Genomic DNA, 134,472 nt, shown 5'->3' on the forward strand with positions numbered 1-134,472 from the left:
CCGTTCCGCGGGCCGCATCCGGTCCGGTTTTTGCGCGGCGGCCCCGATCCGGTCCGATTTTTGCGCGGCGGCCCGTTCCGCGGGCCGGATCCGGTCCGGTTTTTGCACGGCGGCCCCGATCCGCTCCGGTTTTTGCGCGGCGGCCCGTTCCGCGGGCCGGATCCGCTCCGGTTTTTGCGCGGCGGCCCCGATCCGCTCCGGTTTTTGCGCGGCGGCCCGTTCCGCGGGCCGGATCCGCTCCGGTTTTTGCGCGGCGGCCCCGATCCGGTCCGGTTTTTGCGCGGCGGCCCGTTCCGCGGGCCGGAGCCGGTCCGGTTTTTGCGCGGCGGCCCCGAGCCGGTCCGGTTTTTGCGCGGCGGCCCGTTCCGCGGGCCGGATCCGATCCGGTTTTTGCGCGGCGGCCCCGAGCCGGTCCGGTTTTTGTGCGGCGGCCCGTTCCGCGGGCCGGATCCGCTCCGGTTTTTGCGCGGCGGCACTGATACGGTCCGGTTTTTGCGCGGCGGCCCGTTCCGCGGGCCGGATCCGCTCCGGTTTTTGCTCGGCGGACCCAATCCGCTCCGGTTTTTGCGCGGTGGCCCCGAGCCGGTCCGGTTTTTGCGCGGCGGCCCGTTCCGCGGGCCGCATCCGCTCCGGTTTTTGCGCGGCGGCCCCGATCCGGTCCGATTTTTGCGCGGTGGCCCGTTCCGCGGGCCGCATCCGCTCCGGTTTTTGCGCGGCGGCCCCGATCCTGTCCGGTTTTTGCGCGGCGGCCCCGATCCACTCTGGTTTTTGCGCGGCGGCCCGTTCCGCGGGCCGGAGCCGCTCCGGTTTTTGCGCGGCGGCCCCGATCCGCTCCGGTTTTTGTGCCGCGGCCCGTTCCGCGGGCCGGATCCGCTCCGGTTTTTGCGCGGTGGCTCCGATCCTCTCCGGTTTTTGCGCGGTGGCCCGTTCCGCGGGCCGCATCCAGTCCGGTTTTTGCGCGGCGGCCCCGATCCGGTCCGGTTTTTGCGCCGCGGCCCGTTCCGCGGGCCGGATCCGGTCCGGTTTTTGCGCGGCGGCCCCGATCCGGTCTGGTTTTTGCGCGGCGGCCCGTTCCGCGGGCCGGATCCGCTCCGGTTTTTGCGCGGCGGCCCCGATCCGCTCCGGTTTTTGTGCGGCAGCCCGTTCCGTGGGCCGGAGCCGGTCCGGTTTTTGCACGGCGGCCCCGATCCGCTCCGGTTTTTGCGCGGCGGCCCGTTCCGCGGGCCGGATCCGGTCCGGTTTTTGCGCGGCGGCCCAGAGCCGGTCCGGTTTTTGCGCGGCAGCCCGTTCCGCGGGCCGGATCCGCTCCGGTTTTTGCGCGGTGGCCCCGAGCCGCTCCGGTTTTTGCGCGGCGGCCCGTTCCGCGGGCCGGATCCGCTCCGGTTTTTGCGCGGCGGCCCCGAGCTGGTCCGGTTTTTGCGCGGCGGCCCGTTCCGCGGGCCGGATCCGCTCCGGTTTTTGCGCGGCGGCCCCGATCCGCTCTGGTTTTTCCGCGGCGGCCCGTTCCGCGGGCTGGATCCGGTCCGGTTTTTGCGCGGCGGCTCCGATCCGGTCCGGTTTTTGCGCGGCGGCCCGTTCTGCGGGCCGGATCCGCTCCGGTTTTTGCGCGGCGGCCCCGATCCGCTCCGGTTTTTGCGCGGCGGCCCGTTCCGCGGGCCGGATCCGGTCCGGTTTTTGCGCGGCGGCCCCGATCCGCTCCGGTTTTTGTGCCGCGGCCCGTTCCACGGGCCGGATCCGCTCCGGTTTTTGCGCGGCGGCCCCGATCCGCTCCGGTTTTTGCGCGGCGGCCCGTTCCGCGGGCCGGATCCGCTCCGGTTTTTGCGCGGTGGCCCCGATCCGGTCCGGTTTTTGCGCGGCGGCCCGTTCCGCGGGCCGGATCCGCTCCGGTTTTTGCGCGGCGGCCCCGATCCGCTCCGGTTTTTGTGCGGCAGCCCGTTCCGCGGGCCGGAGCCGGTCCGGTTTTTGCACGGCGGCCCCGATCCACTCTGGTTTTTGCGCGGCGGCCCGTTCCGCGGGCCGGATCCGCTCCGGTTTTTGCGCGGCGGCCCCGATCCGCTCCGGTTTTTGCGTGGCGGCCCGTTCCGCGGTCCGGATCCGGTCCGGTTTTTGCGCGGCGGCCCCGATCCGCTCCGGTTTTTGCGCGGCGGCCCGTTCCGCGGGCCGGATCCGCTCCGGTTTTTGCACGGCGGCCCGTTCCGCGGGCCGGATCCGGTCCGGTTTTTGCGCGGCGGCCCCGATCCGCTCCGGTTTTTGCGCGGCGGCCCGTTCTGCGGGCCGGATCCGCTCCGCTTTTTGCGCGGCGGCCCCGATCCGGTCCGGTTTTTGCGCGGCGGCCCGTTCAGCGGGCCGGATCCGCTCCGGTTTTTGCGCGGCGGCCCCGATCCACTCTGGTTTTTGCGCGGCGGCCCGTTCCGCGGGCCGGATCCGCTCCGGTTTTTGCGCGGCGGCCCCGATCCGCTCCGGTTTTTGTGCCGCGGCCCGTTCCGCGGGCCGGATCCGCTCCGGTTTTTGCGCGGCGGCCCCGAGCTGGTCCGGTTTTTGCGCGGCGGCCCGTTCCGCGGGCCGGATCCGCTCCGGTTTTTGCGCGGCGGCCCCGATCCGCTCCGGTTTTTGTGCGGCAGCCCGTTCCGCGGGCCGCATCCGCTCCTGTTTTTGCGCGGCGGGCCCGATCCGCTCCGGTTTTTGCGCAGCGGCCCGTTCAGGGGGCCGGATCTGCTCCGGTTTTTGCGCGGCGGCCCCGATCCGCTCCGGTTTTTGCGCCGCGGCCCGTTCCGCGGGCCGCATCCGCTCCGCTTTTTGGGCGGCGGCCCCGAGCCGGTCCGGTTTTTGCGCGGCGGCCCGTTCCGCGGGCCGGAGCCGGTCCATTTTTTGCGCGGCGGCCCCGAGCCTGTCTGGTTTTTGCGCGGCGGCCCGTTCCGCGGGCCGGATCTGCTCCGGTTTTTGCGCGGCGGCCCCGATCCTGTCCGGTTTTTGTGCCGCGGCCCTTTCCGCGGGCCGGATCCGCTCCGGTTTTTGCGCGGTGGCCCCGATCCGGTCCGGTTTTTGCGCGGCGGCCCGTTCCGCGGGCCGGATCCGCTCCGGTTTTTGCGCGGCGGCCCGATCCGCTCCGGTTTTTGTGCGGCAGCCCGTTCCGCGGGCCGGAGCCGGTCCGGTTTTTGCACGGCGGCCCCGATCCTGTCCAGTTTTTGCGCGGCGGCCCGTTCCGCGGGCCGGATCCGCTCCGGTTTTTGCGCAGCGGCCCCGATCCGCTCCGGTTTTTGCGTGGCGGCCCGTTCCGCGGGCCGGATCCGCTCCGGTTTTTGCGCGGCGGCCCCGATCCACTCCGGTTTTTGCGCGGCGGCCCGTTCCGCGGGCCGGATCCGCTCCGGTTTTTGCACGGCGGCCCGTTCCGCGGGCCGGATCCGGTCCGGTTTTTGCGCGGCGGCCCCGATCCGCTCCGGTTTTTGCGCGGCGGCCCGTTCTGCGGGCCGGATCCGCTCCGGTTTTTGCGCGGTGGCTCCGATCCGGTCCGGTTTTTGCGCGGCGGCCCGTTCCGCGGGCCGGATCCGCTCCGGTTTTTGCGCGGCGGCCCCGATCCGCTCCGGTTTTTGTGCGGCAGCCCGTTCCGCGGGCCGGAGCCGGTCCGGTTTTTGCGCGGCGGCCCCGATCCGGTCCGGTTTTTGCGCAGCGGCCCGTTCAGGGGGCCGGATCTGCTCCGGTTTTTGCGCGGCGGCCCCGATCCGCTCCGGTTTTTGCGTGGCGGCCCGTTCCGCGGGCCGGATCCGCTCCGGTTTTTGCGCGGCGGCCCCGATACGGTCCGGTTTTTGCGCGGCGGCCCGTTCCGCGGGCCGCATCCGCTCCGCTTTTTGGGCGGCGGCCCCGAGCCGGTCCGGTTTTTGCGCGGCGGCCCGTTCCGCGGGCGGCATCCGCTCCGGTTTTTGCGCGGTGGCTCCGATCCGGTCCGGTTTTTGCGCGGCGGCCCGTTCCGCGGGCCGGAGCCGGTCCATTTTTTGCGCGGCGGCCCCGAGCCTGTCTGGTTTTTGCGCGGCGGCCCGTTCCGCGGGCCGGATCTGCTCCGGTTTTTGCGCGGCGGCCCCGAGCCGGTCCGGTTTTTGTGCCGCGGCCCTTTCCGCGGGCCGGATCCGCTCCGGTTTTTGCGCGGCGGCCCCGATCCGCTCCGGTTTTTGCGCGGCGGCCCCGATCCATTCCGGTTTTTGTGCGGCAGCCCGTTCCGCGGGCCGGAGCCGTCCGGTTTTTGCACGGCGGCCCCGAGCCGCTCCGGTTTTTGCGCGGCGACCCGTTCCGCGGGCCGGATCCGCTCCGGTTTTTGCGCGGCGGCCCCGATCTGGTCCGGTTTTTGCGCGGCGGCCCGTTCCGCGGGCCGGATCCAGTCCGGTTTTTGCACGGCGGCCCCGATCCGGTCTGGTTTTTCCGCGGCGGCCCGTTCCGCGGGCTGGATCCGCTCCGGTTTTTGCGCGGCGGCCCCGATCCGGTCCGGTTTTTTGCGCGGCGGCCCATTCCGCGGGCCCCGATCCGCTCCGGTTTTTGCGCGGCGGCCCCGATCCACTCCGGTTTTTGCGCGGCGGCCCCGTTCCGCGGGCCGGATCCGCTCCGGTTTTTGCGCGGTGGCTCCGATCCGGTCCGGTTTTTGCCCGGCGGCCCGTTCCGTGGGCCGCATCCAGTCCGGTTTTTGCGCCGCGGCCCGTTCCGCGGGCCGGATCCGCTCCGGTTTTTGCGCGGCGGCCCCGATCCTGTCTGGTTTTTGCGCGGCGGCCCGTTCCGCGGGCCGGATCCGCTCCGGTTTTTGCGCGGCGGCCCCGATCCGCTCCGGTTTTTGCGCGGCGTCCCGTTCCGCGGGCCGTATCCGGTCCGGTTTTTGCGCGGCGGGCCCGATCCGCTCCGGTTTTTGTGCGGCAGCCCGTTCCGCGGGCCGGAGCCGGTCCGGTTTTTGCACGGCGGCCCCGATCCGCTCCGGTTTTTGCGCGGCGGCCCGTTCCGCGGGCCGGATCCGCTCCGGTTTTTGCGCGGCGGCCCCGAGCCGGTCCGGTTTTTGCGCGGCAGCCCGTTCCGCGGGCCGGATCTGCTCCGGTTTTTGCGCGGTGGCCCCGATCCGCTCCGGTTTTTGCGCGGCGGCCCGTTCCGCGGGCCGGAGCCGCTCCGGTTTTTGCGCGGCGGCCCCGAGCCGCTCCGGTTTTTGCGCGGCGGCCCGTTCCGCGGGCCGCATCCGCTCCGGTTTTTGCGCGGCGGCCCCGAGCTGGTCCGGTTTTTGCGCGGCGGCCCGTTCCGCGGGCCGGATCCGCTCCGGTTTTTGCGCGGCGGCCCCGATCCGCTCCGGTTTTTCCGCGGCGGCCCGTTCCGCGGGCTGAATCCGGTCCGGTTTTTGCGCGGCGGCCCCGATCCGCTCCGGTTTTTGCGCGGCGGCCCGTTCTGCGGGCCGGATCCGCTCCGGTTTTTGCGCGGCGGCCCCGATCCGCTCCGGTTTTTGCGCGGCGGCCCGTTCCGCGGGCCGGATCCGGTCCGGTTTTTGCGCGGCGGCACCGAGCCGGTCCGGTTTTTTGCGCGGCGGCCCGTTCCGCGGGCCGCATCCGCTCCTGTTTTTGCGCGGTGGCCCCGAGCCGCTCCGGTTTTTGCGCGGCGGCCCGTTCCACGGGCCGGATCCGCTCCGGTTTTTGCGCGGTGGCCAGTTCCGCGGGCCGGATCCAGTCCGGTTTTTGCGTGGCAGCCCAGATCCGGTCCGGATTTTGCGCGGCGGCCCGTTCCGCGGGCCGGATCCGCTCCGGTTTTTGCGCGGCGGCCCGTTCCGCGGGCCGCATCCGCTCCGGTTTTTGCGCGGTGGCTCCGATCCGGTCCGGTTTTTGCGCGGCGGCCCGTTCCGCGGGCCGGATCCGGTCCGGTTTTTGCGCGGCGGCCCCGATCCGCTCCGGTTTTTGTGCCGCGGCCCGTTCCGCGGACCGGATCCGGTCCGGTTTTTGCGCGGCGCCCGTTCCGCGGGCCGCATCCGCTCCGGTTTTTGCGCGGTGGCTCCGATCCCGTACGGTTTTTGTCCGGCGGCCCGTTCCGCGGGCCGGATCCGGTCCGGTTTTTGCGCGGCGGCCCCGATCCTGTCCGGTTTTTGCGCGGCGGCCCGTTCCGCGGGCCGGATCCGCTCCGGTTTTTGCGCGGTGGCCCCGATCCTGTCCGGTTTTTGCGCGGCGGCCCGTTCTGCGGGCCGGATCCGCTCCGGTTTTTGCGCGGCGGCCCCGATCCTGTCCGGTTTTTGCGCGGCGGACCGTTCCGCGGGCCGCATCCGGTCCGGTTTTTGCGCGGCGGCCCCGATCCGGTCCGATTTTTGCGCGGCGGCCCGTTCCGCGGGCCGGATCTGGTCCGGTTTTTGCGCGGCGGCCCCGATCCCGTACGGTTTTTGTGCGGCAGCCCGTTCCGCGGGCCGGAGCCGGTCCGGTTTTTGCACGGCGGCCCTGATACGGTCCGGTTTTTGCGCGGCGGCCCGTTCCGCGGGCCGGATCCGCTCCGGTTTTTGCGCGGCGGCCCCGGTCCGCTCCGGTTTTTGTGCGGCGGCCCGTTCCGCGGGCAGGAGACGGTCCGGTGTTTGCACGGCGGCCCCGATCCGGTCCGGTTTTTGCGCGGCGGCCCGTTCTGCGGGCCGGAGCCGGTCCGGTTTTTGCGCGGCGGCCCCGATCCTGTCCGGTTTTTGCGCGGCGGCCCCGATCCACTCTGGTTTTTGCGCGGCGGCCCGTTCCGCGGGCCGGAGCCGCTCCGGTTTTTGCGCGGCGGCCCCGATCCGCTCCGGTTTTTGTGCCGCGGCCCGTTCCGCGGGCCGGATCCGCTCCGGTTTTTGCGCGGTGGCTCCGATCCTCTCCGGTTTTTGCGCGGTGGCCCGTTCCGCGGGCCGCATCCAGTCCGGTTTTTGCGCGGCGGCCCCGATCCGGTCCGGTTTTTGCGCCGCGGCCCGTTCCGCGGGCCGGATCCGGTCCGGTTTTTGCGCGGCGGCCCCGATCCGGTCTGGTTTTTGCGCGGCGGCCCGTTCCGCGGGCCGGATCCGCTCCGGTTTTTGCGCGGCGGCCCCGATCCGCTCCGGTTTTTGTGCGGCAGCCCGTTCCGTGGGCCGGAGCCGGTCCGGTTTTTGCACGGCGGCCCCGATCCGCTCCGGTTTTTGCGCGGCGGCCCGTTCCGCGGGCCGGATCCGGTCCGGTTTTTGCGCGGCGGCCCAGAGCCGGTCCGGTTTTTGCGCGGCAGCCCGTTCCGCGGGCCGGATCCGCTCCGGTTTTTGCGCGGTGGCCCCGAGCCGCTCCGGTTTTTGCGCGGCGGCCCGTTCCGCGGGCCGGATCCGCTCCGGTTTTTGCGCGGCGGCCCCGAGCTGGTCCGGTTTTTGCGCGGCGGCCCGTTCCGCGGGCCGGATCCGCTCCGGTTTTTGCGCGGCGGCCCCGATCCGCTCTGGTTTTTCCGCGGCGGCCCGTTCCGCGGGCTGGATCCGGTCCGGTTTTTGCGCGGCGGCTCCGATCCGGTCCGGTTTTTGCGCGGCGGCCCGTTCTGCGGGCCGGATCCGCTCCGGTTTTTGCGCGGCGGCCCCGATCCGCTCCGGTTTTTGCGCGGCGGCCCGTTCCGCGGGCCGGATCCGGTCCGGTTTTTGCGCGGCGGCCCCGATCCGCTCCGGTTTTTGTGCCGCGGCCCGTTCCGCGGGCCGGATCCGCTCCGGTTTTTGCGCGGCGGCCCCGATCCGCTCCGGTTTTTGCGCGGCGGCCCGTTCCGCGGGCCGGATCCGCTCCGGTTTTTGCGCGGTGGCCCCGATCCGGTCCGGTTTTTGCGCGGCGGCCCGTTCCGCGGGCCGGATCCGCTCCGGTTTTTGCGCGGCGGCCCCGATCCGCTCCGGTTTTTGTGCGGCAGCCCGTTCCGCGGGCCGGAGCCGGTCCGGTTTTTGCACGGCGGCCCCGATCCACTCTGGTTTTTGCGCGGCGGCCCGTTCCGCGGGCCGGATCTGCTCCGGTTTTTGCGCGGCGGCCCCGATCCGCTCCGGTTTTTGCGTGGCGGCCCGTTCCGCGGGCCGGATCCGGTCCGGTTTTTGCGCGGCGGCCCCGATCCGCTCCGGTTTTTGCGCGGCGGCCCGTTCCGCGGGCCGGATCCGCTCCGGTTTTTGCACGGCGGCCCGTTCCGCGGGCCGGATCCGGTCCGGTTTTTGCGCGGCGGCCCCGATCCGCTCCGGTTTTTGCGCGGCGGCCCGTTCTGCGGGCCGGATCCGCTCCGCTTTTTGCGCGGCGGCCCCGATCCGGTCCGGTTTTTGCGCGGCGGCCCGTTCAGCGGGCCGGATCCGCTCCGGTTTTTGCGCGGCGGCCCCGATCCACTCTGGTTTTTGCGCGGCGGCCCGTTCCGCGGGCCGGATCCGCTCCGGTTTTTGCGCGGCGGCCCCGATCCGCTCCGGTTTTTGTGCCGCGGCCCGTTCCGCGGGCCGGATCCGCTCCGGTTTTTGCGCGGCGGCCCCGAGCTGGTCCGGTTTTTGCGCGGCGGCCCGTTCCGCGGGCCGGATCCGCTCCGGTTTTTGCGCGGCGGCCCCGATCCGCTCCGGTTTTTGTGCGGCAGCCCGTTCCGCGGGCCGCATCCGCTCCTGTTTTTGCGCGGCGGGCCCGATCCGCTCCGGTTTTTGCGCAGCGGCCCGTTCAGGGGGCCGGATCTGCTCCGGTTTTTGCGCGGCGGCCCCGATCCGCTCCGGTTTTTGCGCCGCGGCCCGTTCCGCGGGCCGCATCCGCTCCGCTTTTTGGGCGGCGGCCCCGAGCCGGTCCGGTTTTTGTGCCGCGGCCCTTTCCGCGGGCCGGATCCGCTCCGGTTTTTGCGCGGCGGCCCCGATCCGCTCCGGTTTTTGCGCGGCGGCCCCGATCCATTCCGGTTTTTGTGCGGCAGCCCGTTCCGCGGGCCGGAGCCGTCCGGTTTTTGCACGGCGGCCCCGAGCCGCTCCGGTTTTTGCGCGGCGACCCGTTCCGCGGGCCGGATCCGCTCCGGTTTTTGCGCGGCGGCCCCGATCTGGTCCGGTTTTTGCGCGGCGGCCCGTTCCGCGGGCCGGATCCAGTCCGGTTTTTGCACGGCGGCCCCGATCCGGTCTGGTTTTTCCGCGGCGGCCCGTTCCGCGGGCTGGATCCGCTCCGGTTTTTGCGCGGCGGCCCCGATCCGGTCCGGTTTTTGCGCGGCGGCCCATTCCGCGGGCCCCGATCCGCTCCGGTTTTTGCGCGGCGGCCCCGATCCACTCCGGTTTTTGCGCGGCGGCCCCGTTCCGCGGGCCGGATCCGCTCCGGTTTTTGCGCGGTGGCTCCGATCCGGTCCGGTTTTTGCCCGGCGGCCCGTTCCGTGGGCCGCATCCAGTCCGGTTTTTGCGCCGCGGCCCGTTCCGCGGGCCGGATCCGCTCCGGTTTTTGCGCGGCGGCCCCGATCCTGTCTGGTTTTTGCGCGGCGGCCCGTTCCGCGGGCCGGATCCGCTCCGGTTTTTGCGCGGCGGCCCCGATCCGCTCCGGTTTTTGCGCGGCGTCCCGTTCCGCGGGCCGTATCCGGTCCGGTTTTTGCGCGGCGGGCCCGATCCGCTCCGGTTTTTGTGCGGCAGCCCGTTCCGCGGGCCGGAGCCGGTCCGGTTTTTGCACGGCGGCCCCGATCCGCTCCGGTTTTTGCGCGGCGGCCCGTTCCGCGGGCTGGATCCGCTCCGGTTTTTGCGCGGCGGCCCCGAGCCGGTCCGGTTTTTGCGCGGCAGCCCGTTCCGCGGGCCGGATCTGCTCCGGTTTTTGCGCGGTGGCCCCGATCCGCTCCGGTTTTTGCGCGGCGGCCCGTTCCGCGGGCCGGAGCCGCTCCGGTTTTTGCGCGGCGGCCCCGAGCCGCTCCGGTTTTTGCGCGGCGGCCCGTTCCGCGGGCCGCATCCGCTCCGGTTTTTGCGCGGCGGCCCCGAGCTGGTCCGGTTTTTGCGCGGCGGCCCGTTCCGCGGGCCGGATCCGCTCCGGTTTTTGCGCGGCGGCCCCGATCCGCTCCGGTTTTTCCGCGGCGGCCCGTTCCGCGGGCTGAATCCGGTCCGGTTTTTGCGCGGCGGCCCCGATCCGCTCCGGTTTTTGCGCGGCGGCCCGTTCTGCGGGCCGGATCCGCTCCGGTTTTTGCGCGGCGGCCCCGATCCGCTCCGGTTTTTGCGCGGCGGCCCGTTCCGCGGGCCGGATCCGGTCCGGTTTTTGCGCGGCGGCACCGAGCCGGTCCGGTTTTTGCGCGGCGGCCCGTTCCGCGGGCCGCATCCGCTCCTGTTTTTGCGCGGTGGCCCCGAGCCGCTCCGGTTTTTGCGCGGCGGCCCGTTCCACGGGCCGGATCCGCTCCGGTTTTTGCGCGGTGGCCAGTTCCGCGGGCCGGATCCAGTCCGGTTTTTGCGTGGCAGCCCAGATCCGGTCCGGATTTTGCGCGGCGGCCCGTTCCGCGGGCCGGATCCGCTCCGGTTTTTGCGCGGCGGCCCGTTCCGCGGGCCGCATCCGCTCCGGTTTTTGCGCGGTGGCTCCGATCCGGTCCGGTTTTTGCGCGGCGGCCCGTTCCGCGGGCCGGATCCGGTCCGGTTTTTGCGCGGCGGCCCCGATCCGCTCCGGTTTTTGTGCCGCGGCCCGTTCCGCGGACCGGATCCGGTCCGGTTTTTGCGCGGCGCCCGTTCCGCGGGCCGCATCCGCTCCGGTTTTTGCGCGGTGGCTCCGATCCCGTACGGTTTTTGTCCGGCGGCCCGTTCCGCGGGCCGGATCCGGTCCGGTTTTTGCGCGGCGGCCCCGATCCGCTCCGGTTTTTGCGCGGCGGCCCGTTCCGCGGGCCGGATCCGCTCCGGTTTTTGCGCGGTGGCCCCGATCCTGTCCGGTTTTTGCGCGGCGGCCCGTTCTGCGGGCCGGATCCGCTCCGGTTTTTGCGCGGCGGCCCCGATCCTGTCCGGTTTTTGCGCGGCGGACCGTTCCGCGGGCCGCATCCGGTCCGGTTTTTGCGCGGCGGCCCCGATCCGGTCCGATTTTTGCGCGGCGGCCCGTTCCGCGGGCCGGATCTGGTCCGGTTTTTGCGCGGCGGCCCCGATCCCGTACGGTTTTTGTGCGGCAGCCCGTTCCGCGGGCCGGAGCCGGTCCGGTTTTTGCACGGCGGCCCTGATACGGTCCGGTTTTTGCGCGGCGGCCCGTTCCGCGGGCCGGATCCGCTCCGGTTTTTGCGCGGCGGCCCCGGTCCGCTCCGGTTTTTGTGCGGCGGCCCGTTCCGCGGGCAGGAGACGGTCCGGTGTTTGCACGGCGGCCCCGATCCGGTCCGGTTTTTGCGCGGCGGCCCGTTCTGCGGGCCGGAGCCGGTCCGGTTTTTGCGCGGCGGCCCCGATCCTGTCCGGTTTTTGCGCGGCGGCCCCGATCCACTCTGGTTTTTGCGCGGCGGCCCGTTCCGCGGGCCGGAGCCGCTCCGGTTTTTGCGCGGCGGCCCCGATCCGCTCCGGTTTTTGTGCCGCGGCCCGTTCCGCGGGCCGGATCCGCTCCGGTTTTTGCGCGGTGGCTCCGATCCTCTCCGGTTTTTGCGCGGTGGCCCGTTCCGCGGGCCGCATCCAGTCCGGTTTTTGCGCGGCGGCCCCGATCCGGTCCGGTTTTTGCGCCGCGTCCCGTTCCGCGGGCCGGATCCGGTCCGGTTTTTGCGCGGCGGCCCCGATCCGGTCTGGTTTTTGCGCGGCGGCCCGTTCCGCGGGCCGGATCCGCTCCGGTTTTTGCGCGGCGGCCCCGATCCGCTCCGGTTTTTGTGCGGCAGCCCGTTCCGTGGGCCGGAGCCGGTCCGGTTTTTGCACGGCGGCCCCGATCCGCTCCGGTTTTTGCGCGGCGGCCCGTTCCGCGGGCCGGATCCGGTCCGGTTTTTGCGCGGCGGCCCAGAGCCGGTCCGGTTTTTGCGCGGCAGCCCGTTCCGCGGGCCGGATCCGCTCCGGTTTTTGCGCGGTGGCCCCGAGCCGCTCCGGTTTTTGCGCGGCGGCCCGTTCCGCGGGCCGGATCCGCTCCGGTTTTTGCGCGGCGGCCCCGAGCTGGTCCGGTTTTTGCGCGGCGGCCCGTTCCGCGGGCCGGATCCGCTCCGGTTTTTGCGCGGCGGCCCCGATCCGCTCTGGTTTTTCCGCGGCGGCCCGTTCCGCGGGCTGGATCCGGTCCGGTTTTTGCGCGGCGGCTCCGATCCGGTCCGGTTTTTGCGCGGCGGCCCGTTCTGCGGGCCGGATCCGCTCCGGTTTTTGCGCGGCGGCCCCGATCCGCTCCGGTTTTTGCGCGGCGGCCCGTTCCGCGGGCCGGATCCGGTCCGGTTTTTGCGCGGCGGCCCCGATCCGCTCCGGTTTTTGTGCCGCGGCCCGTTCCGCGGGCCGGATCCGCTCCGGTTTTTGCGCGGCGGCCCCGATCCGCTCCGGTTTTTGCGCGGCGGCCCGTTCCGCGGGCCGGATCCGCTCCGGTTTTTGCGCGGTGGCCCCGATCCGGTCCGGTTTTTGCGCGGCGGCCCGTTCCGCGGGCCGGATCCGCTCCGGTTTTTGCGCGGCGGCCCCGATCCGCTCCGGTTTTTGTGCGGCAGCCCGTTCCGCGGGCCGGAGCCGGTCCGGTTTTTGCACGGCGGCCCCGATCCACTCTGGTTTTTGCGCGGCGGCCCGTTCCGCGGGCCGGATCTGCTCCGGTTTTTGCGCGGCGGCCCCGATCCGCTCCGGTTTTTGCGTGGCGGCCCGTTCCGCGGGCCGGATCCGGTCCGGTTTTTGCGCGGCGGCCCCGATCCGCTCCGGTTTTTGCGCGGCGGCCCGTTCCGCGGGCCGGATCCGCTCCGGTTTTTGCACGGCGGCCCGTTCCGCGGGCCGGATCCGGTCCGGTTTTTGCGCGGCGGCCCCGATCCGCTCCGGTTTTTGCGCGGCGGCCCGTTCTGCGGGCCGGATCCGCTCCGCTTTTTGCGCGGCGGCCCCGATCCGGTCCGGTTTTTGCGCGGCGGCCCGTTCAGCGGGCCGGATCCGCTCCGGTTTTTGCGCGGCGGCCCCGATCCACTCTGGTTTTTGCGCGGCGGCCCGTTCCGCGGGCCGGATCCGCTCCGGTTTTTGCGCGGCGGCCCCGATCCGCTCCGGTTTTTGTGCCGCGGCCCGTTCCGCGGGCCGGATCCGCTCCGGTTTTTGCGCGGCGGCCCCGAGCTGGTCCGGTTTTTGCGCGGCGGCCCGTTCCGCGGGCCGGATCCGCTCCGGTTTTTGCGCGGTGGCTCCGATCCGGTCCGGTTTTTGCGCGGCGGCCCGTTCCGCGGGCCGGATCCGCTCCGGTTTTTGCGCGGCGGCCCCGATCCGCTCCGGTTTTTGTGCGGCAGCCCGTTCCGCGGGCCGCATCCGCTCCTGTTTTTGCGCGGCGGGCCCGATCCGCTCCGGTTTTTGCGCAGCGGCCCGTTCAGGGGGCCGGATCTGCTCCGGTTTTTGCGCGGCGGCCCCGATCCGCTCCGGTTTTTGCGCCGCGGCCCGTTCCGCGGGCCGCATCCGCTCCGCTTTTTGGGCGGCGGCCCCGAGCCGGTCCGGTTTTTGCGCGGCGGCCCGTTCCGCGGGCCGGAGCCGGTCCATTTTTTGCGCGGCGGCCCCGAGCCTGTCTGGTTTTTGTGCCGCGGCCCTTTCCGCGGGCCGGATCCGCTCCGGTTTTTGCGCGGTGGCCCCGATCCGGTCCGGTTTTTGCGCGGCGGCCCGTTCCGCGGGCCGGATCCGCTCCGGTTTTTGCGCGGCGGCCCCGATCCGCTCCGGTTTTTGTGCGGCAGCCCGTTCCGCGGGCCGGAGCCGGTCCGGTTTTTGCACGGCGGCCCCGATCCTGTCCAGTTTTTGCGCGGCGGCCCGTTCCGCGGGCCGGATCCGCTCCGGTTTTTGCGCGGCGGCCCCGATCCGCTCCGGTTTTTGCGTGGCGGCCCGTTCCGCGGGCCGGATCCGCTCCGGTTTTTGCGCGGCGGCCCCGATCCGCTCCGGTTTTTGCGCGGCGGCCCGTTCCGCGGGCCGGATCCGCTCCGGTTTTTGCACGGCGGCCCGTTCCGCGGGCCGGATCCGGTCCGGTTTTTGCGCGGCGGCCCCGATCCGCTCCGGTTTTTGCGCGGCGGCCCGTTCTGCGGGCCGGATCCGCTCCGGTTTTTGCGCGGTGGCTCCGATCCGGTCCGGTTTTTGCGCGGCGGCCCGTTCCGCGGGCCGGATCCGCTCCGGTTTTTGCGCGGCGGCCCCGATCCGCTCCGGTTTTTGTGCGGCAGCCCGTTCCGCGGGCCGGAGCCGGTCCGGTTTTTGCGCGGCGGCCCCGATCCGCTCCGGTTTTTGCGCAGCGGCCCGTTCAGGGGGCCGGATCCGCTCCGGTTTTTGCGCGGCGGCCCCGATCCGCTCCGGTTTTTGCGTGGCGGCCCGTTCCGCGGGCCGGATCCGCTCCGGTTTTTGCGCGGCGGCCCCGATACGGTCCGGTTTTTGCGCCGCGGCCCGTTCCGCGGGCCGCATCCGCTCCGCTTTTTGGGCGGCGGCCCCGAGCCGGTCCGGTTTTTGCGCGGCGGCCCGTTCCGCGGGCGGCATCCGCTCCGGTTTTTGCGCGGTGGCTCCGATCCGGTCCGGTTTTTGCGCGGCGGCCCGTTCCGCGGGCCGGAGCCGGTCCATTTTTTGCGCGGCGGCCCCGAGCCTGTCTGGTTTTTGCGCGGCGGCCCGTTCCGCGGGCCGGATCTGCTCCGGTTTTTGCGCGGCGGCCCCGAGCCGGTCCGGTTTTTGTGCCGCGGCCCTTTCCGCGGGCCGGATCCGCTCCGGTTTTTGCGCGGCGGCCCCGATCCGCTCCGGTTTTTGCGCGGCGGCCCCGATCCATTCCGGTTTTTGTGCGGCAGCCCGTTCCGCGGGCCGGAGCCGTCCGGTTTTTGCACGGCGGCCCCGAGCCGCTCCGGTTTTTGCGCGGCGACCCGTTCCGCGGGCCGGATCCGCTCCGGTTTTTGCGCGGCGGCCCCGATCCGGTCCGGTTTTTGCGCGGCGGCCCGTTCCGCGGGCCGGATCCAGTCCGGTTTTTGCACGGCGGCCCCGATCCGGTCTGGTTTTTCCGCGGCGGCCCGTTCCGCGGGCTGGATCCGCTCCGGTTTTTGCGCGGCGGCCCCGATCCGGTCCGGTTTTTGCGCGGCGGCCCGTTCTGCGGGCCGGATCCGCTCCGGTTTTTGCGCGGCGGCCCATTCCGCGGGCCCCGATCCGCTCCGGTTTTTGCGCGGCGGCCCCGATCCACTCCGGTTTTTGCGCGGCGGCCCCGTTCCGCGGGCCGGATCCGCTCCGGTTTTTGCGCGGTGGCTCCGATCCGGTCCGGTTTTTGCGCGGCGGCCCGTTCCGTGGGCCGCATCCAGTCCGGTTTTTGCGCCGCGGCCCGTTCCGCGGGCCGGATCCGCTCCGGTTTTTGCGCGGCGGCCCCGATCCTGTCTGGTTTTTGCGCGGCGGCCCGTTCCGCGGGCCGGATCCGCTCCGGTTTTTGCGCGGCGGCCCCGATCCGCTCCGGTTTTTGCGCGGCGTCCCGTTCCGCGGGCCGTATCCGGTCCGGTTTTTGCGCGGCGGGCCCGATCCGCTCCGGTTTTTGTGCGGCAGCCCGTTCCGCGGGCCGGAGCCGGTCCGGTTTTTGCACGGCGGCCCCGATCCGCTCCGGTTTTTGCGCGGCGGCCCGTTCCGCGGGCCGGATCCGCTCCGGTTTTTGCGCGGCGGCCCCGAGCCGGTCCGGTTTTTGCGCGGCAGCCCGTTCCGCGGGCCGGATCTGCTCCGGTTTTTGCGCGGTGGCCCCGATCCGCTCCGGTTTTTGCGCGGCGGCCCGTTCCGCGGGCCGGAGCCGCTCCGGTTTTTGCGCGGCGGCCCCGAGCCGCTCCGGTTTTTGCGCGGCGGCCCGTTCCGCGGGCCGCATCCGCTCCGGTTTTTGCGCGGCGGCCCCGAGCTGGTCCGGTTTTTGCGCGGCGGCCCGTTCCGCGGGCCGGATCCGCTCCGGTTTTTGCGCGGCGGCCCCGATCCGCTCCGGTTTTTTCCGCGGCGGCCCGTTCCGCGGGCTGAATCCGGTCCGGTTTTTGCACGGCGGCCCCGATCCGCTCCGGTTTTTGCGCGGCGGCCCGTTCTGCGGGCCGGATCCGCTCCGGTTTTTGCGCGGCGGCCCCGATCCGCTCCGGTTTTTGCGCGGCGGCCCGTTCCGCGGGCCGGATCCGGTCCGGTTTTTGCGCGGCGGCACCGAGCCGGTCCGGTTTTTGCGCGGCGGCCCGTTCCGCGGGCCGCATCCGCTCCTGTTTTTGCGCGGTGGCCCCGAGCCGCTCCGGTTTTTGCGCGGCGGCCCGTTCCACGGGCCGGATCCGCTCCGGTTTTTGCGCGGTGGCCAGTTCCGCGGGCCGGATCCAGTCCGGTTTTTGCGTGGCAGCCCAGATCCGGTCCGGATTTTGCGCGGCGGCCCGTTCCGCGGGCCGGATCCGCTCCGGTTTTTGCGCGGCGGCCCGTTCCGCGGGCCGCATCCGCTCCGGTTTTTGCGCGGTGGCTCCGATCCGGTCCGGTTTTTGCGCGGCGGCCCGTTCCGCGGGCCGGATCCGGTCCGGTTTTTGCGCGGCGGCCCCGATCCGCTCCAGTTTTTGTGCCGCGGCCCGTTCCGCGGACCGGATCCGGTCCGGTTTTTGCGCGGCGCCCGTTCCGCGGGCCGCATCCGCTCCGGTTTTTGCGCGGTGGCTCCGATCCCGTACGGTTTTTGTCCGGCGGCCCGTTCCGCGGGCCGGATCCGGTCCGGTTTTTGCGCGGCGGCCCCGATCCGCTCCGGTTTTTGCGCGGCGGCCCGTTCCGCGGGCCGGATCCGGTCCGGTTTTTGCGCGGTGGCCCCGAGCCGGTCCGGTTTTTGCGCGGCGGCCCGTTCTGCGGGCCGGATCCGCTCCGGTTTTTGCGCGGCGGCCCCGATCCTGTCCGGTTTTTGCGCGGCGGACCGTTCCGCGGGCCGCATCCGGTCCGGTTTTTGCGCGGCGGCCCCGATCCGGTCCGATTTTTGCGCGGCGGCCCGTTCCGCGGGCCGGATCTGGTCCGGTTTTTGCGCGGCGGCCCCGATCCCGTACGGTTTTTGTGCGGCAGCCCGTTCCGCGGGCCGGAGCCGGTCCGGTTTTTGCACGGCGGCCCTGATACGGTCCGGTTTTTGCGCGGCGGCCCGTTCCGCGGGCCGGATCCGCTCCGGTTTTTGCGCGGCGGCCCCGGTCCGCTCCGGTTTTTGTGCGGCGGCCCGTTCCGCGGGCAGGAGACGGTCCGGTGTTTGCACGGCGGCCCCGATCCGGTCCGGTTTTTGCGCGGCGGCCCGTTCTGCGGGCCGGATCTGCTCCGGTTTTTGCGCGGCGGCCCGTTCCGCGGGCCGGATCCGATCCGGTTTTTGCGCGGCGGCCCCGAGCCGGTCCGGTTTTTGTGCGGCGGCCCGTTCCGCGGGCCGGATCCGCTCCGGTTTTTGCGCGGCGGCCCTGATACGGTCCGGTTTTTGCGCGGCGGCCCGTTCCGCGGGCCGGATCCGCTCCGGTTTTTGCTCGGCGGACCCAATCCGCTCCGGTTTTTGCGCGGTGGCCCCGAGCCGCTCCGGTTTTTGCGCGGCGGCCCGTTCCGCGGGCAGGAGACGGTCCGGTGTTTGCACGGCGGCCCCGATCCGGTCCGGTTTTTGCGCGGCGGCCCGTTCCGCGGGCCGGAGCCGGTCCGGTTTTTGCGCGGCGGCCCCGAGCCGGTCCGGTTTTTGCGCGGCGGCCCGTTCCGCGGGCCGGATCCGATCCGGTTTTTGCGCGGCGGCCCCGAGCCGGTCCGGTTTTTGTGCGGCGGCCCGTTCCGCGGGCCGGATCCGCTCCGGTTTTTGCGCGGCGGCCCTGATACGGTCCGGTTTTTGCGCGGCGGCCCGTTCCGCGGGCCGGATCCGCTCCGGTTTTTGCTCGGCGGACCCAATCCGCTCCGGTTTTTGCGCGGTGGCCCCGATACGGTCCGGTTTTTGCGCGGCGGCCCGTTCCGCGGGCCGCATCCGCTCCGGTTTTTGCGCGGCGGCCCCGATCCGGTCCGATTTTTGCGCGGTGGCCCGTTCCGCGGGCCGGATCCGCTCCGGTTTTTGCGCGGCGGCCCCGATCCGCTCCGGTTTTTGCGCGGCGGCCCGTTCCGCGGGCCGGATCCGCTCCGGTTTTTGCGCGGCGGCCCCGATCCACTCTGGTTTTTGCGCGGCGGCCCGTTCCGCGGGCCGGATCCGGTCCGGTTTTTGCGCGGCGGCCCCGATCCGCTCCGGTTTTTGCGCGGCGGCCCGTTCCGCGGGCCGGATCCGCTCCGGTTTTTGCGCGGTGGCTCCGATCCGCTCCGGTTTTTGCGCGGTGGCCCGTTCCGCGGGCCGCATCCAGTCCGGTTTTTGCGCGGCGGCCCCGATCCGGTCCGGTTTTTGCGCGGCGGCCCGTTCCGCGGGCCGGATCCGGTCCGGTTTTTGCGCGGCGGCCCCGATACGGTCCGGTTTTTGCGCGGCGGCCCGTTCTGCGGGCCGGATCCGCTCCGGTTTTTGCGCGGCGGCCCATTCCGCGGGCCGGATCCGGTCCGGTTTTTGCGCGGCGGCCCCGATCCACTCCGGTTTTTGCGCGGCGGCCCGTTCCGCGGGCCGGATCCGCTCCGGTTTTTGCGCGGTGGCTCCGATCCGGTCCGGTTTTTGCCCGGCGGCCCGTTCCGTGGGCCGCATCCAGTCCGGTTTTTGCGCCGCGGCCCGTTCCGCGGGCCGGATCCGCTCCGGTTTTTGCACGGCGGCCCCGATCCGCTCCGGTTTTTGCGCGGCGGCCCGTTCCGCGGGCCGGATCCGCTCCGGTTTTTGTGCGGCGGCCCAGAGCCGGTCCGGTTTTTGCGCGGCAGCCCGTTCCGCGGGCCGGATCCTGTCCGCTTTTTGCGCGGCGGCCCCGAGCTGGTCCGGTTTTTGCGCGGCGGCCCGTTCCGCGGGCCGGATCCGCTCCGGTTTTTGCGCGGCGGCCCCGATCCGCTCCGGTTTTTCCGCGGCGGCCCGTTCCGCGGGCTGAATCCGGTCCGGTTTTTGCGCGGCGGCCCCGATCCGCTCCGGTTTTTGCGCGGCGGCCCGTTCTGCGGGCCGGATCCGGTCCGGTTTTTGCGCGGCGGCCCCGATCCGCTCCGGTTTTTGCGCGGCGGCCCGTTCCGCGGGCCGGATCCGGTCCGGTTTTTGCGCGGCGGCACCGAGCCGGTCCGGTTTTTGCGCGGCGGCCCGTTCCGCGGGCCGCATCCGCTCCGGTTTTTGCGCGGTGGCTCCGATCCGGTCCGGTTTTTGCGCGGCGGCCCGTTCCGCGGGCCGGATCCGGTCCGGTTTTTGCGCGGCGGCCCCGATCCGCTCCGGTTTTTGTGCCGCGGCCCGTTCCGCGGACCGGATCCGCTCCGGTTTTTGCGCGGCGCCCGTTCCGCGGGCCGCATCCGCTCCGGTTTTTGCGCGGTGGCTCCGATCCGGTCCGATATTTGCGCAGCGGCCCGTTCCGCGGGCCGCATCCGGTCCGGTTTTTGCGCGGCGGCCCCGATCCGGTCCGATTTTTGCGCGGCGGCCCGTTCCGCGGGCCGCATCCAGTCCGGTTTTTGCGCGGCGGCCCCGATCCCGTACGGTTTTTGTGCGGCAGCCCGTTCCGCGGGCCGGAGCCGGTCCGGTTTTTGCACGGCGGCCCCGATACGGTCCGGTTTTTGCGCGGCGGCCCGTTCCGCGGGCCGGATCCGCTCCGGTTTTTGCGCGGCGGCCCCGGTCCGCTCCGGTTTTTGTGCGGCGGCCCGTTCCGCGGGCAGGAGACGGTCCGGTTTTTGCACGGCGGCCCCGATCCGGTCCGGTTTTTGCGCGGCGGCCCGTTCCGCGGGCCGGAGCCGGTCCGGTTTTTGCGCGGCGGCCCCGAGCCGGTCCGGTTTTTGCGCGGCGGCCCGTTCCGCGGGCCGGATCCGATCCGGTTTTTGCGCGGCGGCCCCGAGCCGGTCCGGTTTTTCTGCGGCGGCCCGTTCCGCGGGCCGGATCCGCTCCGGTTTTTGCGCGGCGGCCCTGATACGGTCCGGTTTTTGCGCGGCGGCCCATTCCGCGGGCCGGATCCGCTCCGGTTTTTGCTCGGCGGACCCAATCCGCTCCGGTTTTTGCGCGGTGGCCCCGAGCCGGTCCGGTTTTTGCGCGGCGGCCCGTTCCGCGGGCAGGAGACGGTCCGGTGTTTGCACGGCGGCCCCGATCCGGTCCGGTTTTTGCGCGGCGGCCCGTTCCGCGGGCCGGAGCCGGTCCGGTTTTTGCGCGGCGGCCCCGAGCCGGTCCGGTTTTTGCGCGGCGGCCCGTTCCGCGGGCCGGATCCGATCCGGTTTTTGCGCGGCGGCCCCGAGCCGGTCCGGTTTTTGTGCGGCGGCCCGTTCCGCGGGCCGGATCCGCTCCGGTTTTTGCGCGGCGGCCCTGATACGGTCCGGTTTTTGCGCGGCGGCCCGTTCCGCGGGCCGGATCCGCTCCGGTTTTTGCTCGGCGGACCCAATCCGCTCCGGTTTTTGCGCGGTGGCCCCGAGCCGGTCCGGTTTTTGCGCGGCGGCCCGTTCCGCGGGCCGCATCCGCTCCGGTTTTTGCGCGGCGGCCCCGATCCGGTCCGATTTTTGCGCGGTGGCCCGTTCCGCGGGCCGGATCCGCTCCGGTTTTTGCGCGGCGGCCCCGATCCGCTCCGGTTTTTGCGCGGCGGCCCGTTCCGCGGGCCGGATCCGCTCCGGTTTTTGCGCGGCGGCCCCGATCCACTCTGGTTTTTGCGCGGCGGCCCGTTCCGCGGGCCGGATCCGGTCCGGTTTTTGCGCGGCGGCCCCGATCCGCTCCGGTTTTTGCGCGGCGGCCCCTTCCGCGGGCCGGATCCGCTCCGGTTTTTGCGCGGTGGCTCCGATCCGCTCCGGTTTTTGCGCGGTGGCCCGTTCCGCGGGCCGGATCCGCTCCGGTTTTTGCGCGGCGGCCCCGATCCGGTCCGGTTTTTGCGCGGCGGCCCCGATCCGGTCCGGTTTTTGCGCGGCGGCCCGTTCTGCGGGCCGGATCCGCTCCGGTTTTTGCGCGGCGGCCCATTCCGCGGGCCGGATCCGGTCCGGTTTTTGCGCGGCGGCCCCGATCCACTCCGGTTTTTGCGCGGCGGCCCGTTCCGCGGGCCGGATCCGCTCCGGTTTTTGCGCGGTGGCTCCGATCCGGTCCGGTTTTTGCCCGGCGGCCCGTTCCGTGGGCCGCATCCAGTCCGGTTTTTGCTTGGCGGCCCGTTCCGCGGGCCGGATCCGCTCCGGTTTTTGCACGGCGGCCTAGATCCGCTCCGGTTTTTGCGCGGCGGCCCGTTCCGCGGGCCGGATCCGGTCCGGTTTTTGCGCGGCGGCCCCGAGCCGGTCCGGTTTTTGCGCGGCAGCCCGTTCCGCGGGCCGGATCCGCTCCGCTTTTTGCGCGGCGGCCCCGAGCTGGTCCGGTTTTTGCGCGGCGGCCCGTTCCGCGGGCCGGATCCGCTCCGGTTTTTGCGCGGCGGCCCGTTCTGCGGGCCGGATCCGCTCCGGTTTTTGCGCGGCGGCCCCGATCCGCTCCGGTTTTTGCGCGGCGGCCCGTTCCGCGGGCCGGATCCGGTCCGGTTTTTGCGCGGCGGCCCCGATCCGCTCCGGTTTTTGTGCCGCGGCCCGTTCCGCGGGCCGGATCCGCTCCGGTTTTTGCGCGGCGGCCCCGAGCCGGTCCGGTTTTTGCGCGGCGGCCCGTTCCGCGGGCCGGATCCGCTCCGGTTTTTGCGCGGTGGCCCCGAGCCGGTCCGGTTTTTGCGCGGCGGCCCGTTCCGCGGGCCGGATCCGGTCCGGTTTTTGCGCGGCGGCCCCGATCCGCTCCGGTTTTTGTGTGGCAGCCCGTTCCGCGGGCCGGAGCCGGTCCGGTTTTTGCACGGCGGCCCCGATCCTGTCCAGTTTTTGCGCGGCGGCCCGTTCCGCGGGCCGGATCTGCTCCGGTTTTTGCGCGGCGGCCCCGATCCGCTCCGGTTTTTGCGTGGCGGCCCGTTCCGCGGGCCGGATCCGGTCCGGTTTTTGCGCGGCGGCCCCGATCCGCTCCGGTTTTTGTGTGGCAGCCCGTTCCGCGGGCCGGAGCCGGTCCGGTTTTTGCACGGCGGCCCCGATCCTGTCCAGTTTTTGCGCGGCGGCCCGTTCCGCGGGCCGGATCCGATCCGGTTTTTGCGCGGCGGCTCCGAGCCGGTCCGGTTTTTGTGCGGCGGCCCGTTCCGCGGGCCGGATCCGCTCCGGTTTTTGCGCGGCGGCCCCGATACGGTCCGGTTTTTGCGCGGCGGCCCGTTCCGCGGGCCGGATCCGCTCCGGTTTTTGCACGGCGGCCCGTTCCGCGGGCCGGATCCGGTCCGGTTTTTGCGCGGCGGCCCCGATCCGCTCCGGTTTTTGCGCGGCGGCCCGTTCTGCGGGCCGGATCCGCTCCGCTTTTTGCGCGGCGGCCCCGATCCGGTCCGGTTTTTGCGCGGCGGCCCGTTCCGCGGGCCGGATCCGCTCCGGTTTTTGCGCGGCGGCCCCGATCCACTCTGGTTTTTGCGCGGCGGCCCGTTCCGCGGGCCGGATCCGGTCCGGTTTTTGCGCGGCGGCCCCGATCCGCTCCGGTTTTTGTGCCGCGGCCCGTTCCGCGGGCCGGATCCGCTCCGGTTTTTGCGCGGCGGCCCCGATCCGCTCCGGTTTTTGTGCGGCGGCCCGTTCCGCGGGCTGAATCCGGTCCGGTTTTTGCGCGGCGGCCCCGATCCGCTCCGGTTTTTGCGCGGCGGCCCGTTCTGCGGGCCGGATCCGCTCCGGTTTTTGCGCGGCGGCCCCGATCCGGTCCGGTTTTTGCGCGGCGGCCCGTTCCGCGGGCCGGATCCGGTCCGGTTTTTGTGCGGCGGCACCGAGCCGGTCCGGTTTTTGCGCGGCGGCCCGTTCCGCGGTCCGGAGCCGGTCCATTTTTTGCGCGGCGGCCCCGAGCCTGTCTGGTTTTTGCGCGGCGGCCAGTTCCGCGGGCCGGATCCGATCCGGTTTTTGCGCGGCGGCCCCGATCCGGTCCGGTTTTTGCGCGGCGGCCCGTTCCGCGGGCCGCATCCGCTCCTGTTTTTGCGCGGTGGCCCCGAGCCGGTCCGGTTTTTGCGCGGCGGCCCGTTCCATGGGCCGGATCCGCTCCGGTTTTTGCGCGGTGGCCAGTTCCGCGGGCCGGATCCAGTCCGGTTTTTGCGCGGCAGCCCCGATCCGGTCCGGATTTTGCGCGGCGGCCCGTTCCGCGGGCCGGATCCGCTCCGGTTTTTGCGCGGCGGCCCGTTCCGCGGCCCGCATCCGCTCCGGTTTTTGCGCGGTGGCTCCGATCCGGTCCGGTTTTTGCGCGGCGGCCCGTTCCGCGGGCCGGATCCGGTCCGGTTTTTGCGCGGCGGCCCCGATCCGCTCCGGTTTTTGCGCGGCGGCCCGTTCCGCGGGCCGGATCCGCTCCGGTTTTTGCGCGGTGGCTCCGAGCCGGTCCGGTTTTTGCGCGGCGGCCCGTTCCGCGGGCCGGATCCGCTCCGGTTTTTGCGCGGCGGCCCCGATCCTGTCCGGTTTTTGCGCGGCGGCCCGTTCCGCGGGCCGGATCCGCTCCGGTTTTTGCGCGGTGGCTCCGATCCGGTCCGATATTTGCGCATCGGCCCGTTCCGCGGGCCGCATCCGGTCCGGTTTTTGCGCGGCGGCCCCGATCCGGTCCGATTTTTGCGCGGCGGCCCGTTCCGCGGGCCGGATCCGCTCCGGTTTTTGCGCGGCGGCCCCGATCCCGTACGGTTTTTGCGCGGCGGCCCGTTCCGCGGGCCGGAGCCGGTCCGGTTTTTGGGCGGCGGCCCCGAGCCGGTCCGGTTTTTGCGCGGCGGCCCGTTCCGCGGGCGGCATCCGCTCCGGTTTTTGCGCGGTGGCTCCGATCCGGTCCGGTTTTTGCGCGGCGGCCCGTTCCGCGGGCCGGAGCCGGTCCATTTTTTGCGCGGCGGCCCCGAGCCTGTCTGGTTTTTGCGCGGCGGCCCGTTCCGCGGGCCGGATCTGGTCCGGTTTTTGCGCGGCGGCCCCGAGCCGGTCCGGTTTTTGTGCCGCGGCCCTTTCCGCGGGCCGGATCTGCTCCGGTTTTTGCGCGGCGGCCCCGATCCGCTCCGGTTTTTGCGCGGCGGCCCCGTTCCGCGGGCCGGATCCGCTCCGGTTTTTGCGCGGCGGCCCCGATCCATTCCGGTTTTTGTGCGGCAGCCCGTTCCGCGGGCCGGAGCCGTCCGGTTTTTGCACGGCGGCCCCGAGCCGCTCCGGTTTTTGCGCGGCGACCCGTTCCGCGGGCCGGATCCGCTCCGGTTTTTGCGCGGCGGCCGCGATCCGGTCCGGTTTTTGCGCGGCGGCCCGTTCCGCGGGCCGGATCCGCTCCGGTTTTTGCACGGCGGCCCCGATCCGGTCTGGTTTTTGTGCGGCGGCCCGTTCCGCGGGCTGGATCCGCTCCGGTTTTTGCGCGGCGGCCCCGATCCGGTCCGGTTTTTGCGCGGCGGCCCGTTCTGCGGGCCGGATCCGCTCCGGTTTTTGCGCGGCGGCCCATTCCGCGGGCCGGATCCGCTCCGGTTTTTGCGCGGCGGCCCCGATCCACTCCGGTTTTTGCGCGGCGGCCCGTTCCGCGGGCCGGATCCGCTCCGGTTTTTGCGCGGTGGCTCCGATCCGGTCCGGTTTTTGCCCGGCTGCCCGTTCCGTGGGCCGCATCCAGTCCGGTTTTTGCGCCGCGGCCCGTTCCGCGGGCCGGATCCGCTCCGGTTTTTGCGCGGCGGCCCCGATCCTGTCCGGTTTTTGCGCGGCGGCCCGTTCCGCGGGCCGGATCCGCTCCGGTTTTTGCACGGCGGCCCCGAGCCGGTCTGGTTTTTCCGCGGCGGCCCGTTCCGCGGGCTGGATCCGCTCCGGTTTTTGCACGGCGGCCCCGATCCAGTCCGGTTTTTGCGCCGCGGCCCGTTCCGCGGGCCGGATCCGCTCCGGTTTTTGCGCGGCGGCCCCGATCCTGTCCGTTTTTTGCGCGGCGGCCCGTTCCGCGGGCCGGATCCGCTCCGGTTTTTGCGCGGCGGCCCCGATCCGCTCCGGTTTTTGCGCGGCGTCCCGTTCCGCGGGCCGGATCCGCTCCGGTTTTTGCGCGGCGGCCCCGATCCGCTCCGGTTTTTGTGCGGCAGCCCGTTCCGCGGGCCGGAGCCGGTCCGGTTTTTGCACGGCGGCCCCGATCCGCTCCGGTTTTTGCGCGGCGGCCCGTTCCGCGGGCCGGATCCGCTCCGGTTTTTGCGCGGCGGCCCCGAGCCGGTCCGGTTTTTGCGCGGCGGCCTGTTCCGCGGGCCGGATCCGCTCCGGTTTTTGCGCGGCGGCCCCGATCCGCTCCGGTTTTTCCGCGGCGGCCCGTTCCGCGGGCCGGATCCGCTCCGGTTTTTGCGCGGCGGCCCCGATCCGCTCCGGTTTTTCCGCGGCGGCCCGTTCCGCGGGCTGAATCCGGTCCGGTTTTTGCGCGGCGGCCCCGATCCGCTCCGTTTTTTGCGCGGCGGCCCGTTCTGCGGGCCGGATCCGCTCCGGTTTTTGCGCGGCGGCCCCGATCCGGTCCGGTTTTTGCGCGGCGGCCCGTTCCGCGGGCCGGATCCGGTCCGGTTTTTGTGCGGCGGCACCGAGCCGGTCCGGTTTTTGCGCGGCGGCCCGTTCCGCGGTCCGGAGCCGGTCCATTTTTTGCGCGGCGGCCCCGAGCCTGTCTGGTTTTTGCGCGGCGGCCAGTTCCGCGGGCCGGATCCGATCCGGTTTTTGCGCGGCGGCCCCGATCCGGTCCGGTTTTTGCGCGGCGGCCCGTTCCGCGGGCCGCATCCGCTCCTGTTTTTGCGCGGTGGCCCCGAGCCGGTCCGGTTTTTGCGCGGCGGCCCGTTCCACGGGCCGGATCCGCTCCGGTTTTTGCGCGGTGGCCAGTTCCGCGGGCCGGATCCAGTCCGGTTTTTGCGCGGCAGCCCCGATCCGGTCCGGATTTTGCGCGGCGGCCCGTTCCGCGGGCCGGATCCGCTCCGGTTTTTGCGCGGCGGCCCGTTCCGCGGCCCGCATCCGCTCCGGTTTTTGCGCGGTGGCTCCGATCCGGTCCGGTTTTTGCGCGGCGGCCCGTTCCGCGGGCCGGATCCGGTCCGGTTTTTGCGCGGCGGCCCCGATCCGCTCCGGTTTTTGCGCGGCGGCCCGTTCCGCGGGCCGGATCCGCTCCGGTTTTTGCGCGGTGGCCCCGAGCCGGTCCGGTTTTTGCGCGGCGGCCCGTTCCGCGGGCCGGATCCGCTCCGGTTTTTGCGCGGCGGCCCCGATCCTGTCCGGTTTTTGCGCGGCGGCCCGTTCCGCGGGCCGGATCCGCTCCGGTTTTTGCGCGGTGGCTCCGATCCGGTCCGATATTTGCGCATCGGCCCGTTCCGCGGGCCGCATCCGGTCCGGTTTTTGCGCGGCGGCCCCGATCCGGTCCGATTTTTGCGCGGCGGCCCGTTCCGCGGGCCGGATCTGGTCCGGTTTTTGCGCGGCGGCCCCGATCCCGTACGGTTTTTGCGCGGCGGCCCGTTCCGCGGGCCGGAGCCGGTCCGGTTTTTGGGCGGCGGCCCCGAGCCGGTCCGGTTTTTGCGCGGCGGCCCGTTCCGCGGGCGGCATCCGCTCCGGTTTTTGCGCGGTGGCTCCGATCCGGTCCGGTTTTTGCGCGGCGGCCCGTTCCGCGGGCCGGAGCCGGTCCATTTTTTGCGCGGCGGCCCCGAGCCTGTCTGGTTTTTGCGCGGCGGCCCGTTCCGCGGGCCGGATCTGCTCCGGTTTTTGCGCGGCGGCCCCGAGCCGGTCCGGTTTTTGTGCCGCGGCCCTTTCCGCGGGCCGGATCTGCTCCGGTTTTTGCGCGGCGGCCCCGATCCGCTCCGGTTTTTGCGCGGCGGCCCCGTTCCGCGGGCCGGATCCGCTCCGGTTTTTGCGCGGCGGCCCCGATCCATTCCGGTTTTTGTGCGGCAGCCCGTTCCGCGGGCCGGAGCCGTCCGGTTTTTGCACGGCGGCCCCGAGCCGCTCCGGTTTTTGCGCGGCGACCCGTTCCGCGGGCCGGATCCGCTCCGGTTTTTGCGCGGCGGCCGCGATCCGCTCCGGTTTTTGCGCGGCGGCCCGTTCCGCGGGCCGGATCCGCTCCGGTTTTTGCACGGCGGCCCCGATCCGGTCTGGTTTTTCCGCGGCGGCCCGTTCCGCGGGCTGGATCCGCTCCGGTTTTTGCGCGGCGGCCCCGATCCGGTCCGGTTTTTGCGCGGCGGCCCGTTCTGCGGGCCGGATCCGCTCCGGTTTTTGCGCGGCGGCCCATTCCGCGGGCCGGATCCGCTCCGGTTTTTGCGCGGCGGCCCCGATCCACTCCGGTTTTTGCGCGGCGGCCCGTTCCGCGGGCCGGATCCGCTCCGGTTTTTGCGCGGTGGCTCCGATCCGGTCCGGTTTTTGCCCGGCTGCCCGTTCCGTGGGCCGCATCCAGTCCGGTTTTTGCGCCGCGGCCCGTTCCGCGGGCCGGATCCGCTCCGGTTTTTGCGCGGCGGCCCCGATCCTGTCCGGTTTTGCGCGGCGGCCCGTTCCGCGGGCCGGATCCGCTCCGGTTTTTGCGCGGCGGCCCCGATCCGCTCCGGTTTTTGCGCGGCGTCCCGTTCCGCGGGCCGGATCCGCTCCGGTTTTTGCGCGGCGGCCCCGATCCGCTCCGGTTTTTGTGCGGCAGCCCGTTCCGCGGGCCGGAGCCGGTCCGGTTTTTGCACGGCGGCCCCGATCCGCTCCGGTTTTTGCGCGGCGGCCCGTTCCGCGGGCCGGATCCGCTCCGGTTTTTGCGCGGCGGCCCCGAGCCGGTCCGGTTTTTGCGCGGCGGCCCGTTCCGCTGGCCGGATCTGCTCCGGTTTTTGCGCGGTGGCCCCGATCCGCTCCGGTTTTTGCGCGGCGGCCCGTTCCGCGGGCCGGATCCGGTCCGGTTTTTGCGCGGCGGCACCGATCCGCTCCGGTTTTTGCGCGGCGGCCCGTTCCGCGGGCCGGATCCGCTCCGGTTTTTGCGCGGCGGCCCCGAGCTGGTCCGGTTTTTGCGCGGCGGCCCGTTCCGCGGGCCGGATCCGCTCCGGTTTTTGCGCGGCGGCCCCGATCCGCTCCGGTTTTTGCGCGGCGGCCCGTTCCGCGGGCTGAATCCGGTCCGGTTTTTGCGCGGCGGCCCCGATCCGCTCCGGTTTTTGCGCGGCGGCCCGTTCTGCGGTCCGGATCCGCTCCGGTTTTTGCGCGGCGGCCCCGATCCGCTCCGGTTTTTGCGCGGCGGCCCGTTCCGCGGGCCGGATCCGCTCCGGTTTTTGCGCGGTGGCACCGAGCCGGTCCGGTTTTTGCGTGGCGGCCCGTTCCGCGGGCCGCATCCGGTCCGGTTTTTGCGCGGCGGCCCCGATCCGCTCCGATTTTTGCGCGGCGGCCCGTTCCACGGGCCGGATCCGCTCCGGTTTTTGCGCGGTGGCCAGTTCCGCGGGCCGGATCCAGTCCGGTTTTTGCGCGGCAGCCCAGATCCGGTCCGGATTTTGCGCGGCGGCCCGTTCCGCGGGCCGGATCCGCTCCGGTTTTTGCGCGGCGGCCCGTTCCGCGGGCCGCATCCGCTCCGGTTTTTGCGCGGTGGCTCCGATCCGGTCCGGTTTTTGCGCGGCGGCCCGTTCCGCGGGCCGGATCCGGTCCGGTTTTTGCGCGGCGGCCCCGATCCGCTCCGGTTTTTGTGCCGCGGCCCGTTCCGCGGACCGGATCCGCTCCGGTTTTTGCGCGGCGGCCCGTTCCGCGGGCCGCATCCGCTCCGGTTTTTGCGCGGTGGCTCCGATCCCGTACGGTTTTTGCCCGGCGGCCCGTTCCGCGGGCCGGATCCGGTCCGGTTTTTGCGCGGCGGCCCCGATCCGCTCCGGTTTTTGCGCGGCGGCCTGTTCCGCGGGCCGGATCCGCTCCGGTTTTTGCGCGGTGGCCCCGAGCCGGTCCAATTTTTGCGCGGCGGCCCGTTCCGCGGGCCGCATCCGGTCCGGTTTTTGCGCGGCGGCCCCGAGCCGGTCCGATTTTTGCGCGGCGGCCCGTTCCGCGGGCCGGATCTGGTCCGGTTTTTGCGCGGCGGCCCCGATCCCGTACGGTTTTTGTGCGGCAGCCCGTTCCGCGGGCCGGAGCCGGTCCGGTTTTTGCACGGCGGCCCCGATACGGTCCGGTTTTTGCGCGGCGGCCCGTTCCGCGGGACGGATCCGCTCCGGTTTTTGCGCGGCGGCCCCGATCCGCTCCGGTTTTTGCGCGGCGGCCCGTTCCGCGGGCCGGATCCGCTCCGGTTTTTGCGCGGCGGCCCCGATCCGCTCTGGTTTTTGTGCGGCGGCCCGTTCCGCGGGCCGGAGACGGTCCGGTGTTTGCACGGCGGCCCCGATCCGGTCCGGTTTTTGCGCGGCGGCCCGTTCCGCGGGCCGGAGCCGGTCCGGTTTTTGCGCGGCGGCCCCGAGCCGGTCCGGTTTTTGCGCGGCGGCCCGTTCCGCGGGCCGGATCCGATCCGGTTTTTGCGCGGCGGCCCCCAGCCGGTCCGGTTTTTGTGCGGCGGCCCGTTCCGCGGGCCAGATCCGCTCCGGTTTTTGCGCGGCGGCCCTGATACTGTCCGGTTTTTGCGCGGCGGCCCGTTCCGCGGGCCGGATCCGCTCCGGTTTTTGCTCGGCGGACCCAATCCGCTCCGGTTTTTGCGCGGTGGCCCCGATCCACTCCGGTTTTTGCGCCGCGGCCCGTTCCGCGGGCCGCATCCGCTCCGGTTTTTGCGCGGCGGCCCCGATCCGGTCCGATTTTTGCGCGGTGGCCCGTTCCGCGGGCCGGATCCGCTCCGGTTTTTGCGCGGCGGCCCCGATCCGCTCCGGTTTTTGCGCGGCGGCCCGTTCCGCGGGCCGGATCCGCTCCGGTTTTTGCGCGGCGGCCCGTTCCGCGGGCCGGATCCGCTCCGGTTTTTGCGCGGCGGCCCCGATCCACTCTGGTTTTTGCGCGGCGGCCCGTTCCGCGGGCCGGATCCGGTCCGGTTTTTGCGCGGCGGCCCCGATCCGCTCCGGTTTTTGCGCGGCGGCCCGTTCCGCGGGCCGGATCCGCTCCGGTTTTTGCGCGGTGGCTCCGATCCGCTCCGGTTTTTGCGCGGTGGCCCGTTCCGCGGGCCGCATCCAGTCCGGTTTTTGCGCGGCGGCCCCGATCCGGTCTGGTTTTTGCGCCGCGGCCCGTTCCGCGGGCAGGATCCGGTCCGGTTTTTGCGCGGCGGCCCCGATCCGCTCCGGTTTTTGCGCGGCGGCCCGTTCTGCGGGCCGGATCCCGTACGGTTTTTGCGCGGCGGCCCATTCCGCGGGCCGGATCCGGTCCGGTTTTTGCGCGGCGGCCCCGATCCACTCCGGTTTTTGCGCGGCGGCCCGTTCCGCGGGCCGGATCCGCTCCGGTTTTTGCGCGGTGGCTCCGATCCGGTCCGGTTTTTGCCCGGCGGTCCGTTCCGTGGGCCGCATCCAGTCCGGTTTTTGCGCCGCGGCCCGTTCCGCGGGCCGGATCCGCTCCGGTTTTTGCACGGCGGCCCCGATCCGGTCCGGTTTTTGCGCGGCGGCCCGTTCCGCGGGCCGGATCCGGTCCGGTTTTTGCGCGGCGGCCCAGAGCCGGTCCGGTTTTTGCGCGGCAGCCCGTTCCGCGGGCCGGATCCGGTCCGGTTTTTGCGCGGTGGCCCCGAGCCGCTCCGGTTTTTGCGCGGCGGCCCGTTCCGCGGGCCGGATCCGCTCCGCTTTTTGCGCGGCGGCCCCGAGCTGGTCCGGTTTTTGCGCGGCGGCCCGTTCCGCGGGCCGGATCCGCTCCGGTTTTTGCGCGGCGGCCCTGATCCGCTCTGGTTTTTCCGCGGCGGCCCGTTCCGCGGGCTGGATCCGGTCCGGTTTTTGCGCGGCGGCCACGATCCGCTCCGGTTTTTGCGCGGCGGCCCGTTCTGCGGGCCGGATCCGCTCCGGTTTTTGCGCGGCGGCCCCGATCCGCTCCGGTTTTTGCGCGGCGGCCCGTTCCGCGGGCCGGATCCGGTCCGGTTTTTGCGCGGCGGCCCCGATCCACTCTGGTTTTTGCGCGGCGGCCCGTTCCGCGGGCCGGATCCGCTCCGGTTTTTGCGCGGCGGCTCCGATCCGCTCCAATTTTTGCGCGGCGGCCCGTTCCGCGGGCCGGATCCGCTCCGCTTTTTGCGCGGCGGCCCCGATACGGTCCGGTTTTTGCGCGGCGGCCCGTTCCGCGGGCCGGATCCGCTCCGGTTTTTGCACGGCGGCCCGTTCCGCGGGCGGATCCGGTCCGGTTTTTGCGCGGCGGCCCCGATCCGCTCCGGTTTTTGCGCGGCGGCCCGTTCCGCGGGCCGGATCCGCTCCGCTTTTTGCGCGGCGGCCCCGATCCGGTCCGGTTTTTGTGCCGCGGCCCGTTCCGCGGGCCGGATCCGCTCCGGTTTTTGCGCGGCGGCCCCGATCCACTCTGGTTTTTGCGCGGCGGCCCGTTCCGCGGGTCGGATCCAGTCCGGTTTTTGCGCGGCGGCCCCGATCCGCTCCGGTTTTTGTGCCGCGGCCCGTTCCGCGGGCCGGATCCGCTCCGGTTTTTGCGCGGCGGCCCCGATCCTGTCCGGTTTTTGCGCGGCGGCCCGTTTTGCGGGCCGCATCCGCTCCTGTTTTTGCGCGGTGGCCCCGAGCCGGTCCGGTTTTTGCGCGGCGGCCCGTTCCGCGGGCCGGATCCGCTCCGGTTTTTGCGCGGCGGCCCCGATCCGCTCCGGTTTTTGTGCGGCAGCCCGTTCCGCGGGCCGGATCCGCTCCGGTTTTTGCGCGGCGGCCCCGATCCACTCCGGTTTTTGCGCAGCGGCCCGTTCAGGGGGCCGGATCTGCTCCGGTTTTTGCGCGGCGGCCCCGATCCGCTCCGGTTTTTGCGTGGCGGCCCCGTTCCGCGGGCCGGATCCGCTCCGGTTTTTGCGCGGCGGCCCCGATACGGTCCGGTTTTTGCGCCGCGGCCCGTTCCGCGGGCCGCATCCGCTCCGCTTTTTGGGCGGCGGCCCCGAGCCGGTCCGGTTTTTGCGCGGCGGCCCGTTCCGCGGGCCGGATCCGCTCCGGTTTTTGCGCGGTGGCTCCGATCCGGTCCGGTTTTTGCGCGGCGGCCCGTTCCGCGGGCCGGAGCCGGTCCATTTTTTGCGCGGCGGCCCCGAGCCTGTCTGGTTTTTGCGCGGCGGCCCGTTCCGCGGGCCGGATCTGCTCCGGTTTTTGCGCGGCGGCCCCGAGCCGGTCCGGTTTTTGTGCCGCGGCCCTTTCCGCGGGCCGGATCCGCTCCCGTTTTTGCGCGGCGGCCCCGATCCGCTCCGGTTTTTGCGCGGCGGCCCGTTCCGCGGGCCGGATCCGCTCCGGTTTTTGCGCGGCGGCCCCGATCCATTCCGGTTTTTGTGCGGCAGCCCTTTCCGCGGGCCGGATCCGCTCCGGTTTTTGCGCGGCGGCCCCGATCCGCTCCGGTTTTTGCGCGGCGGCCCGTTCCGCGGGCCGGATCCGCTCCGGTTTTTGCACGGCGGCCCCGATCCGGTCTGGTTTTTGCGCGGCGGCCCGTTCCGCGGGCTGGATCCGCTCCGGTTTTTGCGCGGCGGCCCCGATCCGGTCCGGTTTTTGCGCGGCGGCCCGTTTTGCGGGCCGGATCCGCTCCGGTTTTTGCGCGGCGGCCCATTCCGCGGGCCGGATCCGCTCCGGTTTTTGCGCGGCGGCCCCGATCCACTCCGGTTTTTGCGCGGCGGCCCGTTCCGCGGGCCGGATCCGCTCCGGTTTTTGCGCGGCGGCCCCGATCCGCTCCGGTTTTTGTGTGGCAGCCCGTTCCGCGGGCCGGAGCCGGTCCGGTTTTTGCACGGCGGCCCCGATCCTGTCCAGTTTTTGCGCGGCGGCCCGTTCCGCGGGCCGGATCTGCTCCGGTTTTTGCGCGGCGGCCCCGATCCGCTCCGGTTTTTGCGTGGCGGCCCGTTCCGCGGGCCGGATCCGCTCCGGTTTTTGCGCGGCGGCCCCGATACGGTCCGGTTTTTGCGCGGCGGCCCGTTCCGCGGGCCGGATCCGCTCCGGTTTTTGCGCGGCGGCCCGTTCCGCGGGCCGGATCCGCTCCGCTTTTTGCGCGGCGGCCCCGATACGGTCCGGTTTTTGCGCGGCAGCCCGTTCCGCGGGCCGGATCCGCTCCGGTTTTTGCGCGGCGGCCCCGATCCGCTCCGGTTTTTGTGCGGCAGCCCGTTCCGCGGGCCGGAGACGGTCCGGTTTTTGCACGGCGGCCCCGATCCGCTCCGGTTTTTGCGCGGCGGCCCGTTCCGCGGGCCGGATCCGCTCCGGTTTTTGCGCGGCGGCCCCGAGCCGGTCCGGTTTTTGCGCGGCGGCCCGTTCCGCTGGCCGGATCTGCTCCGGTTTTTGCGCGGTGGCCCCGATCCGCTCCGGTTTTTGCGCGGCGGCCCGTTCCGCGGGCCGGATCCGGTCCGGTTTTTGCGCGGCGGCCCGTTCCGCGGGCCGGATCCGCTCCGGTTTTTGCGCGGCGGCCCCGAGCTGGTCCGGTTTTTGCGCGGCGGCCCGTTCCGCGGGCCGGATCTGCTCCGGTTTTTGCGCGGCGGCCCCGATCCGCTCCGGTTTTTGCGCGGCGGCCCGTTCCGCGGGCTGAATCCGGTCCGGTTTTTGCGCGGCGGCCCCGATCCGCTCCGGTTTTTGCGCGGCGGCCCGTTCTGCGGTCCGGATCCGGTCCGGTTTTTGCGCGGCGGCCCCGATCCGCTCCGGTTTTTGCGCGGCGGCCCGTTCCGCGGGCCGGATCCGGTCCGGTTTTTGCGCGGCGGCACCGAGCCGGTCCGGTTTTTGCGCGGCGGCCCGTTCCGCGGGCCGCATCCGCTCCTGTTTTTGCGCGGTGGCCCCGAGCCGGTCCGGTTTTTGCGCGGCGGCCCGTTCCACGGGCCGGATCCGCTCCGGTTTTTGCGCGGTGGCCAGTTCCGCGGGCTGGATCCAGTCCGGTTTTTGCGTGGCAGCCCAGATCCGGTCCGGATTTTGCGCGGCGGCCCGTTCCGCGGGCCGGATCCGCTCCGGTTTTTGCGCGGCGGCCCGTTCCGCGGGCCGCATCCGCTCTGGTTTTTGCGCGGTGGCTCCGATCCGGTCCGGTTTTTGCGCGGCGGCCCGTTCCGCGGGCCGGATCCGGTCCGGTTTTTGCGCGGCGGCCCCGATCCGCTCCGGTTTTTGTGCCGCGGCCCGTTCCGCGGACCGGATCCGGTCCGGTTTTTGCGCGGCGGCCCGTTCCGCGGGCCGCATCCGCTCCGGTTTTTGCGCGGTGGCTCCGATCCCGTACGGTTTTTGCCCGGCGGCCCGTTCCGCGGGCCGGATCCGGTCCGGATTTTGCGCGGCGGCCCCGATCCGCTCCGGTTTTTGCGCGGCGGCCTGTTCCGCGGGCCGGATCCGCTCCGGTTTTTGCGCGGTGGCCCCGAGCCGGTCCGGTTTTTGCGCGGCGGCCCGTTCTGCGGGCCGGATCCGCTCCGGTTTTTGCGCGGCGGCCCCGATCCTGTCCGGTTTTTGCGCGGCGGCCCGTTCCGCGGGCCGGATCCGCTCCGGTTTTTGCGCGGTGGCTCCGATCCGTTCCGATATTTGCGCAGCGCCCCGTTCCGCGGGCCGCATCCGGTCCGGTTTTTGCGCGGCGGCCCCGATCCGGTCCGATTTTTGCGCGGCGGCCCGTTCCGCGGGCCGGATCTGGTCCGGTTTTTGCGCGGCGGCCCCGATCCCGTACGGTTTTTGTGCGGCAGCCCGTTCCGCGGGCCGGAGCCGGTCCGGTTTTTGCACGGCGGCCCCGATACGGTCCGGTTTTTGCGCGGCGGCCCGTTCCGCGGGCCGGATCCGCTCCGGTTTTTGCGCGGCGGCCCCGATCCGCTCCGGTTTTTGCGCGGCGGCCCGTTCCGCGGGCCGGATCCGCTCCGGTTTTTGCGCGGCGGCCCCGATCCGCTCCGGTTTTTGTGCGGCGGCCCGTTCCGCGGGCCGGAGACGGTCCGGTGTTTGCACGGCGGCCCCGATCCGGTCCGGTTTTTGCGCGGCGGCCCGTTCCGCGGGCCGGAGCCGGTCCGGTTTTTGCGCGGCGGCCCCGAGCCGGTCCGGTTTTTGCGCGGCGGCCCGTTCCGCGGGCCGGATCCGATCCGGTTTTTGCGCGGCGGCCCCGAGCCGGTCCGGTTTTTGTGCGGCGGCCCGTTCCGCGGGCCGGATCCGCTCCGGTTTTTGCGCGGCGGCCCTGATACTGTCCGGTTTTTGCGCGGCGGCCCGTTCCGCGGGCCGGATCCGCTCCGGTTTTTGCTCGGCGGACCCAATCCGCTCCGGTTTTTGCGCGGTGGCCCCGAGCCGGTCCGGTTTTTGCGCGGCGGCCCATTCCGCGGGCCGCATCCGCTCCGGTTTTTGCGCGGCGGCCCCGATCCGGTCCGATTTTTGCGCGGTGGCCCGTTCCGCGGGCCGGATCCGCTCCGGTTTTTGCGCGGCGGCCCCGATCCGCTCCGGTTTTTGCGCGGCGGCCCGTTCCGCGGGCCGGATCCGCTCCGGTTTTTGCGCGGCGGCCCCGATCCACTCTGGTTTTTGCGCGGCGGCCCGTTCCGCGGGCCGGATCCGGTCCGGTTTTTGCGCGGCGGCCCCGATCCGCTCCGGTTTTTGCGCGGCGGCCCGTTCCGCGGGCCGGATCCGCTCCGGTTTTTGCGCGGTGGCTAAGATCCGCTCCGGTTTTTGCGCGGTGGCCCGTTCCGCGGGCCGCATCCAGTCCGGTTTTTGCGCGGCGGCCCCGATCCGGTCCGGTTTTTGCGCCGCGGCCCGTTCCACGGGCCGGATCCGCTCCGGTTTTTGCGCGGCGGCCCCGATCCTGTCCGGTTTTTGCGCGGCGGCCCGTTCTGCGGGCCGGATCCGCTCCGGTTTTTGCGCGGCGGCCCATTCCGCGGGCCGGATCCGCTCCGGTTTTTGCGCGGCGGCCCCGATCCACTCCGGTTTTTGCGCGGCGGCCCGTTCCGCGGGCCGGATCCGCTCCGGTTTTTGCGCGGTGGCTCCGATCCGGTCCGGTTTTTGCCCGGCGGTCCGTTCCGTGGGCCGCATCCAGTCCGGTTTTTGCGCCGCGGCCCGTTCCGCGGGCCGGATCCGCTCCGGTTTTTGCACGGCGGCCCCGATCCGCTCCGGTTTTTGCGCGGCGGCCCGTTCCGCGGGCCGGATCCGGTCCGGTTTTTGCGCGGCGGCCCAGAGCCGGTCCGGTTTTTGCGCGGCAGCCCGTTCCGCGGGCCGCATCCGCTCCGGTTTTTGCGCGGTGGCCCCGAGCCGCTCCGGTTTTTGCGCGGCGGCCCGTTCCGCGGGCCGGATCCGCTCCGCTTTTTGCGCGGCGGCCCCGATACGGTCCGGTTTTTGCGCGGCGGCCCGTTCCGCGGGCCGGATCCGCTCCGGTTTTTGCGCGGCGGCCCTGATCCGCTCTGGTTTTTCCGCGGCGGCCCGTTCCGCGGGCTGGATCCGGTCCGGTTTTTGCGCGGCGGCCCCGATCCGCTCCGGTTTTTGCGCGGCGGCCCGTTCTGCGGGCCGGATCCGCTCCGGTTTTTGCGCGGCGGCCCCGATCCGCTCCGGTTTTTGCGCGGCGGCCCGTTCCGCGGGCCGGATCCGGTCCAGTTTTTGCGCGGCGGCCCCGATCCACTCTGGTTTTTGCGCGGCGGCCCGTTCCGCGGGCCGGATCCGGTCCGGTTTTTGCGCGGCGGCCCCGATCCGCTCCGATTTTTGCGCGGCGGCCCGTTCCGCGGGCCGGATCCGCTCCGCTTTTTGCGCGGCGGCCCCGATACGGTCCGGTTTTTGCGCGGCGGCCCGTTCCGCGGGCCGGATCCGCTCCGGTTTTTGCACGGCGGCCCGTTCCGCGGGCGGATCCGGTCCGGTTTTTGCGCGGCGGCCCCGATCCGCTCCGGTTTTTGCGCGGCGGCCCGTTCTGCGGGCCGGATCCGCTCCGCTTTTTGCGCGGCGGCCCCGATCCGGTCCGGTTTTTGCGCGGCGGCCCGTTCCGCGGGCCGGATCCGCTCCGGTTTTTGCGCGGCGGCCCCGATCCACTCTGGTTTTTGCGCGGCGGCCCGTTCCGCGGGTCGGATCCGGTCCGGTTTTTGCGCGGCGGCCCCGATCCGCTCCGGTTTTTGTGCCGCGGCCCGTTCCGCGGGCCGGATCCGCTCCGGTTTTTGCGCGGCGGCCCCGATCCGCTCCGGTTTTTGCGCGGCGGCCCGTTCCGCGGGCCGGATCCGCTCCGGTTTTTGCGCGGTGGCTCCGATCCGGTCCGGTTTTTGCGCGGCGGCCCGTTCCGCGGGCCGGATCCGCTCCGGTTTTTGCGCGGCGGCCCCGATCCGCTCCGGTTTTTGTGCGGCAGCCCGTTCCGCGGGCCGGATCCGCTCCGGTTTTTGCGCGGCGGCCCCGATCCGCTCCGGTTTTTGCGCAGCGGCCCGTTCAGGGGGCCGGATCTGCTCCGGTTTTTGCGCGGCGGCCCCGATCCGCTCCGGTTTTTGCGTGGCGGCCCGTTCCGCGGGCCGGATCCGCTCCGGTTTTTGCGCGGCGGCCCCGATACGGTCCGGTTTTTGCGCCGCGGCCCGTTCCGCGGGCCGCATCCGCTCCGCTTTTTGGGCGGCGGCCCCGAGCCGGTCCGGTTTTTGCGCGGCGGTCCGTTCCGCGGGCCGGATCCGCTCCGGTTTTTGCGCGGTGGCTCCGATCCGGTCCGGTTTTTGCGCGGCGGCCCGTTCCGCGGGCCGGAGCCGGTCCATTTTTTGCGCGGCGGCCCCGAGCCTGTCTGGTTTTTGCGCGGCGGCCCGTTCCGCGGGCCGGATCTGCTCCGGTTTTTGCGCGGCGGCCCCGAGCCGGTCCGGTTTTTGTGCCGCGGCCCTTTCCGCGGGCCGGATCCGCTCCGGTTTTTGCGCGGCGGCCCCGATCCGCTCCGGTTTTTGCGCGGCGGCCCGTTCCGCGGGCCGGATCCGCTCCGGTTTTTGCGCGGCGGCCCCGATCCATTCCGGTTTTTGTGCGGCAGCCCTTTCCGCGGGCCGGATCCGCTCCGGTTTTTGCGCGGCGGCCCCGATCCGCTCCGGTTTTTGCGCGGCGGCCCGTTCCGCGGGCCGGATCCGCTCCGGTTTTTGCACGGCGGCCCCGATCCGGTCTGGTTTTTCCGCGGCGGCCCGTTCCGCGGGCTGGATCCGCTCCGGTTTTTGCGCGGCGGCCCCGATCCGGTCCGGTTTTTGCGCGGCGGCCCGTTTTGCGGGCCGGATCCGCTCCGGTTTTTGCGCGGCGGCCCATTCCGCGGGCCGGATCCGCTCCGGTTTTTGCGCGGCGGCCCCGATCCACTCCGGTTTTTGCGCGGCGGCCCGTTCCGCGGGCCGGATCCGCTCCGGTTTTTGCGCGGCGGCCCCGATCCGCTCCGGTTTTTGTGTGGCAGCCCGTTCCGCGGGCCGGAGCCGGTCCGGTTTTTGCACGGCGGCCCCGATCCTGTCCAGTTTTTGCGCGGCGGCCCGTTCCGCGGGCCGGATCTGCTCCGGTTTTTGCGCGGCGGCCCCGATCCGCTCCGGTTTTTGCGTGGCGGCCCGTTCCGCGGGCCGGATCCGCTCCGGTTTTTGCGCGGCGGCCCCGATACGGTCCGGTTTTTGCGCGGCGGCCCGTTCCGCGGGCCGGATCCGCTCCGGTTTTTGCGCGGCGGCCCGTTCCGCGGGTGGATCCGGTCCGGTTTTTGCGCGGCGGCCCCGATCCGCTCCGGTTTTTGCGCGGCGGCCCGTTCTGCGGGCCGGATCCGCTCCGCTTTTTGCGCGGCGGCCCCGATCCGCTCCGGTTTTTGCGCGGCGGCCCGTTCCGCGGGCCGGATCCGGTCCGGTTTTTGCGCGGCGGCCCCGATCCACTCTGGTTTTTGCGCGGCGGCCCGTTCCGCGGGCCGGATCCGGTCCGGTTTTTGCGCGGCGGCCCCGATCCGCTCCGGTTTTTGTGCCGCGGCCCGTTCCACGGGCCGGATCCGCTCCGGTTTTTGCGCGGCGGCCCCGATCCGCTCCGGTTTTTGCGCGGCGTCCCGTTCCGCGGGCCGGATCCGCTCCGGTTTTTGCGCGGCGGCCCCGATCCGCTCCGGTTTTTGCGCGGCGGCCCGTTCCGCGGGCCGGATCCGCTCCGGTTTTTGCGCGGCGGCCCCGATCCGCTCCGGTTTTTGTGCGGCAGCCCGTTCCGCGGGCCGGATCCGCTCCGGTTTTTGCGCGGCGGCCCCGATCCGCTCCGGTATTTGCGCAGCGGCCCGTTCAGGGGGCCGGATCTGCTCCGGTTTTTGCGCGGCGGCCCCGATCCGCTCCGGTTTTTGCGCGGCGGCCCGTTCCGCGGGCCGGATTCGCTCCGGTTTTTGCGCGGCGGCCCCGATCCATTCCGGTTTTTGTGCGGCAGCCCTTTCCGCGGGCCGGATCCGCTCCGGTTTTTGCGCGGCGGCCCCGATCCGCTCCGGTTTTTGCGCGGCGGCCCGTTCCGCGGGCCGGATCCGCTCCGGTTTTTGCACGGCGGCCCCGATCCGGTCTGGTTTTTCCGCAGCGGCCCGTTCCGCGGGCTGGATCCGCTCCGGTTTTTGCGCGGCGGCCCCGATCCGGTCCGGTTTTTGCGCGGCGGCCCGTTTTGCGGGCCGGATCCGCTCCGGTTTTTGCGCGGCGGCCCATTCCGCGGGCCGGATCCGCTCCGGTTTTTGCGCGGCGGCCCCGATCCACTCCGGTTTTTGCGCGGCGGCCCGTTCCGCGGGCCGGATCCGCTCCGGTTTTTGCGCGGTGGCTCCGATCCGGTCCGGTTTTTGCCCGGCGGCCCGTTCCGTGGGCCGCATCCAGTCCGGTTTTTGCGCCGCGGCCCGTTCCGCGGGCCGGATCCGCTCCGGTTTTTGCGCGGCGGCCCCGATCCTGTCCGGTTTTTGCGCGGCGGCCCGTTCCGCGGGCCGGATCCGCTCCGGTTTTTGCGCGGCGGCCCCGATCCGCTCCGGTTTTTGCGCGGCGGCCCGTTCCGCGGGCCGGATCCGCTCCGGTTTTTGCGCGGCGGCCCCGATCCCGTACGGTTTTTGTGCGGCAGCCCGTTCCGCGGGCCGGATCCGGTCCGGTTTTTGCACGGCGGCCCCGATCCGCTCCGGTTTTTGCGCGGCGGCCCGTTCCGCGGGCCGGATCCGCTCCGGTTTTTGCGCGGCGGCCCCGAGCCGGTCCGGTTTTTGCGCGGGAGCCCGTTCCGCGGGCCGGATCTGCTCCGGTTTTTGCGCGGTGGCCCCGATCCGCTCCGGTTTTTGCGCGGCGGCCCGTTCCGCGGGCCGGAGCCGCTCCGGTTTTTGCGCGGCGGCCCCGAGCCGCTCCGGTTTTTGTGCGGCGGCCCGTTCCGCGGGCCGGATCCGCTCCGGTTTTTGCGCGGCGGCCCCGAGCTGGTCCGGTTTTTGCGCGGCGGCCCGTTCCGCGGGCCGGATCCGCTCCGGTTTTTGCGCGGCGGCACCGATCCGCTCCGGTTTTTCCGCGGCGGCCCGTTCCGCGGGCTGAATCCGGTCCGGTTTTTGCGCGGCGGCCACGATCCGCTCCGGTTTTTGCGCGGCGGCCCGTTCTGCGGGCCGGATCCGATCCGGTTTTTGCGCGGCGGCCACGATCCGCTCCGGTTTTTGCGCGGCGGCCCGTTCCGCGGGCCGGATCCGGTCCGGTTTTTGCGCGGCGGCACCGAGCCGGTCCGGTTTTTGCGCGGCGGCCCGTTCCGCGGTCCGGAGCCGGTCCATTTTTTGCGCGGTGGCCAGTTCCGCGGGCCGCATCCGCTCCTGTTTTTGCGCGGTGGCCCCGAGCCGGTCCGGTTTTTGCGCGGCGGCCCGTTCCACGGGCCGGATCCGCTCCGGTTTTTGCGCGGTGGCCAGTTCCGCGGGCCGGATCCGCTCCGGTTTTTGCGCGGCAGCCCCGATCCGGTCCGGATTTTGCGCGGCGGCCCGTTCCGCGGGCCGGATCCGCTCCGGTTTTTGCGCGGCGGCCCGTTCCGCGGGCCGCATCCGCTCCGGTTTTTGGGCGGTGGCTCCGATCCGGTCCGGTTTTTGCGCGGCGGCCCGTTCCGCGGGCCGGATCCGGTCCGGTTTTTGCGCGGCGGCCCCGAGCCGGTCCGGTTTTTGTGCCGCGGCCCTTTCCGCGGGCCGGATCCGCTCCGGTTTTTGCGCGGCGGCCCCGATCCGCTCCGGTTTTTGCGCGGCGGCCCGTTCCGCGGGCCGGATCCGCTCCGGTTTTTGCGCGGCGGCCCCGATCCATTCCGGTTTTTGTGCGGCAGCCCTTTCCGCGGGCCGGATCCGCTCCGGTTTTTGCGCGGCGGCCCCGATCCGCTCCGGTTTTTGCGCGGCGGCCCGTTCCGCGGGCCGGATCCGCTCCGGTTTTTGCACGGCGGCCCCGATCCGGTCTGGTTTTTCCGCGGCGGCCCGTTCCGCGGGCTGGATCCGCTCCGGTTTTTGCGCGGCGGCCCCGATCCGGTCCGGTTTTTGCGCGGCGGCCCGTTTTGCGGGCCGGATCCGCTCCGGTTTTTGCGCGGCGGCCCATTCCGCGGGCCGGATCCGCTCCGGTTTTTGCGCGGCGGCCCCGATCCACTCCGGTTTTTGCGCGGCGGCCCGTTCCGCGGGCCGGATCCGCTCCGGTTTTTGCGCGGCGGCCCCGATCCGCTCCGGTTTTTGTGTGGCAGCCCGTTCCGCGGGCCGGAGCCGGTCCGGTTTTTGCACGGCGGCCCCGATCCTGTCCAGTTTTTGCGCGGCGGCCCGTTCCGCGGGCCGGATCTGCTCCGGTTTTTGCGCGGCGGCCCCGATCCGCTCCGGTTTTTGCGTGGCGGCCCGTTCCGCGGGCCGGATCCGCTCCGGTTTTTGCGCGGCGGCCCCGATACGGTCCGGTTTTTGCGCGGCGGCCCGTTCCGCGGGCCGGATCCGCTCCGGTTTTTGCGCGGCGGCCCGTTCCGCGGGCGGATCCGCTCCGGTTTTTGCGCGGCGGCCCCGATCCGCTCCGGTTTTTGCGCGGCGGCCCGTTCTGCGGGCCGGATCCGCTCCGCTTTTTGCGCGGCGGCCCCGATCCGCTCCGGTTTTTGCGCGGCGGCCCGTTCCGCGGGCCGGATCCGCTCCGGTTTTTGCGCGGCGGCCCCGATCCGCTCCGGTTTTTGCGCGGCGGCCCGTTCCGCGGGCCGGAGCCGCTCCGGTTTTTGCGCGGCGGCCCCGAGCCGCTCCGGTTTTTGCGCGGCGGCCCGTTCCGCGGGCCGGATCCGCTCCGGTTTTTGCGCGGCGGCCCCGAGCTGGTCCGGTTTTTGCGCGGCGGCCCGTTCCGCGGGCCGGATCCGCTCCGGTTTTTGCGCGGCGGCACCGATCCGCTCCGGTTTTTCCGCGGCGGCCCGTTCCGCGGGCTGAATCCGGTCCGGTTTTTGCGCGGCGGCCCCGATCCGCTCCGGTTTTTGCGCGGCGGCCCGTTCTGCGGGCCGGATCCGATCCGGTTTTTGCGCGGCGGCCACGATCCGCTCCGGTTTTTGCGCGGCGGCCCGTTCCGCGGGCCGGATCCAGTCCGGTTTTTGCGCGGCGGCACCGAGCCGGTCCGGTTTTTGCGCGGCGGCCCGTTCCGCGGTCCGGAGCCGGTCCATTTTTTGCGCGGCGGCCCCGAGCCGGTCCGGTTTTTGCGCGGCGGCCCGTTCCACGGGCCGGATCCGCTCCGGTTTTGGCGCGGTGGCCAGTTCCGCGGGCCGGATCCAGTCCGGTTTTTGCGCGGCAGCCCCGATCCGGTCCGGATTTTGCGCGGCGGCCCGTTCCGCGGGCCGGATCCGCTCCGGTTTTTGCGCGGCGGCCCGTTCCGCGGGCCGGATCCGCTCCGGTTTTTGGGCGGTGGCTCCGATCCGGTCCGGTTTTTGCGCGGCGGCCCGTTCCGCGGGCCGGATCCGGTCCGGTTTTTGCGCGGCGGCCCCGATCCGCTCCGGTTTTTGTGCCGCGGCCCGTTCCGCGGACCGGATCCGGTCCGGTTTTTGCGCGGCGGCCCGTTCCGCGGGCCGCATCCGCTCCGGTTTTTGCGCCGTGGCTCCGATCCCGTACGGTTTTTGCCCGGCGGCCCCTTCCGCGGGCCGGATCCGGTCCGGTTTTTGCACGGCGGCCTCGATCCGCTCCGGTTTTTGCGCGGCGGCCCGTTCCGCGGGCCGGATCCGCTCCGGTTTTTGCGCGGTGGCCCCGAGCCGGTCCGGTTTTTGCGCGGCGGCCCGTTCCGCGGGCCGGATCCGCTCCGCTTTTTGCGCGGCGGCCCCGATCCTGTCCGGTTTTTGCGCGGCGGCCTGTTCCGCGGGCCGGATCCGCTCCGGTTTTTGCGCGGTGGCTCCGATCCGGTCCGATATTTGCGCAGCGGCCCGTTCCGCGGGCCGCATCCGGTCCGGTTTTTGCGCGGCGGCCCCGATCCGGTCCGATTTTTGCGCGGCGGCCCGTTCCGCGGGCCGGATCTGGTCCGGTTTTTGCGCGGCGGCCCCGATCCCGTACGGTTTTTGTGCGGCAGCCCGTTCCGCGGGCCGGAGCCGGTCCGGTTTTTGCACGGCGGCCCCGATACGGTCCGGTTTTTGCGCGGCGTCCCGTTCCGCGGGCCGGATCCGCTCCGGTTTTTGCGCGGCGGCCCCGATCCGCTCCGGTTTTTGCGCGGCGGCCCGTTCCGCGGGCCGGATCCGCTCCGGTTTTTGCGCGGCGGCCCCGATCCGCTCCGGTTTTTGTGCGGCAGCCCGTTCCGCGGGCCGGAGACGGTCCGGTGTTTGCACGGCGGCCCCAATCCGGTCCGGTTTTTGCGCGGCGGCCCGTTCTGCGGGCCGGATCCGGTCCGGTTTTTGCGCGGCGGCCCCGAGCTGGTCCGGTTTTTGCGCGGCGGCCCGTTCCGCGGGCCGGATCCGATCCGGTTTTTGCGCGGCGGCCCCGAGCCGGTCCGGTTTTTGTGCGGCGGCCCGTTCCGCGGGCCGGATCCGCTCCGGTTTTTGCGCGGCGGCCCGTTCCGCGGGCCGGATCCGCTCCGGTTTTTGCTCGGCGGACCGCATCCGCTCCGGTTTTTGCGCGGTGGCCCCGAGCCGGTCCGGTTTTTGCGCGGCGGCCCGTTCCGCGGGCCGCATCCGCTCCGGTTTTTGCGCGGCGGCCCCGATCCCGTACGGTTTTTGCGCGGTGGCCCGTTCCGCGGGCCGGATCCGCTCCGGTTTTTGCGCGGCGGCCCCGAGCCGGTCCGGTTTTTGCGCGGTGGCCCGTTCCGCGGGCCGGATCCGCTCCGGTTTTTGCGCGGCGGCCCCGATCCGCTCCGGTTTTTGCGCGGCGGCCCGTTCCGCGGGCCGGATCCGCTCCGGTTTTTGCGCGGTGGCTCCGATCCGCTCCGGTTTTTGCGCGGTGGCCCGTTCCGCGGGCCGCATCCAGTCCGGTTTTTGCGCGGCGGCCCCGATCCGGTCCGGTTTTTGCGCCGCGGCCCGTTCCGCGGGCCGGATCCGGTCCGGTTTTTGCGCGGCGGCCCCGATCCGCTCCGGTTTTTGCGCGGCGGCCCGTTCTGCGGGCCGGATCCGCTCCGGTTTTTGCGCGGCGGCCCATTCCGCGGGCCGGATCCGGTCCGGTTTTTGCGCGGCAGCCCCGATCCACTCCGGTTTTTGCGCGGCGGCCCTTTCCGCGGGTCGGATCCGCTGCGGTTTTTGCGCGGTGGCTCTGATCCGGTCCGGTTTTTGCCCGGCGGCCCGTTCCGTGGGCCGCATCCAGTCCGGTTTTTGCGCCGCGGCCCGTTCCGCGGGCCGGATCCGGTCCGGTTTTTGCGCGGCGGCCCCGATCCTGTCCGGTTTTTGCGCGGCGGCCCGTTCCGCGGGCCGGATCCGCTCCGCTTTTTGCGCGGCGGCCCCGATCCGCTCCGGTTTTTGCGCGGCGGCCCGTTCCGCGGGCCGGATCCGCTCCGCTTTTTGCGCGGCGGCCCCGATCCGCTCCGGTTTTTGCGCGGCGTCCCGTTCCGCGGGCCGCATCCGCTCCTGTTTTTGCGCGGTGGCCCCGAGCCGGTCCGGTTTTTGCGCGGCGGCCCGTTCCACTGGCCGGATCCGCTCCAGTTTTTGCGCGGTGGCCAGTTCCGCGGGCCGGATCCAGTCCGGTTTTTGCGCGGCAGCCCCGATCCGGTCCGGATTTTGCGCGGCGGCCCGTTCCGCGGGCCGGATCCGCTCCGCTTTTTGCGCGGTGGCTCCGATCCGGTCCGGTTTTTGCGCGGCGGCCCGTTCCGCGGGTCGGATCCACTCCGGTTTTTGCGCGGCGGCCCCGATCCGCTCCGGTTTTTGTGCCGCGGCCCGTTCCGCGGACCGGATCCGGTCCGGTTTTTGCGCGGCGGCCCGTTCCGCGGGCCGCATCCGCTCCGGTTTTTGCGCGGTGGCTCCGATCCCGTACGGTTTTTGCCCGGCGGCCCGTTCCGCGGGCCGGATCCGGTCCGGTTTTTGCGCGGCGGCCCCGATCCGCTCCGGTTTTTGCGCGGCGGCCCGTTCCGCGGGCCGGATCCGCTCCGGTTTTTGCGCGGTGGCCCCGAGCCGGTCCGGTTTTTGCGCGGCGGCCCGTTCCGCGGGCCGGAGCCGGTCCGGTTTTTGCGCGGCGGCCCCGATCCTGTCCGGTTTTTGCGCGGCGGCCTGTTCCGCGGGCCGGATCCGCTCCGGTTTTTGCGCGGTGGCTCCGATCCGGTCCGATATTTGCGCAGCGGCCCGTTCCGCGGGCCGCATCCGGTCCGGTTTTTGCGCGGCGGCCCCGATCCGGTCCGATTTTTGCGCGGCGGCCCGTTCCGCGGGCCGGATCTGGTCCGGTTTTTGCGCGGCGGCCCCGATCCCGTACGGTTTTTGTGCGGCAGCCCGTTCCGCGGGCCGGAGCCGGTCCGGTTTTTGCACGGCGGCCCCGATACGGTCCGGTTTTTGCGCGGCGGCCCGTTCCGCGGGCCGGATCCGCTCCGGTTTTTGCGCGGCGGCCCCGATCCGCTCCGGTTTTTGCGCGGCGGCCCGTTCCGCGGGCCGGATCCGCTCCGGTTTTTGCGCGGCGGCCCCGATCCGCTCCGGTTTTTGTGCGGCAGCCCGTTCCGCGGGCCGGAGACGGTCCGGTGTTTGCACGGCGGCCCCAATCCGGTCCGGTTTTTGCGCGGCGGCCCGTTCTGCGGGCCGGATCCGCTCCGGTTTTTGCGCGGCGGCCCCGAGCTGGTCCGGTTTTTGCGCGGCGGCCCGTTCCGCGGGCCGGATCCGATCCGGTTTTTGCGCGGCGGCCCCGAGCCGGTCCGGTTTTTGTGCGGCGGCCCGTTCCGCGGGCCGGATCCGCTCCGGTTTTTGCGCGGCGGCCCGTTCCGCGGGCCGCATCCGCTCCGGTTTTTGCTCGGCGGACCGCATCCGCTCCGGTTTTTGCGCGGTGGCCCCGAGCCGGTCCGGTTTTTGCGCGGCGGCCCGTTCCGCGGGCCGCATCCGCTCCGGTTTTTGCGCGGCGGCCCCGATCCCGTACGGTTTTTGCGCGGTGGCCCGTTCCGCGGGCCGGATCCGCTCCGGTTTTTGCGCGGCGGCCCCGAGCCGGTCCGGTTTTTGCGCGGTGGCCCGTTCCGCGGGCCGGATCCGCTCCGGTTTTTGCGCGGCGGCCCCGATCCGCTCCGGTTTTTGCGCGGCGGCCCGTTCCGCGGGCCGGATCCGCTCCGGTTTTTGCGCGGCGGCCCCGATCCGCTCCGGTTTTTGCGCGGCGGCCCGTTCCGCGGGCCGGATCCGCTCCGGTTTTTGCGCGGTGGCCCGTTCCGCGGGCCGCATCCAGTCCGGTTTTTGCGCGGCGGCCCCGATCCGGTCCGGTTTTTGCGCCGCGGCCCGTTCCGCGGGCCGGATCCGGTCCGGTTTTTGCGCGGCGGCCCCGATCCGCTCCGGTTTTTGCGTGGCGGCCCGTTCTGCGGGCCGGATCCGCTCCGGTTTTTGCGCGGTGGCCCGTTCCGCGGGCCGCATCCAGTCCGGTTTTTGCACGGCGGCCTAGATCCGGTCCGGTTTTTGCGCCGCGGCCCATTCCGCGGGCCGGATCCGCTCCGGTTTTTGCGCGGCGGCCCCGATCCACTCCGGTTTTTGCGCGGCGGCCCGTTCCGCGGGCCGGATCCGCTCCGGTTTTTGCGCGGCGGCCCCGATCCGCTCCGGTTTTTCCGCGGCGGCCCGTTCCGCGGGCTGAATCCGGTCCGGTTTTTGCGCGGCGGCCCCGATCCGCTCCGGTTTTTGCGCGGCGGCCCCTTCTGCGGGCCGGATCCGCTCCGGTTTTTGCGCGGCGGCCCCGATCCTCTCCGGTTTTTGCGCGGCGGCCCGTTCCGCGGGCCGGATCCGGTCCGGTTTTTGCGCGGCGGCACCGAGCCGGTCCGGTTTTTGCGCGGCGGCCCGTTCCGCGGGCCGGAGCCGGTCCATTTTTTGCGCGGCGGCCCCGAGCCTGTCTGGTTTTTCGCGGCGGCCCGTTCCGCGGGCCGGATCCGATCCGGTTTTTGCGCGGCGGCCCCGATCCGGTCCGGTTTTTGCTTGGCGGCCCGTTCCGCGGGCCGCATCCGCTCCTGTTTTTGCGCGGTGGCCCCGAGCCGGTCCGGTTTTTGCGCGGCGGCCCGTTCCGCGGGCCGGAGCCGGTCCATTTTTTGCGCGGCGGCCCCGAGCCTGTCTGGTTTTTGCGCGGCGGCCCGTTCCGCGGGCCGGATCCGATCCGGTTTTTGCGCGGCGGCCCCGATCCGGTCCGGTTTTTGCTTGGCGGCCCGTTCCGCGGGCCGCATCCGCTCCTGTTTTTGCGCGGTGGCCCCGAGCCGGTCCGGTTTTTGCGCGGCGGCCCGTTCCACGGGCCGGATCCGCTCCGGTTTTTGCGCGGTGGCCAGTTCCGCGGGCCGGATCCAGTCCGGTTTTTGCGCGGCGGCTCCGATCCGCTCCGGTTTTTCCGCGGCGGCCCGTTCCGCGGGCCGGATCCGCTCCGGTTTTTGCGCGGCGGCCCCGAGCCGGTCCGGTTTTTGCGCGGCGGCCCGTTCCGCGGGCCGCATCCGCTCCGGTTTTTGCGCGGTGGCTCCGATCCACTCTGGTTTTTGCGCGGCGGCCCGTTCCGCGGGCCGGATCTGCTCCGGTTTTTGCGCCGCGGCCCCGATCCGCTCCGGTTTTTGTGCCGCGGCCCGTTCCGCGGACCAGATCCGGTCCGGTTTTTGCGCGGCGGCCCGTTCCGCGGGCCGCATCCGCTCCGGTTTTTGCGCGGTGGCTCCGATCCCGTACGGTTTTTGCCCGGCGGCCCGTTCCGCGGGCCGGATCCGGTCCGGTTTTTGCGCGGCGGCCCCGATCCGCTCCGGTTTTTGCGCGGCGGCCCGTTCCGCGGGCCGGATCCGCTCCGGTTTTTGCGCGGTGGCCCCGATCCTGTCCGGTTTTTGCGCGGCGGCCCGTTCCGCGGGCCGGATCCGCTCCGGTTTTTGCGCGGCGGCCCCGATCCTGTCCGGTTTTTGCGCGGCGGCCCGTTCCGTGGGCCGGATCCGCTCCGGTTTTTGCGCGGTGGCTCCGATCCGCTCCGGTTTTTGCGCGGCGGCCCGTTCCGCGGGCCGCATCCGGTCCGGTTTTTGCGCGGCGGCCCCGATCCTGTCCGGTTTTTGCGCGGCGGCCCGTTCCGCGGGCCGGATCCGCTCCGCTTTTTGCGCGGCGGCCCCGATCCGCTCCGGTTTTTGCGCGGCGTCCCGTTCCGCGGGCCGGATCCGCTCCGGTTTTTGCGCGGCGGCCCCGATCCCGTACGGTTTTTGTGCGGCAGCCCGTTCCGCGGGCCGGATCCGCTCCGGTTTTTGCACGGCGGCCCCGATCCGCTCCGGTTTTTGCGCGGCGGCCCGTTCCGTGGGCCGGATCCGCTCCGGTTTTTGCGCGGCGGCCCCGAGCCGGTCCGGTTTTTGCGCGGCAGCCCGTTCCGCAGGCCGGATCCGGTCCGGTTTTTGCGCGGTGGCCCCAATCCGCTCCGGTTTTTGCGCGGCGGCCCGTTCCGCGGGCCGGAGCCGCTCCGGTTTTTGCGCGGCGGCCCCGAGCCGGTCCGGTTTTTGCGCGGCGGCCCGTTCCGCGGGCCGGATCCGCTCCGGTTTTTGCGCGGCGGCCCTGAGCTGGTCCGGTTTTTGCGCGGCGGCCCGTTCCGCGGGCCGGATCCGCTCCGGTTTTTGCGCGGCGGCCCCGATCCGCTCCGGTTTTTGCGCGGCGGCCCGTTCCGCGGGCTGAATCCGGTCCGGTTTTTGCGCGGCGGCCACGATCCGCTCCGGTTTTTGCGCGGCGGCCCGTTCTGCGGGCCGGATCCGGTCCGGTTTTTGCGCGGCGGCCCCGATCCTCTCCGGTTTTTGCGCGGCGGCCGGTTCCGCGGGCCGGATCCGCTCCGGTTTTTGCGCGGCGGCCCCGAGCTGGTCCGGTTTTTGCGCGGCGGCCCGTTCCGCGGGCCGGATCCGCTCCGGTTTTTGCGCGGCGGCCCCGATCCGCTCCTGTTTTTCCGCGGCGGCCCGTTCCGCGGGCTGAATCCGCTCCGGTTTTTGCGCGGCGGCCCCGATCCGCTCCGGTTTTTGCGCGGCGGCCCCTTCTGCGGGCCGGATCCGCTCCGGTTTTTGCGCGGCGGCCCCGATCCGCATCCGGTTTTTGCGCGGCGGCCCGTTCCGCGGGCCGGATCCGGTCCGGTTTTTGCGCGGCGGCACCGAGCCGGTCCGGTTTTTGCGCGGCGGCCCGTTCCGCGGGCCGCATCCGCTCCTGTTTTTGCGCGGTGGCCCCGAGCCGGTCCGGTTTTTGCGCGGCGGCCAGTTCCGCGGGCCGGATCCAGTCCGGTTTTTGCGCGGCAGCCCAGATCCGGTCCGCATTTTGCGCGGCGGCCCGTTCCGCGGGCCGGATCCGCTCCGGTTTTTGCGCGGTGGCCAGTTCCGCGGGCCGGATCCAGTCCGGTTTTTGCGCGGCAGCCCAGATCCGGTCCGGATTTTGCGCGGCGGCCCGTTCCGCGGGCCGGATCCGCTCCGGTTTTTGCGCGGCGGCCCGTTCCGCGGGCCGCATCCGCTCCGGTTTTTGCGCGGTGGCTCCGATCCGGTCCGGTTTTTGCGCGGCGGCCCGTTCCGCGGGCCGGATCCGCTCCGGTTTTTGCGCGGCGGCCCCGATCCGCTCCGGTTTTTGTGCCGCGGCCCATTCCGCGGACCGGATCCGGTCCGGTTTTTGCGCGGCGGCCCGTTCCGCGGGCCGCATCCGCTCCGGTTTTTGCGCGGTGGCTCCGATCCCGTACGGTTTTTGCGCGGCGGCCCGTTCCGCGGGCCGGATCCGGTCCGGTTTTTGCGCGGCGGCCCCGATCCGCTCCGGTTTTTGCGCGGCGGCCCGTTCCGCGGGCCGGATCCGCTCCGGTTTTTGCGCGTTTGCCCCGAGCCGGTCCGGTTTTTGCGCGGCGGCCCGTTCCGCGGGCCGGATCCGCTCCGGTTTTTGCGCGGCGGCCCCGATCCGCTCCGGTTTTTGCGCGGCGGCCCGTTCCGCGGGCCGGATCCGCTCCGGTTTTTGCGCGGTGGCTCCGATCCGGTCCGATATTTGCGCAGCGGCCCGTTCCGCGGGCCGCATCCGGTCCGGTTTTTGCGCGGCGGCCCCGAGCCGGTCCGATTTTTGCGCGGCGGCCCGTTCCGCGGGCCGGATCTGGTCCGGTTTTTGCGCGGCGGCCCCGATCCCGTACGGTTTTTGTGCGGCAGCCCGTTCCGCGGGCCGGAGCCGGTCCGGTTTTTGCACGGCGGCCCCGATACGGTCCGGTTTTTGCGCGGCGGCCCGTTCCGCGGGCCGGATCCGCTCCGGTTTTTGCGCGGCGGCCCCGATCCGCTCCGGTTTTTGCGCGGCGGCCCGTTCCGCGGGCCGGATCCGCTCCGGTTTTTGCGCGGCGGCCCCGATCCGCTCCGGTTTTTGTGCGGCGGCCCGTTCCGCGGGCCGGATCCGCTCCGGTTTTTGCGCGGTGGCCCCAATCCGCTCCGGTTTTTGCGCGGCGGCCCGTTCCGCGGGACGGAGCCGCTCCGGTTTTTGCGCGGTGGCCCCGAGCCGGTCCGGTTTTTGCGCGGCGGCCCGTTCCGCGGGCCGGATCCGCTCCGGTTTTTGCGCGGCGGCCCCGAGCTGGTCCGGTTTTTGCGCGGCGGCCCGTTCCGCGGGCCGGATCCGCTCCGGTTTTTGCGCGGCGGCCCCGATCCGCTCCGGTTTTTCCGCGGCGGCCCGTTCCGCGGGCTGAATCCGGTCCGGTTTTTGCGCGGCGGCCCCGATCCGCTCCGGTTTTTGCGCGGCGGCCCGTTCCGCGGGCCGGATCCGGTCCGGTTTTTGCGCGGCGGCCCCGATCCGCTCCGGTTTTTGTGCCGAGGCCCGTTCCGCGGACCAGATCCGGTCCGGTTTTTGCGCGGCGGCCCGTTCCGCGGGCCGCATCCGCTCCGGTTTTTGCGCGGTGGCTCCGATCCCGTACGGTTTTTGCCCGGCGGCCCGTTCCGCGGGCCGGATCCGCTCCGGTTTTTGCGCGGCGGCCCGTTCCGCGGGCCGGATCCGCTCCGGTTTTTGCGCGGTGGCCCCAAGCCGGTCCGGTTTTTGCGCGGCGGCCCGTTCCGCGGGCCGGATCCGCTCCGGTTTTTGCGCGGCGGCCACGATCCTGTCCGGTTTTTACGCGGCGGCCCGTTCCGTGGGCCGGATCCGCTCCGGTTTTTGCGCGGTGGCTCCGATCCGGTCCGATATTTGCGCGGCGGCCCGTTCCGCGGGCCGCATCCGGTCCGGTTTTTGCGCGGCGGCCCCGATCCTGTCCGGTTTTTGCGCGGCGGCCCGTTCCGCGGGCCGGATCCGCTCCGCTTTTTGCGCGGCGGCCCCGATCCACTCCGGTTTTTGCGCGGCGGCCCGTTCCGCGGGCCGGAGCCGCTCCGCTTTTTGCGCGGCGGCCCCGATCCGCTCCGGTTTTTGCGCGGCGTCCCGTTCCGCGGGCCGGATCCGCTCCGGTTTTTGCGCGGCGGCCCCGATCCGGTCCGATTTTTGCGCGGTGGCCCGTTCCGCGGGCCGGATCCGCTCCGGTTTTTGCACGGCGGCCCCGATCCGCTCCGGTTTTTGCGCGGCGGCCCCGAGCCGCGGACCGGATCCGCTCCGGTTTTTGCGCGGCGGCCCCGAGCCGGTCCGGTTTTTGCGCTGCGGCCCCGATCCGCTCCGGTTTTTCCGCGGCGGCCCGTTCCGCGGGCTGAATCCGGTCCGGTTTTTGCGCGGCGGCCACGATCCGCTCCGGTTTTTGCGCGGCGGCCCGTTCTGCGGGCCGGATCCGCTCCGGTTTTTGCGCGGCGGCCCCGATCCTCTCCGGTTTTTGCGCGGCGGCCCGTTCCGCGGGCCGGATCCGGTCCGGTTTTTGCGCGGCGGCCCCGATCCGCTCCGGTTTTTGCGCGGCGGCCCCTTCTGCGGGCCGGATCCGCTCCGGTTTTTGCGCGGCGGCCCCGAGCCTGTCTGGTTTTTGCGCGGCGGCCCGTTCCGCGGGCCGGATCCGATCCGGTTTTTGCGCGGCGGCCCCGATCCGGTCCGGTTTTTGCTTGGCGGCCCGTTCCGCGGGCCGCATCCGCTCCTGTTTTTGCGCGGTGGCCCCGAGCCGGTCCGGTTTTTGCGCGGCGGCCCGTTCCACGGGCCGGATCCGCTCCGGTTTTTGCGCGGTGGCCAGTTCCGCGGGCCGGATCCAGTCCGGTTTTTGCGCGGCAGCCTTGATCCGGTCCGGATTTTGCGCGGCGGCCCGTTCCGCGGGCCGGATCCGCTCCGGTTTTTGCGCGGCGGCCCCGAGCCGGTCCGGTTTTTGCGCGGCGGCCCGTTCCGCGGGCCGCATCCGCTCCGGTTTTTGCGCGGTGGCTCCGATCCGGTCCGGTTTTTGCGCGGCGGCCCGTTCCGCGGGCCGGATCCGGTCCGGTTTTTGCGCGGCGGCCACGATCCGCTCCGGTTTTTGTGCCGCGGCCCGTTCCGCGGACCAGATCCGGTCCGGTTTTTGTGCGGCGGCCCGTTCCGCGGGCCGCATCCGCTCCGGTTTTTGCGCGGTGGCCCCGATCCCGTACGGTTTTTGCGCGGCGGCCCGTTCCGCGGGCCGGATCCGGTCCGGTTTTTGCGCGGCGGCCCCGATCCGCTCCGGTTTTTGCGCGGCGGCCCGTTCCGCGGGCCGGATCCGCTCCGGTTTTTGCGCGGTGGCCCCGAGCCGGTCCGGTTTTTGCGCGGCGGCCCGTTCCGCGGGCCGGATCCGCTCCGGTTTTTGCGCGGCGGCCACGATCCTGTCCGGTTTTTGCGCGGCGGCCCGTTCCGTGGGCCGGATCCGCTCCGGTTTTTGCGCGGTGGCTCCGATCCGGTCCGATATTTGCGCGGCGGCCCGTTCCGCGGGCCGCATCCGGTCCGGTTTTTGCGCGGCGGCCCCGATACGGTCCGATTTTTGCGCGGCGGCCCGTTCCGCGGGCCGGATCCGGTCCAGTTTTTGCGCGGTGGCCCCGATCCCGTACGGTTTTTGTGCGGCAGCCCGTTCCGCGGGCCGGATCCGCTCCGGTTTTTGCACGGCGGCCCCGATCCGCTCCGGTTTTTGCGCGGCGGCCTGTTCCGCGGGCCGGATCCGCTCCGGTTTTTGCGCGGCGGCCCCGATCCTCTCCGGTTTTTGCGCGGCGGCCCGTTCCGCGGGCCGGATCCGCTCCGGTTTTTGCGCGGCGGCCCCGATCCGGTCCGGTTTTTGCGCGGTGGCCCGTTCCGCGGGCCCCGATCCGCTCCGCTTTTTGCGCGGCGGCCCCGATCCCGTACGGTTTTTGTGCGGCAGCCCGTTCCGCGGGCCGGAGCCGGTCCGGTTTTTGCGCCGCGGCCCCGAGCCGGCCCGGTTTTTGCGCGGCGGCCCGTTCTGCGGGCCCGATCCGCTTCACTTTTTGCGCGGCGGCCCCGATCCGGTCTGGTTTTTCCGCGGCGGCCCGTTCCGCGGGCTGGATCCGCTCCGGTTTTTGCGCGGCGGCCCCGATCCGGTCCGGTTTTTGCGCGGCGGCCCGTTCTGCGGGCCGGATCCGATCCGGTTTTTGCGCGGCGGCCACGATCCGCTCCGGTTTTTGCGCGGCGGCCCGTTCCGCGGGCCGCATCCGCTCCGGTTTTTGCGCGGTGGCTCCGATCCCGTACGGTTTTTGCCCGGCGGCCCGTTCCGCGGGCCGGATCCGGTCCGGTTTTTGCGCGGCGGCCCCGATCCGCTCCAGTTTTTGCGCGGCGGCCCGTTCCGCGGGCCGGATCCGCTCCGGTTTTTGCGCGGTGGCCCCGATCCGGTCCGGTTTTTGCGCGGTGGCCCGTTCCGCGGGCCGGATCCGCTCCGGTTTTTGCGCGGCGGCCACGATCCTGTCCGGTTTTTGCGCGGCGGCCCGTTCCGTGGGCCGGATCCGCTCCGGTTTTTGCGCGGTGGCTCCGATCCGGTCCGATATTTGCGCGGCGGCCCGTTCCGCGGGCCGCATCCGGTCCGGTTTTTGCGCGGCGGCCCCGATCCGGTCCGATTTTTGCGCGGCGGCCCGTTCCGCGGGCCGGATCCGGTCCGGTTTTTGCGCGGTGGCCCCGATCCCGTACGGTTTTTGTGCGGCAGCCCGTTCCGCGGGCCGGATCCGCTCCGGTTTTTGCACGGCGGCCCCGATCCGCTCCGGTTTTTGCGCGGCGGCCTGTTCCGCGGGCCGGATCCGCTCCGGTTTTTGCGCGGCGGCCCCGATCCTCTCCGGTTTTTGCGCGGCGGCCCGTTCCGCGGGCCGGATCCGCTCCGGTTTTTGCGCGGCGGCCCCGATCCGGTCCGGTTTTTGCGCGGTGGCCCGTTCCGCGGGCCCCGATCCGCTCCGCTTTTTGCGCGGCGGCCCCGATCCCGTACGGTTTTTGTGCGGCAGCCCGTTCCGCGGGCCGGAGCCGGTCCGGTTTTTGCGCCGCGGCCCCGAGCCGGCCCGGTTTTTGCGCGGCGGCCCGTTCTGCGGGCCCGATCCGCTTCACTTTTTGCGCGGCGGCCCCGATCCGGTCTGGTTTTTCCGCGGCGGCCCGTTCCGCGGGCTGGATCCGCTCCGGTTTTTGCGCGGCGGCCCCGATCCGGTCCGGTTTTTGCGCGGCGGCCCGTTCTGCGGGCCGGATCCGATCCGGTTTTTGCGCGGCGGCCACGATCCGCTCCGGTTTTTGCGCGGCGGCCCGTTCCGCGGGCCGGATCCGCTCCGGTTTTTGCGCGGCGGCCCCGATCCACTCCGGTTTTTGCGCGGCGGCCCGTTCCGCGGGCCGGATCCGCTCCGGTTTTTGCGCGGTGGCTCCGATCCGGTCCGGTTTTTGCCCGGCGGCCCGTTCCGTGGGCCGCATCCAGTCCGGTTTTTGCGCCGCGGCCCGTTCTGCGGGCCGGATCCGCTCCGGTTTTTGCGCGGCGGCCCCGATCCTGTCCGGTTTTTGCGCGGCGGCCCGTTCCGCGGGCCGGATCCGCTCCGCTTTTTGCGCGGCGGCCCCGATCCGATCCGGTTTTGCGCGGCGGCCCGTTCCGCGGGCCGGATCCGCTCCGGTTTTTGCGCGGCGGCCCCGATCCCGTACGGTTTTTGTGCGGCAGCCCGTTCCGCGGCCCGGAGCCGGTCCGGTTTTTGCACGGCTGCCCCGATCCGCTCCGGTTTTTGCGCGGCGGCCCGTTCCGTGGGCCGCATCCGCTCCGGTTTTTGCGCGGCGGACCCGATCCGCTCCGGTTTTTGCGCGGCGGCCCGTTCCGCGGGCCGGATCTGGTCCGGTTTTTGCGCGGCGGCTCCGAGCCGGTCCGGTTTTTGCGCGGCGGCCCGTTCCGCGGGCCGGATCCGCTCCGCTTTTTGCGCGGCGGCCCCGATCCTGTCTGGTTTTTGCGCGGCGGCCCGTTCCGCGGGCTGGATCCGGTCCGGTTTTTGCGCGGCGGCCACGATCCGCTCCGGTTTTTGCGCGGCGGCCCGTTCTGCGGGCCGGATCCGGTCCGGTTTTTGCGCGGCGGCCCCGATCCGCTCCGGTTTTTGCGCGGCGGCCTGTTCCGCGGGCCGGATCCGCTCCGGTTTTTGCGCGGCGGCCCCGATCCACTCTGGTTTTTGCGCGGCGGCCCGTTCCGCGGGCCGCATCCAGTCCCGTTTTTGCACGGCGGCCCCGATCCGGTCCGGTTTTTGCGCGGCGGCCCGTTCCGCGGGCCGGATCCGCTCCGGTTTTTGCGCGGCGGCCCCGATCCGCTCCGGTTTTTGCGCGGCGGCCCGTTCTGCGGGCCGGATCCGCTCCGGTTTTTGCGCGGCGGCCCATTCCGCGGGCCGGATCCGCTCCGGTTTTTGCGCGGCGGCCCCGATCCACTCCGGTTTTTGCGCGGCGGCCCGTTCCGCGGGCCGGATCCGCTCCGGTTTTTGCGCGGTGGCTCCGATCCGGTCCGGTTTTTGCCCGGCGGCCCGTTCCGCGGGCCGCATCCAGTCCGGTTTTTGCGCCGCGGCCCGTTCCGCGGGCCGGATCCTCTCCGGTTTTTGCGCGGCGGCCCCGATCCTGTCCGGTTTTTGCGCCGCGGCCCGTTCCGCGGGCCGGATCCGCTCCGGTTTTTGCGCGGCGGCCCCGATCCGCTCCGGTTTTTGCGCGGCGTCCCGTTCCGCGGGCCGCATCCGCTCCGGTTTTTGCGCGGCGGCCCCGATCCGCTCCGGTTTTTGTGCGGCAGCCCGTTCCGCGGGCCGGATCCGCTCCGGTTTTTGCACGGCGGCCCCGATCCGCTCCGGTTTTTGCGCGGCGGCCCGTTCCACGGGCCGGATCCGCTCCGGTTTTTGCGCGGCAGCCCCGAGCCGGTCCGGTTTTTGCGCGGCAGCCCGTTCCGCGGGCCGGATCCGGTCCGGTTTTTGCGCGGTGGCCCCAATCCGCTCCGGTTTTTGCGCGGTGGCCCCGATCCGCTCCGGTTTTTGCGCGGCGGATCCGAGCCGGTCCAGTTTTTGTGCCGCGGCCCTTTCCGCGGGCCGGATCCGCTCCGGTTTTTGCGTGGTGGCTCCGATCCGGTCCGGTTTTTGCCCGGCGGCCCCTTCCGTGGGCCGCATCCAGTCCGGTTTTTGCGCCGCGGCCCGTTCTGCGGGCCGGATCCGCTCCGGTTTTTGCGCGGCGGCCCCGATCCGCTCCGGTTTTTGCGCGGCGGCCCGTTCCGCGGGCCGGATCCGCTCCGGTTTTTGCGAGGCGGGCCCGATCCGCTCCGGTTTTTGCGCGGCAGCCTGTTCCGCGGGCCGGATCCGCTCCGGTTTTTGCGCGGCGGCCCCGAGCCTGTCTGGTTTTTGCGCCGCGGCCCGTTCCGCGGGCCGGATCTGCTCCGGTTTTTGCGCGGCGGCCCCGATCCGCTCCGGTTTTTGCGCGGCGGCCTGTTCCGCGGGCCGGATCCGCTCCGGTTTTTGCGCGGCGGCCCCGATACGGTCCGGTTTTTGCGCCGTGGCCCGTTCCGCGGGCCGGATCCGCTCCGGTTTTTGCGCGGCGGCCCCGATCCGGTCCGATTTTTGCGCGGCGGCCCGTTCCGCGGGCCGGATCCGCTCCGGTTTTTGCGCGGCGGCCCCGATCCGCTCCGGTTTTTGCGCGGCGGCCCGTTCCGCGGGCCGCATCCGCTCTGGTTTTTGCGCGGCGGCCCCGATCCGGTCCGGTTTTTGCGCGGTGGCCCGTTCCGCGGGCCGGATCCGCTCCGCTTTTTGCGCGGCGGCCCCGATCCGCTCCGGTTTTTGCGCGGCGTCCCGTTCCGCGGGCCGGATCCGCTCCGGTTTTTGCGCGGCGGCCCCGATCCGCTCCGGTTTTTGTGCGGCAGCCAGTTCCGCGGGCCGGAGCCGGTCCGGTTTTTGCACGGCGGCCCCGATCCGCTCCAGTTTTTGCGCGGCGGCCCGTTCCGCGGGCCGGATCCGCTCCGGTTTTTGCGCGGAGGCCCGTTCCGCGGGCCGCATCCGCTCCGGTTTTTGCGCGGCGGCCCCGATCCGCTCCGGTTTTTGTGCGGCAGTCAGTTCCGCGGGCCGGAGCCGGTCCGGTTTTTGCACGGCGGCCCCGATCCGGTCCGGTTTTTGCGCGGCGGCCCGTTCCGCGGGCCGCATCCGCTCCGGTTTTTGCGCGGCGGCCCCGATACGGTCCGGTTTTTGCGCGGCAGCCCGTTCCGCGGGCCAGATCCGCTCCGCTTTTTGTGCGGCGGCCCCGAGCCGGTCCTGTTTTTGCGCGGCGGCCCGTTCCGCGGGCCGGATCCGCTCCGGTTTTTGCGCGGTGGCTCCGATCTGCTCCAGTTTTTGTGCGGCAGCCTGTTCCGTGGGCCGGATCCGGTCCTGTTTTTGCGTGGCGGCCCCGATCCCGTCCAGTTTTTGCGCGGCGGCCTGTTCCGCGGGCCGGATCTGCTCCGGTTTTTGCGCGGCGGCCCCAATCCTGTCCGGTTTTTCTGTGTCACTGCATTCTGGGGGTGAGGTTTTTCAGCGCTGGCCATTCCAGGTCCGCTTTTACGCCTAATTCATGGCAAATGTGAACACTTAAAGTTATTTCCAGGTGTCTCCATTCATCGCCCTACAGCACTTTGCCTCTTCGAAAGCTTAGTCTTTTACGTGTTTTATCATTATCAGACTTTCCTGACTCGATCTTCCTAAGGATTACAGAGACGACAGGAAGTGCTCGGCTGTAGCCATATTAAGAGTTCCACTGACTCATGTAGGTGTCTGTCCGGGTGACACTGTCTTTCCAAATACCGGAAGTACCTTGTAGGATCCTTTTAAGTGCTGCGTCGACTCCGGAAAAGCCCGGTAGGACACCATTAGCTGTTGCCTACGTGAAATAATGTCGCGAACGCGACTAAATTCTGCGCAGATGACTGCAGATACCCTGCAGGAAGGCATTAATTTCTGCACAACGTAGTAGAAGAGCGTATCCAAATGACAGCAAGTGTTGACTTACAACGGGAAGATCCCGGCGGGATGACATTAGTTTTCGCATTGACTACCGGAAATGCCAGGCCGGGCCCTTTTACTTGTTTTGCCGCCTAACAAAAGTGCCTGGTAGGATCCCGTTAAATGTTTCTGCGGCGAAGAAATGTGCCTGGCCGAACCCCATTAAGTGTTGCACCGACACAGGCGGGTTAACGCATAACCTACCATGTTTGCTCCCACAACTAAGTGGCCATGCCATGACACATTGCCGGGACTCTCCGTCCTCCAGGGACACACGAGCACACACAGGTTGGATCTCTGAACCTGCATAGCCTCCCACTAAGCAAAACCTTCTTATTCCGGGCTACTGCATTTTTCTGTTATATTAGTGCCCCATAGGCCAGATTTTACCCACACCAAAAGGCAATGTCCAAAGTTGTAACTGGGTCTCTGGGATATCTGGTGGAGTAAGCGCATGCAAAAGAATACCTGTGCTTTGCTCCTTGCTCTATGCTAAAGGCGCCTCTTCTAGGGTAAGAGTATTTTTTGCAATAAACACTCAGAACATGGAGCTGCAGAAAAAAAAGGAGGAGAGAAGGGGAAAGAAGCATCTGAACGGCTAAATTGTGCCAGCAGCGCTGAGAGCGAGAGTCACAGTGAGTCCTGGGCCACTGGGGCCCCATTGCCTCTCTTGTGCATCCTGGGCCCTCCCTGTCTCTCCCCTGGCCCCCTCTCTTTCCCCGCACCTGCTTTCTCCATCTACCTCTGAGTGGCTGCATGCCTCCCTGTCTTTTCAGTCCTCTCTCTGTCCTGTAGCCTGTGGCTACTTTTTCTTTCTCTGCCTCTCTCCCTGGCTCTGGCTCTGTTTTTTGTATTCCTCCTGCTCTGTCCTGTAGCCTGTCGGTATTTTGTCTTTCTCTGGCTCTCTTGGTGTGACTCCCTGTGTTACTGAAAAACGTGGTAAAATTGGAAACAACTCTGTAACTCCAATTTAGTATTAAAGAGCAGGCATTCTTTATTCACGGCGCCGGATGCACGGGGATCGCTCCTCCTAACGTGCGTACCTCACGCACCTTTCCCCTACAATTTATAGCTCAAAATTTTACGTAGTCAGACATATTCATTATTGTCCTGTCTACTGATTGGTACAAACTTGCTCTTTCCTTATGTAAATTACTGCGCAGGCTCGGTTGTCCTCTTCTGAGTAGGTGCTGTTACTTGAGTCGGTGGTGGTCCGTGAGTCGGTGGTCGCGATCTTCCCCCTGCCGGAATTGCCTTTTGCCGTCTTGGCTCTTAATCTTGCCAGTCTTGGCTAGTTTTCTCAGTCCGCTACACGAAACCGCGTTTTGTCATCCTTTTCTGACAGAAGCACATTGCCTATTGGTCTGTTCACATTAATGATTACCTAGGGACTAAAATGCAGATCAACAGATACACTGATTCGTACGCTCCATGTTCCCATAGTGTAACAACGTCTCTGGTTGATTGATTTCATCGCTTTGGTTACACTTGTTCCTGTTGTTCTGTTTCTTCTTTTTTGGCTTTGTGTGATCCTGTTTTTCTCTGCCTCTCGCTTTTCCCAGCTCCCCGTCCCTCACTTCTAATGCCCGTTATCCTTCACCAACTCACTCTTCCTTGGTTCCCGTCCCCATTTCTGAATTCCTCCTGCTTTGCCACGTAGCCCGTGACATTTTCTTAATCTCTCTGTCTGCCTCAACGCTCCCCCCGCGCTTTTTATTCGTCTTCTCTGCTCTGTACCCTGCTACTGTTCTTGCCTTTCTGAGTTCTTCTCTGTCCAGCTCCCTTTCCCTATTCTTGAATTCCTGCTCTTCCTGCACCCACCGCTGTTTCCTGTGATCTCCATCTCTCTGTCCAGCTCCCTGTCCCTAGGTTTTAATCCCTGCCTCTGCCCACTGTAGCCTATCTAGATTTCTCTCGGCCCCTCTCTGTCCGGCTCTCTCTGTGTTCTAATTCCACGTAGACCCGTCCCTATTTAGAAATGTTTTTCTTTTCTTTCTGTACGCATTGCAATTCCTTTTGCTCTCCATCTCCCTTTTGGTGTATTTTCTTTTTCCTCTGGCTCCCTGTCCCTAATTGTTAATTCTCTCCCTGCTCATGCTCTGTACCACGTAGCCCCGTGGTTCTTTTTGTGGTGTTCCCTTCCCGGCCCCTTCCCTCCGCCGTTGCCTGTCTCGGCTCCCTGTCCCTGTGGCTTCTTTCTTCCCTCTCTGCCCTGTTCTTGTCGCTTTTCTTGTCTTTCTCCATCTTGCTCTGTCAGCTTTCTGCCCCTAGTCTTCATTCCTCCCTCGCTGTCGTGCTGCCTGCCCCAGGTTCTTTGTGTGTTTCCAGCCTGCTCCACATCGTTCTTTCTTGGTCTCTGTCCTGCTCTTCCCTCTTTCTGCTGCCTCTCTTCCCCTCTCTGCTGCTTTTATCTCCACCTCTGACAGGCTCCCTTTCTGTGTTCTAATTCCACGGTCTCTGTCACGTAGACCCGTGCTGTTTGTTTGTCCTCATCTCTCTCTGTCCAGCTCCTTGCTGCTATGATTTATTGCCCAATTTCCTCCCTCTCTGTCTTGCTAGCCCATTGCTGTTGGTTTTTCTTCGTTTGTCTCTGTCTGCCTCCCAGTGCCTGATCTTTAATTCCTCCTTCCCCATAGGCCGCTGTTCCTTTTTTCCATACTACATTGTGTTCTCTTTGGCATCTTTTCCTTATTCCTCGGTTCCCTCCTCGCTGCCCTGTGGCCCGTCCCCATTTTATTGTTGCCTCTCCCTCCCTCTCTCTGGCTTCTTACCCCTGTTTTTTAAATTCCTCCCTCTCTTCCCTGGTGGCCGTGAGATCTTTAGCCTTTCTCCGTCTCTTTCTGCCCAGCTCTCTGTGTCTATTCGTTAATTCTTCCCTCTCTGCCCTGTAGCCTGTAGCTTTTGTCCTTTCTGGCTTCCCCATGTCCCTATTTTAGAATTGGTTCTCTCTCTTCTTTCTGTACGCATTGCGATTCCTTTTGCTCTCCATCTCCCTTTTGGTGTATTTTCTTTTTCCTCTGGCTCCCTGTCCCTAATTGTTAATTCTCTCCCTGCTCATGCTCTGTACCACGTAGCCCCGTGGTTCGTTTTGTGGTGTTCCCTTCCCTCTGTCGTTGGCTGTCTCGGCTCCCTGTCCCTGTGAATTCTTACTTCCCTCTCTGCCCTGTTCTTGTCGCTTTTCTTGTCTTTCTCCATCTTGCTCTGTCAGCTTTCTGCCCCTATACTTCATTCCTCCCTCGCTGTCGTGCTGCCTGCCCCAGGTTCTTTGTGTGTTTCCAGCCTGCTCCACATCGTTCTTTCTTGGTCTCTGTCCTGCTCTTCCCTCTTTCTGCTGCCTCTCTTCCCCTCTCTGCTGCTTTTATCTCCACCTCTGACAGGCTCCCTTTCTGTGTTCTAATTCCACGGTCTCTGTCACGTAGACCCGTGCTGTTTGTTTGTCCTCATCTCTCTGTCCAGCTCCTTGCTGCTATGATTTATTGCCCAATTTCCTCCCTCTCTGTCTTGCTAGCCCATTGCTGTTGGTTTTTCTTCGTTTGTCTCTGTCTGCCTCCCAGTGCCTGATCTTTAATTCCTCCTTCCCCCTAGGCCGCTGTTCCTTTTTTCCATACTACATTGTGTTCTCTTTGGCATCTTTTCCTTATTCCTCGGTTCCCTCCTCGCTGCCCTGTGGCCCGTCCCCATTTTATTGTTGCCTCTCCCTCCCTCTCTCTGGCTTTTTACCCCTGTTTTTTAAATTCCTCCCTCTCTTCCCTGGTGGCCGTGAGATCTTTAGCCTTTCTCCGTCTCTTTCTGCCCAGCTCTCTGTGTCTATTCGTTAATTCTTCCCTCTCTGCCCTGTAGCCTGTAGCTTTTGTCCTTTCTGGCTTCCCCATGTCCCTATTTTAGAATTGGTTCTCTCTTCTTTCTGTACGCATTGCGATTCCTTTTGCTCTCCATCTCCCTTTTGGTGTATTTTCTTTTTCCTCTGGCTCCCTGTCCCTAATTGTTAATTCTCTCCCTGCTCATGCTCTGTACCACGTAGCCCCGTGGTTCGTTTTGTGGGGTTCCCTTCCCGGCCCCTTCCCTCCGCCGTTGCCTGTCTCGGTTCCCTGTCCCTGTGGCTTCTTTCTTCCCTCTCTGCCCTGTTCTTGTCGCTTTTCTTGTCTTTCTCCATCTTGCTCTGTCAGCTTTCTGCCCCTAGTCTTCATTCCTCCCTCGCTGTCGTGCTGCCTGCCCCAGGTTCTTTGTGTGTTTCCAGCCTGCTCCTCATCGTTCTTTCTTGGTCTCTGTCCTGCTCTTCCCTCTTTCTGCTGCCTCTCTTCCCCTCTCTGCTGCTTTTATCTCCACCTCTGACAGGCTCCCTCTCTGTGTTCTAATTCCACGTTCTCTGTCACGTAGACCCGTGCTGTTTGTTTGTCCTCATCTCTCTGTCCAGCTCCTTGCTGCTATGTTTTATTGCCCAATTTCCTCCCTCTCTGTCTTGCTAGCCCATTGCTGTTGGTTTTTCTTCGTTTGTCTCTGTCTGCCTCCCAGTGCCTGATCTTTAATTCCTCCTTCCCCATAGGCCGCTGTTCCTTTTTTCCATACTACATTGTGTTCTCTTTGGCCTCTTTCTCATTCCTCGGTTCCCTCCTCGCTGCCCTGTGGACCGTCCCCATTTTATTGTTGCCTCTCCCTCCCTCTCTCTGGCTTCTTACCCCTGTTTTTTAAATTCCTCCCTCTCTTCCCTGGTGGCCGTGAGATCTTTAGCCTTTCTCCGTCTCTTTCTGCCCAGCTCTCTGTGTCTATTCGTTAATTCTTCCCTCTCTGCCCTGTAGCCTGTAGCTTTTGTCCTTTCTGGCTTCCCCATGTCCCTATTTTACAATTGGTTCTCTCTTCTTTCTGTACGCATTGCGATTCCTTTTGCTCTCCATCTCCCTTTTGGTGTATTTTCTTTTTCCTCTGGCTCCCTGTCCCTAATTGTTAATTCTCTCCCTGCTCATGCTCTGTACCACGTAGCCCCGTGGTTCGTTTTGTGGGGTTCCCTTCCCTCTGTCGTTGGCTGTCTCGGCTCCCTGTCCCTGTGAATTCTTACTTCCCTCTCTGCCCTGTTCTTGTCGCTTTTCTTGTCTTTCTCCATCTTGCTCTGTCAGCTTTCTGCCCCTATACTTCATTCCTCCCTCGCTGTCGTGCTGCCTGCCCCAGGTTCTTTGTGTGTTTCCAGCCTGCTCCACATCGTTCTTTCTTGTCTCTGTCCTGCTCTTCCCTCTTTCTGCTGCCTCTCTTCCCCTCTCTGCTGCTTTTATCTCCACCTCTGACAGGCTCCCTCTCTGTGTTCTAATTCCACGGTCTCTGTCACGTAGACCCGTGCTGTTTGTTTGTCCTCATCTCTCTCTGTCCAGCTCCTTGCTGCTATGATTTATTGCCCAATTTCCTCCCTCTCTGTCTTGCTAGCCCATTGCTGTTGGTTTTTCTTCGTTTGTCTCTGTCTGCCTCCCAGTGCCTGATCTTTAATTCCTCCTTCCCCATAGGCCGCTGTTCCTTTTTTCCATACTACATTGTGTTCTCTTTGGCATCTTTTCCTTATTCCTCGGTTCCCTCCTCGCTGCCCTGTGGACCGTCCCCATTTTATTGTTGCCTCTCCCTCCCTCTCTCTGGCTTTTTACCCCAGTTTTTTAAATTTTTCCCTCTCTTCCCTGGTGGCCGTGTGATCTTTAGCCTTTCTCCGTCTCTTTCTGCCCAGCTCTCTGTGTCTATTCGTTAATTCTTCCCTCTCTGCCCTGTAGCCTGTAGCTTTTGTCCTTTCTGGCTTCCCCATGTCCCTATTTTACAATTGGTTCTCTCTTCTTTCTGTACGCATTGCGATTCCTTTTGCTCTCCATCTCCCTTTTGGTGTATTTTCTTTTTCCTCTGGCTCCCTGTCCCTAATTGTTAATTCTCTCCCTGCTCATGCTCTGTACCACGTTGCCCCGTGGTTCGTTTTGTGGTGTTCCCTTCCCGGCCCCTTCCCTCCGCCGTTGCCTGTCTCGGTTCCCTGTCCCTGTGGCTTCTTTCTTCCCTCTCTGCCCTGTTCTTGTCGCTTTTCTTGTCTTTCTCCATCTTGCTCTGTCAGCTTTCTGCCCCTAGTCTTCATTCCTCCCTCGCTGTCGTGCTGCCTGCCCCAGGTTCTTTGTGTGTTTCCAGCCTGCTCCTCATCGTTCTTTCTTGGTCTCTGTCCTGCTCTTCCCTCTTTCTGCTGCCTCTCTTCCCCTCTCTGCTGCTTTTATCTCCACCTCTGACAGGCTCCCTCTCTGTGTTCTAATTCCACGGTCTCTGTCACGTAGACCCGTGCTGTTTGTTTGTCCTCATCTCTCTCTGTCCAGCTCCTTGCTGCTATGATTTATTGCCCAATTTCCTCCCTCTCTGTCTTGCTAGCCCATTGCTGTTGGTTTTTCTTCGTTTGTCTCTGTCTGCCTCCCAGTGCCTGATCTTTAATTCCTCCTTCCCCATAGGCCGCTGTTCCTTTTTTCCATACTACATTGTGTTCTCTTTGGCATCTTTTCCTTATTCCTCGGTTCCCTCCTCGCTGCCCTGTGGCCCGTCCCCATTTTATTGTTGCCTCTCCCTCCCTCTCTCTGGCTTCTTACCCCTGTTTTTTAAATTCCTCCCTCTCTTCCCTGGTGGCCGTGTGATCTTTAGCCTTTCTCCGTCTCTTTCTGCCCAGCTCTCTGTGTCTATTCGTTAATTCTTCCCTCTCTGCCCTGTAGCCTGTAGCTTTTGTCCTTTCTGGCTTCCCCATGTCCCTATTTTACAATTGGTTCTCTCTTCTTTCTGTACGCATTGCGATTCCTTTTGCTCTCCATCTCCCTTTTGGTGTATTTTCTTTTTCCTCTGGCTCCCTGTCCCTAATTGTTAATTCTCTCCCTGCTCATGCTCTGTACCACGTAGCCCCGTGGTTCGTTTTGTGGTGTTCCCTTCCCTCCGCCGTTGGCTGTCTCGGCTCCCTGTCCCTGTGAATTCTTACTTCCCTCTCTGCCCTGTTCTTGTCGCTTTTCTTGTCTTTCTCCATCTTGCTCTGTCAGCTTTCTGCCCCTATACTTCATTCCTCCCTCGCTGTCGTGCTGCCTGCCCCAGGTTCTTTGTGTGTTTCCAGCCTGCTCCACATCGTTCTTTCTTGGTCTCTGTCCTGCTCTTCCCTCTTTCTGCTGCCTCTCTTCCCCTCTCTGCTGCTTTTATCTCCACCTCTGACAGGCTCCCTCTCTGTGTTCTAATTCCACGGTCTCTGTCACGTAGACCCGTGCTGTTTGTTTGTCCTCATCTCTCTCTGTCCAGCTCCTTGCTGCTATGATTTATTGCCCAATTTCCTCCCTCTCTGTCTTGCTAGCCCATTGCTGTTGGTTTGTTTTCACTTGTTTCTTCGTTTGTCTCTGTCTGCCTCCCAGTGCCTGATCTTTAATTCCTCCTTCCCCCTAGGCCGCTGTTCCTTTTTTCCATACTACATTGTGTTCTCTTTGGCATCTTTTCCTTATTCCTCGGTTCCCTCCTCGCTGCCCTGTGGACCGTCCCCATTTTATTGTTGCCTCTCCCTCCCTCTCTCTGGCTTCTTACCCCTGTTTTTTAAATTCCTCCCTCTCTTCCCTGGTGGCCGTGAGATCTTTAGCCTTTCTCCGTCTCTTTCTGCCCAGCTCTCTGTGTCTATTCGTTAATTCTTCCCTCTCTGCCCTGTAGCCTGTAGCTTTTGTCCTTTCTGGCTTCCCCATGTCCCTATTTTACAATTGGTTCTCTCTTCTTTCTGTACGCATTGCGATTCCTTTTGCTCTCCATCTCCCTTTTGGTGTATTTTCTTTTTCCTCTGGCTCCCTGTCCCTAATTGTTAATTCTCTCCCTGCTCATGCTCTGTACCACGTAGCCCCGTGGTTCGTTTTGTGGGGTTCCCTTCCCTCTGTCGTTGGCTGTCTCGGCTCCCTGTCCCTGTGAATTCTTACTTCCCTCTCTGCCCTGTTCTTGTCGCTTTTCTTGTCTTTCTCCATCTTGCTCTGTCAGCTTTCTGCCCCTAGTCTTCATTCCTCCCTCGCTGTCGTGCTGCCTGCCCCAGGTTCTTTGTGTGTTTCCAGCCTGCTCCACATCGTTCTTTCTTGTCTCTGTCCTGCTCTTCCCTCTTTCTGCTGCCTCTGTTCCCCTCTCTGCTGCTTTTATCTCCACCTCTGACAGGCTCCCTCTCTGTGTTCTAATTCCACGGTCTCTGTCACGTAGACCCGTGCTGTTTGTCCTCATCTCTCTCTGTCCAGCTCCTTGCTGCTATGATTTATTGCCCAATTTCCTCCCTCTCTGTCTTGCTAGCCCATTGCTGTTGGTTTTTCTTCGTTTGTCTCTGTCTGCCTCCCAGTGCCTGATCTTTAATTCCTCCTTCCCCATAGGCCGCTGTTCCTTTTTTCCATACTACATTGTGTTCTCTTTGGCATCTTTTCCTTATTCCTCGGTTCCCTCCTCGCTGCCCTGTGGCCCGTCCCCATTTTATTGTTGCCTCTCCCTCCCTCTCTCTGGCTTTTTACCCCAGTTTTTTAAATTTTTCCCTCTCTTCCCTGGTGGCCGTGTGATCTTTAGCCTTTCTCCGTCTCTTTCTGCCCAGCTCTCTGTGTCTATTCGTTAATTCTTCCCTCTCTGCCCTGTAGCCTGTAGCTTTTGTCCTTTCTGGCTTCCCCATGTCCCTATTTTAGAATTGGTTCTCTCTTCTTTCTGTACGCATTGCGATTCCTTTTGCTCTCCATCTCCCTTTTGGTGTATTTTCTTTTTCCTCTGGCTCCCTGTCCCTAATTGTTAATTCTCTCCCTGCTCATGCTCTGTACCACGTTGCCCCGTGGTTCGTTTTGTGGTGTTCCCTTCCCGGCCCCTTCCCTCCGCCGTTGCCTGTCTCGGTTCCCTGTCCCTGTGGCTTCTTTCTTCCCTCTCTGCCCTGTTCTTGTCGCTTTTCTTGTCTTTCTCCATCTTGCTCTGTCAGCTTTCTGCCCCTAGTCTTCATTCCTCCCTCGCTGTCGTGCTGCCTGCCCCAGGTTCTTTGTGTGTTTCCAGCCTGCTCCTCATCGTTCTTTCTTGGTCTCTGTCCTGCTCTTCCCTCTTTCTGCTGCCTCTCTTCCCCTCTCTGCTGCTTTTATCTCCACCTCTGACAGGCTCCCTCTCTGTGTTCTAATTCCACGGTCTCTGTCACGTAGACCCGTGCTGTTTGTTTGTCCTCATCTCTCTCTGTCCAGCTCCTTGCTGCTATGATTTATTGCCCAATTTCCTCCCTCTCTGTCTTGCTAGCCCATTGCTGTTGGTTTTTCTTCGTTTGTCTCTGTCTGCCTCCCAGTGCCTGATCTTTAATTCCTCCTTCCCCATAGGCCGCTGTTCCTTTTTTCCATACTACATTGTGTTCTCTTTGGCATCTTTTCCTTATTCCTCGGTTCCCTCCTCGCTGCCCTGTGGCCCGTCCCCATTTTATTGTTGCCTCTCCCTCCCTCTCTCTGGCTTCTTACCCCTGTTTTTTAAATTCCTCCCTCTCTTCCCTGGTGGCCGTGTGATCTTTAGCCTTTCTCCGTCTCTTTCTGCCCAGCTCTCTGTGTCTATTCGTTAATTCTTCCCTCTCTGCCCTGTAGCCTGTAGCTTTTGTCCTTTCTGGCTTCCCCATGTCCCTATTTTAGAATTGGTTCTCTCTTCTTTCTGTACGCATTGCGATTCCTTTTGCTCTCCATCTCCCTTTTGGTGTATTTTCTTTTTCCTCTGGCTCCCTGTCCCTAATTGTTAATTCTCTCCCTGCTCATGCTCTGTACCACGTAGCCCCGTGGTTCGTTTTGTGGTGTTCCCTTCCCTCTGTCGTTGGCTGTCTCGGCTCCCTGTCCCTGTGAATTCTTACTTCCCTCTCTGCCCTGTTCTTGTCGCTTTTCTTGTCTTTCTCCATCTTGCTCTGTCAGCTTTCTGCCCCTATACTTCATTCCTCCCTCGCTGTCGTGCTGCCTGCCCCAGGTTCTTTGTGTGTTTCCAGCCTGCTCCTCATCGTTCTTTCTTGGTCTCTGTCCTGCTCTTCCCTCTTTCTGCTGCCTCTCTTCCCCTCTCTGCTGCTTTTATCTCCACCTCTGACAGGCTCCCTCTCTGTGTTCTAATTCCACGGTCTCTGTCACGTAGACCCGTGCTGTTTGTTTGTCCTCATCTCTCTCTGTCCAGCTCCTTGCTGCTATGATTTATTGCCCAATTTCCTCCCTCTCTGTCTTGCTAGCCCATTGCTGTTGGTTTGTTTTCACTTGTTTCTTCGTTTGTCTCTGTCTGCCTCCCAGTGCCTGATCTTTAATTCCTCCTTCCCCCTAGGCCGCTGTTCCTTTTTTCCATACTACATTGTGTTCTCTTTGGCATCTTTTCCTTATTCCTCGGTTCCCTCCTCGCTGCCCTGTGGACCGTCCCCATTTTATTGTTGCCTCTCCCTCCCTCTCTCTGGCTTCTTACCCCTGTTTTTTAAATTCCTCCCTCTCTTCCCTGGTGGCCGTGAGATCTTTAGCCTTTCTCCGTCTCTTTCTGCCCAGCTCTCTGTGTCTATTCGTTAATTCTTCCCTCTCTGCCCTGTAGCCTGTAGCTTTTGTCCTTTCTGGCTTCCCCATGTCCCTATTTTACAATTGGTTCTCTCTTCTTTCTGTACGCATTGCGATTCCTTTTGCTCTCCATCTCCCTTTTGGTGTATTTTCTTTTTCCTCTGGCTCCCTGTCCCTAATTGTTAATTCTCTCCCTGCTCATGCTCTGTACCACGTAGCCCCGTGGTTCGTTTTGTGGGGTTCCCTTCCCTCTGTCGTTGGCTGTCTCGGCTCCCTGTCCCTGTGAATTCTTACTTCCCTCTCTGCCCTGTTCTTGTCGCTTTTCTTGTCTTTCTCCATCTTGCTCTGTCAGCTTTCTGCCCCTATACTTCATTCCTCCCTCGCTGTCGTGCTGCCTGCCCCAGGTTCTTTGTGTGTTTCCAGCCTGCTCCACATCGTTCTTTCTTGTCTCTGTCCTGCTCTTCCCTCTTTCTGCTGCCTCTCTTCCCCTCTCTGCTGCTTTTATCTCCACCTCTGACAGGCTCCCTCTCTGTGTTCTAATTCCACGGTCTCTGTCACGTAGACCCGTGCTGTTTGTTTGTCCTCATCTCTCTCTGTCCAGCTCCTTGCTGCTATGATTTATTGCCCAATTTCCTCCCTCTCTGTCTTGCTAGCCCATTGCTGTTGGTTTTTCTTCGTTTGTCTCTGTCTGCCTCCCAGTGCCTGATCTTTAATTCCTCCTTCCCCATAGGCCGCTGTTCCTTTTTTCCATACTACATTGTGTTCTCTTTGGCATCTTTTCCTTATTCCTCGGTTCCCTCCTCGCTGCCCTGTGGCCCGTCCCCATTTTATTGTTGCCTCTCCCTCCCTCTCTCTGGCTTTTTACCCCAGTTTTTTAAATTTTTCCCTCTCTTCCCTGGTGGCCGTGTGATCTTTAGCCTTTCTCCGTCTCTTTCTGCCCAGCTCTCTGTGTCTATTCGTTAATTCTTCCCTCTCTGCCCTGTAGCCTGTAGCTTTTGTCCTTTCTGGCTTCCCCATGTCCCTATTTTAGAATTGGTTCTCTCTTCTTTCTGTACGCATTGCGATTCCTTTTGCTCTCCATCTCCCTTTTGGTGTATTTTCTTTTTCCTCTGGCTCCCTGTCCCTAATTGTTAATTCTCTCCCTGCTCATGCTCTGTACCACGTTGCCCCGTGGTTCGTTTTGTGGTGTTCCCTTCCCGGCCCCTTCCCTCCGCCGTTGCCTGTCTCGGTTCCCTGTCCCTGTGGCTTCTTTCTTCCCTCTCTGCCCTGTTCTTGTCGCTTTTCTTGTCTTTCTCCATCTTGCTCTGTCAGCTTTCTGCCCCTAGTCTTCATTCCTCCCTCGCTGTCGTGCTGCCTGCCCCAGGTTCTTTGTGTGTTTCCAGCCTGCTCCTCATCGTTCTTTCTTGGTCTCTGTCCTGCTCTTCCCTCTTTCTGCTGCCTCTCTTCCCCTCTCTGCTGCTTTTATCTCCACCTCTGACAGGCTCCCTCTCTGTGTTCTAATTCCACGGTCTCTGTCACGTAGACCCGTGCTGTTTGTTTGTCCTCATCTCTCTCTGTCCAGCTCCTTGCTGCTATGATTTATTGCCCAATTTCCTCCCTCTCTGTCTTGCTAGCCCATTGCTGTTGGTTTTTCTTCGTTTGTCTCTGTCTGCCTCCCAGTGCCTGATCTTTAATTCCTCCTTCCCCATAGGCCGCTGTTCCTTTTTTCCATACTACATTGTGTTCTCTTTGGCATCTTTTCCTTATTCCTCGGTTCCCTCCTCGCTGCCCTGTGGCCCGTCCCCATTTTATTGTTGCCTCTCCCTCCCTCTCTCTGGCTTCTTACCCCTGTTTTTTAAATTCCTCCCTCTCTTCCCTGGTGGCCGTGTGATCTTTAGCCTTTCTCCGTCTCTTTCTGCCCAGCTCTCTGTGTCTATTCGTTAATTCTTCCCTCTCTGCCCTGTAGCCTGTAGCTTTTGTCCTTTCTGGCTTCCCCATGTCCCTATTTTAGAATTGGTTCTCTCTTCTTTCTGTACGCATTGCGATTCCTTTTGCTCTCCATCTCCCTTTTGGTGTATTTTCTTTTTCCTCTGGCTCCCTGTCCCTAATTGTTAATTCTCTCCCTGCTCATGCTCTGTACCACGTAGCCCCGTGGTTCGTTTTGTGGTGTTCCCTTCCCTCTGTCGTTGGCTGTCTCGGCTCCCTGTCCCTGTGAATTCTTACTTCCCTCTCTGCCCTGTTCTTGTCGCTTTTCTTGTCTTTCTCCATCTTGCTCTGTCAGCTTTCTGCCCCTATACTTCATTCCTCCCTCGCTGTCGTGCTGCCTGCCCCAGGTTCTTTGTGTGTTTCCAGCCTGCTCCTCATCGTTCTTTCTTGGTCTCTGTCCTGCTCTTCCCTCTTTCTGCTGCCTCTCTTCCCCTCTCTGCTGCTTTTATCTCCACCTCTGACAGGCTCCCTCTCTGTGTTCTAATTCCACGGTCTCTGTCACGTAGACCCGTGCTGTTTGTTTGTCCTCATCTCTCTCTGTCCAGCTCCTTGCTGCTATGATTTATTGCCCAATTTCCTCCCTCTCTGTCTTGCTAGCCCATTGCTGTTGGTTTGTTTTCACTTGTTTCTTCGTTTGTCTCTGTCTGCCTCCCAGTGCCTGATCTTTAATTCCTCCTTCCCCCTAGGCCGCTGTTCCTTTTTTCCATACTACATTGTGTTCTCTTTGGCCTCTTTTCCTTATTCCTCGGTTCCCTCCTCGCTGCCCTGTGGACCGTCCCCATTTTATTGTTGCCTCTCCCTCCCTCTCTCTGGCTTCTTACCCCTGTTTTTTAAATTCCTCCCTCTCTTCCCTGGTGGCCGTGAGATCTTTAGCCTTTCTCCGTCTCTTTCTGCCCAGCTCTCTGTGTCTATTCGTTAATTCTTCCCTCTCTGCCCTGTAGCCTGTAGCTTTTGTCCTTTCTGGCTTCCCCATGTCCCTATTTTACAATTGGTTCTCTCTTCTTTCTGTACGCATTGCGATTCCTTTTGCTCTCCATCTCCCTTTTGGTGTATTTTCTTTTTCCTCTGGCTCCCTGTCCCTAATTGTTAATTCTCTCCCTGCTCATGCTCTGTACCACGTAGCCCCGTGGTTCGTTTTGTGGGGTTCCCTTCCCTCTGTCGTTGGCTGTCTCGGCTCCCTGTCCCTGTGAATTCTTACTTCCCTCTCTGCCCTGTTCTTGTCGCTTTTCTTGTCTTTCTCCATCTTGCTCTGTCAGCTTTCTGCCCCTATACTTCATTCCTCCCTCGCTGTCGTGCTGCCTGCCCCAGGTTCTTTGTGTGTTTCCAGCCTGCTCCACATCGTTCTTTCTTGTCTCTGTCCTGCTCTTCCCTCTTTCTGCTGCCTCTCTTCCCCTCTCTGCTGCTTTTATCTCCACCTCTGACAGGCTCCCTCTCTGTGTTCTAATTCCACGGTCTCTGTCACGTAGACCCGTGCTGTTTGTTTGTCCTCATCTCTCTCTGTCCAGCTCCTTGCTGCTATGATTTATTGCCCAATTTCCTCCCTCTCTGTCTTGCTAGCCCATTGCTGTTGGTTTTTCTTCGTTTGTCTCTGTCTGCCTCCCAGTGCCTGATCTTTAATTCCTCCTTCCCCATAGGCCGCTGTTCCTTTTTTCCATACTACATTGTGTTCTCTTTGGCATCTTTTCCTTATTCCTCGGTTCCCTCCTCGCTGCCCTGTGGCCCGTCCCCATTTTATTGTTGCCTCTCCCTCCCTCTCTCTGGCTTTTTACCCCAGTTTTTTAAATTTTTCCCTCTCTTCCCTGGTGGCCGTGTGATCTTTAGCCTTTCTCCGTCTCTTTCTGCCCAGCTCTCTGTGTCTATTCGTTAATTCTTCCCTCTCTGCCCTGTAGCCTGTAGCTTTTGTCCTTTCTGGCTTCCCCATGTCCCTATTTTAGAATTGGTTCTCTCTTCTTTCTGTACGCATTGCGATTCCTTTTGCTCTCCATCTCCCTTTTGGTGTATTTTCTTTTTCCTCTGGCTCCCTGTCCCTAATTGTTAATTCTCTCCCTGCTCATGCTCTGTACCACGTTGCCCCGTGGTTCGTTTTGTGGTGTTCCCTTCCCGGCCCCTTCCCTCCGCCGTTGCCTGTCTCGGTTCCCTGTCCCTGTGGCTTCTTTCTTCCCTCTCTGCCCTGTTCTTGTCGCTTTTCTTGTCTTTCTCCATCTTGCTCTGTCAGCTTTCTGCCCCTAGTCTTCATTCCTCCCTCGCTGTCGTGCTGCCTGCCCCAGGTTCTTTGTGTGTTTCCAGCCTGCTCCTCATCGTTCTTTCTTGGTCTCTGTCCTGCTCTTCCCTCTTTCTGCTGCCTCTCTTCCCCTCTCTGCTGCTTTTATCTCCACCTCTGACAGGCTCCCTCTCTGTGTTCTAATTCCACGTTCTCTGTCACGTAGACCCGTGCTGTTTGTTTGTCCTCATCTCTCTGTCCAGCTCCTTGCTGCTATGTTTTATTGCCCAATTTCCTCCCTCTCTGTCTTGCTAGCCCATTGCTGTTGGTTTTTCTTCGTTTGTCTCTGTCTGCCTCCCAGTGCCTGATCTTTAATTCCTCCTTCCCCATAGGCCGCTGTTCCTTTTTTCCATACTACATTGTGTTCTCTTTGGCCTCTTTCTCATTCCTCGGTTCCCTCCTCGCTGCCCTGTGGCCCGTCCCCATTTTATTGTTGCCTCTCCCTCCCTCTCTCTGGCTTCTTGCCCCTGTTTTTTAAATTCCTCCCTCTCTTCCCTGGTGGCCGTGAGATCTTTAGCCTTTCTCCGTCTCTTTCTGCCCAGCTCTCTGTGTCTATTCGTTAATTCTTCCCTCTCTGCCCTGTAGCCTGTAGCTTTTGTCCTTTCTGGCTTCCCCATGTCCCTATTTTAGAATTGGTTCTCTCTTCTTTCTGTACGCATTGCGATTCCTTTTGCTCTCCATCTCCCTTTTAGTGTATTATCTTTTTCCTCTGGCTCCCTGTCCCTAATTGTTAATTCTCTCCCTGCTCATGCTCTGTACCACGTTGCCCCGTGGTTCGTTTTGTGGTGTTCCCTTCCCGGCCCCTTCCCTCCGCCGTTGGCTGTCTCGGCTCCCTGTCCCTGTGAATTCTTACTTCCCTCTCTGCCCTGTTCTTGTCGCTTTTCTTGTCTTTCTCCATCTTGCTCTGTCAGCTTTCTGCCCCTAGTCTTCATTCCTCCCTCGCTGTCGTGCTGCCTGCCCCAGGTTCTTTGTGTGTTTCCAGCCTGCTCCACATCGTTCTTTCTTGTCTCTGTCCTGCTCTTCCCTCTTTCTGCTGCCTCTCTTCCCCTCTCTGCTGCTTTTATCTCCACCTCTGACAGGCTCCCTTTCTGTGTTCTAATTCCACGTTCTCTGTCACGTAGACCCGTGCTGTTTGTTTGTCCTCATCTCTCTGTCCAGCTCCTTGCTGCTATGATTTATTGCCCAATTTCCTCCCTCTCTGTCTTGCTAGCCCATTGCTGTTGGTTTTTCTTCGTTTGTCTCTGTCTGCCTCCCAGTGCCTGATCTTTAATTCCTCCTTCCCCATAGGCCGCTGTTCCTTTTTTCCATACTACATTGTGTTCTCTTTGGCATCTTTTCCTTATTCCTCGGTTCCCTCCTCGCTGCCCTGTGGCCCGTCCCCATTTTATTGTTGCCTCTCCCTCCCTCTCTCTGGCTTTTTACCCCAGTTTTTTAAATTTTTCCCTCTCTTCCCTGGTGGCCGTGTGATCTTTAGCCTTTCTCCGTCTCTTTCTGCCCAGCTCTCTGTGTCTATTCGTTAATTCTTCCCTCTCTGCCCTGTAGCCTGTAGCTTTTGTCCTTTCTGGCTTCCCCATGTCCCTATTTTACAATTGGTTCTCTCTCTTCTTTCTGTACGCATTGCGATTCCTTTTGCTCTCCATCTCCCTTTTGGTGTATTTTCTTTTTCCTCTGGCTCCCTGTCCCTAATTGTTAATTCTCTCCCTGCTCATGCTCTGTACCACGTAGCCCCGTGGTTCGTTTTGTGGGGTTCCCTTCCCTCTGTCGTTGGCTGTCTCGGCTCCCTGTCCCTGTGAATTCTTACTTCCCTCTCTGCCCTGTTCTTGTCGCTTTTCTTGTCTTTCTCCATCTTGCTCTGTCAGCTTTCTGCCCCTATACTTCATTCCTCCCTCGCTGTCGTGCTGCCTGCCCCAGGTTCTTTGTGTGTTTCCAGCCTGCTCCACATCGTTCTTTCTTGTCTCTGTCCTGCTCTTCCCTCTTTCTGCTGCCTCTCTTCCCCTCTCTGCTGCTTTTATCTCCACCTCTGACAGGCTCCCTCTCTGTGTTCTAATTCCACGGTCTCTGTCACGTAGACCCGTGCTGTTTGTTTGTCCTCATCTCTCTCTGTCCAGCTCCTTGCTGCTATGATTTATTGCCCAATTTCCTCCCTCTCTGTCTTGCTAGCCCATTGCTGTTGGTTTTTCTTCGTTTGTCTCTGTCTGCCTCCCAGTGCCTGATCTTTAATTCCTCCTTCCCCATAGGCCGCTGTTCCTTTTTTCCATACTACATTGTGTTCTCTTTGGCATCTTTTCCTTATTCCTCGGTTCCCTCCTCGCTGCCCTGTGGCCCGTCCCCATTTTATTGTTGCCTCTCCCTCCCTCTCTCTGGCTTTTTACCCCAGTTTTTTAAATTTTTCCCTCTCTTCCCTGGTGGCCGTGTGATCTTTAGCCTTTCTCCGTCTCTTTCTGCCCAGCTCTCTGTGTCTATTCGTTAATTCTTCCCTCTCTGCCCTGTAGCCTGTAGCTTTTGTCCTTTCTGGCTTCCCCATGTCCCTATTTTAGAATTGGTTCTCTCTTCTTTCTGTACGCATTGCGATTCCTTTTGCTCTCCATCTCCCTTTTGGTGTATTTTCTTTTTCCTCTGGCTCCCTGTCCCTAATTGTTAATTCTCTCCCTGCTCATGCTCTGTACCACGTTGCCCCGTGGTTCGTTTTGTGGTGTTCCCTTCCCGGCCCCTTCCCTCCGCCGTTGCCTGTCTCGGTTCCCTGTCCCTGTGGCTTCTTTCTTCCCTCTCTGCCCTGTTCTTGTCGCTTTTCTTGTCTTTCTCCATCTTGCTCTGTCAGCTTTCTGCCCCTAGTCTTCATTCCTCCCTCGCTGTCGTGCTGCCTGCCCCAGGTTCTTTGTGTGTTTCCAGCCTGCTCCTCATCGTTCTTTCTTGGTCTCTGTCCTGCTCTTCCCTCTTTCTGCTGCCTCTCTTCCCCTCTCTGCTGCTTTTATCTCCACCTCTGACAGGCTCCCTTTCTGTGTTCTAATTCCACGTTCTCTGTCACGTAGACCCGTGCTGTTTGTTTGTCCTCATCTCTCTGTCCAGCTCCTTGCTGCTATGTTTTATTGCCCAATTTCCTCCCTCTCTGTCTTGCTAGCCCATTGCTGTTGGTTTTTCTTCGTTTGTCTCTGTCTGCCTCCCAGTGCCTGATCTTTAATTCCTCCTTCCCCATAGGCCGCTGTTCCTTTTTTCCATACTACATTGTGTTCTCTTTGGCCTCTTTCTCATTCCTCGGTTCCCTCCTCGCTGCCCTGTGGACCGTCCCCATTTTATTGTTGCCTCTCCCTCCCTCTCTCTGGCTTCTTACCCCTGTTTTTTAAATTCCTCCCTCTCTTCCCTGGTGGCCGTGAGATCTTTAGCCTTTCTCCGTCTCTTTCTGCCCAGCTCTCTGTGTCTATTCGTTAATTCTTCCCTCTCTGCCCTGTAGCCTGTAGCTTTTGTCCTTTCTGGCTTCCCCATGTCCCTATTTTAGAATTGGTTCTCTCTCTTCTTTCTGTACGCATTGCGATTCCTTTTGCTCTCCATCTCCCTTTTGGTGTATTTTCTTTTTCCTCTGGCTCCCTGTCCCTAATTGTTAATTCCCTCCCTGCTCATGCTCTGTACCACGTAGCCCCGTGGTTTGTTTTGTGGTGTTCCCTCCCCGGCCCCTTCCCTCCGTCGTTGCCTGTCTAGGCTCCCTGTCCCTGTGGCTTCTTTCTTCCCTCTCTGCCCTGTTCTTGTCGCTTTTCTTGTCTTTCTCCATCTTGCTCTGTCAGCTTTCTGCCCCTAGTCTTCATTCCTCCCTCGCTGTCGTGCTGCCTGCCCCAGGTTCTTTGTGTGTTTCCAGCCTGCTCCACATCGTTCTTTCTTGTCTCTGTCCTGCTCTTCCCTCTTTCTGCTGCCTCTCTTCCCCTCTCTGCTGCTTTTATCTCCACCTCTGACAGGCTCCCTCTCTGTGTTCTAATTCCACGGTCTCTGTCACGTAGACCCGTGCTGTTTGTTTGTCCTCATCTCTCTCTGTCCAGCTCCTTGCTGCTATGATTTATTGCCCAATTTCCTCCCTCTCTGTCTTGCTAGCCCATTGCTGTTGGTTTTTCTTCGTTTGTCTCTGTCTGCCTCCCAGTGCCTGATCTTTAATTCCTCCTTCCCCATAGGCCACTGTTCCTTTTTTCCATACTACATTGTGTTCTCTTTGGCATCTTTTCCTTATTCCTCGGTTCCCTCCTCGCTGCCCTGTGGCCCGTCCCCATTTTATTGTTGCCTCTCCCTCCCTCTCTCTGGCTTCTTACCCCTGTTTTTTAAATTCCTCCCTCTCTTCCCTGGTGGCCGTGAGATCTTTAGCCTTTCTCCGTCTCTTTCTGCCCAGCTCTCTGTGTCTATTCGTTAATTCTTCCCTCTCTGCCCTGTAGCCTGTAGCTTTTGTCCTTTCTGGCTTCCCCATGTCCCTATTTTAGAATTGTTTCTCTCTCTTCTTTCTGTACGCATTGCGATTCCTTTTGCTCTCCATCTCCCTTTTGGTGTATTTTCTTTTTCCTCTGGCTCCCTGTCCCTAATTGTTAATTCTCTCCCTGCTCATGCTCTGTACCACGTAGCCCCGTGGTTCGTTTTGTGGTGTTCCCTTCCCTCTGTCGTTGGCTGTCTCGGCTCCCTGTCCCTGTGAATTCTTACTTCCCTCTCTGCCCTGTTCTTGTCGCTTTTCTTGTCTTTCTCCATCTTGCTCTGTCAGCTTTCTGCCCCTATACTTCATTCCTCCCTCGCTGTCGTGCTGCCTGCCCCAGGTTCTTTGTGTGTTTCCAGCCTGCTCCACATCGTTCTTTCTTGGTCTCTGTCCTGCTCTTCCCTCTTTCTGCTGCCTCTCTTCCCCTCTCTGCTGCTTTTATCTCCACCTCTGACAGGCTCCCTCTCTGTGTTCTAATTCCACGGTCTCTGTCACGTAGACCCGTGCTGTTTGTTTGTCCTCATCTCTCTCTGTCCAGCTCCTTGCTGCTATGATTTATTGCCCAATTTCCTCCCTCTCTGTCTTGCTAGCCCATTGCTGTTGGTTTGTTTTCACTTGTTTCTTCGTTTGTCTCTGTCTGCCTCCCAGTGCCTGATCTTTAATTCCTCCTTCCCCCTAGGCCGCTGTTCCTTTTTTCCATACTACATTGTGTTCTCTTTGGCATCTTTTCCTTATTCCTCGGTTCCCTCCTCGCTGCCCTGTGGACCGTCCCCATTTTATTGTTGCCTCTCCCTCCCTCTCTCTGGCTTCTTACCCCTGTTTTTTAAATTCCTCCCTCTCTTCCCTGGTGGCCGTGAGATCTTTAGCCTTTCTCCGTCTCTTTCTGCCCAGCTCTCTGTGTCTATTCGTTAATTCTTCCCTCTCTGCCCTGTAGCCTGTAGCTTTTGTCCTTTCTGGCTTCCCCATGTCCCTATTTTAGAATTGTTTCTCTCTCTTCTTTCTGTACGCATTGCGATTCCTTTTGCTCTCCATCTCCCTTTTGGTGTATTTTCTTTTTCCTCTGGCTCCCTGTCCCTAATTGTTAATTCTCTCCCTGCTCATGCTCTGTACCACGTAGCCCCGTGGTTCGTTTTGTGGTGTTCCCTTCCCTCCGTCGTTGCCTGTCTCGGCTCCCTGTCCCTGTGGCTTCTTACTTCCCTCTCTGCCCTGTTCTTGTCGCTTTTCTTGTCTTTCTCCATCTTGCTCTGTCAGCTTTCTGCCCCTAGTCTTCATTCCTCCCTCGCTGTCGTGCTGCCTGCCCCAGGTTCTTTGTGTGTTTCCAGCCTGCTCCACATCGTTCTTTCTTGTCTCTGTCCTGCTCTTCCCTCTTTCTGCTGCCTCTCTTCCCCTCTCTGCTGCTTTTATCTCCACCTCTGACAGGCTCCCTTTCTGTGTTCTAATTCCACGTTCTCTGTCACGTAGACCCGTGCTGTTTGTTTGTCCTCATCTCTCTGTCCAGCTCCTTGCTGCTATGATTTATTGCCCAATTTCCTCCCTCTCTGTCTTGCTAGCCCATTGCTGTTGGTTTTTCTTCGTTTGTCTCTGTCTGCCTCCCAGTGCCTGATCTTTAATTCCTCCTTCCCCATAGGCCGCTGTTCCTTTTTTCCATACTACATTGTGTTCTCTTTGGCATCTTTTCCTTATTCCTCGGTTCCCTCCTCGCTGCCCTGTGGCCCGTCCCCATTTTATTGTTGCCTCTCCCTCCCTCTCTCTGGCTTCTTGCCCCTGTTTTTTAAATTCTTCCCTCTCTTCCCTGGTGGCCGTGTGATCTTTAGCCTTTCTCCGTCTCTTTCTGCCCAGCTCTCTGTGTCTATTCGTTAATTCTTCCCTCTCTGCCCTGTAGCCTGTAGCTTTTGTCCTTTCTGGCTTCCCCATGTCCCTATTTTACAATTGTTTCTCTCTCTTCTTTCTGTACGCATTGCGATTCCTGTTGCTCTCCGTCTCCCTTTTGGTGTATTTTCTTTTTCCTCTGGCTCCCTGTCCCTAATTGCTAATTCCCTCCCTGCTCATGCTCTGTACCACGTAGCCCCGTGGTTCGTTTTGTGGTTTTCCCTCCCCGGCCCCTTCCCTCTGTCGTTGGCTGTCTCGGCTCCCTGTCCCTGTGGCTTCTTTCTTCCCTCTCTGCCCTGTTCTTGTCGCTTTTCTTGTCTTTCTCCATCTTGCTCTGTCAGCTTTCTGCCCCTAGTCTTCATTCCTCCCTCGCTGTTGTGCTGCCTGCCCCAGGTTCTTTGTGTGTTTCCAGCCTGCTCCTCATCGTTCTTTCTTGGTCTCTGTCCTGCTCTTCCCACTTTCTGCTGCCTCTCTTCCCCTCTCTCTGCTGCTTTTATCTCCACCTCAGTCAGGCTCCCTGTCCTTCTCTGGCTGTCCTGTTCCCTGCCTCATGCCTTCTCACTACATGCACACACACCCCCCACCCCGTCCAGCCGCATGCCGCTTTTCTCTTCTCTCTTCCTACTGTCCTGTGCCCTGCTCCTCACCTTTGGTGGCCTCCCCCTCTGCCCAGCAGCCCGTCGCTCCAGGAGCCAGGCAATGGACGGTCCGCTCCCTGCCAAACGAGGACAAGCGTGTGCCGTGGTTTAGCCCCAGCTGGCAACTCTGCACCAGGGAGCTGCTTGCTCACTCCACCCTCAGTGGGCTGGGGGAGAGAGCTGGAAGGGTAAAAGTGAGAAAAATCATGGGTGTTTAATAGGTAGAGCAACAGCTGTGCGTGAAAGCAAAGCAAGGAATTAATTCACTCCTCCTTTTCGGTGGGCAGGTGTTGAGCCTTCTCTGGGAAAGCAGGGCTCTGTCAAGTGTAATGGTTACTTAGGGAGTGAAATGCCGTAGCCCCTAAGGACTCCCCCTTCTTCCCCAGCTGCATGTACTCAGCGTGATGTCAAATGGTATTGAATATCCCTTTGGTCAGTTAGCTGGGAAAGCTTTCCCAGCTGTGTCCTCTCCCAGCTTACTTGCTGGTGGGGCACTGAGAGAACCAGAAGAGGCTCTGACTGTGGAAGCAGTGCTCAGCACATCTCTACATTGTTAACGCTGTTTTGAACATAAATCCAAAACTTATCCTTTCCTAGCTACTATGGAGAAAATGAGCACTATCCTAGCCAAAACCAGCTCCGTGCGGCTCTGGCAATGGCGGCCGAGGTGGCCTGGGGGCAGGGGGAGCTTTGGGGACCCTGAGCCACGAATCGCTCCTGGGACTTGTTACATGCGCGCTGCCTGCACAAACACCTGCCCTCTCCTTTGCCCTCGGGGCTGCGTTTGCGCTCCCTTTGCGTGGGGCAAGGGGCTGTGATGGAGCCCGGGGAGGAGGTGGTGCACTGTGGGGGTGAGGGGAGGGGGCCCCCGTTGCTGCTGCGCCTCAGCTGTGGGCGGGGTCTGGATGGAGGAGCCCCAGGTGCGGGCAGTGGGGCTGCCGGTGCCGGCTCCTACCTGGAAAAGGGGTGGTGCCCTGCTCCGGGGGGCCAGTGCGAGCCGAGGGCGGGACGGGGCGGAGCTGTGGCCGAGCGTCAGCGGGCTGCGACTGTAGCGACGGAGGAGGTGAGCGGGAGCTGGGTGGTGGACGGCTGGGTCCCGGGTGAAGCCCCGAGGAGGGCTGCGGCGGGGCAGCGCCGGGTCGGAGCGGGCGGTGGGGAGAGCGAGGCTGTGCTGAGGGCTCGGTGGGGCTTCCGGGTGGATCGGCGGGAAGAACGGTGCCCCGCAGGGTGAGAGAGCGGGGAGGGCGGGCTCGCGGCGTGCCGGGAGCTGTAGTCCTTGTGGCGCGCGGCCGCCGGCCCTGTCACGTGGTTCGCCGGGGCGCGGCGGGAGGCGCGGTGTTCCGGCGCTCGGGTGGCGGGCGGCCGTGCCGCGTACGGACCGCGAGGTGTATTTTTGGGGTTGGATTCGTGTTGATTTCTGGGGGCTTCCAGGTGCGGCCGCCCGAGAAGCGGTGAGTTCCCCGAGAGCTGACAGAAGGGAGGAGGATGATGCTCTTTTCCCCTGCCCAGGACGCCTAAGATGGCCGCCTCCCCGGCTCACCGGAGCTCCCCCTCAGCCTCCCCTGGCCCGCCTTGCCCGCGCGCCTGCCCCCCCCCCCCGCCCCGCGCGCTTGCCCCCCCTCCCTCGCCCCGCGCGCCTGCCCCCCCCACCCCCTCCCCCGCGCGCCTGCCCCCCCTCCGGCGCCTGCCCCCCCCCGTCGCCCCTCGCGCCTGCCCCCCCTCCGGCGCCTGCCCCCCCCCACCCCGTCGCCCCGCGCGCCTGCCCCCCCTCCGGCGCCTGCCCCCCCCCACCCCCTCGCCCCGCGCGCCTGCCCCCCCTCCGGCGCCTGCCCCCCCTCCGGCGCCTGCCCCCCCCCTCGCCCCGCGCGCTTGCCCCCCCTCCCTCGCCCCGCGCGCCTGCCCCCCCCACCCCCTCCCCCGCGCGCCTGCCCCCCCTCCGGCGCCTGCCCCCCCCCGTCGCCCCTCGCGCCTGCCCCCCCTCCGGCGCCTGCCCCCCCCCACCCCGTCGCCCCGCGCGCCTGCCCCCCCCCCACCCCCTCGCCCCGCGCGCCTGCCCCCCCTCCGGCGCCTGCCCCCCCTCCGGCGCCTGCCCCCCCCCACCCCCTCGCCCCGCGCTTGGCCCCCCTCCGGCGCCTGCCCCCCCCCACCCCCTCACCCCGCGCGCCTGCCCCCCCTCCGGCGCCTACCCCCCCCCCCCTCGCCCCGCGCGCCTGCCCCCCTTCCGGCGCCTGCCCCCCCCCCACCCCCTCACCCCGCGCGCCTGCCCCCCCCTCCGGCGCCTGCCCCCCCCTCTGGCGCCTGCCCCCCCCTCCGGCGCCTGCCCCCCCCCCCCCCCGCGCGCCTGCCCCCCCTCCGGCGCCTGCCCCTTCCCCCCCTCCCCGCGCGCCTGCCCCCCCCCGCCCTCGCCCCACGCGCCTGCCCCCAGCCCCGGCACCTCTCCTGAAGCGTGCTGCGTAGGCCTAGGCCGTCCCCAGGCCCTGTCGTGAAGGCAGCGAGCCGGCCCTCAAGCGCACTGGATTCCCCCTCGGCGCAGGGGCCCTTAGCACTAGCGCAGGGAAGGAGCGGGGGGTCCAGAAGCCCCCTGCGCAAGGAGAGGCTTTGGCCAGGGTCGATCGACGGTAATGATGGTCGCTCTTTCTTCTTTCCCTCTCCCAGAGACCTTGCTGCGGACGTGGTTGTCTGTCCTTCCCCCGGGGATGCCGTTGACTGTGGCCGTCTCAGGCTCGCGTGGCTTCTCTCTGCCCGGCCTCGCCGTCCTTGCAGCGCGGGGCTCAAAAGGGATAGACAAAGCCCTTCCCAGCTGTGGACAGGACCTGCCTCGGCTGAAGCTGGAGACACCAACGAAAGGTAAAGAAGAAGAAATTGAAGGCGCTCTGGCTGACAGCTGCCTTCCTGCCGCAGGCAAGAGAGAGCCTGTCCCTGCAGGTGAGGGAGGAAGGATCCCCCTTCGTAGCCCGCAGCGGGCCAGGCCGACGTGCACCGCAGGGTCTGTACGCGTAACCCGGAGTACGGTACGGGCGTGTAGTGCACGAGCGAGCTAGGCCACGTGCCTAGGAAGCCTCATCTTGTAAGAGCTGTAAGACACCCATGTATTCTCTTTAGGTGGAGGATGGCCTAGAGTCTGGAGCTGCAGAAGAGGCAGGGAGGAGAGAAGGGGAAACAAGCATCTGAACGGCTAAATTGTGCCAGCAGCGCTGAGAGCGAGAGTCACGGTGAGTCCTGGGCCACTGGGGCCCCATTGCCTCTCTTGTGCATCCTGGGCCCTCCCTGTCTCTCCCCTGGCCCCCTCTCTTTCCTTACCTGCTGCAAAATTTTTTTTTTTGCGCTCCCCCCCCCCGCACCGTCTTTCTCCATCTCGCTCTGAGTGGCTCCCTGCCTCCCTGTCTTTTCAGTCCTCCCTCTCTCTGTCCTGTAGCCTGTGGCTACTTTTTCTTTCTCTCCCTCTCTCTCCCTGGCTCTGGCTCTGTTTTTTTGTATTCCTCCTGCTCTGTCCTGTAGCCTGTCGGTATTTTGTCTTTCTCTGGCTCTCTTGGTGTGACTCCCTGTGTTACTGAAAAACGTGGTAAAATTGGAAACAACTCTGTAACTCCAATTTAGTATTAAAGAGCAGGCATTCTTTATTCACGGCGCCAGATGCACGGGGGATCGCTCCTCCTAACGTGCGTACCTCACGCACCTTTCCCCTACAATTTATAGCTCAAAATTTTACGTAGTCAGACATATTCATTATTGTCCTGTCTACTGATTGGTACAAACTTGCTCTTTCCTTATGTAAATTACTGCGCAGGCTCGGTTGTCCTCTTCTGAGTAGGTGGTGTTACTTGAGTCGGTGGTGGTCCGTGAGTCGGTGGTCGCGATCTTCCCCCTGCCGGAATTACCTTTTACCTTCTTGGCTCTTAATCTTGCCAGTCTTGGCTAGTTTTCTCAGTCCGCTACACGAAACCGCGTTTTGTCATCCTTTTCTGACAGAAGCACATTGCCTATTGTTCTGTTCACATTAATGATTACCTAGGGACTAAAATGCAGATCAACAGATACACTGATTCGTACGCTCCATGTTCCCATAGTGTAACAACGTCTCTGGTTGATTGATTTAATCGCTTTGGTTACACTTGTTCCTGTTGTTCTGTTTCTTCTTTTTTGGCTTTGTGTGATCCTGTTTTTCTCTGCCTCTCGCTTTTCCCAGCTCCCCGTCCCTCACTTTTAATGCCCGTTATCCTTCACCAACTCACTCTTCCTTGGTTCCCGTCCCCGTTTCTGAATTCCTCCTGCTTTGCCACGTAGCCCGTGACATTTTCTTAATCTCTCTGTCTGCCTCAACGCTCCCCCCGCGCTTTTTATTCGTCTTCTCTGCTCTGTACCCTGCTACTGTTCTTGCCTTTCTGAGTTCTTCTCTGTCCAGCTCCCTTTCCCTATTCTTGAATTCTTGCTCTTCCTGCACCCACCGCTGTTCCCTGTGATCTCCATCTCTCTCTGTCCAGCTCCCTGTCCCTAGGTTTTAATTCCTGCCTCTGCCCACTGTAGCCTGTCTAGATTTTTCTCTCGGCCCCTCTCTGTCCGGCTCCCTCTCTCTGTGTTCTAATTCCACGTTCTCTGTCACGTAGACCCGTGCTGTTTGTTTGTCCTCATCTCTCTCTGTCCAGCTCCTTGCTGCTATGATTTATTGCCCAATTTCCTCCCTCTCTGTCTTGCTAGCCCATTGCTGTTGGTTTGTTTTCACTTGTTTCTTCGTTTGTCTCTGTCTGCCTCCCAGTGCCTGATCTTTAATTCCTCCTTCCCCCTAGGCCGCTGTTCCTTTTTTCCATACTACATTGTGTTCTCTTTGGCCTCTTTCTCATTCCTCGGTTCCCTCCTCGCTGCCCTGTGGCCCGTCCCCATTTTATTGTTGCCTCTCTCTCCCTCTCTCTGGCTTCTTGCCCCTGTTTTTTAAATTCCTCCCTCTCTTCCCTGGTGGCCGTGTGATCTTTAGCCTTTCTCCGTCTCTTTCTGCCCAGCTCTCTGTGTCTATTCGTTAATTCTTCCCTCTCTGCCCTGTAGCCTGTAGCTTTTGTCCTTTCTGGCTTCCCCATGTCCCTATTTTAGAATTGGTTCTCTCTCTTCTTTCTGTACGCATTGCGATTCCTGTTGCTCTCCGTCTCCCTTTTGGTGTATTTTCTTTTTCCTCTGGCTCCCTGTCCCTAATTGTTAATTCTCTCCCTGCTCATGCTCTGTACCACGTAGCCCCGTGGTTCGTTTTGTGGTTTTCCCTCCCCGGCCCCTTCCCTCTGTCGTTGGCTGTCTCGGCTCCCTGTCCCTGTGGCTTCTTTCTTCCCTCTCTGCCCTGTTCTTGTCGCTTTTCTTGTCTTTCTCCATCTTGCTCTGTCAGCTTTCTGCCCCTAGTCTTCATTCCTCCCTCGCTGTCGTGCTGCCTGCCCCAGGTTCTTTGTGTGTTTCCAGCCTGCTCCTCATCGTTCTTTCTTGGTCTCTGTCCTGCTCTTCCCACTTTCTGCTGCCTCTCTTCCCCTCTCTCTGCTGCTTTTATCTCCACCTCTGACAGGCTCCCTCTCTGTGTTCTAATTCCACGTTCTCTGTCACGTAGACCCGTGCTGTTTGTTTGTCCTCATCTCTCTCTGTCCAGCTCCTTGCTGCTATGATTTATTGCCCAATTTCCTCCCTCTCTGTCTTGCTAGCCCATTGCTGTTGGTTTGTTTTCACTTGTTTCTTCGTTTGTCTCTGTCTGCCTCCCAGTGCCTGATCTTTAATTCCTCCTTCCCCCTAGGCCGCTGTTCCTTTTTTCCATACTACATTGTGTTCTCTTTGGCCTCTTTCTCATTCCTCGGTTCCCTCCTCGCTGCCCTGTGGCCCGTCCCCATTTTATTGTTGCCTCTCTCTCCCTCTCTCTGGCTTCTTGCCCCTGTTTTTTAAATTCCTCCCTCTCTTCCCTGGTGGCCGTGTGATCTTTAGCCTTTCTCCGTCTCTTTCTGCCCAGCTCTCTGTGTCTATTCGTTAATTCTTCCCTCTCTGCCCTGTAGCCTGTAGCTTTTGTCCTTTCTGGCTTCCCCATGTCCCTATTTTAGAATTGGTTCTCTCTTCTTTCTGTACGCATTGCGATTCCTTTTGCTCTCCATCTCCCTTTTGGTGTATTTTCTTTTTCCTCTGGCTCCCTGTCCCTAATTGTTAATTCCCTCCCTGCTCATGCTCTGTACCACGTAGCCCCGTGGTTCGTTTTGTGGTTTTCCCTCCCCGGCCCCTTCCCTCTGTCGTTGGCTGTCTCGGCTCCCTGTCCCTGTGGCTTCTTTCTTCCCTCTCTGCCCTGTTCTTGTCGCTTTTCTTGTCTTTCTCCATCTTGCTCTGTCAGCTTTCTGCCCCTAGTCTTCATTCCTCCCTCGCTGTCGTGCTGCCTGCCCCAGGTTCTTTGTGTGTTTCCAGCCTGCTCCTCATCGTTCTTTCTTGGTCTCTGTCCTGCTCTTCCCACTTTCTGCTGCCTCTCTTCCCCTCTCTCTGCTGCTTTTATCTCCACCTCAGTCAGGCTCCCTGTCCTTCTCTGGCTGTCCTGTTCCCTGCCTTGTGCCTTCTCACTACACGCACACACGCCCCCCCGCCCCCGTCCAGCTGGCTGCCGCTCTTCTCTTCTCTCTTCCTACTGTCCTGTGCCCTGCTCCTTACCTTTGGTGGCCTCCCCCTCTGCCCAGCAGCCCGTCGCTCCAGGAGCCAGGTAATGGACGGTCCCTTCCCTGCCAAACGAGGACAAGCGTGTGCCGTGGTTTAGCCCCAGCTGGCAACTCTGCACCAGGGAGCTGCTTGCTCACTCCACCCTCAGTGGGCTGGGGGAGAGAGCTGGAAGGGTAAAAGTGAGAAAAATCATAGGTGTTTAATAGGTAGAGCAACAGCTGTGCGTGAAAGCAAAGCAAGGAATTAATTCACTCCTCCTTTTCGGTGGGCAGGTGTTGAGCCTTCTCTGGGAAAGCAGGGCTCTGTCAAGTGTAATGGTTACTTAGGGAGTGAAATGCCGTAGCCCCTAAGGACTCCCCCTTCTTCCCCAGCTGCATGTACTCAGCGTGATGTCAAATGGTATTGAATATCCCTTTGGTCAGTTAGCTGGGAAAGCTTTCCCAGCTGTGTCCTCTCCCAGCTTACTTGCTGGTGGGGCACTGAGAGAACCAGAAGAGGCTCTGACTGTGGAAGCAGTGCTCAGCACATCTCTACATTGTTAACGCTGTTTTGAACATAAATCCAAAACTTATCCTTTCCTAGCTACTATGGAGAAAATGAGCACTATCCTAGCCAAAACCAGCTCCGTGCGGCTCTGGCAATGGCGGCCGAGGTGGCCTGGGGGCAGGGGGAGCTTTGGGGACCCTGAGCCACGAATCGCTCCTGGGACTTGTTACATGCGCGCTGCCTGCACAAACACCTGCCCTCTCCTTTGCCCTCGGGGCTGCGTTTGCGCTCCCTTGGCGTGGGGCAAGGGGCTGTGATGGAGCCCGGGGAGGAGGTGGTGCACTGTGGGGGTGAGGGGAGGGGGCCCCCCGTTGCTGCTGCGCCTCAGCTGTGGGCGGGGTCTGGATGGAGGAGCCCCAGGTGCGGGCAGTGGGGCTGCCGGTGCCGGCTCCTACCTGGAAAAGGGGTGGTGCCCTGCTCCGGGGGGCCAGTGCGAGCCGAGGGCGGGACGGGGCGGAGCTGTGGCCGAGCGTCAGCGGGCTGCGACTGTAGCGAGGGAGGAGGTGAGCGGGGGCTGGGTGGTGGACGGCTGGGTCCCGGGTGAAGCCCCGAGGAGGGCTGCGGCGGGGCAGCGCCGGGTCGGAGCGGGCGGTGGGGAGAGCGAGGCTGTGCTGAGGGCTCGGTGGGGCTTCCGGGTGCATCGGCGGGAGGGACGGTGCCCCGCAGGGTGAGAGCGCGGGGAGGGCGGGCTCGCGGCGTGCCGGGAGCTGTAGTCCTTGTGGCGCGCGGCCGCCGGCCCTGTCACGTGGTTCGCCGGGGCGCGGCGGGAGGCGCGGTGTTCCGGCGCTCGGGTGGCGGGCGGCCGTGCCGCGTACAGACCGCGAGGTGTATTTTTGGGGTTGGATTCGTGTTGATTTCTGGGGGCTTGCGGGTGCGGCCGCTCCCCGAGAAGCGGTGAGTTCCCCGGGAGCTGACAGAAGGGAGGAGGATGATGCTCTTTTCCCCTGCCCAGGACGCCTAAGATGGCCGCCTCCCCGGCTCACCGGAGCTCCCCCTCAGCCTCCCCTGGCCCGCCTTGCCCGCGCGCCTGCCCCCCCCCCCTCGCCCCGCGCGCTTGCCCCCCCCTCCCTCGCCCCGCGCGCCTGCACCCCCCTCCGGCGCCTGCCCCCCCCCACCCCCTCCCCCGCGCGCCTGCCCCCCCTCCGGCGCCTGCCCCCCCCCCCACCCCGTCGCCCCGCGCGCCTGCCCCCCCTCCGGCGCCTGCCCCCCCACACCCCCTCGCGCCTGCCCCCCCTCCGGCGCCTGCCCCCCCCACACCCCCTCGCGCCTGCCCCCCCCTCTGGCGCCTGCCCCCCCTCCGGCGCCTGCCCCCCCCACACCCCCTCGCCCCGCGCGCCTGCCCCCCCTCCGGCGCCTGCCCCCCCCCCCCACCCCCTCGCCCCGCGCGCCTGCCCCCCCTCCGGCGCCTGCCCCCCCCCACCCCCTCGCCCTGCGCGCTTGGCCCCCCTCCGGCGCCTGCCCCCCCCCCACCCCCTCGCCCCGCGCGCCTGCCCCCCCTCCGGCGCCTGCCCCCCCCCCCACCCCCTCACCCCGCGCGCCTGCCCCCCCTCCGGCGCCTGCCCCCCCTCCGGCGCCTGCCCCCCCCCACCCCCTCGCCCCGCGCGCCTGCCCCCCCTCCGGCGCCTGCCCCTTCCCCCCCTCCCCGCGCGCCTGCCCCCCCCCCCCCGCCCTCGCCCCACGCGCCTGCCCCCAGCCCCGGCACCTCTCCTGAAGCGTGCTGCGTAGCCCTTGGCCGTCCCCAGGCCCTGTCGTGAAGGCAGCGAGCCGGCCCTCAAGCGCACTGGATTCCCCCTCGGCGCAGGGGCCCTTAGCACTAGCGCAGGGAAGGAGCGGGGGGTCCAGAAGCCCCTGCGCAAGGAGAGGCTTTGGCCAGGGTCGATCGACGGTAATGATGGTCGCTCTTTCTTCTTTCCCTCTCCCAGAGACCTTGCTGAGGACGTGGTTGTCTGTCCTTCCCCCGGGGATGCCGTTGACTGTGGCCGTCTCAGGCTCGCGTGGCTTCTCTCTGCCCGGCCTCACCGTCCTTGCAGCGCGGGGGCGAAAAGGGACACACAGAGCCCTTCCCGGCTGTGGACAGGAGCTGCCTCGGCTGAAGCTGGAGACACCAACGAAAGGTAAAGAAGAAGAAATTGAAGGCGCTCTGGCTGACAGCTGCCTTCCTGCCGCAGGCAAGAGAGAGCCTGTCCCTGCAGGTGAGGGAGGGAGGATCCCCCTTCGTAGCCCGCAGCGGGCCAGGCCACCAACGTGCACCGCAGGGTCTGTACGCGTAACCGGGAGTTGGGTACAGGCGTGTAGTGCACGAGCGAGCTAGGCCACGTGCCTAGGAAGCCTCATCTTGTAAGAGCTGTAAGACACCCATGTATTCTCTTTAGGTGGAGGATGGCCTAGAGTCTGGAGCTGCAGAAGAGGCAGGGAGGAGAGAAGGGGAAACAAGCATCTGAACGGCTAAATTGTGCCAGCAGCGCTGAGAGCGAGAGTCACGGTGAGTCCTGGGCCACTGGGGCCCCATTGCCTCTCTTGTGCGTCCTGGGCCCTCCCTGTCTCTCCCCTGGCCCCCTCTCTTTCCTTACCTGCTGCAAAATTTTTTTTTTTGCGCTCCCCCCCCCCGCACCGTCTTTCTCCATCTCGCTCTGAGTGGCTCCCTGCCTCCCTGTCTTTTCAGTCCTCCCTCTCTCTGTCCTGTAGCCTGTGGCTACTTTTTCTTTCTCTCCCTCTCTCTGCCTGGCTCTGGCTCTGTTTTTTTGTATTCCTCCTGCTCTGTCCTGTAGCCTGTCGGTATTTTGTCTTTCTCTGGCTCTCTTGGTGTGGCTCCCTGTGTTACTGAAAAACGTGGTAAAATTGGAAACAACTCTGTAACTCCAATTTAGTATTAAAGAGCAGGCATTCTTTATTCACGGCGCCAGATGCACGGGGGATCGCTCCTCCTAACGTGCGTACCTCACGCACCTTTCCCCTACAATTTATAGCTCAAAATTTTACGTAGTCAGACATATTCATTATTGTCCTGTCTACTGATTGGTACAAACTTGCTCTTTCCTTATGTAAATTACTGCGCAGGCTCGGTTGTCCTCTTCTGAGTAGGTGGTGTTACTTGAGTCGGTGGTGGTCCGTGAGTCGGTGGTCGCGATCTTCCCCCTGCCGGAATTACCTTTTACCTTCTTGGCTCTTAATCTTGCCAGTTTTGGCTAGTTTTCTCAGTCCGCTACACGAAACCGCGTTTTGTCATCCTTTTCTGACAGAAGCACATTGCCTATTGTTCTGTTCACATTAATGATTACCTAGGGACTAAAATGCAGATCAACAGATACACTGATTCGTACGCTCCATGTTCCCATAGTGTAACAACGTCTCTGGTTGATTGATTTCATCGCTTTGGTTACACTTGTTCCTGTTGTTCTGTTTCTTCTTTTTTGGCTTTGTGTGATCCTGTTTTTCTCTGCCTCTCGCTTTTCCCAGCTCCCCGTCCCTCACTTTTAATGCCCGTTATCCTTCACCAACTCACTCTTCCTTGGTTCCCGTCCCCGTTTCTGAATTCCTCCTGCTTTGCCACGTAGCCCGTGACATTTTCTTAATCTCTCTGTCTGCCTCAACGCTCCCCCCGCGCTTTTTATTCGTCTTCTCTGCTCTGTACCCTGCTACTGTTCTTGCCTTTCTGAGTTCTTCTCTGTCCAGCTCCCTTTCCCTATTCTTGAATTCTTGCTCTTCCTGCACCCACCGCTGTTCCCTGTGATCTCCATCTCTCTCTGTCCAGCTCCCTGTCCCTAGGTTTTAATTCCTGCCTCTGCCCACTGTAGCCTGTCTAGATTTTTCTCTCGGCCCCTCTCTGTCCGGCTCCCTCTCTCTGTGTTCTAATTCCACGTTCTCTGTCACGTAGACCCGTGCTGTTTGTTTGTCCTCATCTCTCTCTGTCCAGCTCCTTGCTGCTATGATTTATTGCCCAATTTCCTCCCTCTCTGTCTTGCTAGCCCATTGCTGTTGGTTTGTTTTCACTTGTTTCTTCGTTTGTCTCTGTCTGCCTCCCAGTGCCTGATCTTTAATTCCTCCTTCCCCCTAGGCCGCTGTTCCTTTTTTCCATACTACATTGTGTTCTCTTTGGCCTCTTTCTCATTCCTCGGTTCCCTCCTCGCTGCCCTGTGGCCCGTCCCCATTTTATTGTTGCCTCTCCCTCCCTCTCTCTGGCTTCTTGCCCCTGTTTTTTAAATTCCTCCCTCTCTTCCCTGGTGGCCGTGTGATCTTTAGCCTTTCTCCGTCTCTTTCTGCCCAGCTCTCTGTGTCTATTCGTTAATTCTTCCCTCTCTGCCCTGTAGCCTGTAGCTTTTGTCCTTTCTGGCTTCCCCATGTCCCTATTTTAGAATTGGTTCTCTCTTCTTTCTGTACGCATTGCGATTCCTTTTGCTCTCCGTCTCCCTTTTGGTGTATTTTCTTTTTCCTCTGGCTCCCTGTCCCTAATTGTTAATTCCCTCCCTGCTCATGCTCTGTACCACGTAGCCCCGTGGTTCGTTTTGTGGTTTTCCCTCCCCGGCCCCTTCCCTCTGTCGTTGGCTGTCTAGGCTCCCTGTCCCTGTGGCTTCTTTCTTCCCTCTCTGCCCTGTTCTTGTCGCTTTTCTTGTCTTTCTCCATCTTGCTCTGTCAGCTTTCTGCCCCTAGTCTTCATTCCTCCCTCGCTGTCGTGCTGCCTGCCCCAGGTTCTTTGTGTGTTTCCAGCCTGCTCCTCATCGTTCTTTCTTGGTCTCTGTCCTGCTCTTCCCTCTTTCTGCTGCCTCTCTTCCCCTCTCTGCTGCTTTTATCTCCACCTCTGACAGGCTCCCTCTCTGTGTTCTAATTCCACGTTCTCTGTCACGTAGACCCGTGCTGTTTGTTTGTCCTCATCTCTCTGTCCAGCTCCTTGCTGCTATGTTTTATTGCCCAATTTCCTCCCTCTCTGTCTTGCTAGCCCATTGCTGTTGGTTTTTCTTCGTTTGTCTCTGTCTGCCTCCCAGTGCCTGATCTTTAATTCCTCCTTCCCCATAGGCCGCTGTTCCTTTTTTCCATACTACATTGTGTTCTCTTTGGCCTCTTTCTCATTCCTCGGTTCCCTCCTCGCTGCCCTGTGGACCGTCCCCATTTTATTGTTGCCTCTCCCTCCCTCTCTCTGGCTTCTTACCCCTGTTTTTTAAATTCCTCCCTCTCTTCCCTGGTGGCCGTGAGATCTTTAGCCTTTCTCCGTCTCTTTCTGCCCAGCTCTCTGTGTCTATTCGTTAATTCTTCCCTCTCTGCCCTGTAGCTTTTGTCCTTTCTGGCTTCCCCATGTCCCTATTTTAGAATTGTTTCTCTCTCTTCTTTCTGTACGCATTGCGATTCCTTTTGCTCTCCATCTCCCTTTTGGTGTATTTTCTTTTTCCTCTGGCTCCCTGTCCCTAATTGTTAATTCCCTCCCTGCTCATGCTCTGTACCACGTAGCCCCGTGGTTTGTTTTGTGGTGTTCCCTCCCCGGCCCCTTCCCTCCGTCGTTGCCTGTCTAGGCTCCCTGTCCCTGTGGCTTCTTTCTTCCCTCTCTGCCCTGTTCTTGTCGCTTTTCTTGTCTTTCTCCATCTTGCTCTGTCAGCTTTCTGCCCCTAGTCTTCATTCCTCCCTCGCTGTCGTGCTGCCTGCCCCAGGTTCTTTGTGTGTTTCCAGCCTGCTCCACATCGTTCTTTCTTGTCTCTGTCCTGCTCTTCCCTCTTTCTGCTGCCTCTCTTCCCCTCTCTGCTGCTTTTATCTCCACCTCTGACAGGCTCCCTCTCTGTGTTCTAATTCCACGGTCTCTGTCACGTAGACCCGTGCTGTTTGTTTGTCCTCATCTCTCTCTGTCCAGCTCCTTGCTGCTATGATTTATTGCCCAATTTCCTCCCTCTCTGTCTTGCTAGCCCATTGCTGTTGGTTTTTCTTCGTTTGTCTCTGTCTGCCTCCCAGTGCCTGATCTTTAATTCCTCCTTCCCCATAGGCCGCTGTTCCTTTTTTCCATACTACATTGTGTTCTCTTTGGCATCTTTTCCTTATTCCTTGGTTCCCTCCTCGCTGCCCTGTGGCCCGTCCCTATTTTATTGTTGCCTCTCCCTCCCTCTCTCTGGCTTCTTACCCCTGTTTTTTAAATTCCTCCCTCTCTTCCCTGGTGGCCGTGTGATCTTTAGCCTTTCTCCGTCTCTTTCTGCCCAGCTCTCTGTGTCTATTCGTTAATTCTTCCCTCTCTGCCCTGTAGCCTGTAGCTTTTGTCCTTTCTGGCTTCCCCATGTCCCTATTTTAGAATTGGTTCTCTCTTCTTTCTGTACGCATTGCGATTCCTTTTGCTCTCCATCTCCCTTTTGGTGTATTTTCTTTTTCCTCTGGCTCCCTGTCCCTAATTGTTAATTCTCTCCCTGCTCATGCTCTGTACCACGTAGCCCCGTGGTTCGTTTTGTGGTGTTCCCTTCCCTCTGTCGTTGGCTGTCTCGGCTCCCTGTCCCTGTGAATTCTTACTTCCCTCTCTGCCCTGTTCTTGTCGCTTTTCTTGTCTTTCTCCATCTTGCTCTGTCAGCTTTCTGCCCCTATACTTCATTCCTCCCTCGCTGTCGTGCTGCCTGCCCCAGGTTCTTTGTGTGTTTCCAGCCTGCTCCACATCGTTCTTTCTTGGTCTCTGTCCTGCTCTTCCCTCTTTCTGCTGCCTCTCTTCCCCTCTCTGCTGCTTTTATCTCCACCTCTGACAGGCTCCCTCTCTGTGTTCTAATTCCACGGTCTCTGTCACGTAGACCCGTGCTGTTTGTTTGTCCTCATCTCTCTCTGTCCAGCTCCTTGCTGCTATGATTTATTGCCCAATTTCCTCCCTCTCTGTCTTGCTAGCCCATTGCTGTTGGTTTGTTTTCACTTGTTTCTTCGTTTGTCTCTGTCTGCCTCCCAGTGCCTGATCTTTAATTCCTCCTTCCCCCTAGGCCGCTGTTCCTTTTTTCCATACTACATTGTGTTCTCTTTGGCCTCTTTTCCTTATTCCTCGGTTCCCTCCTCGCTGCCCTGTGGACCGTCCCCATTTTATTGTTGCCTCTCCCTCCCTCTCTCTGGCTTCTTACCCCTGTTTTTTAAATTCCTCCCTCTCTTCCCTGGTGGCCGTGAGATCTTTAGCCTTTCTCCGTCTCTTTCTGCCCAGCTCTCTGTGTCTATTCGTTAATTCTTCCCTCTCTGCCCTGTAGCCTGTAGCTTTTGTCCTTTCTGGCTTCCCCATGTCCCTATTTTAGAATTGTTTCTCTCTCTTCTTTCTGTACGCATTGCGATTCCTTTTGCTCTCCATCTCCCTTTTGGTGTATTTTCTTTTTCCTCTGGCTCCCTGTCCCTAATTGTTAATTCTCTCCCTGCTCATGCTCTGTACCACGTAGCCCCGTGGTTCGTTTTGTGGTGTTCCCTTCCCTCCGTCGTTGCCTGTCTCGGCTCCCTGTCCCTGTGGCTTCTTACTTCCCTCTCTGCCCTGTTCTTGTCGCTTTTCTTGTCTTTCTCCATCTTGCTCTGTCAGCTTTCTGCCCCTATTCTTCATTCCTCCCTCGCTGTCGTGCTGCCTGCCCCAGGTTCTTTGTGTGTTTCCAGCCTGCTCCACATCGTTCTTTCTTGTCTCTGTCCTGCTCTTCCCTCTTTCTGCTTCCTCTCTTCCCCTCTCTGCTGCTTTTATCTCCACCTCTGACAGGCTCCCTTTCTGTGTTCTAATTCCACGTTCTCTGTCACGTAGACCCGTGCTGTTTGTTTGTCCTCATCTCTCTGTCCAGCTCCTTGCTGCTATGATTTATTGCCCAATTTCCTCCCTCTCTGTCTTGCTAGCCCATTGCTGTTGGTTTTTCTTCGTTTGTCTCTGTCTGCCTCCCAGTGCCTGATCTTTAATTCCTCCTTCCCCATAGGCCGCTGTTCCTTTTTTCCATACTACATTGTGTTCTCTTTGGCATCTTTTCCTTATTCCTCGGTTCCCTCCTCGCTGCCCTGTGGCCCGTCCCCATTTTATTGTTGCCTCTCCCTCCCTCTCTCTGGCTTCTTGCCCCTGTTTTTTAAATTCTTCCCTCTCTTCCCTGGTGGCCGTGTGATCTTTAGCCTTTCTCCGTCTCTTTCTGCCCAGCTCTCTGTGTCTATTCGTTAATTCTTCCCTCTCTGCCCTGTAGCCTGTAGCTTTTGTCCTTTCTGGCTTCCCCATGTCCCTATTTTACAATTGTTTCTCTCTCTTCTTTCTGTACGCATTGCGATTCCTGTTGCTCTCCGTCTCCCTTTTGGTGTATTTTCTTTTTCCTCTGGCTCCCTGTCCCTAATTGTTAATTCCCTCCCTGCTCATGCTCTGTACCACGTAGCCCCGTGGTTCGTTTTGTGGTTTTCCCTCCCCGGCCCCTTCCCTCTGTCGTTGGCTGTCTCTGCTCCCTGTCCCTGTGGCTTCTTTCTTCCCTCTCTGCCCTGTTCTTGTCGCTTTTCTTGTCTTTCTCCATCTTGCTCTGTCAGCTTTCTGCCCCTAGTCTTCATTCCTCCCTCGCTGTTGTGCTGCCTGCCCCAGGTTCTTTGTGTGTTTCCAGCCTGCTCCTCATCGTTCTTTCTTGGTCTCTGTCCTGCTCTTCCCACTTTCTGCTGCCTCTCTTCCCCTCTCTCTGCTGCTTTTATCTCCACCTCAGTCAGGCTCCCTGTCCTTCTCTGGCTGTCCTGTTCCCTGCCTTGTGCCTTCTCACTACATGCACACACACCCCCCACCCCGTCCAGCCGCATGCCGCTTTTCTCTTCTCTCTTCCTACTGTCCTGTGCCCTGCTCCTCACCTTTGGTGGCCTCCCCCTCTGCCCAGCAGCCCGTCGCTCCAGGAGCCAGGCAATGGACGGTCCGCTCCCTGCCAAACGAGGACAAGCGTGTGCCGTGGTTTAGCCCCAGCTGGCAACTCTGCACCAGGGAGCTGCTTGCTCACTCCACCCTCAGTGGGCTGGGGGAGAGAGCTGGAAGGGTAAAAGTGAGAAAAATCATGGGTGTTTAATAGGTAGAGCAACAGCTGTGCGTGAAAGCAAAGCAAGGAATTAATTCACTCCTCCTTTTCGGTGGGCAGGTGTTGAGCCTTCTCTGGGAAAGCAGGGCTCTGTCAAGTGTAATGGTTACTTAGGGAGTGAAATGCCGTAGCCCCTAAGGACTCCCCCTTCTTCCCCAGCTGCATGTACTCAGCGTGATGTCAAATGGTATTGAATATCCCTTTGGTCAGTTAGCTGGGAAAGCTTTCCCAGCTGTGTCCTCTCCCAGCTTACTTGCTGGTGGGGCACTGAGAGAACCAGAAGAGGCTCTGACTGTGGAAGCAGTGCTCAGCACATCTCTACATTGTTAACGCTGTTTTGAACATAAATCCAAAACTTATCCTTTCCTAGCTACTATGGAGAAAATGAGCACTATCCTAGCCAAAACCAGCTCCGTGCGGCTCTGGCAATGGCGGCCGAGGTGGCCTGGGGGCAGGGGGAGCTTTGGGGACCCTGAGCCACGAATCGCTCCTGGGACTTGTTACATGCGCGCTGCCTGCACAAACACCTGCCCTCTCCTTTGCCCTCGGGGCTGCGTTTGCGCTCCCTTGGCGTGGGGCAAGGGGCTGTGATGGAGCCCGGGGAGGAGGTGGTGCACTGTGGGGGTGAGGGGAGGGGGCCCCCGTTGCTGCTGCGCCTCAGCTGTGGGCGGGGTCTGGATGGAGGAGCCCCAGGTGCGGGCAGTGGGGCTGCCGGTGCCGGCTCCTACCTGGAAAAGGGGTGGTGCCCTGCTCCGGGGGGCCAGTGCGAGCCGAGGGCGGGACGGGGCGGAGCTGTGGCCGAGCGTCAGCGGGCTGCGACTGTAGCGACGGAGGAGGTGAGCGGGAGCTGGGTGGTGGACGGCTGGGTCCCGGGTGAAGCCCCGAGGAGGGCTGCGGCGGGGCAGCGCCGGGTCGGAGCGGGCGGTGGGGAGAGCGAGGCTGTGCTGAGGGCTCGGTGGGGCTTCCGGGTGGATCGGCGGGAAGAACGGTGCCCCGCAGGGTGAGAGAGCGGGGAGGGCGGGCTCGCGGCGTGCCGGGAGCTGTAGTCCTTGTGGCGCGCGGCCGCCGGCCCTGTCACGTGGTTCGCCGGGGCGCGGCGGGAGGCGCGGTGTTCCGGCGCTCGGGTGGCGGGCGGCCGTGCCGCGTACGGACCGCGAGGTGTATTTTTGGGGTTGGATTCGTGTTGATTTCTGGGGGCTTCCAGGTGCGGCCGCCCGAGAAGCGGTGAGTTCCCCGAGAGCTGACAGAAGGGAGGAGGATGATGCTCTTTTCCCCTGCCCAGGACGCCTAAGATGGCCGCCTCCCCGGCTCACCGGAGCTCCCCCTCAGCCTCCCCTGGCCCGCCTTGCCCGCGCGCCTGCCCCCCCCCCCCCGCCCCGCGCGCTTGCCCCCCCTCCCTCGCCCCGCGCGCCTGCCCCCCCCACCCCCTCCCCCGTGCGCCTGCCCCCCCTCCGGCGCCTGCCCCCCCCCGTCGCCCCTCGCGCCTGCCCCCCCTCCGGCGCCTGCCCCCCCCCCACCCCCTCACCCCGCGCGCCTGCCCCCCCCTCCGGCGCCTGCCCCCCCCTCCGGCGCCTGCCCCCCCCCTCTGGCGCCTGCCCCCCCCTCCGGCGCCTGCCCCCCCCCCCCCCCCGCGCGCCTGCCCCCCCTCCGGCGCCTGCCCCTTCCCCCCCTCCCCGCGCGCCTGCCCCCCCCCGCCCTCGCCCCACGCGCCTGCCCCAGCCCCGGCACCTCTCCTGAAGCGTGCTGCGTAGGCCTAGGCCGTCCCCAGGCCCTGTCGTGAAGGCAGCGAGCCGGCCCTCAAGCGCACTGGATTCCCCCTCGGCGCAGGGGCCCTTAGCACTAGCGCAGGGAAGGAGCGGGGGGTCCAGAAGCCCCCTGCGCAAGGAGAGGCTTTGGCCAGGGTCGATCGACGGTAATGATGGTCGCTCTTTCTTCTTTCCCTCTCCCAGAGACCTTGCTGCGGACGTGGTTGTCTGTCCTTCCCCCGGGGATGCCGTTGACTGTGGCCGTCTCAGGCTCGCGTGGCTTCTCTCTGCCCGGCCTCGCCGTCCTTGCAGCGCGGGGCTCAAAAGGGATAGACAAAGCCCTTCCCAGCTGTGGACAGGACCTGCCTCGGCTGAAGCTGGAGACACCAACGAAAGGTAAAGAAGAAGAAATTGAAGGCGCTCTGGCTGACAGCTGCCTTCCTGCCGCAGGCAAGAGAGAGCCTGTCCCTGCAGGTGAGGGAGGGAGGATCCCCCTTCGTAGCCCGCAGCGGGCCAGGCCACCGACGTGCACCGCAGGGTCTGTACGCGTAACCCGGAGTACGGTACGGGCGTGTAGTGCACGAGCGAGCTAGGCCACGTGCCTAGGAAGCCTCATCTTGTAAGAGCTGTAAGACACCCATGTATTCTCTTTAGGTGGAGGATGGCCTAGAGTCTGGAGCTGCAGAAGAGGCAGGGAGGAGAGAAGGGGAAACAAGCATCTGAACGGCTAAATTGTGCCAGCAGCGCTGAGAGCGAGAGTCACGGTGAGTCCTGGGCCACTGGGGCCCCATTGCCTCTCTTGTGCATCCTGGGCCCTCCCTGTCTCTCCCCTGGCCCCCTCTCTTTCCTTACCTGCTGCAAAATTTTTTTTTTTGCGCTCCCCCCCCCCGCACCGTCTTTCTCCATCTCGCTCTGAGTGGCTCCCTGCCTCCCTGTCTTTTCAGTCCTCCCTCTCTCTGTCCTGTAGCCTGTGGCTACTTTTTCTTTCTCTCCCTCTCTCTGCCTGGCTCTGGCTCTGTTTTTTTGTATTCCTCCTGCTCTGTCCTGTAGCCTGTTGGTATTTTGTCTTTCTCTGGCTCTCTTGGTGTGGCTCCCTGTGTTACTGAAAAACGTGGTAAAATTGGAAACAACTCTGTAACTCCAATTTAGTATTAAAGAGCAGGCATTCTTTATTCACGGCGCCAGATGCACGGGGGATCGCTCCTCCTAACGTGCGTACCTCACGCACCTTTCCCCTACAATTTATAGCTCAAAATTTTACGTAGTCAGACATATTCATTATTGTCCTGTCTACTGATTGGTACAAACTTGCTCTTTCCTTATGTAAATTACTGCGCAGGCTCGGTTGTCCTCTTCTGAGTAGGTGGTGTTACTTGAGTCGGTGGTGGTCCGTGAGTCGGTGGTCGCGATCTTCCCCCTGCCGGAATTACCTTTTACCTTCTTGGCTCTTAATCTTGCCAGTCTTGGCTAGTTTTCTCAGTCCGCTACACGAAACCGCGTTTTGTCATCCTTTTCTGACAGAAGCACATTGCCTATTGTTCTGTTCACATTAATGATTACCTAGGGACTAAAATGCAGATCAACAGATACACTGATTCGTACGCTCCATGTTCCCATAGTGTAACAACGTCTCTGGTTGATTGATTTAATCGCTTTGGTTACACTTGTTCCTGTTGTTCTGTTTCTTCTTTTTTGGCTTTGTGTGATCCTGTTTTTCTCTGCCTCTCGCTTTTCCCAGCTCCCCGTCCCTCACTTTTAATGCCCGTTATCCTTCACCAACTCACTCTTCCTTGGTTCCCGTCCCCGTTTCTGAATTCCTCCTGCTTTGCCACGTAGCCCGTGACATTTTCTTAATCTCTCTGTCTGCCTCAACGCTCCCCCCGCGCTTTTTATTCGTCTTCTCTGCTCTGTACCCTGCTACTGTTCTTGCCTTTCTGAGTTCTTCTCTGTCCAGCTCCCTTTCCCTATTCTTGAATTCTTGCTCTTCCTGCACCCACCGCTGTTCCCTGTGATCTCCATCTCTCTCTGTCCAGCTCCCTGTCCCTAGGTTTTAATTCCTGCCTCTGCCCACTGTAGCCTGTCTAGATTTTTCTCTCGGCCCCTCTCTGTCCGGCTCCCTCTCTCTGTGTTCTAATTCCACGTTCTCTGTCACGTAGACCCGTGCTGTTTGTTTGTCCTCATCTCTCTCTGTCCAGCTCCTTGCTGCTATGATTTATTGCCCAATTTCCTCCCTCTCTGTCTTGCTAGCCCATTGCTGTTGGTTTGTTTTCACTTGTTTCTTCGTTTGTCTCTGTCTGCCTCCCAGTGCCTGATCTTTAATTCCTCCTTCCCCCTAGGCCGCTGTTCCTTTTTTCCATACTACATTGTGTTCTCTTTGGCCTCTTTCTCATTCCTCGGTTCCCTCCTCGCTGCCCTGTGGCCCGTCCCCATTTTATTGTTGCCTCTCTCTCCCTCTCTCTGGCTTCTTGCCCCTGTTTTTTAAATTCCTCCCTCTCTTCCCTGGTGGCCGTGTGATCTTTAGCCTTTCTCCGTCTCTTTCTGCCCAGCTCTCTGTGTCTATTCGTTAATTCTTCCCTCTCTGCCCTGTAGCCTGTAGCTTTTGTCCTTTCTGGCTTCCCCATGTCCCTATTTTAGAATTGGTTCTCTCTCTTCTTTCTGTACGCATTGCGATTCCTGTTGCTCTCCGTCTCCCTTTTGGTGTATTTTCTTTTTCCTCTGGCTCCCTGTCCCTAATTGTTAATTCTCTCCCTGCTCATGCTCTGTACCACGTAGCCCCGTGGTTCGTTTTGTGGTTTTCCCTCCCCGGCCCCTTCCCTCTGTCGTTGGCTGTCTCGGCTCCCTGTCCCTGTGGCTTCTTTCTTCCCTCTCTGCCCTGTTCTTGTCGCTTTTCTTGTCTTTCTCCATCTTGCTCTGTCAGCTTTCTGCCCCTAGTCTTCATTCCTCCCTCGCTGTCGTGCTGCCTGCCCCAGGTTCTTTGTGTGTTTCCAGCCTGCTCCTCATCGTTCTTTCTTGGTCTCTGTCCTGCTCTTCCCACTTTCTGCTGCCTCTCTTCCCCTCTCTCTGCTGCTTTTATCTCCACCTCTGACAGGCTCCCTCTCTGTGTTCTAATTCCACGTTCTCTGTCACGTAGACCCGTGCTGTTTGTTTGTCCTCATCTCTCTCTGTCCAGCTCCTTGCTGCTATGATTTATTGCCCAATTTCCTCCCTCTCTGTCTTGCTAGCCCATTGCTGTTGGTTTGTTTTCACTTGTTTCTTCGTTTGTCTCTGTCTGCCTCCCAGTGCCTGATCTTTAATTCCTCCTTCCCCCTAGGCCGCTGTTCCTTTTTTCCATACTACATTGTGTTCTCTTTGGCCTCTTTCTCATTCCTCGGTTCCCTCCTCGCTGCCCTGTGGCCCGTCCCCATTTTATTGTTGCCTCTCTCTCCCTCTCTCTGGCGTCTTGCCCCTGTTTTTTAAATTCCTCCCTCTCTTCCCTGGTGGCCGTGTGATCTTTAGCCTTTCTCCGTCTCTTTCTGCCCAGCTCTCTGTGTCTATTCGTTAATTCTTCCCTCTCTGCCCTGTAGCCTGTAGCTTTTGTCCTTTCTGGCTTCCCCATGTCCCTATTTTAGAATTGGTTCTCTCTTCTTTCTGTACGCATTGCGATTCCTTTTGCTCTCCATCTCCCTTTTGGTGTATTTTCTTTTTCCTCTGGCTCCCTGTCCCTAATTGTTAATTCCCTCCCTGCTCATGCTCTGTACCACGTAGCCCCGTGGTTCGTTTTGTGGTTTTCCCTCCCCGGCCCCTTCCCTCTGTCGTTGGCTGTCTCGGCTCCCTGTCCCTGTGGCTTCTTTCTTCCCTCTCTGCCCTGTTCTTGTCGCTTTTCTTGTCTTTCTCCATCTTGCTCTGTCAGCTTTCTGCCCCTAGTCTTCATTCCTCCCTCGCTGTCGTGCTGCCTGCCCCAGGTTCTTTGTGTGTTTCCAGCCTGCTCCTCATCGTTCTTTCTTGGTCTCTGTCCTGCTCTTCCCACTTTCTGCTGCCTCTCTTCCCCTCTCTCTGCTGCTTTTATCTCCACCTCAGTCAGGCTCCCTGTCCTTCTCTGGCTGTCCTGTTCCCTGCCTTGTGCCTTCTCACTACATGCACACACCCCCCCCGCCCCGTCCAGCCGCATGCCGCTTTTCTCTTCTCTCTTCCTACTGTCCTGTGCCCTGCTCCTTACCTTTGGTGGCCTCCCCCTCTGCCCAGCAGCCCGTCGCTCCAGGAGCCAGGTAATGGACGGTCCCTTCCCTGCCAAACGAGGACAAGCGTGTGCCGTGGTTTAGCCCCAGCTGGCAACTCTGCACCAGGGAGCTGCTTGCTCACTCCACCCTCAGTGGGCTGGGGGAGAGAGCTGGAAGGGTAAAAGTGAGAAAAATCATGGGTGTTTAATAGGTAGAGCAACAGCTGTGCGTGAAAGCAAAGCAAGGAATTAATTCACTCCTCCTTTTCGGTGGGCAGGTGTTGAGCCTTCTCTGGGAAAGCAGGGCTCTGTCAAGTGTAATGGTTACTTAGGGAGTGAAATGCCGTAGCCCCTAAGGACTCCCCCTTCTTCCCCAGCTGCATGTACTCAGCGTGATGTCAAATGGTATTGAATATCCCTTTGGTCAGTTAGCTGGGAAAGCTTTCCCAGCTGTGTCCTCTCCCAGCTTACTTGCTGGTGGGGCACTGAGAGAACCAGAAGAGGCTCTGACTGTGGAAGCAGTGCTCAGCACATCTCTACATTGTTAACGCTGTTTTGAACATAAATCCAAAACTTATCCTTTCCTAGCTACTATGGAGAAAATGAGCACTATCCTAGCCAAAACCAGCTCCGTGCGGCTCTGGCAATGGCGGCCGAGGTGGCCTGGGGGCAGGGGGAGCTTTGGGGACCCTGAGCCACGAATCGCTCCTGGGACTTGTTACATGCGCGCTGCCTGCACAAACACCTGCCCTCTCCTTTGCCCTCGGGGCTGCGTTTGCGCTCCCTTTGCGTGGGGCAAGGGGCTGTGATGGAGCCCGGGGAGGAGGTGGTGCACTGTGGGGGTGAGGGGAGGGGGCCCCCCGTTGCTGCTGCGCCTCAGCTGTGGGCGGGGTCTGGATGGAGGAGCCCCAGGTGCGGGCAGTGGGGCTGCCGGTGCCGGCTCCTACCTGGAAAAGGGGTGGTGCCCTGCTCCGGGGGGCCAGTGCGAGCCGAGGGCGGGACGGGGCGGAGCTGTGGCCGAGCGTCAGCGGGCTGCGACTGTAGCGAGGGAGGAGGTGAGCGGGGGCTGGGTGGTGGACGGCTGGGTCCCGGGTGAAGCCCCGAGGAGGGCTGCGGCGGGGCAGCGCCGGGTCGGAGCGGGCGGTGGGGAGAGCGAGGCTGTGCTGAGGGCTCGGTGGGGCTTCCGGGTGCATCGGCGGGAGGGACGGTGCCCCGCAGGGTGAGAGCGCGGGGAGGGCGGGCTCGCGGCGTGCCGGGAGCTGTAGTCCTTGTGGCGCGCGGCCGCCGGCCCTGTCACGTGGTTCGCCGGGGCGCGGCGGGAGGCGCGGTGTTCCGGCGCTCGGGTGGCGGGCGGCCGTGCCGCGTACGGACCGCGAGGTGTATTTTTGGGGTTGGATTCGTGTTGATTTCTGGGGGCTTGCGGGTGCGGCCGCTCCCCGAGAAGCGGTGAGTTCCCCGGGAGCTGACAGAAGGGAGGAGGATGATGCTCTTTTCCCCTGCCCAGGACGCCTAAGATGGCCGCCTCCCCGGCTCACCGGAGCTCCCCCTCAGCCTCCCCTGGCCCGCCTTGCCCGCGCGCCTGCCCCCCCCCCCCTCGCCCCGCGCGCTTGCCCCCCCTCCCTCGCCCCGCGCGCCTGCACCCCCCTCCGGCGCCTGCCCCCCCCACCCCCTCCCCCGCGCGCCTGCCCCCCCTCCGGCGCCTGCCCCCCCCCCACCCCGTCGCCCCGCGCGCCTGCCCCCCCTCCGGCGCCTGCCCCCCCACACCCCCTCGCGCCTGCCCCCCCTCCGGCGCCTGCCCCCCCACACCCCCTCGCGCCTGCCCCCCCTCCGGCGCCTGCCCCCCCCACCCCCTCCCCCTCGCGCCTGCCCCCCCTCCGGCGCCTGCCCCCCCCCCACCCCCTCGCCCCGCGCGCCTGCCCCCCCTCCGGCGCCTGCCCCCCCCCCCCACCCCCTCGCCCCGCGCGCCTGCCCCCCCTCCGGCGCCTGCCCCCCCCCACCCCCTCGCCCTGCGCGCTTGGCCCCCCTCCGGCGCCTGCCCCCCCCCCACCCCCTCGCCCCGCGCGCCTGCCCCCCCTCCGGCGCCTGCCCCCCCCCCCACCCCCTCGCCCCGCGCGCCTGCCCCCCCTCCGGCGCCTGCCCCCCCCACACCCCCTCGCGCCTGCCCCCCCTCTGGCGCCTGCCCCCCCTCCGGCGCCTGCCCCCCCCCCACCCCCTCGCCCCGCGCGCCTGCCCCCCCTCCGGCGCCTGCCCCCCCCCCCACCCCCTCGCCCCGCGCGCCTGCCCCCCCTCCGGCGCCTGCCCCCCCCCACCCCCTCGCCCTGCGCGCTTGGCCCCCCTCCGGCGCCTGCCCCCCCCCCACCCCCTCGCCCCGCGCGCCTGCCCCCCCTCCGGCGCCTGCCCCCCCCCCCCCCGCCCCGCGCGCCTGCCCCCCCTCCGGCGCCTGCCCCCCCCCCCCCCCCGCGCGCCTGCCCCCCCTCCGGCGCCTGCCCCTTCCCCCCCTCCCCGCGCGCCTGCCCCCCCCCGCCCTCGCCCCACGCGCCTGCCCCCAGCCCCGGCACCTCCCCTGAAGCGTGCTGCGTAGCCCTTGGCCGCCCCCAGGCCCTGTCGTGAAGGCAGCGAGCCGGCCCTCAAGCGCACTGGATTCCCCCTCGGCGCAGGGGCCCTTAGCACTAGCGCAGGGAAGGAGCGGGGGGTCCAGAAGCCCCTGCGCAAGGAGAGGCTTTGGCCAGGGTCGATCGACGGTAATGATGGTCGCTCTTTCTTCTTTCCCTCTCCCAGAGACCTTGCTGAGGACGTGGTTGTCTGTCCTTCCCCCGGGGATGCCGTTGACTGTGGCCGTCTCAGGCTCGCGTGGCTTCTCTCTGCCCGGCCTCACCGTCCTTGCAGCGCGGGGGCGAAAAGGGACACACAGAGCCCTTCCCGGCTGTGGACAGGAGCTGCCTCGGCTGAAGCTGGAGACACCAACGAAAGGTAAAGAAGAAGAAATTGAAGGCGCTCTGGCTGACAGCTGCCTTCCTGCCGCAGGCAAGAGAGAGCCTGTCCCTGCAGGTGAGGGAGGGAGGATCCCCCTTCGTAGCCCGCAGCGGGCCAGGCCACCAACGTGCACCGCAGGGTCTGTACGCGTAACCGGGAGTTGGGTACAGGCGTGTAGTGCACGAGCGAGCTAGGCCACGTGCCTAGGAAGCCTCATCTTGTAAGAGCTGTAAGACACCCATGTATTCTCTTTAGGTGGAGGATGGCCTAGAGTCTGGAGCTGCAGAAGAGGCAGGGAGGAGAGAAGGGGAAACAAGCATCTGAACGGCTAAATTGTGCCAGCAGCGCTGAGAGCGAGAGTCACGGTGAGTCCTGGGCCACTGGGGCCCCATTGCCTCTCTTGTGCGTCCTGGGCCCTCCCTGTCTCTCCCCTGGCCCCCTCTCTTTCCTTACCTGCTGCAAAATTTTTTTTTTTGCGCTCCCCCCCCCCCCGCACCGTCTTTCTCCATCTCGCTCTGAGTGGCTCCCTGCCTCCCTGTCTTTTCAGTCCTCCCTCTCTCTGTCCTGTAGCCTGTGGCTACTTTTTCTTTCTCTCCCTCTCTCTGCCTGGCTCTGGCTCTGTTTTTTTGTATTCCTCCTGCTCTGTCCTGTAGCCTGTCGGTATTTTGTCTTTCTCTGGCTCTCTTGGTGTGGCTCCCTGTGTTACTGAAAAACGTGGTAAAATTGGAAACAACTCTGTAACTCCAATTTAGTATTAAAGAGCAGGCATTCTTTATTCACGGCGCCAGATGCACGGGGGATCGCTCCTCCTAACGTGCGTACCTCACGCACCTTTCCCCTACAATTTATAGCTCAAAATTTTACGTAGTCAGACATATTCATTATTGTCCTGTCTACTGATTGGTACAAACTTGCTCTTTCCTTATGTAAATTACTGCGCAGGCTCGGTTGTCCTCTTCTGAGTAGGTGGTGTTACTTGAGTCGGTGGTGGTCCGTGAGTCGGTGGTCGCGATCTTCCCCCTGCCGGAATTACCTTTTACCTTCTTGGCTCTTAATCTTGCCAGTCTTGGCTAGTTTTCTCAGTCCGCTACACGAAACCGCGTTTTGTCATCCTTTTCTGACAGAAGCACATTGCCTATTGTTCTGTTCACATTAATGATTACCTAGGGACTAAAATGCAGATCAACAGATACACTGATTCGTACGCTCCATGTTCCCATAGTGTAACAACGTCTCTGGTTGATTGATTTCATCGCTTTGGTTACACTTGTTCCTGTTGTTCTGTTTCTTCTTTTTTGGCTTTGTGTGATCCTGTTTTTCTCTGCCTCTCGCTTTTCCCAGCTCCCCGTCCCTCACTTTTAATGCCCGTTATCCTTCACCAACTCACTCTTCCTTGGTTCCCGTCCCCGTTTCTGAATTCCTCCTGCTTTGCCACGTAGCCCGTGACATTTTCTTAATCTCTCTGTCTGCCTCAACGCTCCCCCCGCGCTTTTTATTCGTCTTCTCTGCTCTGTACCCTGCTACTGTTCTTGCCTTTCTGAGTTCTTCTCTGTCCAGCTCCCTTTCCCTATTCTTGAATTCTTGCTCTTCCTGCACCCACCGCTGTTCCCTGTGATCTCCATCTCTCTCTGTCCAGCTCCCTGTCCCTAGGTTTTAATTCCTGCCTCTGCCCACTGTAGCCTGTCTAGATTTTTCTCTCGGCCCCTCTCTGTCCGGCTCCCTCTCTCTGTGTTCTAATTCCACGTTCTCTGTCACGTAGACCCGTGCTGTTTGTTTGTCCTCATCTCTCTCTGTCCAGCTCCTTGCTGCTATGATTTATTGCCCAATTTCCTCCCTCTCTGTCTTGCTAGCCCATTGCTGTTGGTTTGTTTTCACTTGTTTCTTCGTTTGTCTCTGTCTGCCTCCCAGTGCCTGATCTTTAATTCCTCCTTCCCCCTAGGCCGCTGTTCCTTTTTTCCATACTACATTGTGTTCTCTTTGGCCTCTTTCTCATTCGTCGGTTCCCTCCTCGCTGCCCTGTGGCCCGTCCCCATTTTATTGTTGCCTCTCCCTCCCTCTCTCTGGCTTCTTGCCCCTGTTTTTTAAATTCCTCCCTCTCTTCCCTGGTGGCCGTGTGATCTTTAGCCTTTCTCCGTCTCTTTCTGCCCAGCTCTCTGTGTCTATTCGTTAATTCTTCCCTCTCTGCCCTGTAGCCTGTAGCTTTTGTCCTTTCTGGCTTCCCCATGTCCCTATTTTAGAATTGGTTCTCTCTCTTCTTTCTGTACGCATTGCGATTCCTTTTGCTCTCCGTCTCCCTTTTGGTGTATTTTCTTTTTCCTCTGGCTCCCTGTCCCTAATTGTTAATTCCCTCCCTGCTCATGCTCTGTACCACGTAGCCCCGTGGTTCGTTTTGTGGTTTTCCCTCCCCGGCCCCTTCCCTCTGTCGTTGGCTGTCTCGGCTCCCTGTCCCTGTGGCTTCTTTCTTCCCTCTCTGCCCTGTTCTTGTCGCTTTTCTTGTCTTTCTCCATCTTGCTCTGTCAGCTTTCTGCCCCTAGTCTTCATTCCTCCCTCGCTGTCGTGCTGCCTGCCCCAGGTTCTTTGTGTGTTTCCAGCCTGCTCCTCATCGTTCTTTCTTGGTCTCTGTCCTGCTCTTCCCTCTTTCTGCTGCCTCTCTTCCCCTCTCTCTGCTGCTTTTATCTCCACCTCTGACAGGCTCCCTCTCTGTGTTCTAATTCCACGTTCTCTGTCACGTAGACCCGTGCTGTTTGTTTGTCCTCATTTCTCTCTGTCCAGCTCCTTGCTGCTATGATTTATTGCCCAATTTCCTCCCTCTCTGTCTTGCTAGCCCATTGCTGTTGGTTTGTTTTCACTTGTTTCTTCGTTTGTCTCTGTCTGCCTCCCAGTGCCTGATCTTTAATTCCTCCTTCCCCCTAGGCCGCTGTTCCTTTTTTCCATACTACATTGTGTTCTCTTTGGCCTCTTTCTCATTCCTCGGTTCCCTCCTCGCTGCCCTGTGGCCCGTCCCCATTTTATTGTTGCCTCTCCCTCCCTCTCTCTGGCTTCTTGCCCCTGTTTTTTAAATTCCTCCCTCTCTTCCCTGGTGGCCGTGTGATCTTTAGCCTTTCTCCGTCTCTTTCTGCCCAGCTCTCTGTGTCTATTCGTTAATTCTTCCCTCTCTGCCCTGTAGCCTGTAGCTTTTGTCCTTTCTGGCTTCCCCATGTCCCTATTTTAGAATTGGTTCTCTCTCTTCTTTCTGTACGCATTGCGATTCCTGTTGCTCTCTGTCTCCCTTTTGGTGTATTTTCTTTTTCCTCTGACTCCCTGTCCCTAATTGTTAATTCCCTCCCTGCTCATGCTCTGTACCACGTAGCCCCGTGGTTCGTTTTGTGGTGTTCCCTCCCCGGCCCCTTCCCTCTGTCGTTGGCTGTCTAGGCTCCCTGTCCCTGTGGCTTCTTTCTTCCCTCTCTGCCCTGTTCTTGTCGCTTTTCTTGTCTTTCTCCATCTTGCTCTGTCAGCTTTCTGCCCCTAGTCTTCATTCCTCCCTCGCTGTCGTGCTGCCTGCCCCAGGTTCTTTGTGTGTTTCCAGCCTGCTCCTCATCGTTCTTTCTTGGTCTCTGTCCTGCTCTTCCCACTTTCTGCTGCCTCTCTTCCCCTCTCAGCTGCTTTTATCTCCACCTCTGACAGGCTCCCTCTCTGTGTTCTAATTCCACGTTCTCTGTCACGTAGACCCGTGCTGTTTGTCCTCATCTCTCTCTGTCCAGCTCCTTGCTGCTATGATTTATTGCCCAATTTCCTCCCTCTCTGTCTTGCTAGCCCATTGCTGTTGGTTTGTTTTCACTTGTTTCTTCGTTTGTCTCTGTCTGCCTCCCAGTGCCTGATCTTTAATTCCTCCTTCCCCCTAGGCCGCTGTTCCTTTTTTCCATACTACATTGTGTTCTCTTTGGCCTCTTTTCCTTATTCCTCGGTTCCCTCCTCGCTGCCCTGTGGCCCGTCCCCATTTTATTGTTGCCTCTCTCTCCCTCTCTCTGGCTTCTTGCCCCTGTTTTTTAAATTCTTCCCTCTCTTCCCTGGTGGCCGTGTGATCTTTAGCCTTTCTCCGTCTCTTTCTGCCCAGCTCTCTGTGTCTATTCGTTAATTCTTCCCTCTCTGCCCTGTAGCCTGTAGCTTTTGTCCTTTCTGGCTTCCCCATGTCCCTATTTTAGAATTGGTTCTCTCTCTTCTTTCTGTACGCATTGCGATTCTTTTGCTCTCCGTCTCCCTTTTGGTGTATTTTCTTTTTCCTCTGACTCCCTGTCCCTAATTGTTAATTCCCTCCCTGCTCATGCTCTGTACCACGTAGCCCCGTGGTTCGTTTTGTGGTTTTCCCTCCCCGGCCCCTTCCCTCTGTCGTTGGCTGTCTCAGCTCCCTGTCCCTGTGGCTTCTTTCTTCCCTCTCTGCCCTGTTCTTGTCGCTTTTCTTGTCTTTCTCCATCTTGCTCTGTCAGCTTTCTGCCCCTAGTCTTCATTCCTCCCTCGCTGTCGTGCTGCCTGCCCCAGGTTCTTTGTGTGTTTCCAGCCTGCTCCTCATCGTTCTTTCTTGGTCTCTGTCCTGCTCTTCCCACTTTCTGCTGCCTCTCTTCCCCTCTCTGCTGCTTTTATCTCCACCTCTGACAGGCTCCCTGTCCTTCTCTGGCCGTCCTGTTCCCTGCCTCATGCTTTCTCACTACACGTACACACGTCCCCCCGCCCCATCCAGCCGCATGCCGCTTTTCTCTTCTCTCTTCCTACTGTCCTGTGCCCTGCTCCTTATCTTTGGTGGCCTCCCCCTCTGCCCAGCAGCCCGTCGCTCCAGGAGCCAGGCGACGGACGGTCCCTTCCCTGCCAAACCAGGACAAGCGTGTGCCGTGGTTTAGCCCCAGCTGGCAACTCTGCACCAGGGAGTTGCTTGCTCACTCCACCCGCTATGCTTTTCCCAGTCTCTGTCTGCCTCCTTGCCTGTCCCTGCCTCTGTCTCCTTTTCGGGCTGCACAGTTCTCCAAAGCTTTTTGGTCTTCTGCCAATACTGCCCTGCACCCCGTCGCCTTCTATGTGGCCTTCCTATACCTCTCCTTTTCTGGCTCCACACCTGCTATTATTTCTTTCTTCCCTATTACTTGTAAAAATTGCATTTCCAGGTCTGCCTCTACCCAGCGACCTATCTCCATTGAAGTGACTCCCTCTGCTCTGCCCCGGTTTGCTCTTCCTACGTCCTTTCTCTGTGGCCATCTATCCATCTCCCTCTCTTGATATTTCACTTCTACCCATGTGGCCAGAACCCCGTTGATTTCTACATTTGCGCTGTCTGTCTACGTTGATTTCCACATCCACGTTTGTTTCTTCCTGCCTGTCCTCAACTAAATCACTTTTTCAGTTTTGTTTGTCTTCACTGATTTAGTTTGCGGACCTTATTTCTTACTTTTTCCTGTCTGTCCCTTACCCCATTGCTTTTAAAATTCTCTTTCTAGGTTTAGTTTTACGAAGCTGCCAATCCCTAATTTTAAGGGTTGTTTGTTGTCCGTGCACCCCATTGCTTTTAAAATATTTTATCAAGGTCACTGTTTATTTTTTTAATAGACCTAAGGTTGGAAGAGACCTGTGATATCATTGAGTCCAGTCATCAACCCCATACTACCATGGCTCCTAAAGCACGTCCTCAAGTGCCACGTGTACGCATCTTTCTAACGCCTCCAGGGAGGGCAACTGCACCACCTCTCTGGGCAGCCTGTTCCAATACCTGATGACTCTTCAGGTAAAGAAATTTTTCCTAATACCCTATCTGATCATTCCCTGATGGAACTCGACACCATTTCCTCTTGTCCAATCGCTAGCTCATTGGGAAAAGAAACCTACACCCAGTTCACTACAACCTCCTTTGAGCCTTCTCTTCTGCAGACTTAAACCACCCCAGTTCCCTCAGCCGCTCTTCATAAGGCTTGTTTTCCAGACCCTTCCCCAAGCTTTGTTGCCCTTCTCTGGACATACTCCAACTACTCAATGTCCTTTTTGTACTGAAGGGCCCAAAAGGGAACACGATACTCAAGGTACGGCCTCACCAGTGCCAAGTCAGGGGTACAATCACTTCCCTACTCCTGCTGGCCACACTATTTTTGATACAAGGCAGGACCCCATCGGCCTCCTTCCCAACCCAGGCGGACTGCTGCCTCACGTTCAGCCGGCTGTCAACTGGCACCCCCGGGTCCTTCTCTGCCACACAGTTTTCCAGCCGCTATTCCCCAAGCCTATTGCATCGGGTCGTTGTGACCCGAGCACGGGACCTGGCACTCAGCCTTGTTAATTCTCATAGAACTGATGTCAGGCCATGGGTCCAGCCTGTCCAGATCCCTCTGCAGAGCCTTCCTACCCTCAGACAGATGAACACTCCCGGCCAACTTGGTATCATCTGCAAACTTACTGAAGGCACACTGTCCCCTCATTCAGATCATTGATAAAGACATGGAACAAGACTAGTCCTAAAGTTGACCCCTGGGGAACAGCGCTCATGACCAGCCACAAATTTGATTTAACTTCTTTCACCACTACTCTTGGGGCTCAGCCATCCAGCTAGTTTTGTACTCAGCAAAGAGTACACCTGTCCAAGCTAGGAACCACCAGCTTCTCCAGCAAAATGCTGTGGGAGACAGTGTCAAAGGCTTTACTGAAGTACAGGTAGATAACATCCACGGCCCTTCCCTCATCCACTGGGTGGGTCACCTGGTCATAGAAGGAGACTGGGTTGGTCAGGCAGAACCTGCCTTTCAAGAACCTGTGGTGTCTGGGCCTGATCCCCTGGTCATCCTGTACATGCCTGGTGAATGCACTGAAGGTGACCCATTACTACCCTGGTGATAAACAGCCAGTCTACTAGAGACTGAGGCCAAGAAGGCATCAAGTACCTCAGTCTATTCCTCAGTGGCAGCATTCCCCACCCCGGCCCCAGTAGAGGATGGAGATTCTCTTTGGCTCTCTTTCTGCTGTTAGCATATGTGTAAAAGCATGTTTTGTCATCTCTAACAACAGTGGCCAGTTGAGTTCTAGCTGGGCTTTTGCCTTCCTGGTTTGCTCTCCGATTGGCATAACAAGCTCTGTGTTCTGTTCTTGACTTGCCTACCCAGTCTTCAAAAGCAGTAAACTCTCCTTTCCCCTCACCCCCCACCGAGCCACCACAAAAGCTCTCTGTTCAGCCAGGCCTGTCATCTTCCTGCCCGTTTGTCTTACTACACACGGGGACAACCTGGTTCTGTACCTTCCAGATTTCCTTCTTGAACGTCCAGCCTTCCAGGACCCCTTAGCCCTTCAGGACTTCCTCCCAAGGAACCCTTTTAACCAGCGTCCCGAAGAGTCCAAAGCCTGCCCTCCGCAAGTCCACGGTATAGATTTTGCCAGCCCCCCTTCCTTATTTTGCCAGGCATCAGGAATTCCATCAGGGTGCAGTCGCTAGGCACAAAATGGCTTCCAACCCCCACATCTCCCACCAGTTCTTCTGTTTCTAAAGAGCAGGTCAGTCGAGGCACCTCCCCAGTAGGCTCATTTACCAGCTGCATCAGGAAGTTACCTTCCACGTGCTCCACGAACCTCCTAGACAGTTTCCTCTGCTGCGTTTTCTTTCCAGCAGACATCTGGTAAGTTCAAGTGCCCTGTGAAAATAAGGGGTAGCAATTGGGAGAGTTCTGCCAGCTGCCTGTAGAATTCTTCAGCTACTTCTTCATTACAGTCAGGTGGTCTACAGCAGACCCCCAGCTGGATACCTGCCTCGTTGGCCTTTCCCCTCATCCTTACCCATAAGCCATCAACCTCATCCTCCCAATCATTGAGCTCTCTACAGCCAAAACAGTACGTAACATACAGAGCCACCCCACCACATCTCCTTCCTTGCCTAACCTTTCGTAAGAGATTAGAGCCATCCGTCACAGCACTGGAATCGTACGAGGCATCCCACCGCATGTGGTGAGAAACCGTACTAGGAGCAGCTAAAGTCACTTGGTTTATTAAGCCTAGAGACAGGGAGACCTCATCTCCCCTCTGCAGCTTCCTCACAAGGGGTGGAGGGGGTGCCAATCATTTTTCTCCGGTGACCAACAATAGGACCTGAGGGAACGGCAGGAGGATGGGCCAGGGGAGGTTTAGGGTGGGTATTAGGAAAAGGTTTTTCACTCAGAGGGCCACAGAACATGGAACAGGCTCCCCAGGGAAGCAGGCACAACGCCAAGCCTGACAATAATCAAGCAGCACTAGGGCAACACCATTGGAGGCGTGGGGTGAATTTTGGGTTGTCCTGTGCAGGGAAAGGAGTTGGACTCTAATCCTCGTGGGTCCCTTCTGACCCAGAATGTTCTATGATTCTGCGATGTCTGCGACGGCAAGAAAACCAAAGCTATCCCGCTGCACAACAGCTTCTATCTCCCGGCTTACGGCATCCGTGCTGCGTGCACCAGGATAGACACGCTCAAGCTGGGATATCGATTTCACCCTCGAGCTCGGCACGCCGCCCCTAGGCTCTTCTTTAGCGAGCCTGGCTATATCCCTTCCCCTCCAAGTCTCCCTTAAAGCCGCCTCCCCGAGCCCTGCAAATTCCCAAGGAAGAATGCTTTTCCCCCTTTGAGATAGCGGAACTCCTTATTCAATCCCTTTTAATTTTTTTCCATTGGTACCGTAACCACCCTTGCTTTTATCGTGTTCTCTTTGTGTACTATTATCACCTTTGCTGTGGTCACTTGTTCATTTTCAGCATTTTCCTTAGCACCATCACTTTTTAAATTTTATGTCTGTGTTTTAATTCTGTTACTATTTTTTAGTTATTATTGTCTCTTAATCCCTTGGCTTTTAAAGTTTTCTCCTTTTGTCTCTTTCGCTGGTGTTACTTCTCAATTATTTTTCTTTTTCATAGCGCTCTCGCTTTTTACATTTCCTTTTCATGTCTTTTTTGGGGTCGCTGTCCCTATTTCATAAGATTGTCTTTATTTCCTAATACTCACTGCTTGCTAAGCATTCTTTCTACAGCAACCTCCGTTCCCTTTGCTGTCTTTGCAAAATTATTTCTCGTCTCTCTCTAGCGCCCTCGCTTTTTCCATTTTCTTTCTACCTCTCTTCTAGGTTACCGTCTCTGTTTTAATTTTTTTCTTTTATTTCCCTATAAGCCCTTCCTTGTTAAATGTTATTTGTAAGTTAACTCTCATTCCTTTGGAAGTTTTAAAAAATTATTTCTTCTCTTTCACTAATGACCTTGCTTTTTCCACTTTCTACATTTCCATTTTACTTGACCTTTGCTATTTTTAAATCTTTTGCCTCATTTCTTGAATTGTATTTGCCTCTAAAATTTTGTATAATTTTATCTGGTGTCTTTATGTTTTAGAGTTATTTCTTGTCTTTAGTAGCAGTACCTTTGCTTTTATAATATTTTTCTATTTTTCATCCCTATTATTAATAGTTTGCTCTCGGTTTCCCTAATCCCCGTCATTTTTCAGATTTCTTCCTTTAGCCAGTGTCCTGTGCTTATTTTGCTCTGTTTTCTTTAAAGTATATGTCTTCCCTTAACACCATCACTTTACCAGTTTTCTTTATCCATCTCTGTTTGCTGTCCCTATGGGTTAAATTTTATCTTTATTTCCATAATCCCCCTTGCTTTTTAAACCTTTTCTATGCCAATTTTAACCCCCTTTGCTGTCTTATTTTAAAATTACTTCTTCTCTTCCCTTAGTGTCACAGATTTAAAAATTTGCTTTCTCTTTTAGATTGCGGTCCCTGTTTATTTTTGCCCTTCCCATTCCTAATGTCTTGCTTCCTAAGTGTTCTGTCTACTGTTATTCCCTTTGCTGTTTCTCAGAATTATTTCTTATCTTTCATTAGTACCGCTGCATTTTAACTTTCTTTTCGCTCCCGTTTCAGTTTGCTGTCTCTGTCTTTTCATTTTTCTCTTTGTTTTTTTAACATCCCTCAGTGTTTAATTTTTTTTTTTCTACATCTCCAATTCAATTGCCCTTGGGTATTTATGTTTTTCCCTATTTCTTTACTATCAGTTTTTAACCTTTCTGCCTCATGTTATCCATTGGCTGTATTAGCACTTGAATCATTTCTTGTCTTTTGTTAGTGTCACAGCTTTTTAAATTTCTTCTTTTACCTCATCGTCCTTTTACCTCACCGTCTTAGACGTTCCCCAGCGGCACATTGTTGTCACAATCGCACCTCTCCCGAGACATCTGTTCCCAAAAAAGAGCAATCTTTTTCTTTTCTATGCCATCTAGGATGCCTCCCGAGACCTTCCCTGTGCTCCACAGTATTTTGGTAGCATTTACTCTCCTTTTCAATCTCTTACCCCGCGAGCCTTTCGTGACCCCTCCGCTCCCAGTCGCCGTGCGTCCAGAGAGCCCCTTTGCGTCCCACAACCCTGTTTTAGCTCAGTAGCGGACTTTGGTCTTCCCTTGTTATCTCTGAACCCAGTCTTCGGGTTTGCTTGTGCCTCGGAGCACTCTTAGCATACCGTCTGCTGACTACGGTACCTCCAGCCGGTCCCCGGCTCCTGAGGAGATCTGTAATTTGGTCACACCCCTCCAGACCGTATCCTCATTTCCCAGAGCATTCTTTTGTCTCTGCGCCTCATCCGGGACCCCTCAGGGTGCCGCCACACCTACCGGCCCCTTTGAGGTCGCATTCTGCGCACTTTTAGCTTTGCCGCGGCACTCGCGCCCCTCTCTCACCATCTGAAGATTTCCCGAGTCTGTATATGCTGCGCACAGCAGTCATTCTGTCCTTTCTTCTTCCCGTTTGTGCCTCCATTTGTTCCCTGGCTTTCTCACGTTGCGTTTACTGAGCTCAGATGCCCTCTGGATGTAATTGTCACATCCCCAAATATTTTTCTGTCTCTCTGCCTTCCTCAGGACATCTTCTATCCTAGTCACGGTCCTTTCCTAGACTTCCCTCAGGCTCCCGCTCCAAGGGTTCTTTGGTGTCTCGGGCTCCCTCGGCACTCCTCTGCTCCGTTTGCTGAGTTCCCGTGAGACATCCCCTATAGCCCAGGACTCTGTTCTAGCTCAGAAGGGCACTCTGCACCCCTCTTTACCCTCCAGCTCTATTCCTGAGTCGGTATCTGTTACCCCGATCCCCATTTTGTTTTCTCAATTCTTTGCCGCCCCCCTGTTCCGGCTCCCCCGAGAATATCTGTTAGTTTGGTGAATTCCCTTTTGAGCTTCCTGCATTCTCACCACTGCTTTAGTTTCTCTGGTCCATTAGAAACTATTTCTATCCCTGTGACAACGCCTCTTGTTCTGCCAGAACCTTTCCTAAAGCCATCTTTGTACTCTGCAGTAATTAATTTGTTTTCTGTCTTATTGTATGTTTCTCTTTGGTATCTGGTACCCCAAAAATGTCTACGGGTGGCTCTGATCTTCTCTCGAGGTTCTCGGAGAATCAATAGCGTGGATCTATTTTTAGCAACACACGTCTCAATGAGTTTTTATTGCACTTCCCCATTTATTCTTTATTTAGCTGCTTATATGCTCATTAGGACTCTTCATATAACTTTTGATACCATTCCTGTATTTCCCTTTCGTAATTTTTGTCCTTTGAGACTGCTATCAATCTCTTAAGGAAATCAGTCAGAGAGTGTCAAAATTACTCTGAATTATCAGTGATTTATACAAAATAATTTTGTTTGAACCAGAGATTTAATTCACTTTGCCATTCAGTCATAGCTAGACTATAGCTCTGCTAGTATGTAGATAGTATGTGTGGTTTTGCTAGAAGTGAACCATAACTGTATAACTCTTCTGTTTTACAGAAAAGTAAAACATGCAACTAACGGTCATAATAGTGTTGTTATAATCCAGGAGCTGTTCCTCTCTATAAATTAGTAAGACATGGTTTTTCCCTGTATGCATCCCAAGAAAATGAAATGTAATTTCTTACCTGGCTACGTTGCTGCTGCAATACACGTAGGTGAAGAAAAACAAACGGTAGTATAATTGCAGTAAGAACCACTCTTTTAGTTTTCTTCCATGCTGTAAACATAAAGTACTTGAGAAAACTCCCTGCTGTTCCTTCAGCTGCCTTTATACCCTGTGGTGGTTCACCCCTCCCCTTTCCCAGGTGATTGTGGGAAGGGTGGTGGGCAGGGCCCGGGGTATATGAGCCACAGCCTCTGGTGAGGGAGCTCACTTTCCTCCTGGGTTTCTCCAGTGTGGGTGCTTTAGTGTTCGTGCACTTAATTGTAAGTTTTGAGCTGTTTAAATCTTTTGGATAGGTATGTTTTGATATTTAAAGAAATGCAGATGTTTGTGGGAGGTAAGGCTTTTAGAACTCGATAAGGGTTGGTGGCATTTAAATTTGAAAGATCATTTGTGTCTAAACTTATATGTTTTTCCTTATCTAATACTGCATTGGAGGTTCAGGTGTGGTAAGATGGCTTGATAGTATGCTGTTCTGTTATTTTTTTCTTTTTAGTTTTAAGTATGTTTCTTTTTATTATTGGAATTCTCAACTTTATTGAATCTTAAAATTATTTTCATTAACTCTCTTGTGTAATCTGGAAGGTGTCGACATTAACTGTTAAGGGTATTGATAAGATGCGGTAGGGGTTAGGGTGAGTGTTCCGTATGCTTTTACGTATGGGAATTTATATATGCTGTTTCTTTAGGAAAAGAAGAGCGATACAAGTGGATAGTTAATATCCATAGACTTCTGTAAAACCCTGCGTAGCCTTGTGCAGAGCCGAGAGCCAAAAGCAATGGGAAAGGTCAGTAACATTAGTAGTATTTTGTAGATGTTAAGGGGATGAATGTAGCTGGCAGCTAGAGTGCTAGCTGAGAGTACATCCTAACGGTCTTCAGGTTTGTACGTGTATAGGGTGTAATGCTTGAGTTACCGTATGTCTTTTAACGGCAGGTGGTAGTTGGGCTCTACATGGTATTCCTACGTGGGAGCAAAACCTATGGATCGGTTAAGCTATTGCTGTGCATCCAGGTGACTTCCACCATGTCCTTTTTTTCCAGAGGCGGCGGAGGAGTTGTTCAGGGTGACAGAGGAAAGCCGGGGAAATGCTGTAAGAAGGTAGGCCGGTGTGTGGTATATAGAAGGAAGATGTGACTGATGGCTGAATGAGTCTGCAGTGTGTTTTGGGGGGTTAGAAGGCGGTAGGAACGAGCCAAGTGTGAGCTGGACACGGGAGGGGAGTGGATCAAGGTGAGAGGTGATTGGTGTGCTGAAGTAGCGGTTCTTTCTGAGGTGTTGTGTTGATAGCGAAGGTAAAAGTGACCTGTGTTACTTGTGTGTTACAGGTGATGGGTGAGCCTCAAAGTGGCAGCTGGAACTGACAGAGGCTGGGCAGGCAAGCTGTCAAAGAAAAGATGTGTGAGAACGGGATTCGGCGTGGGTAGGTTGCTGTTGTGGGTAATACCGTAGCATGTATCTTCTTCCTTAAGTTCTTGCACATGCTCCATGTAGGCTTTGTGGGAGAGACACAGTGTGGTGATGAGACCTCAGCGAAGGCTACGGTAAGCGGTGATGGGTGGGCTGAAGCGTAGCGATTCGTCCCGAGGGGTCGCGTTGCAGGTGGTTGTGAGCAACATGCGTTTGGCTCTTGCAGGTGGTGGGCGAGCCGTATCTGAAGGATGGGCAGACCGAGACTCTCGGCCCCTTGAAAGCTAAGTTGAGGCAACGGTGCTGGGGAAGGGGTTGCGGGAGGGAGGGGTTTTAAAGATGGCGCAGCGGAGCGGGCTGTCCGGGAAGCGGTCCCCTTTGGGAGCAGGGAAAAGGAGCAGGTTCCTCTTCAATGTGACGGGAGCGTGTGCCGGGCAGGGCGGCTCCAGGCTGTGTGTGTTACTGTGCAGCGTGTGTGTTTTGTGTTGGGTGTCTCCGACCTTCCTCGGGTCTCGGTTGTTCTCTTTGTTCTTTAGGAGCCAGACAGGTGCCTCGGCAGTGTTACTAGGGCCCGGCGAGGCCCTAGTCGTGGGCTCGGCGCCCATCGGGCGCTTCTCTTTTGGCGTCGCAAGCTTCAGGCGTGGATCGTTTTGGCGTCTCGGACGGTCGTCTTGGGCGGCGTCGTTCCCGGCCGCGTGAGCGGCGCCGCTCTGTCGCTGTGAGTTTTTTGAGGACTGGCATTTCTTCCTCGCGTCCTTAGGCGGTTAGGTCTTGAAGCTGGGCTGCGTGCGCGTCTGTCGTCTCGGTTGTGAGAGGAAGCTCTTGTCACGGTCCGCGAAGCTGTTGGCGTTCTCTGGTGTTGCCGTAGGGCCTGCCGACGTCACCGTTGGGGTCCCGCAGGCGGTCTTGCCGGACGGGGGGTTCCGTCTGGGTGTCGTCGTTCTCTCCGAGAGCTGCCTCTCATCCTTCGGGGTCCGTTGCTTGTAGCGTTCTGCGTAGCGTTGTTCTGCGTTTGTCTTGGAGCCGCCCCGCCCGGGGATGTAGAGTCAGGGCGAGGTGGGTGGTGCTGGCATCTAGGGATGCGCCCAGGCTTTGCGGGGGTGGGGGAGGAGGGGAAGGAATTTTGCAGCCGTCTCGGATCGACTGGCTGTTGTCGGTGGGTGAGGGAAGTAATTCCTGTTGGGTTTTGTGGGCCCCCAGGGAACAACCGTAGGTGTCTGTGGGAGGGAGCTAGAGTCTTAGCCGAGCAGGTAGCATGTCAAGGGTGTTCTGGCTTGTCTGTGTGCTGGGCTTAATGTTTGATGTATTGTGCTCATGTTTAAGAGCCGCCCTAGTTGGGCTCTCGAGGGGTGTTCCTGCATGCGATTGAGACCTGTGTCGTGTTTCAGCTGTCGCCGTGCATGCAGGTGACTTGTTTGACATCGGTTTGGCAGGTGCCGAGGGAGGAGTCGTGCAGGGTGATGGAGGACGGCGCTGTCAGCAGGTGAGTTGGTGTGCGATGTATCTAGAGGGAAGATGCGGCTGTTGGCTCTATGAGCCCATTATGGTGTTTTTCTTTGGGCGCGTGCGAGGAGCCGAGCGGGATCCGGGCACAGGAGGGGAATCGCACAGGGCGAGCGGTGACGGGTGGGCTGAAGCGTAGCGATTCGTCCTGAGGGGTCGCGTTGCAGGTGGTTGTGAACAACATGCGTTTGGCTCTTGCAGGTGGTGGGCGAGCCTCAAGATGGCGACCGTATCTGATGGAGGCCAGGCAGGTGAGCTGTCGAGGAAAAGGTGCGTGTCTGAGATGGGGGGGTTGGTGCGGGTATCCTGAGACTCCCGCAGCACCTGAGCGGGTCCTTTTTTTGCTTGGGTTCCTGCAGGTGCCGCACGCAGGCTTCGGAGGGGAGACGCCGCATGGCGACGAGAGGTCCGAGAGGTGAGGGGCTTGAAGGCCAGGCTGTTGTCTGAGAGCAAGGTGTCGTACGGCCACCCAATTGAAGCGTTTGTCTTTGGCGTTGCAGGTTGTGCGCCGGCTGCCTTTGGGCCTGGATGCGCATTTGAGGTGAGCTGGGTCGCAGAGGGGAGGGGCGTGGGGCTGGTGTGGTTCGTTCTTCCTTTTTTGGCAGAGCGATGGTAACTTTGTGTATCCTGTGGTATCTCTAGGGGCTGCAGGGGGTGGCGTTCATCCTCGTCCGGAATGGGCACGGAGCAGCCGGGTGAGCGGAGCAGCTGGGCGCATCTGAGGTAGGCGGATGCAGCGGCCTAGGTCTTTGTAGAGCGATGGGATGCTGACTGACAGGGCTGTTGTGTGGGGCTTGTGATAGTTTTTGTTTTTCAGATGACGAAGAGGCAGCTGGTGACTGGAGGAGTGATGTGTGCTTGTCCTTCAGAAGGAAGGGAAGAGGGAGACTCTCGGCCCCTTGAAAGCTAAGTTGAGGCAACGGTGCTGGGGAAGGGGTTGGGGGAGCGAGGGGGGCACGGTTGGCTGTGGCAGGAAGGGGTTTTAAAGAGAGCGTAGGGGAGAGGGTTGTCTAGGAAGCGGTCCCCTTTGAGCAGGGGAATGGAGCGGGTTCCTCTGAAATATGACAGGAACGTGTGCCCTGGGCAGGGCGGTTCCAGGCTGTGCATGTTGTTGCGTAGTGCGTCTGTGTGTTTGGTGTTGGGTGTGTTTGACCTTCCTCGGGTCTCGGTTGTTCGTTCTTCCGTAGGATCGAGGCAGGTGCCTCGGCAGCGTTAGTAGGGCCCGGCGAGGCCCTAGTTGTGGGCACGGCGCCCATCGGGCGCTTCTCTTTTGGCGTCGCAAGCTTCCAGCGTGGATCATTTTGGCGTCTCGGGTGGTTCTGGCTGACGGTCTTGTGCTGCGCCGTTCCCAGCCGCATGAGCGGCTCTGCTCGCTAGCTGTCGCTTTTAGGGAGTGGCGCTTCTTCCTTGCATCTTCAGGGGCTGAGGTCTTGAAGGCGGGCTGCTTGTGCATCCATCTTGTCAGTTTTGAGAGGAAGCGCTTGTCCCCGCCCACGAAGGTCTCGTCGTTTTCTGGCGTGGCACTAGGAGCACGCTAGGGTTCTGCGCGTGCTCTTCCCGGATGGAGGTTTTCTGTCTGTGCGTCGTCGCTCTCGCCGACCAACTTGGCTTGTTTTTTAAGACGTGTTGTTGGCGTTCTGTGTAGGGTTCGCCTGTGGTTGTGGTGTCTTGGCTTGGAGCTGCCCTGCCTGGGGGTGTAGAGTCAGGGCGAGGCGGCACAGAAGCCACAGCCTCTCATCGCTCATGTGTCAAAGTGCCTTGCTTCTTTGGGGGAAAAGATGTGTGGCCCTTTTAGATCAAGCGGCCGTTGTCAGTGGGTGAGAAGAAGAATTCCCATGGTGTTTTGTGGCCTCCCAGGGGATGACGGTAGCTGTCTGGGAGAGGGAGCTCCTGCTTCAGCGGAGCAGAGAGCATCTCAGGGGCATTCCGGCTTGGATGTGGGTCGGGCGTAATGCTTGGTTTACGGTGTTTAGATGGCAGAGCAGGCCTAGCTGGGCTCTCGATGGGCTTGCTACCTGGGAACAAGGCCTGTGGAATGGCTAAGCTATTGCTGTTCATTGATGGGGACTTGTTTGATATTTTTGCAGATGCCGAGGGAGGAGTCGTGCAGGGCGACGGAGGAGGGCCGAGGATAGCGCTGTAAGCAGGTGAGTTGGTGCGTGGTGTATGTAGAAGGAAATGGTGACTGATGGCTCTGTGAGTGCAATATGGCATTAATATTTGAGGGTGCATGTGGTGGGCCAAGCGGGATCCGGGCACCGGAGGGGAACTGCACGGGGTGAGCAATGTTAGGTGCGCTGAAGTAGCGATGTGTCTCTTTGGGGCTTTGCAGTTAGTCATGAATAACCCCTGTTTGGGTCTTGCAGGTGGTGGTCGAGCTTGAACGTGGCAGTTGGATCTGATGGCGTCCAGGTAGGTGAGCTGGTGAGGAAAAGGTGCGAGTCTTAAAGGGGAATGGTGTGGGTAGCTTGTCAGTTCTGCAGCCTCTCAGCAGGTGCCTTTCTGCTTGGATTTTTGCAGGTGCCGCAATCAGCCTTCAGAGGGGAGACGACGCATGGCGACGAGAGGTCCGAGAAGGTGAGGCGATTGCGGTCAGGGCGGCGGTTCCGTACCAAGGTGTTGTGCGGCAAGCGGGTTGAAGCATTTCTGTTTGGTTTTTTAGATGGTGTGCGGCTGCCCTTGGGACTGGATGCGCGTTTGAGGTGAGCTGGGTTGCAGGGAGGAGGGGCGTGGGGCTGGGGAGATCTTCCTTTGGAAGGGCAGTGGTAACATGGTCTCCTGGTATCCCTAGGGGCCACAAGGGAGGACAACAGTGTGAGTTGGGCACGGCCACAGAGCAAGTGAGCAGAGCAGCTGGGCGCATCTGAGGTAGACGGATGCAGCGGCCTAGGTCTTTGTAGAGCGACGGGATGCTGACTGACAGGGCTGTTGTGTGGGGCTTGTGATAGTTTTTGTTTTTCAGATGATGAAGAGGCAGCTGGTGACTGGAGGAGTGACGTGTGCTTGTCCTTCAGAAGGAAGGGAAGAGGGAGACTCTCGGCCCCTTGAAAGCTAAGTTGAGGCAACGGTGCTGGGGAAGGGGTTGGGGGAGCGAGGGGGGCACGGTTGGCTGTGGCAGGAAGGGGTTTTAAAGAGAGCGTAGGGGAGAGGGTTGTCTAGGAAGCGGTCCCCTTTGAGCAGGGGAATGGAGCGGGTTCCTCTGAAATATGACAGGAACGTGTGCCCTGGGCAGGGCGGTTCCAGGCTGTGCATGTTGTTGTGTAGTGCGTCTGTGTGTTTGGTGTTGGGTGTGTTTGACCTTCCTCGGGTCTCGGTTGTTCGTTCTTCCGTAGGATCGAGGCAGGTGCCTCGGCAGCGTTAGTAGGGCCCGGCGAGGCCCTAGTTGTGGGCTCGGCGCCCATCGGGCGCTTCTCTTTTGGCGTCGCAAGCTTCCAGCGTGGATCGTTTTGGCGTCTCGGGTGGTTCTGGCCGGTGGTCTTGTGCCGCGCCGTTCCCGGCTGAATGAGCGGCTCTGCTCGCTAGCTGTCGCTTTTAGGGAGTGGCGCTTCTTCCTTGCATCTTCAGGGGCTGAGGTCTTGAAGGCGGGCTGCTTGTGCATCCATCTTGTCAGTTTTGAGAGGAAGCTCTTGTCCCCGCCCACGAAGGTCTCGTCGTTTTCTGGCGTGGCGCTAGGAGCACGCTAGGGTTCTGCGCGTGCTCTTCCCGGATGGAGGTTTTCTGTCTGTGCGTCGTCGCTCTCGCCGACCAACTTGGCTTGTTTTTTAAGACGTGTTGTTGGCGTTCTGTGTAGGGTTCGCCTCTGGTTGTGGTGTCTTGGCTTGGAGCTGCCCTGCCTGGGGGTGTAGAGTCAGGGCGAGGCGGCACAGAAGCCACAGCCTCTCATCGCTCATGTGTCAAAGTGCCTTGCTTCTTTGGGGGAAAAGATGTGTGGCCCTTTTAGATCAAGCGGCCGTTGTCAGTGGGTGAGAAGAAGAATTCCCATGGTGTTTTGTGGCCTCCCAGGGGATGACGGTAGCTGTCTGGGAGAGGGAGCTCCTGCTTCAGCGGAGCAGAGAGCATCTCAGGGGCATTCCGGCTTGGATGTGGGTCGGGCGTAATGCTTGGTTTACGGTGTTTAGATGGCAGAGCAGGCCTAGCTGGGCTCTCGATGGGCTTGCTACCTGGGAACAAGGCCTGTGGAATGGCTAAGCTATTGCTGTTCATTGATGGGGACTTGTTTGATATTTTTGCAGATGCCGAGGGAGGAGTCGTGCAGGGCGACGGAGGAGGGCCGAGGATAGCGCTGTAAGCAGGTGAGTTGGTGCGTGGTGTATGTAGAAGGAAATGGTGACTGATGGCTCTGTGAGTGCAATATGGCATTAATATTTGAGGGTGCATGTGGTGGGCCAAGCGGGATCCGGGCACCGGAGGGGAACTGCACGGGGTGAGCAATGTTAGGTGCGCTGAAGTAGCGATGTGTCTCTTTGGGGCTTTGCAGTTAGTCATGAATAACCCCTGTTTGGGTCTTGCAGGTGGTGGTCGAGCTTGAACGTGGCAGTTGGATCTGATGGCGTCCAGGTAGGTGAGCTGGTGAGGAAAAGGTGCGAGTCTTAAAGGGGAATGGTGTGGGTAGCTTGTCAGTTCTGCAGCCTCTCAGCAGGTGCCTTTCTGCTTGGATTTTTGCAGGTGCCGCAATCAGCCTTCAGAGGGGAGACGACGCATGGCGACGAGAGGTCCGAGAAGGTGAGGCGATTGCGGTCAGGGCGGCGGTTCCGTACCAAGGTGTTGTGCGGCAAGCGGGTTGAAGCATTTCTGTTTGGTTTTTTAGATGGTGTGCGGCTGCCCTTGGGACTGGATGCGCGTTTGAGGTGAGCTGGGTTGCAGGGAGGAGGGGCGTGGGGCTGGGGAGATCTTCCTTTGGAAGGGCAGTGGTAACATGGTCTCCTGGTATCCCTAGGGGCCACAAGGGAGGACAACAGTGTGAGTTGGGCACGGCCACAGAGCAAGTGAGCAGAGCAGCTGGGCGCATCTGAGGTAGACGGATGCAGCGGCCTAGGTCTTTGTAGAGCGACGGGATGCTGACTGACAGGGCTGTTGTGTGGGGCTTGTGATAGTTTTTGTTTTTCAGATGATGAAGAGGCAGCTGGTGACTGGAGGAGTGACGTGTGCTTGTCCTTCAGAAGGAAGGGAAGAGGGAGACTCTCGGCCCCTTGAAAGCTAAGTTGAGGCAACGGTGCTGGGGAAGGGGTTGGGGGAGCGAGGGGGGCACGGTTGGCTGTGGCAGGAAGGGGTTTTAAAGAGAGCGTAGGGGAGAGGGTTGTCTAGGAAGCGGTCCCCTTTGAGCAGGGGAATGGAGCGGGTTCCTCTGAAATATGACAGGAACGTGTGCCCTGGGCAGGGCGGTTCCAGGCTGTGCATGTTGTTGTGTAGTGCGTCTGTGTGTTTGGTGTTGGGTGTGTTTGACCTTCCTCGGGTCTCGGTTGTTCGTTCTTCCGTAGGATCGAGGCAGGTGCCTCGGCAGCGTTAGTAGGGCCCGGCGAGGCCCTAGTTGTGGGCTCGGCGCCCATCGGGCGCTTCTCTTTTGGCGTCGCAAGCTTCCAGCGTGGATCGTTTTGGCGTCTCGGGTGGTTCTGGCCGGTGGTCTTGTGCCGCGCCGTTCCCGGCTGAATGAGCGGCTCTGCTCGCTAGCTGTCGCTTTTAGGGAGTGGCGCTTCTTCCTTGCATCTTCAGGGGCTGAGGTCTTGAAGGCGGGCTGCTTGTGCATCCATCTTGTCAGTTTTGAGAGGAAGCTCTTGTCCCCGCCCACGAAGGTCTCGTCGTTTTCTGGCGTGGCGCTAGGAGCACGCTAGGGTTCTGCGCGTGCTCTTCCCGGATGGAGGTTTTCTGTCTGTGCGTCGTCGCTCTCGCCGACCAACTTGGCTTGTTTTTTAAGACGTGTTGTTGTTGGCGTTCTGTGTAGGGTTCGCCTCTGGTTGTGGTGTCTTGGCTTGGAGCTGCCCTGCCTGGGGGTGTAGAGTCAGGGCGAGGCGGCACAGAAGCCACAGCCTCTCATCGCTCATGTGTCAAAGTGCCTTGCTTCTTTGGGGGAAAAGATGTGTGGCCCTCTTAGATCGAGCGGCCGTTGTCAGTGGGTGAGAAGAAGAATTCCCATGGTGTTTTGTGGCCTCCCAGGGGATGACGGTAGCTGTCTGGGAGAGGGAGCTCCTGCTTCAGCGGAGCAGAGAGCATCTCAGGGGCATTCCGGCTTGGATGTGGGTCGGGCGTAATGCTTGGTCTACGGTGCTTAGATGGCAGAGCAGGCCTAGCTGGGCTCTCGATGGGCTTGCTGCCTGGGAACAAGGCCTGTCGAATGGCTAAGCTATTGCTGTTCATTGAGGGGACTTGTTTGATATTTTTGCAGATGCCGAGGGAGGAGTCGTGCAGGGCGACGGAGGAGGGCCGAGGATAGCGCTGTAAGCAGGTGAGTTGGTGCGTGGTGTATGTAGAAGGAAGTGGTGACTGATGGCTCTGTGAGTGCGATATGGCATTAATATTTGAGGGTGCATGTGGTGGGCCAAGTGGGATCCGGGCACCGGAGGGGAACTGCACGGGGTGAGCAATGTTAGGTGCGCTGAAGTAGCGATGTGTCTCTTTGGGGCTTTGCAGTTAGAGTCATGAACAACCCCTGTTTGGGTCTTGCAGGTGGTGGTCGAGCTTGAACATGGCAGTTGGATCTGATGGCGTCCAGGTAGGTGAGCTGGTGAGGAAAAGGTGCGAGTCTTAAACGGGGATTGGTGTGGGTAGCTTGTCAGTTCTGCAGCCTCTCAGCAGGTGCCTTTCTGCTTGGATTTTTGCAGGTGCCGCAATCAGCCTTCAGAGGGGAGACGACGCATGGCGACGAGGGGTCCGAGAAGGTGAGGCGATTGCGGTCAAGGCGGCGGTTCCGTACCAAGGTGTTGTGCGGCAAGCGGGTTGAAGCATTTCTGTTTGGTTTTTTAGATGGTGTGCGGCTGCCCTTGGGACTGGATGCGCGTTTGAGGTGAGCTGGGTTGCAGGGAGGAGGGGCGTGGGGCTGGGGAGAACTTCCTTTGGAAGGGCAGTGGTAACATGGTCTCCTGGTATCCCTAGGGGCCACAAGGGAGGACAACAGTGTGAGTTGGGCACGGCCACAGAGCAAGTGAGCAGAGCAGCTGGGCGCATCTGAGGTAGACGGATGCAGCGGCCTAGGTCTTTGTAGAGCGATGGGATGCTGACTGACAGGGCTGTTGTGTGGGGCTTGTGATAGTTTTTGTTTTTCAGATGATGAAGAGGCAGCTGGTGACTGGAGGAGTGACGTGTGCTTGTCCTTCAGAAGGAAGGGAAGAGGGAGACTCTCGGCCCCTTGAAAGCTAAGTTGAGGCAACGGTGCTGGGGAAGGGGTTGGGGGAGTGAGGGGGGCACGGTTGGCTGTGGCAGGAAGGGGTTTTAAAGAGAGCGTAGGGGAGAGGGTTGTCTAGGAAGCGGTCCCCTTTGAGCAGGGGAATGGAGCGGGTTCCTCTGAAATATGACAGGAACGTGTGCCCTGGGCAGGGCGGTTCCAGGCTGTGCATGTTGTTGTGTAGTGCGTCTGTGTGTTTGGTGTTGGGTGTGTTTGACCTTCCTCGGGTCTCGGTTGTTCGTTCTTCCGTAGGATCGAGGCAGGTGCCTCGGCAGCGTTAGTAGGGCCCGGCGAGGCCCTAGTTGTGGGCTCGGCGCCCATCGGGCGCTTCTCTTTTGGCGTCGCAAGCTTCCAGCGTGGATCGTTTTGGCGTCTCGGGTGGTTCTGGCCGGTGGTCTTGTGCCGCGCCGTTCCCGGCCGCGTGAGTGGCTCTGCTCGCTAGCTGTCGCTTTTAGGGAGTGGCGCTTCTTCCTTGCATCTTCAGGGGCTGAGGTCTTGAAGGCGGGCTGCTTGTGCATCCATCTTGTCAGTTTTGAGAGGAAGCGCTTGTCCCCGCCCACGAAGGTCTCGTCGTTTTCTGGCGTGGCGCTAGGAGCACGCTAGGGTTCTGCGCGTGCTCTTCCCGGATGGAGGTTTTCTGTCTGTGCGTCGTCGCTCTCGCCGACCAGCTTGGCTTGTTTTTTGAGGCGTGTTGTTGTTGGCGTTCTGTGTAGGGTTCGCCTGTGGTTTTGGTGTCTTGGCTTGGAGCCGCCCTGCCCGGGGGTGTCGAGTCAGGGCAAGGTGATACAGGAGCGTTTGAGGTGAACTGGGTTGCAGAGAAGGGGGTGGTGTAGCTGGTGATTTTTTTAGGAATTGCAGTGGCAACTCTGTGCTTTTATCTCCAGGGGGCCGCAAAGGATGGTGACCATCCAAGTCCAGCACGGGTAAGGAGCAAGTGAGAGGAGAAGCCAGGTGCATGTGAGGTGGGGGATGTTGCGCGGTAGGTCCTTGTGGAGCGATGTGATTGTGACATCGCTATTGAGTGTGAATTGTTGTGGTCTTTTTTTTTAGGTGAAGGAATATGTGTTCCTCCCTCTGGTAACCATCATCTTTGGGTGACTGCACGCTACTAAATTTCCTCCGACACTTGTACGGTTGAGTTCACGTACTGTTGTATTGGTGTATGTATATGTCTGCACAGATTCCTCCAGCTCTTGTTTGTTGGAACATATCTATGTAGTTTCCATTGTGCAGTTCTTTATTGTTGTGTATCTGTATAGCTGTCCTGTGTGACTCGTGTGGCTGAGTGTGTGTACCTAGGCACTTACCTCCGCTGTCTTGTACGGTTGCACATATGTAGTGCTTGTTGTACCCTCTTTGCCTGTTGTAGGTGAGTGAATGTCCATAGTTAATCTACCACTGCGGCGTGGCGGAAGTATCCGCCCGTGTACATCATTGCTGCGTGTGATTGATTAGAGCCGGTGTGGTATCGTTGGATGTACATTCACACATCCTTGCGTAGTGAGGTTGAGTGAATGCGGAAGTCAATATTGGCTGCCTGTGTTCTATGGGTGAATGTAGTTTGAAATGAACCAGGGCCATGGGTAGTTACATATATTTTGTAGAAACTGTCTTTGATAGGGTTGTGCAGTGTGGGGTGTTCACGGTGTTTTGAGGGTTGGGTTTGGTGGTGGTAACTAACAGCAAACTTGTTACTCCTGTGGAAAAACAAAAATCAGAATAAAAAAACCCCAGCTGGGGGATTTTTTTTTTTCTCCCCCGGCTGGGGTTTTTTTTCCCCGGTCCCGGCCACTCTGCGAGGCGACGTTCATCGCCAACGTTTGGGCGGAGGTCAGGCTCTGGGACGGGGTTTTGGCAGGCAGGGCAATTTTTTGAGGCGCCTGGGAGCGGAGTTCCCAGGGAGTGCCGGAGGAGCAGGGCGACAGGCGGCGGAACGGCTCGGTGGAGAGGAAGGGGCGATGGACCCGGTGGGCGGATGAGCGGTCTGTTTGCAACCTTTGTGAGGTTGCCGGGTTGAATGCGTGCTTCGGTAGGGTTGTTGAGGCTTGGTGATATGGGTTTTTTGCAGGCAGGGCCCTTTCTTGAGGCCCTGGGTTGTGTGGGTGAATGTAGGTATGGGACTACATGCGTCCCTGGTATGTGGCAGTCCTTTGCATCTACCTCCTTTGATAGGGTTGTGCGGCGTGGGGTGTTCACGGTGTTTTGAGGGTTGGGTTTGGTGGTGGTAGCTAACAGCAAACTTTTTCCACAGGAGTAAAAATAAAATTAGAATAAAAAAACCCCAGCTGGGGGATTTTTTTTTTTCTCCCCCGGCTGGGGTTTTTTTTCCCCGGTCCCGGCCACTCTGCGAGGCGACGTTCATCGCCAACGTTTGGGCGGAGGTCAGGCTCTGGGACGGGGTTTTGGCAGGCAGGGCAATTTTTTGAGGCGCCTGGGAGCGGAGTTCCCAGGGAGTGCCGGAGGAGCAGGGCGACAGGCGGCGGAACGGCTCGGTGGAGAGGAAGGGGCGATGGACCCGGTGGGCGGATGAGCGGTCTGTTTGCAACCTTTGTGAGGTTGCCGGGTTGAATGCGTGCTTCGGTAGGGTTGTTGAGGCTTGGTGATATGGGTTTTTTGCAGGCAGGGCCCTTTCTTGAGGCCCTGGGTTGTGTGGGTGAATGTAGGTATGGGACTACATGCGTCCCTGGTATGTGGCAGTCCTTTGCATCTACCTCCTTTGATAGGGTTGTGCGGCGTGGGGTGTTCACGGTGTTTTGAGGGTTGGGTTTGGTGGTGGTAGCTAACAGCAAACTTTTTCCACAGGAGTAAAAATAAAATTAGAATAAAAAAACCCCAGCTGGGGGATTTTTTTTTTTCTCCCCCGGCTGGGGTTTTTTTTCCCCGGTCCCGGCCACTCTGCGAGGCGACGTTCATCGCCAACGTTTGGGCGGAGGTCAGGCTCTGGGACGGGGTTTTGGCAGGCAGGGCAATTTTTTGAGGCGCCTGGGAGCGGAGTTCCCAGGGAGTGCCGGAGGAGCAGGGCGACAGGCGGCGGAACGGCTCGGTGGAGAGGAAGGGGCGATGGACCCGGTGGGCGGATGAGCGGTCTGTTTGCAACCTTTGTGAGGTTGCCGGGTTGAATGCGTGCTTCGGTAGGGTTGTTGAGGCTTGGTGATATGGGTTTTTTGCAGGCAGGGCCCTTTCTTGAGGCCCTGGGTTGTGTGGGTGAATGTAGGTATGGGACTACATGCGTCCCTGGTATGTGGCAGTCCTTTGCATCTACCTCCTTTGATAGGGTTGTGCGGCGTGGGGTGTTCACGGTGTTTTGAGGGTTGGGTTTGGTGGTGGTAGCTAACAGCAAACTTTTTCCACAGGAGTAAAAATAAAATTAGAATAAAAAAACCCCAGCTGGGGGATTTTTTTTTTCTCCCCCGGCTGGGGTTTTTTTTCCCCGGTCCCGGCCACTCTGCGAGGCGACGTTCATCGCCAATGTTTAGGCGGAGGTCAGGCTCTGGGACGGGGTTTTGGCAGGCAGGGCAATTTTTTGAGGCACCTGGGAGCGGAGTTCCCAGGGAGTGCCGGAGGAGCAGGGTGACAGGCGGCGGAACGGCTCGGTGGAGAGGAAGGGGCGATGGACCCGGCGGGCGGATGAGCGGTCTGTTTGAAACCTTTGTGAGATTGCCGGGTTGAATGTGTGTGTCAGTAGAGGTCTGATGTTTGGTGGTGTGGGGTGTTGTTGGAGATGTTCTTGTGGGGCTGAGATGCAGTCTTTGAAGAGGCTTAGAGATGGGGGATTTCTGAATCTGGGTTTTGTCTTCCATGGCCGGTGCTGGTTTCCTGAAGCGTTTATAGGCATTCTACAGCCAGTGTGTCAGGCAATGCGTAATAGGCACGTTTGGGTAGCTGTCCCGCTAGGCATAGGGTTTTGTGTGCTGTCTGGGTATATGGCATTGAAGGGTTGATGTTGGGATGTACGATACGATAGGTCTGGCTCGGTGTTGATGAAATTGCATACGGTGGGTTTTGGGTATGGGGAGTTGGAGTAGGTGTCCATCGTTTAGGTGGGGCAGCTTGAGAATGATGTGGGTTTACGGTAATTGTGTATGCCTAGGGTGTAGGGAAGTACCTTTTGTGCGGTTAGCGTATGTTATAAGGATGCCGGTTTGTCTGTCATAGGGGCATTGAAGTCTAAGGTCCGCAGAGATGCGAGGAGGCATGTCGTCATCACAGAGGCAGTGTGGTTTGGGAGAGGAAAAGCTATATTAGCAGAGCAGTAAGTGGACTACATAATGAGAGCGAGCTTTGTGCCTAAGGTAACAGGGTCTGAGGCTCGGGTGGTAAGCGCTTGCTAGGAGCCTAAAGGAGTTACAGTTGTAGTACAATTAGAGGACTATTGAGTAAGAGTTGACCCAATTAGTAGGGATGGGAAGTGTCGGACCTAGGGAGGTAATGTTATCCTTGCAGGAGAAGTGAATTATGGCAATGAGAGGAGACAGGTACCGCTCGGTAGATGAATGAACAGCGGAAATGGATTTATCCAGGGGGAAAAAGGGGTTTAAGCGTAGGAGATGTTGTCTAGTACAGTGATTGTATTAGTAACAGCAAATAACTGCACGGGCCTAAGCGCTACCACTCAGCCTCAGTGCAAGGATGAGATCGAAGCGTGGATGTGGAGATGTGTACAAGCAGGTAGAGGTGTTGCCGGGGAGCTAGGTAAGGAACGACTCGATGCATCAAGGGTAATGATGAAGCTGGTATCGGAGGGAGAGGAGCGAGGCAGGCCGAGTAAACGTAGTTGTGTGAGGAGGAAAAGAAATGTTGCCGCAGTAGGTATTGTAAGTATCGTAAGTTGTGGAAACACATGTTGTTTACATGCAGTGAGGGGGGGTTAGGTGGGGGGAGGCGGGGCACTTTGAGGTTTTCCCATGCTAACGATATGGTAACAATGTGGTGTAGTAACAGAAATGAAGGCTGTTAGGAGTTGTGCTTATCATGCCTCTGTTCCATTGCAGGTGGAGAGGTCCTAGAGGAATGCGACAGGTGGAAAAGCACGCTTTATGTCCAGTGTTTCCCAAAACTGGAGGCATAATAAAAGAGCATTACTCATACAATAATAAAGTAAATGAAAACACGTGTCTCACTGTTTTATTCAGGCTTCCTGTGCGTTATTTGTGGGCAGGGTGTAATTTCCAGCGGGTGGGATTTAATGACAGGGCTCTGTGTAGCCCTTAAACTCTATGGGAGGTAATTAAAGGAAAAAAAGCAGCAGTAGGGAACAGCTTTTGGCTCTTTGAGTAAAGTAAAAAAACTTAAATGTTATCAATCAAAATAAAAAAATTTACTCCCAGAGCCAAAAGCCGTTCCCTACTGCTGCACCACTCTTATTATTTTTCATTTTTTTTTCTTTCCCGAATGACATTAATACCAAATAAAAAAAGCAATCCCCCCCAACCTGAAACACCTGACACAACAATCAACAACAAAAAAAGCAAAACCACACCAGCGTCACAGTAAATGAAAGAAAAAACTACACAAAAATAACCACTCAAGAACCAAAACCACCACACAAAACAACCACTACCCACCAGAAGCAGCCCAACAACAACTACACAGACCACAACAATCACCAATACACAGCCTTGACAAAGAACACCACCTACCGGAACTCTCTACCAGACGCACATCTAGGCACCAAACACAAAACAGGAAACAACCACACAGACCCAGTTATATGTTGCACCACCTACCAGAACTACCCAGCAGAACACAGCAACCACAACATACTCTACCAGAAACACACACAGCACCAAAAACACACACAGCAGACAAAACTACTAACACTCAAACCAACCAACCAGTACAACACACACCACCTACAAACCCCAATACAGGAGAATGCTTTACAACTTCACATAATACAAAGCAGTTACCATTTCCACTTCCAGGGTTGAGGATTTACACATCAGGGGTCAGATGACAGCTACAGCTGAAGGCCTGGGGGTCACAGTTGGGGTTAACAGTTGGGGTTGGGGGTGACAGCTGACAGGTGAGGGGTTAGGGTCATTAGGGGTTGCGGGTTAGGGTTTTAGGGTTAGGGTTTTAGGGTTAGGGTTTTAGGGTTTAGGGTTTAGGGTTTAGGGTTTAGGGTTTAGGGTTTAGGGTTTAGGGTTTAGGGTTTAGGGTTTAGGGTTTAGGGTTTAGGGTTTAGGGTTTAGGGTTTAGGGTTTAGGGTTTAGGGTTTAGGGTTTAGGGTTTAGGGTTTAGGGTTTAGGGTTTAGGGTTTAGGGTTTAGGGTTTAGGGTTTAGGGTTTAGGGTTTAGGGTTTAGGGTTTAGGGTTTAGGGTTTAGGGTTTAGGGTTTAGGGTTTAGGGTTTAGGGTTTAGGGTTTAGGGTTTAGGGTTTAGGGTTAGGGTTAGGGTTAGGGTTAGGGTTAGGGTTAGGGTTAGGGTTAGGGTTAGGGTTAGGGTTAGGGTTAGGGTTAGGGTTAGGGTTAGGGTTAGGGTTAGGGTTAGGGTTAGGGTTAGGGTTAGGGTTAGGGTTAGGGTTAGGGTTAGGGTTAGGGTTAGGGTTAGGGTTAGGGTTAGGGTTAGGGTTAGGGTTAGGGTTAGGGTTAGGGTTAGGGTTAGGGTTAGGGTTAGGGTTAGGGTTAGGGTTAGGGTTAGGGTTAGGGTTAGGGTTAGGGTTAGGGTTAGGGTTAGGGTTAGGGTTAGGGTTAGGGTTAGGGTTAGGGTTAGGGTTAGGGTTAGGGTTAGGGTTAGGGTTAGGGTTAGGGTTAGGGTTAGGGTTAGGG

General features: G+C 62.1%; 2 long non-coding RNA genes across 3 annotated transcripts; both read left to right on the forward strand.

Moving 5' to 3' along the window:
• Window positions 1-59,291: 59,291 nt before the first annotated feature.
• LOC135311034 (uncharacterized) lies at window positions 59,292-110,384 on the forward strand. The gene is made up of 8 exons (XR_010370943.1): window positions 59,292-59,365; window positions 89,513-89,704; window positions 89,963-90,072; window positions 98,518-98,709; window positions 98,968-99,077; window positions 105,287-105,478; window positions 105,737-105,846; window positions 110,279-110,384. It is a non-coding gene; the product is annotated as an uncharacterized LOC135311034 (long non-coding RNA).
• An 8,699-nt stretch (window positions 110,385-119,083) lies between these two features.
• Window positions 119,084-120,873, forward strand: LOC135311035 (uncharacterized). Of its 2 annotated transcripts, XR_010370945.1 has the most exons (5): window positions 119,084-119,113; window positions 120,149-120,308; window positions 120,530-120,598; window positions 120,688-120,743; window positions 120,829-120,873. It is a non-coding gene; the product is annotated as an uncharacterized LOC135311035 (long non-coding RNA). The 2 variants fall into 2 exon arrangements; XR_010370944.1 differs by lacking the exon at window positions 119,084-119,113 and having other exon boundaries at window positions 119,988-120,308.
• Window positions 120,874-134,472: the final 13,599 nt, after the last annotated feature.

This window comes from Phalacrocorax carbo, unplaced genomic scaffold, assembly GCF_963921805.1.
Source record: "Phalacrocorax carbo unplaced genomic scaffold, bPhaCar2.1 SCAFFOLD_68, whole genome shotgun sequence".
Classification (NCBI taxonomy): domain Eukaryota; kingdom Metazoa; phylum Chordata; class Aves; order Suliformes; family Phalacrocoracidae; genus Phalacrocorax; species Phalacrocorax carbo.